Here is a 121,896-nt window from a genome sequence, read left to right on the forward strand (position 1 = left end):
ATAATAGACTTTGACCAGATCAAATAGACTTTGACCAGAAGTCCTCGGCTTCTGTTTTCCAATTTATTTCTTTACTCCTTATCTCCCCCTACTTTCCTCCTTTTTCTTGGTTTCTGTTATAATTCGCTTTCCTTAGCTTCAACATCATTATAGGGAGTAATTCTACTTATTTATAGCATGCCATTTTAGTTGGCTGTCTAAATTTTCTTAACCTATCTAGTCATCTAATAAAACATTGGTAAAATAATTAATTGCTGGGAGGCATCAGAACCAATGGCGTGACCATTCTGGGAGCTTGACATTCTCTTTCATAGATACAGAAACTGAGATTCAGTTTTTTAAGATTAGAACATGTGACAGCTTCATCTCAGGGCACCTGTCTTTTGTAGGCAGGCCAGTGTCATTTCAGTCAACAGATTTAGAGCCTACTTTGGGCCATCCATCGTGTTAGCCACCAGGGATACAGAGAGGAATGAGACATGGTCCTGTGTTCTGGAAGCATACAGTCTACTCCTGAGCGTTGACACACAAATAAGTAAATGCAGTTAAGCGCCCTAGGTATTAAGAAAGGCTGTTTTTGTGCTCAGTAGGGGGACAGAGGTGGAAATAATTAGTTTTGCTGAGGCCATTGGTAGTGGAGCTTTTAGAAAAGGTGGTGCCTGAGCTGAGTTGACTCTACAAGATGAGGAAGTTTACCAAGTGAACAAACGCCCAGTATAGCAGAGCATTCTAGTTATAGGGAATAGAAACAAGCAGAGCCTTGTGTGAAGGGAAAATGCCCTGGCACAGCAGTTTGATATGACCGGGAGGTGGATGGGCTTGGCTAGCGATGAGTCTGGGATCTGACGATGGAAGTCCTTACCATGCAAAAAAGCTTAAACTCGATCCTTTTGCTTTAAGCCCTGAGGTAATACCCCGGGAGGGTTTTAGAAAGACCATTCTGGTGACAATGTTGAAGGGAGAGTGAAGGGGGCTGAGACGAGGCAGGGCGAGCCGGTAAGAAATTATTTATTTATTTATTTATTTATTTTTTTTAAAAATATATATTTTATTGATTTTTCACAGAGAGGAAGAGAGAGGGATAGAGAGTTAGAAACATCGATGAGAGAGAATCATCGATCAGCTGCCTCTTGCACACCCCCTACCGGGGATGTGCCCGCAACCAAGGTACATGCCCTTGACCGGAATCGAACCCGGGACCCTTCAGTCCGCAGGCCGATGCTCTATCCACTGAGCCAAACCGGTCCCGGAAAGAAATTATTTTTAATCCAAAAAGATGAGGGCTTTAACCAAGGCCGAGGCCAAGAACGGAGAGGGAAGGACTAATGCCAGACGGGTTAATCACAGAGAGATTGGAAGAATTGGAAATGTGACTGCTTGTGGAGGCCAAGGAAGCAGATGGAGTCTGATTGGAGTCTGCGGTACATCCAAGGAGATGTATCAAGGGAGTCATTGGCTTTATGGGTGTGAAGCCTGGGCGTTTGGAGATTTGCGTCATGGCATGTAAAGTAACAGCCACAAGCTCGTTATCTGGGAACATCAGGCAAACTTCCCCTCCAGTATACTAGTTGGCTTGGGTTTGGCCAGGGAAATGAGCTCTGATTTTATTCTAGGGTCTTTCATCGAAGCTCACTGTAAGGTGGCCATTTGTGTCTGTATTTCTCTTGTTGGAGTGCTGGTGTTTGCTTAGTTTGAAAGTGCATCATGGTCTACAAAGAGTGCTGAGGGGAAGCTTACAGACGTAATGTGTGGAAATTGATGTGTGATTAGCTGTTCTTCTCTGCCTTCTACCTTAATAGCTGGACTTCCGTGCCATTGTGGATGGCTTTTTATTTGTTTGTAATACAATTATTCTTGGAGTGCAGAGCAGATAATTTCCCATCTGCTCTCGTGGGTATATTGCTGTGGGTTGCTGAATGGCGCCATGGTTCCACTCCAGAATCTCGGGATTTCCTGAGTGGACGAAAGAGCTCTGCGTGGATTGGCCGCTGGGTCACTGTTGCTTTTACATTACAGGTTGTGCCATGAGTGGGCTAATTGCTGATGCTAAGACTTTAATTGATAAAGCCAGAGTGGAGACACAGGTAAAATTAGCATCATCTCTTCTTTTTACCATGGTGCTTGAGTTCCTGTTTAGAGTTGCTATAGCTGTGTGGGCTGCATTGCAGGTATCTGTGTTAACAGCAGATATAGCTCCTGGGCATTGATTTGGGTAGAATCCCTTGTTACAACTTTCAGTGGCTTGGAGACTAGTCACCCAGCCCTCGCAGCTGTAAGGAAGCCCTGGTACAGAGTGCTGACAGTCTCTTGCTGCTTTTTGGTGTGCCTTCTCTAACGCAAGCACCACACTGCCTTCTGTTCCCTAATTGCCTTTCTGTGGGAGCACCACAGCAGGCGTAAGCACAGCTAAAGGACATTCTCCCAGCTGCCTTTGCTGCTGGGCTTGCCCATGGCAGCTCTCCTGTGGTGAGCAATGAGAGGTACCAGGTGACAAATGCTGGTGAGGAACATTGATTTATTTTTTAACTGAGCACCTGCTGCCTGGAGAGCAGACTAGGAAGAAAAAAATATGTGATGGGGAAATTTTTTGCACTTATTTGCAAATTTGCTGTCAGTACTTATGTGAGAATAATCTAAACACCGACAGAACGATAAGATAGGCAAAGTGGCCCTCAGCTGTTAGCGTTCACTTTGTGAAAAGACTAACTTGGTGCTGTGAGGGGTTAACTGTTTTTCAGGGAACAGTCCTCCAGTCCAGCATTACTTGGAATCCTTTTGGCTAAAGCTTCTCCAGAGCTATTTCTCCTCCTCTCATCTTGTCCCAAGCATTCGAGTTTAGTGCTAAGGAAAAAGCCCTGGAGCTTGAAGCTTCCGTTTCCAAGTGCAGTTCGGGGGAGGGGCGGAGGGCATGTGTAGTGGGCTGGTGGGGCTGCGCTACTGCCCTGCTTGTTTGGAAGGTAGACCATGCTTTGCTCTTCTTCCAGAACCATTGGTTCACCTACAATGAGACCATGACGGTGGAGAGTGTGACCCAGGCTGTGTCCAATCTGGCTCTGCAGTTTGGAGAGGAAGATGCAGATCCGGGTGCCATGGTGGGTGTGAAGCTGGGGCAAGTTTTCTTGCTGTTCTTGGGGATTAATTATCTTAATACCTTTTTTTTTTTTTTTTTTTTTTTTGTTCTAGTCTCGTCCCTTTGGAGTAGCACTGTTATTTGGAGGAGTGGATGAGAAAGGACCTCAACTGTAAGAACCATTTTGCCATATTTTTCCTGCTGCTTTTCTGGGAGAATTATTTTACTTTGGGGTGGAGACTGGTAGTTTAAATCAACTGAGAAAATTATTGTAGAGTTATAAAAAGTGAAGAGCTTTTAACTGTATAAAGTTCAGTGTTTCTGTGCTGTTTATACAAAGACAGATTTGGGGACCCTCTGAAGAACTCCCCTATTGGATCCACTGCTAATTCTTTGTTACTGTAGTCGGAGGGCGGGCTTTGGAGCTTTGCTTTGGAATTTTGACCCAATCCCTGTCCTCAGATATTAAGATAGGCATATCCAAGTGCCAACTTTACATACACCGTACTTCCTTCTAAACCCCCCTTTTTAAGAGTCTCTTAGTATTCTTAAACACTTTTTAAAAGATTTGGTTTCTCCAGGCATAGAACATCTTTTTGATCTGTGCCTCCATATTCCGGTGGAATTTTCTGACTGCAGGCCAAGCATTTATATTTTTTAGGACATGTTTGTTACATAAAATGCCACCACTCTTAAGCAGTTTAATCCTTTTCCTTTGGGGCATTTTGCAGGTTTCATATGGACCCATCTGGGACCTTTGTACAGTGTGATGCTCGAGCAATCGGCTCTGCTTCAGAGGGTGCCCAGAGCTCCTTGCAAGAAGTTTACCATAAGGTAACTAAGCAGTCCCACTTGTGGACGTACCACGTCTATTCTGGTAACAATTCTCACCTTTATTATTTTTTAAATCAAGGCTGGTTCATACTGGGATCCCTGCTCATATCAACCCCGAATAGTATTGGTTTCACATTTTTAGGAAATAAGGTACAAAAGGTAATGAAAAAGAGCAGATTTTCTAAACCATCAGGCTTTAGAACATTTAGGAATGATTATTTATAGGATATCACCAATATTATCTTGCTTCTAAATTAAAAGAAGAAAACTAGAGAAGCATAGTCCTTTCCCCTTCTTCAAAGATGAAAGTTGGTGACTTTGTTCTGATTTAAAATAAGACTTTTTCCCTGAGTAAATGTATTCTGATTTACCACTAACTTGAATTCTGGAGAAGCTTGTAATGCGCTGTACTTGTTGATGTTTGATTTGTTATATTTGCTAAATCGTCTCTTCAGGGAGGCATGGGTGGGCTCTGAAGGAAGGAGGGATTATGTACAATTAATGGCTACTCTTCCTGCTCTTTGTTTCAAGTCTATGACTCTGAAAGAAGCCATCAAGTCCTCACTCATCATCCTCAAACAAGTAATGGAGGAGAAGCTGAATGCAACTAACATAGAGGTATTTTCGGTTTTATTGTCTTTTGTTTAGTATCTTAGCTCCTGTTGCTGAAGGTTGAATAGGTCAAGAAAAGTACAGTTTTGCCCTAACTGGTTTGGCTCAGTGGATAGAGCGTCGGCCTGTGGACTGAAAGGTCCTGGGTCCGATTCCGGTCAAGGGCATGTACCTTGGTTGCGGACACATTCCCATTAGGGGGTGTGCAAGAGGCAGCTGACCGATGTTTCTCTCTCATCGATGTTTCTAACTCTCTATCCCTCTCTCTTCCTCTCTGCAAAAAATCAATGAAATACTAAAAGAAAAGAAAAGAAAAGTACAGTTTTGTATGCTCAGGTCTTAAAAAGTTACTGATATCTTTTGAATAAGTAACTTTAGTAAAGCAGTAACGATAAAAGCCAGAAGTTAATGAGTTACAGAGTGAAAGGGAGCTGATGAAATGGAGCAAACAAGATCTGCTGATTCCTCAAGACATATTGACAGCAGAGGGTAGCATTAAAGAAAAGGACTTCTGTCTCTTTAAGGATGGGGAAGAACTTGAAAATACTTTCTGGACTGAGAAGAAACTAGTGGGTAGAAATATGTTAAATAAAAAAACAGGTTAGATAGTGATGGAAAAGTTCTGGAAGAGGGACGGCATGGTACACATGAAGGAGTTGGTTCTGAAAAGTAGAATTCATTCAGCTTTGTATGTATGCCATGTACAACGATAGATACCAGGGATACAGACACAGAAAATCCAATGGCCATGCAAGTTGTGTACTGTGTAGTGTAGAGGATATACAGATAATAACAGCTTGGGGTGAAAGCAGTAAGAATGTATTGTCACAAGAACATATAACTTAACACTGGGGCATTGGGCAAGCTCCTGAAAGAGGTGATGCCTGGAGAAAGGATGAGAAGGGTATTCCAGGAAGAGGGATCAGCCATGTGCAAAGGCCTTAAGATCCTATATAATAAAAGCCTAACATGCTAAGTGTCCGGTTGTCTGGTCAACCAATCAAAACGTAATATGCTAATGACATTTTAAGGCCATTCAACCACTCGCTATGACATGCACTGACCCCCTGGGGCATACAGTTAACTGGTTGACCAGTCGCTATTATGTGCACTGACCACCAGAGGGCAGATGCTCTGACCAGTAGGTTAGCTTGCTGCTGTCCAACCGATCCGGGACTGAGCTATAAGGGCTGGACACGCCCTAGAGCCCTCCCGTAGTCCCTCCCCGACTGGCCAACCTCCCACATCCCTTCCTGGCCTTGTTTGTGCACTGGTGGGGTCCCTCAGCCTGGCCTGTGCCTTCTTGCAATCTAGAAATGCCCTCGGGGATTCCAGAGAGCTGGTTTTAGCCTTATCCCGCTCAACACAGGAGCTGCCCCCTGGTGGTCAGTGCTGATTATTACTAATAACTTAAGTCACATCTGAATTCCTGTCATATTCATATATATGATGCACATTAACCTCCAGGGGGCAGATGCTCAATGCAGGAGCTGCTGAGCTGTGGTGACTTGCAGCTGTGTTCTTGGATGACGCACCTGGAACCAGAGAGGAGGGAGCCCAATTCTGGGGTGCTTAAACGGAGAACCTCTTTTCACAATCCGGGACTCCTTGGGATGTTGGAGAGCTGGTTTTGCCCTGATCCCTTCAGGCCAGGCCGAGGAACCCCCCCTGGGGCACGAATCTGCACCGGGCCTCTAGTTGTTAATAAAATCTTTTCATGGCCAGTCCTCTTTAAAAAACATAACATTTTTATTAAGTTGCCATATGGACAATTTTAAAGAGCATACCTAACAATGATAATTAACCATTAGTTATTTGGTGCTTATTATAATGTTCTAGGCACTTAAGCACTTTGCATATATTAACACTTTTTTAACCATGGATTTAAAAAAAATGTTTTTACTGATTTTATTTTTATTTATTTATTTTTTAAATATATTTTTTATTGATTTTGTACAGAGAGGAAGGAGAGAGATAGAGAGTTAGAAACATCGATGAGAGAGAGTCATCGATCAGCTGCCTCTTGCACACCCCCTACTGGGGATATGCCCGCAACCAAGGTACATCCCCTTGACCGGAATCGAACCCGGGACCCTTCAGTCCCCAAGCCGACTCTCTATCCATTGAGCCAAACCGGTCTTGGCTGTTTTTACTGATTTTAGAGAGAGGGAGGGAAGGGGCAGGGAGAGTGAAAAAAACATTGATCAGTTGCCCCCCATATGTGCCCTGACTGGGGTCCAAACCCCTAGCCTGGATATGTGCCCTGCCTGGGAATTGAAATGACAACCTTACGGTGCATGGCAACACTCAACCAACTGAACTACACTGGCAGACTATTAACACTTAATCATCATAATTATTCCATGAAGTAGGTGCTATTATTACCCCCATTTTACCGATGAAAATTGAGGCACAAAGTGGCCAAGTCATCTGAAGTCACATACACAAACTCAGCTTGCATGTGTGTAAATATGCTTTTCTAAAGGAACCTTTAACAGAAAAATATACTGATTCCATGTAAGTGGCTGCTACTTTTGTGGTCCTTGTTGAAGTAATTTCAAGTAGTGACCATGACACCAGGCATTTGGTTAACTAAGATGTGTGGGTTAACCTCAAAATAGAAAATTTGGTCAATGAGAATTTATTTTGGAGCCAGAAAACTATTTTCGGAAGCTGCCGCCGGATAGGATATCCCTGGGACAGCAGATCCCTGAGGTCGTAGTGACCAGCTGCATCCCCAGCACAGCGTCTCTTGGCCATCAGCAGGCTGGCCGAGCCCCGCTTATTAACCCTTCACTGTTTTCTTTCCAGCTAGCCACCGTGCAGCCTGGCCAGAATTTCCACATGTTCACAAAGGAAGAACTTGAAGAGGTGATCAAGGACATTTAAGGAATGTGATCCTCAGAGCTTCTCTGAGACAATTTCAGTTCTCCTGGTTGCCCTTAATTTTTATTTCCAACTTCTAGTCCTTGGAAAATCTGCAGCATATGTGCTTTTTTTTTTTTTTTTTATGATGTCTGTACATAAAGGCAGTTCCAAAATAAAGAAAAATTTAAAATATTTGTTAATAGAGTATTCTCTTCTAATGCAGTCTTTTGTTCACAATGCTTATGTTAGGGATCAAAAATGATAGTGGTATTCATATCCCTATCCTCTCAGAACATCTATTCACAACAGAGTAACTGGATCATGAGTCCTTGGGTGCTAGCAATGAACTCAAAACTAATCCAGATCTTCCCAGTGGCTTCAGGTATTAATACCACTGTAAACCCATTTCGGTCCTGTAGTTAATCTTAAATAAATAGGTATTTTTTGTTGTTTTCCTCATATGAGGGAGAGGCTACTAATTGACCATCAAAAGAACATGTTTTGAGGTCCTCCCCAAACACTGATGGGTTGGAGTAAGCCAGCAACAGTGTTGTTACAGTGTTGTAACTGTTGTTCTGGGATCTTAACAGACAATTGGGAATTTTATATATATATATATATATATATATATATATATATATATATATATATATATATATATATATATATATATATGTATGTATATATGTGTATATATATATATGTATGTATATATATCCTATATAATAAAAGCCTAATATGCTAAGTGTTGACCAGTTGGCCATTCAACCAATCTAAGCACAATATGCTAAGGCTGGTCAACTGCTTGCTATGACATGCACTGACCACCAGGGGGCAGAGGTTCTGACCAGTAGGTTAGCTTGCTGCTGGTGTCTGGCCAATCAGGACTGAGAGGCCAGACACAACCTGAAGCCCTCCCACATCCCCTCCCTGGCTGGCCAACCTCTGGTGTCTCACCCTAGCCGGGATCATGCACTGGTGGACCCACAGCCTGGCCTGCAGCCTCACAACCTAGGACCTCTTGGGATGTCAGAGAGTTGGTTTCTGTCCCATCCTACAGTCCAGGCCAAGGGACCCCCCCCCACACACACATGCACAAATTTGTGCACCGGGTCTCTGGTATGTATATATAAGACTAAAAGAATTGAATTAAAAAGTAAAATGGAAAAGAAAGAAACAAGACTTGAATTCATGATCTTGGACTCACTGGCAATCAATTAGAAATCAGGAAGAGAGAATGACATAATTCAGAATTAGTTTACATTACACTTTGGAATGTACTATGAACTTCCTCCCTAGTAGAGCTGCCGTTATATGAGACTGGTTGAGATTATTTAAAGAACTGGTCTATGGGAGCCTCAAAAATGGCCATCTGAAGTAGGTGTTACTGTACTTAACATGAAGAATCTAAGGCTGTGGGATTGGAAACAAATGCAAGCTGTTGGGTATTGATTTGAACTCAGATTTTCTGGTTTTAAATAATCAATTTGATTTTACAACACCATGTCTCTTGCAACCTAGACATCTGCTCAGTTGTAGGGAAATCTCATTGAGACTTGAAATGGACTTGCACTGCCCAGCACATGTGGAAATGGACAAAACATGCTTTAGGGAGAAGTGGAAGTTGTGTCTCTGGGTCACATGGATTATGTAGGGGAAAAATACTAAGGAGTAACTCTTAGCGTGTCTCTTAGCTTCAGCCTGCAGTGCCTGAGCAGAGTATTTGTACCTTACACAACTGCTGAAACAATAAATTTCACACCTTTTACAATTCTAATAGAATTCTTGAAATAATAGAATTGTAGCATTCTCAAAAGAGATACAACTTAGCGTTTTTGTAGAGTTTTAAAATGTTCTACAAAGTTTCTTATGTCCAGTTTACAAAGAAATTACCTTAGTAGTACTGGGAAAAGTAATGGTTTTGATACTTAACTGCTTTCTGTTCATCTTTCTGTAATAAAGTTTGGGAGAAACTTTGCATATTTTAATCCTGCAAGTCGGGTAAGATTTCATGTGCATTATTTCATGTGCCTGAGAGGGCAACTTTTGTATTTAGTGCCTGTATCGGACTGAAATACTAAAACAACATTCACTCATTTTCTCAGTGCTGCATACAAGATACCATGTCCGACCCCCCTCTCGGGGGGGATGCGTACATTTATCAGATCAAAACCAACCCGCTCAGCCTCCCCTTGGCCCTCCCGGGTCGGGGGCGGGTGCCGGTGGCTTTAGTGACTCTAGATAACCTCTACTTGGACAAGATACCATGTCCTTAGCAGCTCATAAGTTTTGAGGAGGGAACTATATGTTCTGGAAGTATATAATGATAAGTAAAAGCTACATATTAAAAAGTGAAGGTATAGATAATTGTAACAACTTAATATTTGTTACAAAGTGTAAATGTATTTAGCAATTTCTCCAGAAGATGGCATCGTTGAGTTGGCTTTTTTTCTTCTCAGACTGTAAGACAATAGACCATTCATCTTTGTGTCACTAAACAAAGAAATATTCTTGTGTAGCCCCTCTTCTCCCCACAGCTAATCACATGCTGCTGGAACCGACTGTCTTGTGATCTACTCCATCAGTTGTCATAGATTAAAAAGTAATCAGTGTTATGAAAAGTAACGTGACTCAGGGTCGTGGATGGAAAGGAACATGTTCACGTTTTTGGTGAGCTTTGTCTTGTCATTTCAGTAACTGAGAACCTGGAAGATATTCTAGTGACTTCCCATCCTGCTCAGATGTCATCCAAAAATATTTTTTACTTCTCGCGTCTTACTATGGTTCTGGGGAGGAAATGTAAATTTGTAAATCTCTGTCCTCAAATTAATGTGACTAGAAGGATTTTACTGTAAACATTGGGTTGGTGCAGTGCACCGTTTTGTCCTACAATGATTAGATTCTCATTTGTGTTTGCCTACAGTTTATAGTTAAAAGTAATTTTTAGCAGCTTTCTCTATCTGGGGTAACGTTTTGCATATTTGGTATCTTTCTATTTGCTGCCTTTTTAAAACAACTTCTAGCAAACATTCTGAAGAGATGGAATCAGTAAAGGTTAAGGTTCAGAACTGGTTTCACCCGGACTGCATGTTATAGAAGTTATGTGTGCCGTTCCTGCAATAAAGGGGCCAGCATAAGGGTTTTGTTTTACTTATTGTGGGCGGGGTGCTAGTTTAGGGCACATTATCTACTGAAAAACCGAAGTTGCGCAAATGAACTCTGCAGGGTTAGGCGCTTTGGCGGAGATAAACATGCATCCATGAAACGATCCTGCCTGAAGCTGGCATTGGACAGGCGTCTCGGCCGCTTTGACCTGCCCCTACAGTCTGGGCTACTTTCCACCTCCAGGGAGACCAATAAGCAGCCCCACCTCTGGCCGAACTCCGTGCAGAAGAGGAAGGTAAGCGGGAGGCCATGCGTGGTGGAGGTACTCTGAGTTCGCATGAGTCAGGAACGCCCTGATTCTATCTTCTCCCTAGGCCCTAGCCCACACAGTTCGCCTTCACCTTCTTGGCAACGAGGCGGCTGCTTCGGTAGACAATGCTTAAAACCTGAAGCACCGGTTCGTGGTCAAACCCCGTTTTCCAGCTGAGCCAGCTCAGGGGTTCCCTGGGGAGATTTTCCCGGCGCTGCCACAACCCAAAGAATCTGGGGGTGTCTCTGGGGGAGAGGCGACGAACCCGGCCCAAGTGGAGGGGGCCGCGAGGGGTCGGGCGTCCCGGGCGTAGAGCCTCGGGGGTGGGGGAGAGGCTGCTGCCAACTCTGGAAGTGGGGCCCGGAGCCGCGGGCGAGGCGGGCGGGGGATGACCTCAGCCGTCTCTGCCACGTTCCAGCCAATCAGTCCCGCATCTTGGCATCCGAATGCAGGACCCCGAAGCGGAGGCGACGCGAGCCAATGGGGAGCGCGCGGGGAAGAAGGACAGGCGCGCGGCCTATGGGCGGAGGGGCCCGCCGTATCCAGGCAGCGCCCGCGCCGGGGGTGTGGCGGCGCCGGCGGGGGTGGGCGGGCGCCGGGCGGCAGGTGTCGGCGGCGGCGTCGGCATTCGGCGGCGATGGAGCGGCCCCGAGCAGCTGCGGACGGCCTCTCGCGCGGGCCCTACGGCCTCGGCCTCCTCCTCCTCCTCGGCCTCCCGCTGCTGCCGCGGGCCGCGCTGGGCCAGGACCGGCTGGACGCCCCGCCGCCGCCCGCCGCGCCGCTGTCGCGCTGGGGGGGCCCCGTCGGGGTGAGCTGGGGGCTGCGCGCGGCCGCGCCCGGGGGCCCGTTCCCCCGCGGCCGTTGGCGCCGCAGCGCGCAGGACCCGGACCGGGACTGCGGCCGGATCCCGGACTTCGTCTCCAGGCTGGTCAACAACACGCACCAGGTGAGGGGCGCCGGGCCGGGGCGCCGCCCGGACTGGGAGGTGCCGCCCCCGCCCCCATTCCCCCCCGCCCCGGGCATCTCCGCCGGGGGACCCCGATCGCGGCCCCGAAGCAGCGGCGGGCGGGGGCGGCCCCGGAGCGGCCCGGGGACGCGGCTGTGTTTCGTCACAGGGGAGGCCGCCGAGCCTTCACGGCATTCTTTCCCCCAAGTTGTCAAACCTCCGGACGGGGCGCGCTTCCGTCCTGTAAACAGCCGGCGCCCGGTCGCGCTGTGCGGGGAGGGCGGGGGACGGGGGCCCCTGAAGAGCTTGCAGGAAAGTTGGGCTGCGCAGAACCCAAGCTGTGTCCTCTGGGCCAGCACTCTGAGGTGGGCACGGTGTTCGGAAATCCCAGAGCGGAGGTTAGGCAACCGAGCTTGTTTGCAGAGGGCAAGGAATGGGGTGATCGCATGTATGTCACCTCTCTTCCAAACGCCGTCAGTTTGACCTTCCATGGTGGCACTGGGCTCTGACCAGGAAGTCTGTGTACTGTAACACGGTTTTCAGCAGCTGAGAAACACGTCGTAGATCTGCCTTGAGCTCGGTCCTAGTGGAAAACTTTAAAAAATTGTGGCAGTCCTGTCCCTGGAGACAAGCAGCTCAACCCTTGTGCCCCACTGGATTGACAAAGCCAGTTGTTAGGAATGTCCTGGCTCCTTGTTCCCGTGCAACTTGGGCATCTTCCTCGTGTTTTTCCCAGAAGTAATAATTGAATTGTTGCTACCCACATTTGCATAACATATTTTCAATTTAATGTATTTTCTCAGTTATATCCCTTCCTCTTACAAAGAGGTGCATGGGGCAGAGTTTTTTTAAAATTATATTTTACTGATTTTTTACAGAGAGGAAGAGAGAGGAATAGAGAGTTAGAAACATCGATGAGAATCATCGATCAGCTGCCTCTTGCACACCCCCTACTGGGCATGTGCCCACAACCAAGGTACATGCCCTTGACTGGAATCAAACCTGGGACCTTTCAGTCCGCAGGCTGATGCTCTATCCACTGAGCCAAACCGGTTTTGGCCATGGGGCAGAGTTGAGTGGCTAGCTACCTATCCTTGGATAGCCACATGCATATTAGTGGAATCTCTGCTTCCCCTTGAACCGTCTCCTCCTGCCAGGCTCTGCTCGCTACCTGCGCAGCATTCTCAGACCTGAGACCCAGGGCAGGTGCAGTCAAGGCCCAGGCAGGCAGGGGTCAGCCCGCTTACTGCGGGCCATGCAGCAGCTGCGGGAAGGTGGCCAGCTAGTGCTGACGGGTGGGACAGGTTGGGTGTGGATAGGATGGAATGAGTACTAGAAAGTCTTCCTGTTTGATGAGGGGCCAAGAGGAGAATGTGCAGACTTCCACCTCAATGCAGTGGCTTTGCAACACAGATGCTTCATATACAACGGGACCACTTCCTTCCTGAGCCACCTGGATGCGGTCTTCTTACCCCATGTTTCAGATTCTTTTCCTGGCTGACAGGATCTGCTGCTGCTTCTGGGTTCATTCCTTTAGTGGAAGTCTTCCCTCATTAGTCGGAATTGATATGTCATTTGTAGTGCATTGATTTCTGTAGCAAGAGGTTGATAAAACTGGCTTGGGGTGTTCTTAAGCCAAATCAAGAGCAGATGTAAAACCCTATTCTTTGAAGTCTAGTAAGTAAAGAAACTTTAGTTTTCATTTTATTTGGCTACTATTGCCAGTGATTTTTTTTAGCTTTTTTTTTTTTTTTTTTTTCCAGTCTTCTTCCAGTGACCTAATTTTAAATTTTATTTTTGCAATTGTTAATCAGTCATGGTCTCACAAAAAAAAAGAAGGAGGAGGAGGAGGAGAAGGAGAAAAAGGAAAGAAAGAAAGAAAGAAAAAAGTAAATAAAAGCAAAACAAAACAAAAATATTGTCTCCTCAGAGATCCTATCCTCTTTGGAACATGCATAAAGAAGAGGATGAGCGAAGCAGTTCTTAGCGAGCTTCTTCCTTTACCAGGAGTTGTCATGCAGTGCTCTGTTCTGCTTTTTAGTTCTGTATTTTTAACTCACGATAAATCATCCCAAACTGTATTGAAGAGATTTAGTATTTTAGGACCTTTATAAACAGAGTGAGATAAAAATACCAGCATGCCAGAACTGCTTTTTTATTAGCGACGTCGTGGAGTCACTTTTTTATGAGATGAGAGGATTCACTTCCCAAGAAAAATCAAAAGTTCTTGGTTCTCTTCTTTCTTTTTGTAACTGTTGTTCGTGTCAAGCCCTTCAATGCATAATGTATGGGAAGTCCCTCCAGATGTTCGAGACACACTGGATGCTGGGGTCCCGAGACCCAAAGGAGAGGTGCTCAGCCTGGAGAACGAAAAAAGGTTTAGCGAATCCCCAGGACCTGTTTCTGTGGCTTACCTGGCTCGTGAGATAGATCGGCATTTAATCTTAAGGAAGCAAAAGCAGAACTGAAGCATGGTAGTGGTTTTCATTCTTGTGCCCTAGTGATCTAACCTCAGGTTTCTTCACTCGTGGAATCCAACAAGTGTGCACGTTTCTTACACTCGCTAAATAACCTTCCTCCTGCTTTTAACCCCAAACTCTTCAAGCCGCACTTTTAACTGATTCTTTCCTTTGCGTGCTTGGAGCGCTCACGCCATGTAAGTTGTACATGAGACAAATTGAGCGTGCCTAGATGATTTTATTAACGTTGGTTGCTGAGTTGGATGTCTTTAAAACATCCTCTCTATAAGCACCCCTTTGTGGTTAGGCATGAAACTCTGCCTTAAAGAAACAGATGAGTACTTCGGCCAGAGTTTCAGTGATGGCTGACAATCTCCTTGTTTCTCATTCCTGTGTGCAGACCACTTGACAATGTCTTTAAAACTGATGATTAATAGTCAGAAATTGTTCCTTCTCTGTCCTCCCTCTGCTCCTGTCATTAACTGCTTCTTTACATATTACTTCCAACTTGTACCCAACATCAAAGCATCCGATGCTTAAATAAACAGGCCGTGGAGAGGCCGTGTGCACTGGGTGCCTAGAAGGCTGTGGTGCTGGCAGGGCTGCGTCCAGGCTGACAGCACTGATGTGCCTCAGGGAGGCTCCGGAGGCTGCCACTCTGAGCCCTTGTGGATCTTGATCCCTGGGAACCTGAAGGTCATCTTGAGCTCCCAAAACGTTCTAACTGTTTCATTCATTCCAATACTCAGCCTCTCTTTATCCTACCTTTCCCAGCACCACCCTCACCCTTCAGTTCTCCTGAGTCCTATTTCGTCCATTGGATATGGGGCCAAGGAACAGGAATTCTGCAGGCTCTCCTTGGTCCTGGTGGATTCTACCCCCGTGCAGTACAGTGATCAGACCTTTGACCCAGAGGGATGTTAAAATGACTTAGGCTCTAGGGATTTCAGTTAGAAGTACCAGCACGTTTGATGAAGCATATTTATCCGGGCAAAGGTTCGTCTTCAGCTGAGGTTTGGTTGGGATGAAGGTAGAGAGCTAGCCAGATGGGACAAACGGCTCAGAGGAAAGCAGTGTAACCACTGGGTGACTTCTCTGCTGACGCAAATATTTGACTCTGTGCCTAGTGATATTTAATTAGAAATCTGAGTCGCTTGTCTGTTTGTGGAGATAATTGGAAGACGTCTTATTCTTCTGGCCAATCACTAATGCCAATTTTCTTTTTGTAATGATCCAATAATAACAGGCTCTCCATCCTGCTGTTTGATCTGGTCTTTCACATCAGATTCACAGAGGGTATTACCAGCTCCTTCTCAGCTCTGCCTATTTCCAGTCAGCTCTTGCCAGAAAGCTTTGGATTCTCGGGCGGCGGCTGCAGATACTGGTCCTAAGTGGCCTGTTACCCTGGTGTGATCGTCACGTGACAGGCTCTGCTTAACCCCAAGGTGGAGTGGTCAGAGCAGGAGGGTAATGCTGCCTCCTCTCCCTCCCTTCCCAGCCACCCTATCCCTCAAGCTCTGTCTTTACAGAGAGTGAACTGAGTTTTGAGGCTGAGAAATGACACTCAGATGGTTTATATGATTAGAAGCTAATATTACGGTAGACAAAACCATCAGCTTTGGCACGTGATTAAAAATACAGCTTTTCTCACAAAGGACTGTGTGGCAATGGCTCCAAAGATATTACAAAACAGATATTGCATTTGTGTATTTCCAGGCGTTTGTAGTTCCCTTTCTGTAACCATTGTTTCTATTGCATATTTTACTCTTTTTTTGTGTTCCCCCTACCCCCCCCAAAAAAAACTTGGTGAAAACTTATTCTTCCCGTTAGCTGTGGCCTCACTGATCTGCCTGTAGATGGCTTTGGGGACTAATGGGGCTTAAGGAACAAGCTGCTCCGTTTGAGTCAGTTCTAGCGAGGTTTTCACTGCCGTGATGCTGACCCCAGTCAGAGTGGGGGCAGTGATGTGTGGCTTTGAGCCAGCTGGGTTGAATGACTTCATGACAGACCCTTCAAACCTATGGAGGTTGTTAGTGAATGCTGGACACGTGGGGGTGTTTTGTTTTGTTTTGTTCTGTTTTGTTTAAGGATTGAGGCCTATTTTCCTGCTCTCTACCTTCAACCCTAACCTCAGGAAACGACAGTAAAAAAATCTTCGTTTCAGAGCCTGTGGAGTTTTGCTGATAAGTTTTTCTGTGAATGAAATTTTCTGTTTTGCATTTCAGTATCTGGCCTTCAATTCTTTGTCTACAACGTGAGAAATTTTGGGCTAGATTTTTTAATGCTTAAAATAATTCTATGATTCATAAGGAAGAAAGAGGAGGCCAGAGGTTGTGATCACAAATGTTTATTGGTTGAATCCAAATTTAGAAGCAGATTGGGGCTGTTCTGCTTCCCAGTTGAACTTGACCATAGCCTGGATCTCACATCTGGTGGTAATTTGTTACCACCTCCAGAGCTTGCTTCAGTGAAATACGAGTGTTCTTAAAGATAGCAGGAGCATTTTTTTCCTCATATAATTATGAAAGACATTTGACTTTTTTTTGGGGGGGGGAGGGGAGGGCGAGTAATACTTTATCGTTTCTTGTCAGCTGAAAAATCTAATCTAATCAACGCCACTAGCTTGGATAGTCCAAAAACAAACCCAGTAGATATATAGCAGTAAAATTGTTCTTTTCTTTCCTGCAAGTACTTTGCTCAAACTGGGACTGTTGTTTTTTGTTTTGTTTTCTTTACTGGGGGGATGAGGGGGAGGAGTCCTGGCTGCTTGTGTGTTTGAAAGTAGATGATCATCTTACCATTAGTAGAATCAGCCCTGTGTGGTTAGAACTTACATGAGTCACTGGCTTGGTTTACTTTCATCAGGAGAAAATGAATGTTCTTTTCCTTCTAGGGTTTTGTGAGTACTATCTCTCTTATATTTGCTTTTGTTGAGAGCTTTGTTCTTTTCTTCCTGTATGTTCTAAAAAAACGAAGTGCTAATACTGTACTTGAGCCAGCTGGCAAGTCTGGTTCAACAGTAAGATCACCCTGAAGGGCCAACAGAAATTGAACGGGGAGGACATTTTTAATTAACTTCAGTACTTCCCAGACAAGATAGTGCAAATCAAATGTTTATCTGGTACCTGTTGTTTGTCCAAGGGACTCAAATCACAGACACGCTGTTTACAAAACGGCTCAAAGGAGATGCTCAGTAAACACATTGAGTCCTGGCTCTGCTGCTTCACAGCTCTGTGATCATGGACAGTCACTTAACTCCTCTCACCTTCATAGTGATTATTTTTAATATGTTCAACTGTATCTACAAGAAGCAGCTTTAGGATTATTTGGAGGAACAAAAGAGTTTTGTCAAAATGTTTTGTTAATTGTAAAGTCTTTTCATTCATTTAAAGCAGATGTTGTTCATTGAAACACCTACGGAACGACGTTGGGTGGAGTCCAGGCTGTGCACAAGCAAAGTTAAATAAACAGAAAGATATCCGCACCGATGCCCTGGAAGGATTTCGGTGTTCCCTGGATGCTGGCTGAGCGTTGGGAAGAATTTGCGGAGAAGGCATGACCCAGTCAGTGTGCTGTCTAGGAAGGCTCGGGGGTGAAGTGAGGATGGAGGTGTGGAGAGTTCCCAGGGAGAGCTGTCACGGCATGGGGATAGGGAGCCCAGGCATGCTCAGGCCAGGTCAAGGGAAGTTTTCTGTGGGAGAGAAGGGTGATGCGTATGATTAAGGTTTCTAAGAAAACATAGGGAGAGGTTAAAAAAAAAAAAAAAAAAAAGACAGCTCTTTTGGGGGTGGGTGGAAAGAGGGGGTACAGGTGGGGAGCTTGGCATTCAGACTCACTGGGGAAAGTGTTATAACAGATAGTGCTAGACGTGAGGCTGGAGCTAAAGCAGCCAGAGGTGGAGATGGGGAGCCAAAAGGAGTGATCTTCCCAGAGGTGGCCATTGCTGAGGTCCTGGGAGAGGAGAGCGGGATGGAGGGCAGGGCGGCGCCTTCTCCACTTCCAGTGCGAAGAGTGTGAGCCACGGCGAGAGAAACCAGAGCTACAGGATGGGAAGCCCCTGAACAGACTTCTGCTCTCTGCATATTTGTGAACAAGGATACGCTTGAACTCTTGCTGAGAATGTGCTTAAAGTTGGAATCATGGATTACTAGGCTGGTTAGCTGGTCAGGTCTCTTTAACTGATGAGGTTAAAAAACTTGCTTATGGGCCAAGAGCTGGGGGTAGAGCACATGTCCCAACATGGTGTGCCTCCATGTGGAAGTGGTTCATAGAGGGGTTTTTGTTTTTATATAAGAAGTTGATTTTTTAATGGAATTTACTGTGGTGACATTGGTTAACAAAATGATAGGTTTCAGGGGTACAATTCTAAAATAGATGATCTGTGTATTGTACTGTATGCTCACCACCCCAAGTCAGGTTTCCTTCCAGCTCCATTCATACTCCCCTTACCCTCTCCTACCTAAGAGCGGTGTTTTAAATCAGTGTGTTTGCCTTAGAGATAAGGCAAAGTTACAGGCCTGTGTAAGGCATACACTTGTGAATTCTCCTCTGCTCGTCCAAGGTCATAGTACCCTCAACAGAGCTCAATTAGCTTTTCCATGCCTCACGTTCCCATCATATAAAATGATGCACGATCATGAGACTTGGAAGAGGAAATGTTTTGAAAACCATATACATGTGATTTATGTCATTTCTTTTTTTAAAAAATATATTTTATTGATTTTGTACAGAGAGGAAGGGAGAGAGAGAGAGAGCTAGAAACATCGATGAGAGTCATCAATCAGCTGCCTCTTGCACACCCCCTACTGGGGATGTGCCCGCAACCAAGGTACATGCCCTTGACCGGAATCGAACCCGGGTCCCCTCAGTCCCCAAGCCGATGCTCTATCCATTGAGCCAAACCGGTTTCGGCGATTTATGTCATTTCTTAATAAGCCTGTTGATCGTTACTGTGTCCATGGGGCCCAATTGTCAGCCAAATGATCCTGCGAAATACCAACTCCGGAGGAACGTGTGCATGAAAGGGCACAGATGAGGCAAAAATGTATTTGGCTTTATCACTTGGCAGGATTGGATGACAGGCTTGGGCGGGGGTGGCAAGAATGAGAGTGAGCCAAGATTGGCAGAAATGTCAGAAGCGTATGTGTTCTTTTTTTAAAATCTTTACATCAACATTTTAACTTGTTCACATGATGGTAGTTCTGGGAGGCCGTGGTTAGGAGGGAACGTGGTCTCAGATTGGACCTGCATTCACATGTCTGCGGTGGCTATGGACAGATTAATGTCAGGGAACCTTACATTGTTCATCTACCAAATGAGTCATTGTGAAGATTAAATGAGATAGCGTGGGACTCAGTGTGCACTTAGTTGTCGAGGATATCTTACAGTGGTTATCACCATTAAGCTGATGCATTATCAGTTAGACACTCAAATATCTGCATGATGTGCTTACATTTTTTCCCTTAGCTATATTTCTGGAGAATTGTTATGGGTGTTATAGGAACCAAATCTGGATTAAGGAACATATACTACTTATGTCTTTGGACTCAGGGGTTAAGAAAAAGGGGGCCCGGAGAAGGGGAGAGATCATCTACACAAAGTGAGTTTCCTGAAGCTGAGGAGATGGAGGAGGAAATACTGAGTCCCTTGTCAGCAGTGCCTGGGCATCTGGTTCTGGTAGTTCTAATATATGAAGTTACTTACTTATAGTTGTAAGTAAATATACCATTATAAAAATATTAAATATACCATATTAAAAAATATATTACACGGACTGCTCTGAAACGGCGCCTTGCTGATTTCACCCTCGTTCCTGACCTGAGCAGCCACAAGCTGGCTTTGCGTTCTACTGGCCTCTGTGAGGTTTTAAGAAATAGTAATGAGATGTGGTAGCTACTTCTGAAGATCTTTGGAAGCATAGAAGACCAGAATGTTAACCTAATCATTTTTCCGTGCTTATCTCCTAAACATTTCACCCCTTCCTGGCCTGTGGTAATCCTGTCCCAGGAAAAGTGACCTTCTCACCAGCCCCTTTGCTCTCTAGGTGCTTGTGTTGCTTCTCCATCTTTGTTCAGAGGGCGTTCCTCCTCTGGCTGGCTTGTTTTTCTCTTCTCTCCTACGGCATTTAACTATACCACGTAATCCAGCACTTACCTATGTAGTATTCTGTCTTGTATTCACTGTCATCTATTCAGTGTCTCTCCCCCCCCCCATCCCCCCAAGATTATAAACTCCTTTAAGTTAGGGGCTCTGCATGGTCTAGGAGTCCTTCATCACCTTTATCACACACAGTGCTTGGAAAAGAGTAGTTATCAAGTGTGCAGCCTGGAGTCAGACAGACCTGAGTCTGAATCGTTGCTCTGTCACTGACCAGCTGTGTGACTTTGGGCAAATTACTTACCCTCTCTGAGCCTGCTTCTTCATCTGCAAAGTAGCAGTGGTGTCTTACATATCATAAGTGCCCAGTAAAAGTTCAAGACTACTATTGTTAGTCTTCAATTCAACAATGAATTATTGAGTACCTACCACGTGTTAGGCATCGTACTGGCTGCTGGTCCCAGGAACTAATGTTGAACTCAGCAGACAAGATCCCTGTAGGGAGAACAGACATTATGCAGATATGTAATTATCAACTTAAGTACCAAGAAGAAATAATGTAGCTACAGGAGAATAATTGAGGGAGGTCTTTTCAATCTGGGATGTTAGGAAGAACTTGCTGAGGAATTATTTTAAATGATACTTGAATATAAGTAGACTTTTTGCCAGTAGGAGTATCCCAAGCAGAGAGAACAGCATGTCCGGAGGCCTGAGGCTAGCGAGTGCTTGGTGTGTGCCCAGAGGTTTGGCAGCCAGCCAGCCTGGTGGTGGAGAGAGTGAGGGGTTAGTCCTCAACCCAGTGGGTAAGTGGTGAACCTTCATGGTTCAGGCAGCTGGCGGCTGGGGCACATCCCTTCCCTCATCACCTCCTTTCTCTGAAATGGGAGTAAGAGGTAATAATTAAATGTTAACAGTTTTGCAGTTCAGCTCGTTTATTGGCCATGATTTGAAATGAATTATCCTATGAAAGTGAATTTTTCAGAAACTAAGCCTACCCTTTTAAGTGCCAAAGGTTTTGTTGTTGTTCCAGTGGAAATTTTTCTAAAACACTTCACTGTCTTCTTAGTCAACTGAATGAGCCTGGATCATGGAGATGACATTATGCTACACTGCGACTCACATTAATATGGCACTAATGCCCTCAGGATGAGATATGCGGGATCATATCCTCCCATTCCGGGCAGCCCAGACTTATAAGTCTAGTGCCATTGTCTTCTTGTTGAAAAAAAAAAAAAAATTCCCCTGCAGAAATGATAGTCCCATTGCAATATCTGGTTCCTGTAGCTGCTGCCCCGTCCCCAGATTTGATTTGCTGCTTCTAATGTAAGCTAGGAAAACAGATGACTAATTTTAGGCAATTCTAACAAGCTTAGCAAATTGATTTAGAGTGCTGGCCTGCAAGTTTCTCTTAGAGGTCAAATGCATGGATTTTTATTGCACGGATGGCGGCACCAGAGGTCTCCTCCGCTTCCTCTCAGTGAGCAGCCAGGTTGTGGAGTTTGTCGATGATGGAGGTAGCTGTCACCTCTGCTTTTAACACTAGAGTGTTGTCCAGCAGGGAGCCGATTTTTATTTTTATTTTTATTTTTATGAAGACAGAGCAGTGGAAAACTAAACAGAGAGGTTAAATTAATGATGAGTCATAGACTTTCAAAGCTTATAGGGACCAGAAATGTTGTCATTCCAGCCTCCCCTCGCCTTGGTGGTGGAGTACGGTGGAGCTGCTCAAGTTCACCAGGCTTTAGGCATGGCTGGAAATAAAATTCAAGTTCCCTGCTAGCCCAGTGCCCACCTCTGTATCATCCTACCTTGCAGGCAAGTCTGAAAGCTTGAATAAGAGTTTCTGTTTAGCCTTTTCTTTTCTAAGAATAGTCTCCCTGAGAACTAAACATTTGTGGTCTGGTTTTTGGCTCATTTTTATGATCCTAGCAGTGCCAGTGGCACACTTAGCAGAGCGGTACTCTAATCAGAGCATCACCCAGGTCCTGCCCAGGCCTCCCTCGTACATCACTGTGCCTGTCCACCCTGTGCTCCCCGGTAGGGCTGGGAAGCCTACATCTTAAATTCCCATTCTTGGGGAGGAGGAAGGAAGGGGAATCACCAACGCCTTATCTTTGTTTTTCATTTGATTTTTATTATTCCAGTGAGTGAAGGAGCATCACTCAGTTTTTATCAGAGGAAATGGATTCCCAGGAGAGAAAACGATGTGTGCCTGGTTCTTCAGCCAGTTAGGCACTGCACTAGGCTTTAACACACCTTTGTAGTTCTGTTTTCATGGGACAGGCTGTCTTCTGTAGATTAAATGTCTAGCATGTCAGGGCTTCGTTTTTAGACTTCTTTAGAAGCATGTTGAAAGCTCCACGAGCACAGAAAGTGGATGATCGCTGTGTTCTCAGCATCCCAAGTAGGGTCTGGCACATGGTAGGCACCGCCTTGTGCCATGGATTTGTTGAAAGTAGGAGTGTGTGTGAGGGATACCATCATTGAATTCACTCCCTCATTTACTTGCCAGAGAGGTTGTTCCCGATGACAAGATGGTTGGTCGTCTGCACGTGTCTTTTTTTGTTGTTTTGTTTTGTGTTTTTTTTTTGTTTATTGGGGTGACGTTAGTTAACAAAATTATGCAGGTTTCAAGTGTGTCACTCAATGAAACATAATCTGCATCTGTGTTGTGTACCCACTGCCCAAGGTAAAGTTCGTTTCCATCTCCATCCCTTTTCCTTTTCCACCTTTCTCCATCCCCTCCCCCTGGCTGTCACAATACTGTTGTCTGAATTAGTGTTTCGGGTTTCTTCAGATATATTCCCAAAAGTGGGATCACTGGGTCAAAAGGTAGATACATTTTTAAATTTTTGGAGGTAACGCCATACTATTTTCTACAGTTACTGCATCAGTCTGCATTCCCACCAGCAGTGCACAAGGGTTCCCCTTTCTTGTCTGTTGATTTATTACTGGTGGCCATCCTGGCAGGTGTGAGGTGATATCTCAGTGTCGTTTTAATTTGCATCTCTCTGATGATTAGTGATGTTGAGCATCTTTTCATATGTCTATTGACCATCTGTATATCATTTTTGGAGAGGTGTCTATTCAGTTCCTTTGCCCATTTTTTAAATTGGGTCGCTTGTCTCCTTGGTGTTGAATTGTGTAAGTTCTTCATCTATTTTGGACATTAGCCCCTCATCAGATGTGTCACTGGTGAATATGTTCTCCCATTCAGGGGTTGTCTTTTCATTTTGCTGAAGGCTTCTTTTGCTTGCTCCATGTGTCTTTAACGGGGCCTGCCATGTGACACTGACCCGGCTCGGGTGTGTGGGAGGCAGTTCTTTCAGTGTTTTACTTTTGATCAGGTGTGTAACTAAAGCTAGGCAGAAGTTTCTCATTACCTAGTTTTTTTCCAAGCCGCAGTGACTCTCAGGACCAACTTTAAGTTCTCCAAGCTATAGTAACAGTAATTTAATGAGGCTTCAGGTTTAATTAGATAATGAAGACAGAGTTATTTCCATGAAAGATGTTGTGTTTTAGGCTTTGAAATGATAGACGGTAAACTTGTGGATGAGTCTTGCAGTAGCTGTCAAGGTGGCCTTATTTCAGAGATGGCAGTACAAGCTGTCCCCCTACTTTCTATCACAATGACTCCCTGAAAACCAGTTTGGTTATAAATGTCCGTCAGTGAATCCCTGCTGCCCAGCGCTTCCCTAATGGGGGTAGTAAATGGCTGTCCATGTCATCGGGGACACTAGAAATCCCTGTTCAACAGGTGATGAAAAAAAGACTGAACAGTGTGTCAGCGAATAATGATGTTCAAGACCACTGGTGTTAGTGTGGCTCGGGGGAGTAGGGGCTCTCTGATCCAGTCTGTAACTGTCTGTTACATCTGTTAGCCAATGTAACAGAAGAATAAGTCAATGAGTACCCCCCCCCCCTCTCTCTCTCTCTCTCTCTCTCTCTCTCTCTCTATATATATATATATATATATATATATATATATATTTCTTTATTGATTTCAGAAAGGAAGGAAGAGGGAGAGAGAGATAGAAACATCAATATGAAAATCACTGATTGGCTCCCTCCTGCATGCCCCCTACTGGGGATTGAGCCCACAACCCAGGATGTGTCCCGGTAGAAATGGAACCTGGGACCCTTCAATCCACAGGCCGACACCCTATCCACTGAGCAAAACCGGCTAGAACATCAATGAGTACTTCTTATACCAGCCTTTCATATATCCTTTTAAAAAAATAAAAAGAAATTATATAATTTTATTTTTATTATTTTTTAAATCCTCACCCAAGGATATTTTTTCCATTGATTTCTAGAGAATGTAGACAGGAGGGAGGAGGATTTTTATTACTTAACTTTTTACATTTAAATCTCTGTTCTGTGTAGAATCTCTTTGGGAGTGGGGATAAGAAGGGAATTAGAAATCTATCTTTATATATTTTTTCTAAATAGCTAGTTTTTCCCAGCTGTTTGACCACTAACTCGCACTGTTAACTTTATCATACACTAGCGATTTTCAACTGGTGTGCTGAGGTGCAGAAAGAATTTTTAAAATATTCAATACCTGACTATTTAGTCAGGGGCACTGTTCTCTTTTTCAAATTAAAAAAAAAAGTAAATAGCCAACACAGCAATAGCCACTTGGTGTGAATGAATCAAAATTATACCCTTTTTTGTCAGATTGGCAAAAATATACATTTTTCTTAGTGTGCTGCAGAATTTTAGTAATTTAGTTTATGTGTGCCATGAGATGAAAAGGGTTGAAAGTCGTTGTCATACACTAAAAGAAACCTCAACCAGTCTTGGACTTTGCCTGTCACTTCCTGTGCCAGTAACTGCTAGCGGATTAATCAATCTCTCTAGATGTGCGTAAGCTTCCTGATAGATCAGGTGACCTGTTACTTAGCTAGTCTTCAACTTCCTGGTTTCTGAGCTTCCTTCCCTAGGATGTGATTAAGTAATCTAAATTATGTGTTTACCATGTGTCCCCTCTGAGCTTTAGCCTTGTTAGTCACACAAATAGCATATTTACATGTGTGTGTGGTTTTTTAATTTTGACCTTCTAAATATACATTTGGCTGACTCTTAGCAATATGTAGTGGTCAGATCATGTTCTCTTTATGCTAAATAATCTGTCCCTTTTGCAATTCAGCTATTGTTCCCAGAAATAAAACATGCTGCAAACTTCCCCACCTTCTCCATTCCAGTGGTCATGTATACCGACAGCTAACGCATTACATCATTCTGCAACAGTGCTTGAGGCAGACATCACTCTGCCTTCTGTGGGCTGGCCTTGACTCCTGAATGTTTTTATATGTTCAGTATTTTAGCATGTTTTATATGTTCTGGGTTGTAATAGTATAGGATATTCATTGGTTGTATTGTGTTAGAGATTTGGGGTTTTCTCTTCCTGGAGAGATTAATCTGCCTTTCAGTTCTCTGGAGCAATAAGCTTTGTCCTTTGTTCATATTCCTTTTATTCCTCTTACTTTGCCTTGATTAGAGCAATAGAGCCATAACTTATTGGGTGATTATCTTCAACTGTATCTACCACTGGAAACCATGCCTGTTTGGGTCAGTGATCCTGTGGCCTCATCTCAGCTTTCTTGGGTATTTCAAACAGAAGTACTTTTTTCCTCACACACATTTTTCTCTATTTTTATTTCTATTTTTATTCCCCTTTGGTTCCCACCTTAACTTTGTTTATCCTGATTTGAAATTCTTACTTAACAAGTACTTAATAGCATCTACTGTATACTCAACACATTACTAGTTGGCGATATTAATATAGTTTATTTGTAACTCTTTGAAAATTTTCAAAATCCTTACATATGTCTGTGCTTCCTGCACAACTGCCTTCCACCCGCCATCTTGCTCTTGCTTCTGTATGCTCCGACCTCTGCAATCCCTGCTTACACCTTGGTGTGCAGACAGACCTTTATTCTTCTTTCTCATCTATGTAGTCCACTCCCAACCAGTGCCTCTAAATGCTTTGATGGGCCCGGGGCATCTTCACCAATTTCTGACTGTGTGTATGGAGTTGGTGGTAACTACAGGTGATGGTGGCGATAGCCTCCATGTCCTCCCCAGACCACCAGCTCATTTCTTCAACATCTGGGCTCTCCGCTTCCCAGCACTGTGTCCTCGACACTCTCCAGACAGTCCCCTAGGGCAGAGGGAGCCCTTGTTTTTTTTTTTGTCTGTCAGAGATTATTGTATTTTGTTGCCTCGAAGTCCAGTGTCTTGAAAACGATGATTTCATATAGTTTGTGTTTTCAGTTGTTTCCAGTGGGAAGGTTAATCGGATCCCTGCTGGTCTCTCTTGGCCAGAAGCAGAAGTCTTCTTAGAACTTTTCATATTTAGACTCGTTTCTGTCTTGGAGAAATTAAGTGGTCTGGCTTTATCTTTTCATCCTCCTCCTTTTCAGAGCTTCACATTTTCTTAAAGAAAATGAATTTAATATTTATTGAATGCCTTTTATGTGCTACCTTATATATTCCTGCTAAAATGAATAGGCTTAGCCCCTGTACTGGATGTTCTTTTTCAGGTCTAGTGAGGGAGGCGGACAACGTTCTTATGCTATAATTAAAAGTAATACATGTTTTGAAATATCTATGATGCCACCACAATGTAGTATGTATAGTATGTTAAATATGATAAATGATGTCCATTAGAATTGATGGCCTTGTGCTGACACTTGTGAATTCTGTGCCCTAACCATGACCAGGACTGTTCACCCTTTCCTGGACACCTGTGACCCTCCCATGGACGGGGTAGAATTGTATCTGTGCTCTTGGTCCCCCGATTCTGCTGGATTTGTCTCCTGTCCACATGACCTTTTCTCTCTACTTGAGTTTTGGTCTGTTGTTGAATCTGATTTCTTTTTTTTTTCTTTTACTTTCACCATAAGAATGTTAAAGACTGAAATATAAAAAATTAGCTGCATTTGCTGTAGATGGATGAGCTTTTTCAATGAGTTTGTTTATTTTCAAAAGTGAAATGTAACTGGCTATTGGGAAGGGAAGGGAGAAAGGATTAAGAATAGAAGACCACAATTATAGCTAACTAGAGGCCCGGTGCACGAAATGCATGCACTGAAGTGGGGAGGGTGGGTGAGAGGGTACCTCAGCCCAGCTTGTGCCTTCTCACAGTCTGGGAGCCCCGCCATCAATCATCCCCCATCCCCCCACCCTGCAAAGGGAGGCTCTGCCCACCTGCCTTAGTGCCACCACCAGATAGCCTGGGCCTCCCTCTGCAGGGCGATCATGGGGCGATGGCCCGGCCTCTGACCAATTGCATTGCACCTGCCTTGGCTGGCCTGGTGCCAGTGGGTGTCATAGTGTGGTCATCTGGTAGGTCATCTGGATGGTCACTCTGCTGTTTGGACTTTTGGTTGCTTTGCATTTTATGCTTTTATTATTATAGATAAGTCTGGCATACTTTTCCAAAGGTACCCTTTGGATGATGAATTAGGTCAACTGTCCTTTGAGTTGTTTAGGAGTAGTTGCAGGTTGCTAGTGGCAACTAAGAATCTTCCCCCTCTGTGATTGGGCAGCAGGAGAGGGAAGTATAAAGGTGAGAAGTACAGGCTCTGATTGGCTCCAGACAAGCCATGTTGTTGCCTGAGCAAGACGGCAGGACTCCAGTGGTGGATTTGTCTTTTCTCCTGGTCAGCTGCTGTGACCAGAGCCTTCCTTGGAGAGAGAGCCTCTGCTTAGGTGACAACCCGTGGGGTCTGTCTCATGCTTGTGGTAGCTCTGGATCTTTCTACTTCTCCTCAAGGAGCTCATTGATGTGATTTCAGACGCTATCTTCACTCCAAAGAATATGCCATCTTGCTCTGTGCGGACTATCTTGCAAGACACAATGCTGTGTCCGTTTTTACGCTGCTGGTTCCAGATGTCTCTAGCAGTTCTGCTTTTCCGCAGATGCTTGGCTAGTGTGGGAGCATGAATAGCCTTTCTGTCCTGCAGAGACTGTGAGAAGCTCTGCCTGAGCGTTTGAGAGTTAACCAGCGTTCACTGAGCAAGCCCTCTGTGCGGCACTGATTGTGCCACTTGCAGAGACTGTACAAGAGATTCTGCTGACCTCAGATGTACTTAAAGTCCGGAGGGGAAATAGCAGAGGTGAATTCAGAGGCCCGTTCAGGAAGACCACCAAAGAAAATTAGAAGATAAGCAAAATAGTGTTTTGAGTTCTGTTTCTTCAGACGTCTCTGTTGAGATTGGCAGCTTGAGTGACCCGGAGACTGCCATCCACCATTTACAGACATGTGCTATTTTGAGACTGAGCTTGTGGTTTGGGAAGGCTGTAGAACCATTTTCAACAAATGCTCATTGAGTGTGCAAAGTGCCGTGGCAGGCACAGGGAACACCAGAGAGTACACAGTGATACCCTCTGCTTCTAAGGAACCGCTCCTTAATGTTCAGAAAGGCAGAGCATGCTTAAGGTTTTAAAAATCTTAAGATATATGTCTTCCTAAGAGGAAAGTGGAATTGTCCACGCAGTAGAAATGCATACTAAACTGTTAGCCCCTCTGGGCAGTGGGGATTTGGTGGTGGTGGTGGGGTACTTGGCAGACAAAGAGGAAGGATCTTCACCTTTTCTGTATATAGTTCTGTGTGGTTGGACATATTTACCAAGTGCCAGTGTGGTCTTTTTGGAATTATTTATTAGCCAACAACAACAACAACAATAGAAACTAAGAAATTATAAATATAGTGTTTGCCTTGAATATCTCTGTGTGATAGGATTATAAAAGACTTATATTCATTATACCTCCCCATTGTCTACATTTTCTGTAATGGATATATATTATTTTATAGATAGAGAAAGAAAGAATTTGAAACCTAAAATGCAAAAGCACCTACAATGATTACTAATACTGTGTGTTAGCCCTGGTTGGTGTGGCTCAGTGGTTGGAGTGTTGGCTGAGCACCAAAGGGTCTTGGGTTCAATTCTCAGTCAAGGGCATGAATCTGGGTTGTAGGTTCAGTCCCTGGCCCTGGTATATGCAGAAGGCAACCAATTAATATGTCTCTCTTACATAGATGTTTCTCCCTTTCTTTCTCTTCCTCTTTCTCCCCACCCCCCCTTCTACTCTCTCTAAAAACCAATAGAAAAATATCCTCGGTGAGGATTAACAAAAAATATCTAACTGCATTTTAATATGTTTACCATATTTTGGATACACTTACACCAGCTTTCCTTTTTTTTTGTCTCCTCACTCTCACAACTCTATTAAGGTTGTATTATTATTATTGTTGTTGTTGTTTTATTTACTACTATCATTATCTACTATTATTACATTATCTACTACTATCTACTATTATCATTATCTACTAATATCTACTATTATTACTACTATTATCATTATCAAGTACTATTTTAAATGTGAAAAAAGGGCATTTGCTCACGCTTCTGACCCTTGTCATTTTGCGAGAGCCCAGGAGCAAAAGGAATCTAGTTATTAACCATGCACCTGTACTGCGAAGGCTGCTAAGAAAAATATGTTATGCTGATTGGTTACAGTTATAGCTGTCAGTGTGGGCTGTGATCCCTTGTTTTAAAGCATCCTAAGAATACTTTTGACATATTTATATTTAGTTCTGTTGGAGAAAGCAATGAGATTACCCCATCTCCCCATCTGGCGCAGTGAAGAAAACTCATCTGCTTGGCTTACTTTGTGTGAGAAAGAATTAAAATCTCCAAGTTATTTGTAATTTAAGTAGTTAAATCCTGTCCTGCAAATTTTGCTCTGGGAATCCAAGTCCCCTTATAATTATGAATTTAATTACTTTGAAAGTAATAGTGTTCTGAATTATTTAAGGGAGTCAATGACTGAAGGAAAGATGTCATTTGTAAATGAATTTCTCTTTTCCCCCCTTACAGCATGTATTTGATGATCTCAGTGGCACAGTATCCCTGTCTTGGGTTGGAGATAGCACCGGGGTAAGTAATATTTTGAGACTGTGAATTCAGCTCAGCAAGAAGAAGATGTAGATGTGGGGAGTTAAGCACTAAATGTTGTTACTTTCTGAAACTGTCTCCAACCTCAGACACAGAAATACATGTTTCCAGGACAAACTCTCAGGAAACTGTGGTTGGTTTGGTGTTGCTGTAGAACGGGAAACATCCTGTTAACACCCTCTTCCATAATGGGAAGATGGACACCTTTTCAGTCCTTAGTGGCTGCGTGGCATCAAGATGACAAGAAGCAGGAAGAGGGAAGCGTGTGCTGGATGCTGAGAAACGAGCTTCATACACATGGGGAGACCGGTGTGGAAACTGAAGCCTGTGTATCGCACGTCTTGGCATCTTTCCTCCAAAATATTTTTCCACAGTTAGTGGTGAAGGACTATGGCCCCGTGGGCTCATGGCTGTTTAGTTCCATCTGTGTCCCTTTCCCTACAACAAAGGAGGTGCTGCCAGGATGGGAGAGTGGAAGGAGCGTCAGTCAGCTCCTTATTCTCCAATGTGTAGCCCGTCTCCCAGTAGGAGGGTGCGCTCTGGATGCTTCGGCCCAGCTCTTGAATCTGGGCGTGGTGTTAGCTGCTCTGTTATTATCCTGCCTGAATAAGGGCAGGGCCTCAGAGCATACCCTCTGGTATTCCATGAATGTATGCATCACAGCACTGAGGCACACGATGGCCATGTCAGGAATCCAAAGAAATATAATATTGGAGCTGAAGAGCAAGTTATAAATTTATTTTTTTAATTAATTTTTAAATTTCAGGTAGAATGCCTTTAAGCATGTCTCAGTTTCTTCTAAAATTTGAGTTGTGCTCTAATTTCCATGATTTATACATTTATTTAAGATAGTTGGTATCACAAGATTCTTGTTACATTGCTATTTTAGACTCCCTCTTGAACTAATCTATCAGAATTTGTCCTCATGCATATTTTTATCTAGAAAAATATTTAAGAAATTAATTTCATGGAGAACTGAGAACAGGAAGGAGAAAAGGAAGGAAATATGTGACACAGTGACCTTTGAGCACCCATAGTGCTCTTGCTTCCTGTACACAGAAAGAGTACTGATTCTTGCCTGAGAATATGTTATAATAATACTAGAGGCCTGGTGCACAAAATTTGTGCATGGGGGGGTGGGGGAGGTGGTCCTTAGTCCAGACTGTGAAAGGGCGCAGGCTGGGAGCCCTTGGGGATGTCCAACTGATGGCTTGGGCCTAAGCTGTCAGTCATACATCCTTACACTACCATGGAGGCGGGAGAGGCTCCTGCCATCACCACTGCGCTTGCCAACCATGAGCCCAGCTTCTGGCTGAGCCACAGGCCCCCTGTGGGGGCACACTGATCCCCCTGTGGGAGCACACATTGAGCGTCTGCCCCCTGGTGGTCAGTGCATGTCATAGCGACCATTTGTTCTGGTTGTTCCACTGTAAAGTTCGCTGGGCTTTTATTATATAGATGGATACAAAGTAGTTAAATCCTTCTTTTATTGTAATGGGTAGTTGATTAGCTCTGTCTCACTGTAGGTGATGAGACCATCTCAACCAAGAGTTGAGACCTTGAATCACTGCAAGCCTTAGTAACTTCTTGGTTTTATGACTACAGTATAGGCTACTGCAAAGCAGGGCTTTCAGATGTTGGTTTAATCACATCACAGGTAAGCATGTGATTGGGCTATCTTCCTTTTTAACTGTGTGCTTTTTTTTTCTCTCCAGATCATTCTAGTCTTGACTACCTTCCATGTACCACTGGTAATTATGACTTTTGGACAGTCCAAGCTATATCGAAGGTGAGATGCATATGGTTGGGGCACTGACTGAATACATGGTGAACGTAAGTTCCCCACTTTTCTAGGCATGATGGAGTCTAACAGTTGATTTAAAAGCTCTTTCAGCCATTTTAAATTTTCAACAAACTGTCACATTCAGCACATGTAATATTTACTTAACCTGAAGAAGTATGAAAAGCGATCTAGTTCCAAGAAGATTAGGTTGACCTGACTGAATGGGAAAGCAGTAAAGGCAGATGGAGAGTGTATAGGGGTGTGTGTTTTATTAATTTAAATGGATATTTATTTTTGGGAAGGTAGCATGGAGTTCAGCAATCTTTCTACTTATAAGCACAAAATGGTATTTATATCCCTGGAGTAACAATCCTCACTATACTTTCCAAGTAAATATATTTATGTAACACTTTGTACCTTCCAAGTAAATATATTTATCTAACCCTCTGAGCCCTGATTTATCTAGATTGTTTCTAGATCTGCTGTGATAATTATGACACATATATGTGCCAGAGGATGCTAATTTCCATTTCATTTTTTAGTAGCAAATGAAAACCCCTTTTCTTATTGATGTTTTTTAATCATTACCCGAGGATTTCCATTGGTCTTTAGAGAGAGAGAGTAGAAGAGAGCAAGGAAAGAGGGAAAGAGAGAGAAAAACATCAATGTGAGAGAGGCACGTGAGAGCTATTAATAAAACTCTAAACACTGAGCTAAACCGGCCAGGGCAACCCCTAGATGTTTTGAAGGCTATTTATTAAGCTCCTACACTTCCCCAGGTTGAACTATCTCCTGAGTCGTTTCTTTAGCCACTTCAATGCTTGTCTTCTGAATTCTCTACGTTGCTGTTTAAGTGGGTGACCAGCACTGGGCCTTGACAGGTTCCCAGTCAGACCCATAGGGAGCACAATGCATTTTCATGACTTTTTCCCATCCTTTTGCTTTTCAATATTGTGCTTACTTTAGGACTGCCCCAAACAAAACCCAAATGGTTTAAATACCATCTGACTCAGCCCTTTTCATCCTAAATCTGTCTGGCCTGTGAGAACTCCTAGCACACACTGGACCGGAGAGCAGTTCTCTGTGTGTCTGGCAGAGTATGTATTCACGGGGAGGTGCTTTTTCTGCAGGGCACGCAGCAGTTTGGTTGTTTGTTTCTACCGAGGTCATTTTGAATATGAATTCTTTCCTCCCTGGTGTGAAGGGAAAAGTCTTCCAGAGGTTAGGTGGAAACTGTAAACATGCCAGTCTCCATCTGGCCTGGCCTGGCCTGATGTGACTCATTTCATTGAACACACCAGCCAAGAGGCACATGTTCCTTCAGACACAGGAAAGGCAGGGAGCAGTTTGATCACAATGTCTATGCTGAGGTTGCCCAAGTGAGAAATAAAGGAAAAGCCTGCTGAATCCACTCTGAAAACTCTGGCTTCTCGCAGCTTTAATGATTAGACTATTTATTGGATTGTCTCCCTCCACTAAATTGCATGTGGTCAAAGGTTTATTTGAGATTCAAATAAAGGCAGCTGGTCACATGCCACCTGCTCTGAGCTGTGCTGTATGGAAGCTCCAGAGAATAGCAGGAAGCTGTCTTCTGTTACTCATGCCAAGTTCATAGACCTTGACCTTTAGGGTGTGAAAAAGAATTATTCAAAGGTTTGGGAAATAATAACTGAAGTTCCTAGGCATTTATGATTAGATTAAAATGAATAGTATGTTAATGTCTTCAATTTAAAGGACTTATGTTTGAATGGTATAAATTTGATTCTCTGTTAAAGAATATTAATAGATTGTAAAGTGCATTTGCCTCTCACTTTGCAGATACTAATCTAAAAAGGAAATAGGCCACCTAGTTAGGGTGATAATTTGGTTTACGGCAATAGATGTTTTGTACCTTTTTGTTCTATGGCCCCTTGAGTGTAACTTCACTGTGAGATCAAGTTGGTGAAGCACATGTACACACTATTCGACACCAGAATCCTGTACCTAATTACTACAACTACTGGGCCATTTTATTTGTCATTTTTCTTTCCTATTGAGAGTTGTTCAAATTTGGAAATTATTAAGAGGATCTCTAAAAGATTTCACATTGAAGTTTATTCCATAGTGTATGTAAGTTTTTCAGGTGACTGAGAACTTTTTAAAAAAAAGGATACCTTAAAGGTATACAACCGATATTGAAGGAAAGTATAGTAACCAGCTCCTTCCGGGCATCTTGTAGGACAGCTTTTTCAGTGATGTGCTGGTTCAGTTTTCACTGCTTTAGACAGCTGGGGTGAAAAGAGAGACTGAAGTATAATTGGGAATTCAGTTTACCTATGGATTGAAAATCTGCCAGTTTTGTCTGTCACTAGTTTTAGTTCTATGTCCTTTGGCACATTTTAATAAGCTAATTCTCCCTACCTGATCTTTCAGCTGGAAATCTCAATGCAGTCAGTTCTCACTCTTCACAATAGTTATGCTCTCCATAGTCCCCATAGTGAATCCTGAACCATTGCTCCTAGAGGAAAATTCTGGGGTAGGTTCTTATAAACCTCTGATCACAACATTAACTTTCATCAATTCAACAGCACATCACTTTGTTTTTTTTGTTGCTGTTTTGTTTTGAAATATATTTCTTTATTGATTTCATAGAGGAAGGGAGAAGGAGATAGAAACATCAATGATGAGAGAGAATCATTGATTGGTTGCCTCCTGCACACCCCCTACTGGGGATCGAGCCCACAACCCGGGCATGTGCCTAGACAGGGAATTCCACCGGTGACCTCTTGGTTCTGGGTCAGTGCTCAGTTGCTGAGCCATACCAGCCAGCCTAGTATACATTGCTGATTCATTAACATTGAGCTCACAACCAACTCATGTCTGAAAGAAGCTTATCTAATAGCATATTTTCTCCGAAAGGACATCAAAGCCTTCTTGTGTTCAGGGAATCTGGACAGCACTTCAACACTATGCTTGGGGGCCATTTTAAACAGCAAAATCACCCATTAAAAACACAAAAATACAAAATGTGAGGTACTAAATAGACCATGGTGAAGACCTCATTTACAGTGTAAGAGCTGGAATAAGACAGCAGCTCATCCCCTTGTTGGACCTCAGCTGGGAACATGTGCACTGGTGACCCTGCGTATGTCTGCAAATCACTGTGGGAGGGCCACAAATATTGATGTGGGTTACAAAGAAATTTTAGTGAAGAGGCATATTCACAAATACAGAATCTGAGAATAAGAGAAGCAACTATATACACTTTCCCAATTAGTGAAAACTACAAAATTATAATTTCTTTAGAGTTTTTTTTGTCATACCTGTTGTTTTTATATTGTAATTTATAGCAACTTAATCATGGCAAAAATGAACTAAAAAAATGGAGAAATGGTTAGGCTTGGAAGCTGACCAAATAGGGTTATCTGGGTTGGTTTGATTGTTGAGAAAAGTAACATGTAAGATTCTCTGAGATATTGTAGGACTCTCTTACTGTTACTTCTCATTAAATGTCTGCAGTTCAAATGCTTGATGTCATAACTTCTTATATATAAAAAGTGCAGAAACAAGGGTGTAATTCTAGGCTCTGGGTGTTTGAGTTGAGTGTCAACATGTGAGTCTTCTGGTAAAACCCCATTTCCAGTGCTTCATCTCATTAAGAATGTTGACTGCAACTTACCAAAAGTCCATGTGATGATTATTTTTTCATTTATTTTAATGGTTTCTAGGTTTTTCTTGTCCTTTGGGGGTATTAGGTTCTATTCCAAAAATATTTATATTCTGCCACGATTTTCTTGAGTTATAGACAGGTGCATACTCTTATTCATGTTTATACCACAGATATATGCAAAAGTGATCCTTTATTTTGGTAACCAGAAAGAGCAGAGATTAGGGTTAAAATATAGAACTATTATTAAAAAGACTGGTTTCTAAAGCAGATGGTTTCCTAGGGTTTTGTTAACTTTTCATCTGACTGCTGCTCACTGCTCTGTTAATTATCATCTGGAATTTGAAAAGTAGAATTATTTTTTAAGGTTTTTTATTGATTTCCTCTTCATGATATATGTTGTATGCTGATAGAAAAACACCTATAAATGTTAAAATATAGGAGTGGGCAAAATTAGATTTACAGTTGTTCAAATGAAAAATAATACAGTAATTAATAAATAACAATACAAGAATAAACTAGGTGTTTCCCACACTCAACTGTAGACCTACTTTTGCCCAGCCCTGTTTATCCCTGAGCCCAGCCAGGCGGCCTCACCAGAACCTTACTCCATGCCAGCAGATTGATCCCTTGTGCTCCATTTGCTTAACTGGCTACAGTACCCAAGTGTTGTAGCGGATGACTCTTTGCTTTTGTTCACGTTGCTTTCTTTCTCTGAAGGGAGGGATGTGCTTGTTGTGCCAAGTTCTTAAAAAGCCAACAGACTTGCCAACAGGTTTGTGGAGGTTCCTTGGGGGATATGGGGCAGGAGGGGAGAATTGTAAGCTGGCGATAATCAAGCTGTTGCCAGCCCCTTTGAAGGTTGTCTGAGCTGCTGCTGACATTTGCACTGCAGAGCAGAAATTGTTTATACATCTCTTGGCCCTCTGTCAGGAAGATAGGAACTCCTCTTGTACTTCAAAGCCAAAAGAAGGTGGGGAGGAGATGGAGGGATCAATGGATAAGTGGTGCCTTGTCCCTCTTTTATTTATCTAGGAATTTTCTGTGTGCTTGCTAAGAGATAGGAAGTTACTCAGACAATGTCACGTCACACGTAGTTTGCTTTAGCATACGGTCAGGGACCTGAACAAACGCTCCGAGAGAATTCCCTCTGTGTCTCCAGTTTCCTCTGAGTGATTGGTGCTGCCAGGCCACCAGCCCTGGCAAAACAGAGGAAGACTGCAGTCTGTAAGGGAACACTCCTCACACATGATTGCAAGTTGTCTCTAGTTTGGAGCCGAGAGTTAAGAGAATTAGATTATAGCTTCAATTTTGCCCTTAATTAACTGGTTGGCTGTTGATAAATTGTCTCCCCTGAACCTCCTCGTCTGTGAAATGAGGGAGTTGGACAAGATGTTCCTTTCAGTCCCTCGCATTTCTCATGTTCTCTGCTTCTGTGATTATTTGTGGCGGCTGCTACCAGATTGTAGCATCTTTTAAGTCATCCTCTACAGTGAAGACCACTGCACATCAAATTTATCTTTGGCAGCTAACTTGCAATACACAGTGGTCTTCACTGAGGGACATTCAAATATGATGAATATTAAGATTTTGCATTCTACCACTTTTTTCTCTATTGCTTTTTAAGAGAATGGCACATAGTATTAATCCTGCCACAGTTAGACACTAGTGATTTTTATGCTTGTATTTTTCAAAATCTCAACATGGACTTGAATACCTCTCAGAGATATTGTTGAAATGAACTTCTGGGAAAATCTCTAACAACCCGAGAACTGGCGTTAAGTCGGTTTGCTCCCCTACCTGGTTTTGTGTGCTATATGCAGTAGACACTTGTGCCCAGGGATGGTGTCCTCTGGGGGAAACTTGAAGGCTCCTGATACTCAATTTAGCTTTAGCATGAGGACTCTGCATTAATAGATCTCCTAGCTTACTCAGGGAATTAATGACTCATAACTAAATGCAGAGGAAGGACAGGCTTCAGGGTCAGAACAGTCCTGTAGGTGCTGCTGCTCCACTTATGTTGGCTTTATGTTCAAGTTGTGCCCATGGTGTCAGGACCCTATAGCAACCTTTTGCTTTGCATTAACACATGACAACTTTGGGGACTCAATCTGAGCACTATGGACATTTGGGGCCAGATCATTCTGTGTCGTTGTGGAACTGTCCTGTGCATTGCAGGGTGTTTAGCAGCATCCCTGACCTCATCCCATGAGATGCCACTAACATTTGTGATAATAAAAAATGCCTCCAGACACTACCAAATGGTTGCTTGGAGGGTTTTTGTGCAAAAACATCTTTGTTGAGAGCCACTGGCTAAGGAAATTTGTTTCCTAAAAGAGCCCAAGTCCCCTCTCCCCCTTTGTCTCACTGCCTCAGTCTGGGCCATTCCCCAATTCACAGTGGAGTGAGGGATGGCAGTCTACACTGGAGTGAGGGATGGCATCAGCTTCCCTGAGGCATGAAGCTCGTCAGGGGACGGGGAGTGCCTCAGTGAAGTCAGGGGAGGGGGATGGGAGCGGGGTAGGAACCCAATTGTCCATGACCACTGCACCCAAAATGCATCTTTTTTCTCTTCCTCTCAGTGAGGACTATGGAAAGAACTTTAAGGACATTACAAATCTCATCAATAACACCTTCATTCGGACTGAATTTGGCATGGCTATTGGTCCTGAGAACTCTGGAAAGGTGAGACTCATTCGTGCATGTGTAGAGCTGTGCTTGATGCCACACTTGGGCACTTGGGTTTTAATATTGGAATGATCCAGAGAGACACAGCAGTATATTTAGCTTGCTATTCCTGTGCTTTAAAATTAAAACCCAATTTAATACTGATCACAAAAGAACTGGATTGGTTCCTTTTTGGCCTCTGTCCACGATGCACCCAAACTCCTAGGTGGCAGCTGGTTAGCATTACAGTGTGCACTCATAAGACACACTCGTATTTTAGTCTTTGGCAAACTGGCTGATCTCAAACTGACCGGCTCGCATCCATAGACATGATGCACTAGCTCAATTCAGGATAATATTATTTGATAAGACGAACACTTGAGGAGTGGGGTGCACCAACTAATCTGTCTTTATAATTCTTACTTTTGGAACTGAAATTTCCTTAGCTGATGTCTTGTGGAAATGGTATAGGTCTGTCTCCTGAGCTTTCACAGTGTCACACCCTGAATCTGAATTGCCTTCTTCCTAACCAGGTGATTTTAACAGCAGAGGTGTCTGGAGGAAGTCCTGGAGGAAGAATCTTCAGATCATCAGATTTTGCAAAGAACTTTGTTCAGACCAATCTCCCATTTCATCCTCTGACTCAGATGATGTATAGCCCTCAGAATTCCAATTATCTTTTAGCCCTCAGCACTGAAGTAAGTCTCCTTGAAGAACTTGTCTTGCCCTTTGCATTTTTATCCTCTAACATCTAGTCTTGAAAAGCCCCTGTAGCTAATACTTTTATGAAGTATCGGCCTGCTTTCTGGTGACTTTGTTTGTATGTCATGAAATGTATATATATTGTTGTGTTTTTTCCTATTTGGTAAAAGGCACAATTACCTTGTACTATCTATTCCAGATAAGTATGATATTTAGTTGTCATTACAGTTTTTAAAATATTTACTACATTGATTGGGGTGATAGTGATCAACATAATCATATAGGGTTCAGGTGTGCGTTTGTTACAAGGGCTTATATTGCACTGTGTGCCCACCACCCGCAGCCAGATCTTCTCCTGTAACCTTTAGTACAGTTTATAAAAGTGAATAGATGTGTACTGTTGGAAAACTGAACTAGAACACAGTTTAATGTAACCATTCTTGTTCTGCAAGGGACACGCATAGATTGTCACAGTCCTGATATTATTGTTCCTTTCCTATGGCCAAACCACATATTTCTAATTTTTCTTTTTTGTTCGCTGCATAGTATATCCAGCATGATGATTTCTGTCTTCAGCACTCATGTATTAGTATCCAGACTCTTAAATCCCTGCACCCCACCACAGTCCTGTGCTCTTCCCAGAAGCCAGTGACACGCCCTCTCTCCTGAAACCCCGAGGCGCTCCTGCAGCTTTCCTTCCCAGGGACCAGTCTCCTTTATTGTGGATATTAAGGGCCCAAAGTGGCTGAATTGCTAGACTATGATAATCACAATTACATTGCATATTTATATGGCTCTCTCTCTCCTTATTTCTTAGAGTGTGGTCCACTGACCAAAAACATCAGAAACCCCGGAAAGCTGGTTTAAATGCAGATCCTAGGCCCCATCCCCATACAGTACATCATTGACTTTTGGTGGCGAGGCTTTTACAAGCTCCCCAGCTGAGCCTGCCCACTAAAATTTGAGAACCATTGCTATGATGACAATTCTGGGGACAGAAACAGGATTGTCAGATGTGGTTGAGCAAAGGGGTGGCAAAGGGAAAGTGAAGGGCACTGGAAGTCAGCTCTGGCTCTGGGCAGATTTGAGCAGAGGTAAGGCTGGAGGGCTCAAGGAAGGCCAGAGTTAAGCTTAGCCCAAGGAGGCCAGAGGAAGGAAACTAGCCTGCTGGGTACGCTTCAGATCTTCAAGAAACAATTCCTGAAAAGTCCTCCCACCAGCTTAAGCTGAAAGCCCTTCAGCGAGCAAAGAGACCTATTAGGAATGGACAGAACCATTGATCTCCCCTTTGACCATCCCATTGCCATTACCAAGTTATCTTTTTTTTTAAGAAAATATATTTTATTGATTTTTACAGAGAGGAAGGGAGAAGGATAAAGAGCCAGAAACATCGATGAGAGAGAAACATCGACCAGCTGCCTCCTGCACACCCCCCACCGGGAATGTGCCTGCAACCAATGTACATGCCCTTGACTGGAATCGAACCTGGGACCCTTCAGTCCACAGACCGATGCTCTATCCACTGAGCCAAACCAGTTTTGGCCCAAGTTATCTTAAGGTTGTTAAAACAGGCTGTCCTCAGCAAGAGTTTGGCACAACTTGCTTTTATATCTGAAATTTCTTCCACTTGAGGAAGTACAGATAGTTGGGGTAGAGAAGATGTGCCAGTTTGTACTCAAGTACAAAGAGGTGATACCAGACCCCTTCCTGTTTCTAAGTACAATTAGGTAAATTAGAAATGCTGAGCAATATCAGAGGAAGAGAATGAAAAGAAACAAGAATGGTGGGTGGGGAGCACTGAAAGGAAATTCTGCCTCGACCATTTAATCCCAGCTGTACAGGACATGTCTATCCCCCTCCACTGAATCCACATGGTCAGTCTTCATCCTACTGTCTCTGCACATCTTACAGTCCCTCCTTTTGGGAACTCTGCTTGCTTGGCTTCAATGAAATCACTCCCTTTAGTTCTTTCTTATGTTCTAACCATTCCTTCTTGGTCTTTCTCTTCAACTCCTTTCAACCAACCTTAAATCACTACTGCCCATTCCACTCAGTAATCTCCCACCATTTAACCGCCACTGTGATGTGTCCGAGTCTCAGATCCCGTGTCTGGTCCTGGCGTCCTCGTGGGGTCTCTGATTCCTGCTTGCTGCCCCCTGGGAACCTCTAGCTGGATGTCCCATAGGCACCTCAGACTCAGTTAAATAGACTTCTCTCTGCTCTTTTCTCAGACACACTCTTCTCTTAATCCTTGTACTAGCTAAAGATTCCACAGTGCCTCTTATCCCTGAACCAGAATCCCAGAGTGATCAACTGCCCCCAAATCCGCCCATCCACATACACAACCCATCCTGTCCTATAGGAAAAGTCCAGTTCTTCTGAAACCAGCTTCTAAATTCTCCCTGAGCCTGTTCCTCACAGCCATGGGTTAGGACCTCACTAACTCTTCAGGAGTGAAATGTGGCAGTTACTCACTGCTGTTCCTGCTTCTGGTTTAGACTCTCTACAGCCCACCTTTCCCATTGTCATCCCAGGGTTCCCCCTCCCTTTCTCCGTTAAATGCTCCTTCCCTCACAGAGAACTGTGTGCTCCCCGCACACACCACATGCCCATCACCTCCCTGCCTCTGCTAGTTCTAACATCTCCTCTCCCCACTTGCCTTTTTTTGGTTACAGTGCTCATCATTCAGCTGTCTTCTTCACAAACCGTTCTTGAGGCAATGTTTTTCTTTTCCCTGCTCTTACCGGAGAGACCATGTTTCCGTAACACTTAATCCATTGTATCACATTTTCTTATCTGGGCCCCTAGTTAACTGTTTGCTCCTTGAGAGCAAGGAGTGTGTCTTACTCGTCTTTGTATCCCCAAATGCAATCTCTGGAACAGTGCCTGGCACATAGTAGGCACTTCTTAAGCATTTGTTATTCAGAACTTCCTAGCCTCCCAAGAGGCCCCTGTGAACCATGTGTCTCTGGAGCTCAGGCAGCTCAGATGGAACGTCAGTGTGTGTTTACTGTCCCAGATGATTAGATATGAATTATTAAAGGTCATACAAGCAGCTGCACAGGATAAAGCTGGAATTTTGATAAGTCATTTATAATCTTTCAGAATGGCCTGTGGGTGTCCAAGAATTTTGGGGAAAAATGGGAAGAAATCCACAAAGCAGTGTGTTTGGCCAAATGGTGAGTAACAGAAGACTCCATCTGTGCAGAGCCCTAACCCGTTCCTGTCAGCGCTGCCGAAAGTCACATGAGTAAACGTTGGGCACTTACTGTGTGCCAGATACTCTCAGGGTGTCACAAGGGATACGAGAGGGGGTATGATACAGGCCTCAGCCTGGAGGAGCCTCTCAGTCCGCCAGGAGAGAAGACATGGCCTCACTAAACGTTACAAAATAAAGTAGGAAACAAGGCTCTCGACTGGGTAGCTGCTACTGATAAAAGGTTTATTCTCCATCAGTGGTGACTGCAGTTGGAATAGCATAAAACACAGCTTTGATTTGGGGATTTATGTACTTCTTGCGCCGCTCCCCCAGTCTGACACCCCTCATCTAGAGACGCATTTCAGTGATGAGGAGTCAGGAAGAAAGCCCAGAGAGCTTCCTGAAGCCAGTCACACCGCCTGTGCACCAAAACTCATTCGCTTTTCGGGGACCCCCTCAGGCACCTGCTTAAAGGGTTATAGAGGAGTCTAGTCACCTTTGTCCTAACCTGTCTCTGCTGCTGTAACTGGCTTAACCCCTCTGGGCTTTAGTTTTCCCCCTCTATCTATAAGCAGAGATTTGTTTGAGGAATTTGGGAGATGTTTGGACAAGAATTAAGAGCCTTTCTACCTCTGAAATTCTTGATTAGGCTCAGACCCTTGCTTAGAGCCTCTTTGTTCTTTCTCTTTGGCTAATTTCAGCAAATTTGTTCATCTGGTTTCCCAGTTAATAGCAAATTGTTACCGGAGGTGGGTACATGAGTACTGACAGCGAGCGCACGCCAGGAGAATTGCAGCGCAAAGACTGAGAACATAACAGGCTGAAATTATTCAGTGCCAGATCCTGAGCGCATACACCTCAGTAACTTCTAACGAGCACACCATGTTCTAATTTCATAGGGTTGATGCTCAGTGACCCACAATCCCAAGGGAGAGTTTCATATTTAATGTCCTCTACTTAGGGAGTCAGGAAAATTTGTGATATAGACATTGGCAAATATATCTACCAAAATTCACCAAAATACTAAAAAATATTGCTGGAAAATGCTGGTTAGGTGAGGTTTTTGTAGCACCACTCTAGTACCCATGCCGTAGCTGTTTTCATTTTATGGGTTTGTTACTTATAAGGCCTTTTATGGAAGGAAGTAGTCTTTAACGTAACTAAGTTAAATTGTTTCACTGTAGGATATAATCAAGACTGTAGGAATTTTGATCACTAAAACTGGCCTTTATGTACACATCGCCACAAGGTACACTTAAAATATCTTACAATTTTGTTTGTCAATTATACTTTAATAAAGCTAAAATAAACAAACAGGTCATCTTTAAAACTAAAGGCTTATTTTAAAATGGTATTTTTAAAAAATAGTCTTTATTGCTTTCAGAGAGGGAGAGGGAGGGAGAGAAACATCAATGATGAGAGAAATCATTGATCGGCTGCACACCCCCTACTAGGGATTGAGCCCACAACCCAGGCATATGTCCTTGATCTGAATGGAACCCAGAACCTTTCAGTCCACAGGCCAATGCTCTATCCACTGAGCCAAACCGGTTAGGGCTTAAAATGGAATTTTATATTCTATATAAGATGTTTTACTTTTGTAACTCATTTGATCAGTGTCTAAGTATAAGCTAAATGGGTTGCTGATAACTGTTTACTCACCTTTTAGATCTTTGATCTCTAGGAGCTGACAACTAATTCTGAAAGAACATGCACAGAGCTAGCTCCTTTTGCTGGGGCTAATCTATAAGTACTATCAGGGTCTGAATCGAGTTCCCTACTCACTCCCTTTCCAAGTTAGAGTTTAAATAATTCAACCTATGACCTAGTTGTCTATTTGAGATGAAAGAACTAAATTATTTAGCTCATGCAAAGCATTAAGCTAGGTTCTCAGGGGGAACAACAAAGCATAAAACTTAGTACCTGACCAACAGTGTGGTGGAAGAGACACGCACACACTAGTGATTAGCATAGCTAAGTGGGAGGCTGAGGAATGCACGCGCTTTCCAGCAGTGCCCCATCTCAGCACTATGGACATTCTGGACCGGACAGTTCTTTGCTGTGGGGGTGTCCTGGGCCTTGTAGGATGCTTAGAAGCATCTCTGGCCTCTACCCACTATATACTAGTAACAACTTCCCTTTCCCCGCAAGTGACAACCAGAAATGTCCCTTGGGGGGCAAAATCATCCCTGGTTGAGAACCCCTGTTCTAGAAGTTTACAGCAAAGAAGCTGAAGTGACATGGAAAGCTTCCGTAAGAGCTAGATGATAAGCTGCAGGCTGGTGATTGCGAGGGTAAGATGTGGTTACACAAGAGAAAAGCATTTCGGAAGGAAGCAGTATGAACAAATGCTAGAGGCAGATCTGGAGAGTGTAGGTAGACCAGTTAGACAAGCTGGAAGAGAAGTTCAGTGGACTGTGGCAAATGCCTGGGGCCAGGCTCTGGGAACCCTGACAATGAGCTGTCAAAAAGAGTCCAGAGTTGCTGCTTTCACTAGTACCTATGGAGGAGGCTTACTAGACTTGCTTGGAGCTTTGTGACTAATGTTGACGTTGCATTAACACCTGGAACCATGTCTTTTCTGTGTCTTTGCCTCATTGCAGGGGATCGGAAAACATCATCTTCTTTACTACCCATGTGAATGGCTCCTGCAGTAAGTATATTTTAGTCCCAGAAGCGTATCCTATCCATTCATGGTAGAATATTTGGGGTTATAAGAGGTAGAAATATCAAAGTTCCTTCCATTCTTCTATAATTTTAATAGCTAAAATAGCTGTTAATTATTTTTTAAAACCTTAAAAGTACAACCTAATTGCTATACTGTGCCTAGATCAGATAAAACTGCAGGCTGTACATAGAGACGCTATACTTAATTTCAGCAGTGTATTTACATAAAGTAAACATTAAGCTACAAACAGTAACAGATCGAAATGCCTCGTGATTTCTGCAAAAGAACATGGATTGTGTTTATTAGTGGAAGCCAGTGGCTTTCCAATCAGTGGCAGTTTCAAAGCAGACAGCATAATTTTTTATTTATTTATTAGACAAATGCATTCATTTATTCATTTGAGCACTTGCAGTAGTATGCTAACCACTATCTAAGGATGAAGAGAACAAGAGACCAAGGCTACTCTCATGGAGTTAAATTCAAATAGATGATCAACAAGAAAACCAAAACTCAAACAACTTAAAATAGAATAAGATAATTTTAAATTATGTCATGAAGAAAGTAAACAGGATGCTGTGGCTATGATGTTTTTATGTAACATTGTATGGAATTAACTCAATCTATCCAAGGAATAACCTCACATGTACAAAAATAAAACCCACATGTGAATTCCCTGTGCCTAATGCCACATCAATTTATATCCTCATTTGACTAACATGCAGAGGATTAGAAATCCTGTAGTTGCAAAATACAGAACAATTCTAAAACAGCTCTCTGAACTAGAGGCTCACTAGCAAGTGACATTCTAATTACTACATCTTGTTTAAGAAGCTGACCTTGGGGCACTGGAATTATGGAGGACTTCAGACTTGGGAAAAAGCTTCAAAACCATTGGTGTGAAAATCTACTCATTTGGTCTTGGGGGACGTTTCCTTTTTGCCTCTGTGATGGCTGACAAGGTGGGTATTTGCCTCTTCTCTTTGGGTTCTAATGTTCATGTAAAGATGCTTCCTATAGATCCCTTTTATTCCTTGTACTGACAGAGTTGTTTGCCTTTTTGCAATCTACACTAATAAAAGAGAAAGATGCAAATTGACCATACCTTTGCAACATCCACCAGCCAATTTGGAGTGCGTATGCGAATTAACCCAACAAAGATGGCTGGTTAATTTGCATACACAGGCCGAGCGGCCGGGGGCGTTCCACACCATCCCAGCCTTTTCAGGCCTCTGGGCAGCATGGGAAGGCAGAAAGGGGGCTCCGGCCTGAGCGAAGGCGTTGCCGGCAGACGGGGAAGAAAGGCCCATTCTTGCACAAATCTTTGTGCATTGGGCCTCTAATATATATGCAATGCTAAGTGACAGACCATACTGACTGGCTGGTACATATGAGCACACTGGCAATTTAAAAATAAATGTTGACTCACACATGTGCAATACATGTAAAGTTCTCACTGGCACCAATCACTCACATGTGTTTCAATCTGTCATTATTGATTGTGAATTTGGTTGTTTTTGTTGACATTATGAAGCTGAAAGAAAGTGGTGGCATTGACAGAGTATGTCTGAATACTAACTATTGGCACAACTGTCCCCTTCTGACACTGGCCTCCCATTTAAATTAATTTGAAGACAGTTTCCCGTGATGCCAGCATTTGTGATGACTATTAATAAATCACAAGGACAAACTCTAGAGAGAATAGGAATATTCCTACCTGAACCCGTTTTTGGACATGGTCAGTTATACGTTGCTTTCTCTTGAGTTTGAAGAGCATGTGATGTTAAAGTTGTATTGTAAATACTAATCACAGGAAGTTAGTCAAGCACTCTGAAAGTGTTTTACTCTTAATGTGGTATACAGGGAGATAATAGAATAAGTTTAATCAATTTATCAGTCATTGTTTTTATCAATGTCTTTATATTATGTCTTTGTTGTTATATCATGTTGTTTATTAATCAATTTATATATTATTTTCATATACATTTCACTAATTTTCTTTCCTCTCTGACACTTCTATTATAGAGAAAGGGCAGATAGCGATATTAAAATATTTCTTCTAATTAATTTCCTTTCAGTGTGCACAAATCTGTGTACTGGGCCACTGGTATTTAATATCACTCTAAGATTTGCAGGCGATTCTTTTAGAGACTGATTGACTCTTCTGGGCTATTCTGGCACTTCAACCTGTCACCCTACACGAATTCTGGTATCTCTTTTGGGATATCTAGGTGCAGTTTTGGGGCTTTACTTGGATATATGAAAAGAGCAATCCATTTGTTTCAGTAATAATAATAGAAATAGGTAACATTCATTGAGTATGTAACAGTGAACAAAACAAATAAATGTCCTGTTCACTGACTTTATAGTTAAGTAGGGGAGATAGATACTAAGCTAATAAATATGATGTAATGTCAGGTCAGGATTAAAGCTACAATGAAATGTAAAGCAGCATAAGGAAATAGAAGGTGACAGGATTGGAGCAGGGCTGTTTTAGGTGGGGCGGTTTGTACGTGCTCTCTGAGACCTGACTGGGGTGAGAGCACAGCTATGTGGACATCTAGGCTCAGGGAGCAGTATGTGCACAGACTCAGGCTGGAGCATGCCTGACATATCGAAAAGTGACAAGGGCGGTCCAAAGAGGGGGAACCAGCAGCTAGATCATGCAGGGCCTTTGTAGGTGGTGATTAAGACCTTGGCTTTTATTCTTGTTAGGAAGCTGGGAAAGAGCAGGGTGAGCAGGGTGTGGTTAATCTGACTTCTTTGACAGAATAAGTATGGGCAGAGTAGTCTGCCGGGGCAGGAACGGCAGAGCCAGAGCAGCTGGAAGGCTGTTAGAGCAGTGTGAGGGGGGAGAAGCGGCAAGTGGTGAAATGGTGGGTGTGTTTTTCAATGTATTGCCAATAGGATTTGCTGATGGATTAATGTGGATTGTAAGAGAATGAGAGAAACTGAAGATAACTTCAGAGTCTTTGGCCTGAGCAACTGGCTGAATGGTGGTACCATTTACTAAAATGGCAAAGACTGTAGGAGAAGCAAGTTTAGGGGAGGAAGATCAAGAATTCAGTTTTGGATGTGAGTAACTTGCCTGGAGTCACCCTGAGGTGGAATCCTGGTGGAAAACAGACTGATTCCAGACATAGCATCTTACACTGTACTACAATTATACAAAACTAAAATTCCACGGTGTGCTTTTGAACTTTAACTTCTAACTATAACAATGAGAGTAAGATTCAAAGTGAACATCTAAGTATAAGTTTTAGAAAAATACATAACTGTACTTGTCACTGAACTTTAAAGAGTATTTAAAATAAAGAGGCCCTAGAAGTCAGTCTCATGCCCTGTCTAGTTGTATCTAGTTGCATTTTAAAGTAGCTATTTATCAGGAAGTAGGTGTTAATTACATCCTTAACAGACTCCTTTTAACAGCTAAAGCCCTAATGAGATTCCTTTTATTAATTTCTTATACTCCTTGGCCTCTTCCCAGCTGGTGCACATTCCCCTCATATGGCTGTTCTGAGAGAATTCCATAAAGAGATGTCACATGTTGACTTCCTTGTGATCGCCCAAGCATGGCTTTCATCTCCATTTTCTAGACCCTTTGTTATCTACTTCTTTGGATTATGCCGAGATTGTGTCAAAGAGACCAAATCTTTATGCAGCAATCCTCACTTAAGAATTATCTGAACTCGTATATGTGAATGGCTATAAAGCCAAATCAGGAAATTGCTAGGTAGTTGATACTGGGACCTTCATTTATATAAATTATACCCAATGAGGAAATGGATAATGATACTTATAATCTACACTAATAAAAGAGAAACATGCAAATTGACTGTACCTCTGCTACACCCACAAGCCATGCCCACCAGCCAATCAGGAGTGAGCATGCAAATTAACCCAGCCAAGATGGCGGCAGCAATGGAGCTGGAGCAAGCAGGAGGCTTGGATTGCCCTGGTGATAGAGAAAGCCAAGCTTTCCACCCACCCTGGCTGGTCCTGGCCTCCGCCCAAGGCAACAAAGTTTTAATTATAGAAGATAAATAAATCCCAGATACTTGCTTCCAGCCAGCCCTGGACTCTGCTCAAGGAGGTGCTGGAAAAAAAATTATAAAAGGAGGAGCTGAGAACTTGGGTCACCGGGGGATGATCAGGCCAGGTTGGGATGGCAGTTGTGGGTGATCAGGCTTGGGGGGGGGGGGGAGAGCAGGCCATTAGTGGAGGTCAGTTGGAGGTGATCAGGACAGTGCGGGGTGAACAGGTCAGCAGGGGGGCAGTTGGGGGTGAGCAGGCTGGTGGGGGTGGGCATTTGGCGGCAAGCAGGCCAGTAGTTAGGGGCAACCAGGCAGGCAGGCAGGCAGGCAGGTGAGTGGCTAGAGCCAGCAGTCCCAGATTGTGAAAGGGATGTCCGAATGCCAGTTTAGGCTCGATCCCTGTAAACTGGCAGAAGGACATCCTTTGAGGGGTCCCAGATTGGAAAGGATGCAGGCCAGGCTGAGGAACACCTGCCCCCCATGATGAATTTCGTGCACCAAGCCATAGTTATTAATAATGTACCTAGGATGTCCCTGTACATGGTACCTTGGGAGAAAATTAAAAAGATATATGTTGGCATTTGTTCCAGGATACAACAAGAAGGATTCATGTGTCAACTGATCAAGGAGACACGTGGAGCATGGCCCAGCTGCCCTCTGTGGGGCAGGAGCAATTCTACTCTATTCTGGCAGCCAATGATGACATGGTGTTCATGCACGTAGACGAGCCTGGAGGTAAGAGCGTTTCAGTTTCATAGAGATCGAAGCTGTGAGCCCTATTTTTAGTAGCTTTTTTTCCTACCCCTAGGAATTTATTAGTGCCCTACTGAGTATTTTGTCTTAGAAAGTGTAACCTCTGTTAAAAGGGCCACTTGTTTTGACATGATCTTGTTTGTGTGCATATCCAATGGTCTACAACAATGCTACTCAAAGAATGCTCAGAGGATGGGTACTAATTTGCAAACTCTGTTACCAAATAAGATTTACAGAAGTGTAAGCTATGAATCTAAATACAGCCTCTGCAACCAAAATATATCTAGGAAGAGCTTTTCTGTAGCATCTGATTAACTCATTCAACAAACTCAGCATCTGCACTAAGTAACAGGGATACTAGAATTAAAGATGGGCACGAATATCAAAAATCTTGAGTATCAAAATAAAATAAAATAAAAAGATCTTGAGTATCAAACCTTGATTGAATCTCTGGTCTGTGTCTACATCATGAAGAGAAATGGTTGGCTAAGGTGCAATGATTCAGTCATGTGTATGGTTAGACTTTTATTGCATCTCTGTTCCCTCCCAAGACATAGTGTTTTTGTTTGTTTGCCTATTTCAGATACTGGGTTTGGCACAATCTTTACCTCGGACGATAGAGGCATTGTCTATTCCAAATCCTTGGACCGACATCTCTACACCACCACTGGTGGCGAGACTGACTTCACCAACGTGACATCCCTCCGTGGGGTCTACATAACAAGTGTGCTCTCTGAAGGTGAGTCTTGCTTAGCACAGCTGTCCTTCGGCTGAACATGTGAGAGTTGAGGCCTTTGAGGAGACTGATGGCCCTGTTCCCCAGTAAGATTGCTCATCTTAGGCAGCAGCCTACCTGTGTAATTTCTGGCTGTACTTTAAGTAAGATATGGTAAACAGAACTAAGAAAGAGAGGGCACAGCAGTAGCCAGCCAATTTCTTGCATGGTGCTCAGTGCTTTGCAGTGCTCACCTTTATTAAAGCTTACTTATGCAAACTCACACATTTCTCTAGCCTAGAGCACAGAGATTGACCACCCCAGGGAGTCTCTGAAGGTTTTATTTATTTACGTTTTTTTTGTTTGTTTGTTTGTTTTTTATAGGAGGTGGGCTGTTTGTTTTTGTAAAGATCTTGCAATGGTCCACAAAGCCAAGTGATGTTGGCCCCTTTTCCTCCCTGACCTCCTAGCTCTCCCTCCCCTCTCCCTTCTCCCTCTACTTTAGTCACTCCAGCTCCGAGTTCTCTGCCAGTCTCCTTAAATCCACCAGGTTCACACGCTGGTAGTTTGGAAATGTGCATGGACTGTTCTCTGTTTTCAAGATGCCTGCTGGGCTGACACCTTCTTCCTTCCCATCTCTGCTCATATTTACTTCTGAATGAGACCTGCCATTGACTATCCGATTTGAAATTTCAGACTGCCCTCCCCCACTCAGACACACTGTCAGTCCCCCTCTAGGTTTTTCCATTTTCTAACATACTATGTAATTTACCTGTTTACCACCTCTAGTATTTGTCTCAGTCTACTAAAATGTAGTGTCACAAGATGTGTTGTTTTGTTGTGTGTGGTTTTGTTTTGTTTCTTTTTCAGTTTTGACATGGTGGGTACACAAAAATATTTATTGAGCCCTGGCTGGTGTGGCTCAGTTGGTTGGAGTGTCCTCCATGCACCAAAAGGTTACAGATTCCATTGCCAGTCAGGGCACATACTTAGATTGTGGGTTCAATTCCTGTTGGGGGCACATACCTGGGTTGCAAGTTTGACCCCCTGGTCAGGGCACATACAGGAGGCCACCAATCAATGTTTCCCTCTCACATTGATGCTTCTCTATCTTCCTCCCTCCCTCTCCTTTCTCCTCTCTCTAAAAAAATCAATAAAAACATATCCTCAGATGAGGATTAAAAAACATACATATAGTAAATAAATGAGTTTGCCTTGATTTGCTTGTTTATTTGATTTTACTTGGAATGTCAAAGCATACTATCTCTGAATTAAAGCCTAAAACAGTTTATATCATTGAAAATAGAGAATGGGGAAGAGACATGGAGAGAGAAAAAAAGAAAAGATGTATGAGGGATAGGATAGGGGTATTGGAGAAGCAAACATTAAGAACTATTAATTCACACTTATGCACATAACATTCAAATCTTGAGATTCCCTAAAACTAGCCGAGTACATTGGCCTTTTCTGTAAAGTTAAGACCAGGATGCCTTCTGATTGTAGAGTTTACTTCCAAGACAAGCAAAGAAGGAAAGAGAATGGAAATTAGCCTGCTTGTGTTGGTAAGGAGATAAAAAATCCTTTTTCAAGTGTCAGTCTAGATGATTTCTGATATCTGCCGGGTCCTGTTCAGGTGAGAAGCTTTCTTCAGATACCATGTGGAGAGTGCTGCTCAGATATTCACCAACACTGTGTCGCTTTGCTGAGTGTTATAAGCTTATGGGACTCCTGGGTTATAATGGAGCTATATGATCTTAGTTAGGGGTGAGTTGTGCAATGAGATACAGAACTTACTAGGGTTCTTCCAGTGTATAGGGCTTAATATTATTCTCTTCTCATTCAGATAATTCTATCCAGACTATGATCACTTTTGACCAAGGAGGAAGGTGGAAGCACCTGAGGAAGCCTGAGAACAGTGAATGTGATGCTACAGCAAAAAATAAGAATGAGGTTTGTTTTACTCCAATTGTCTTATGTATTTAAAGCAGAGCAGCTGCTCTGTTCTGCTCTTACTGTATCAGGCCTTTGAATAGTGAAGTTTAGTATTTGATTAGGGTTATAGGTAAGGTGGAAAGCTTGAAAATGAGAGTAATGAAATTAACTTAGAACGTAGGAACTAGGAACTGCAAAGAAAGGCCAAGATACTATGGATTATCTTCTAAAGAAAAACAAAACAGGGCTAACCATTTGTGTTTTGCAAAACTGCTGAATGGAAACAGAATGGACATATGGGTTGGAGATTAGTTAGGAGTCAGCACGGCAGCTATGAGACATCAGGAATTCTGCAAAAGCCATAGGCCAGCCATTCATGAGCAGGGCAAAGCCAAGCTGGCCAGAAACAAGAGAAGAGAACTTGCCTTGTCTTCCCCTTTGCCTTGGGTGCCTTCCCCTAGCTGGTGGGTGCATGTGGTCCCTAGGAGAGACCAAAAACTAGAAACATGAAGGCGTTGCTTGGGATATCCCAGATTCCGAGTGACAGGTCTTGACAGGCAAGAGATAGAAAAAAGAAAAACAAGCTCTTTCAGAATTTGAGAGGTGCTTAGGGAAGCACTAGGAGAGTTTTCTTTAAAAAATGACAGTTTGAGTAGTTCTAAGCTCTCCTCAATACCTGTGGCTAACAGGCACTCTACTCTTCTAGGCTGGGTTTTCAGTTCTGTTTTCAGAGCCTCACAGCGTGAGATTAAGTGTACCTTCCCCACCCACAATGCTCACTCTCCCTTCTACTCAGAGTACTATGGAGTCTTCCCCTTCTGCTCCCTTTTCCCCATCCCCCTGTACGCCCCAGGAGGGCGGGCCTCCAGTGGCCTCTGCTTGCCTGGCTCTCCTCCCGCTCCCATGTCCCTCCCTCCTCAATACTTCCTGGCTCCCTTTGCCTGTGAGTGAAGGCTTCCACCTGGTGACTGAAGGGCATCTCCTCTCCGGCAGACTGTCTTCCGCCTTTTCAATGTCGCTTCCCATTGCATCACTGTCACACACACCCCTTGTTATCATTCTCTGCTGCTCTGGCAACCCCCACTTCCCATTTCATCACTGCCCCTGCCCCTGTGGCCTTGCCCTCTTGTTCCTGGGAAAGCTGGCCTGTCTCCCCACTCAGATTATTAGAACTTGTGACATCCTCACCACCCTCACTGCCCATCTTCAGTTAGAATCAACCATTCCTCTTGGTTTATTAATAGTTTGCCTGAACCTCTTTTTTTTTTTTTTTTTTTTGTAGTAAAATATAAACAACATAAAATTAACATTTTACCAATTTTGAACCTCTTTAAAGCAATAACTTATGCTCTACTTTATACCTCATCTAGTTTTAGAGAAATATTTCTTTTTTAAAAATATATATTTTTACTGATTTTAAAGAGAAAGGGGGAGGGAGAGAAAGATAGAACACATCAATATGAGAGAGAATCATTGATTGGCTACCTCCTACACGCCTCCTACTGGGGATCGAGCCCACAACCCAGGGCAATTCCATGTGCCCTTGACTGGAATCGAACCTGGGACCCTTCAGTCCACAGGTCAGTGCTCTATCCACTGAGCCAAACCATCTAGGGCGGGAAGTATTTCTTAAAGACAAGGCTGGATCCTGGCAAGGTGGCTCAGTTGGTTGGAGCATCATCCTGTACACCAAAAGGTTGTGGGTTTGATTCCTGGTCAAGTCAGGTCACATACCTAGGTTGTGGGTTATATCCCTGGTTGGGGTATGTATGGGAGGCAACTGATTGATGTTTCTCTCTCCTCTCTTTCTCCCTCTCTGCCGCTCCTCCTCTTTCTCTAAACATATCCTTGGATGAGGATTAAAACACACACACACACACACACACAGAACTGGGTCTTATTTCTAATCACCACCACGTCTTGTACAGTATCTGAAATACGTCAGGCATTCATCAGGCTTATCTGTGTGAAATGGAGAGTTATTGTTTCAGTTTTGCACGATGAAACAGTTCCAGAGAAGGGTGGTAGTGCACAATAGTGTAAATGTACTTAACGCTTATCGAACTGCATACTTAAAGATGGTTAAAATGGTAATTGTCATGGTATTTGTATTTTACCATAATTAAAAAAAAAAAAAAGAGTATCCCACTGAAGTCTGGGTTAGAAGTTATTAGAAGGCTAATAGATGAGCAAAAAATTCTGCCTTTGGTTTTAATCTGAGCTTTTGGTTTCTTTTCACAGTGCAGCCTTCATATTCATGCTTCCTACAGCATCTCCCAAAAACTAAACGTTCCAATGGCCCCCCTCTCAGAGCCAAATGCCGTGGGCATAGTCATCGCACATGGTAAGGAGCCTCCCTTCCCCTTCTTAGGAAGTAGCTGAGCACACCGACACTCAGACTTCATTCCCCTTTAAGAAAACCACCGAACACGGCTCTTACCATCCTCTGAGGATTTCTTGCATGATAATGGTACTAAGGGTTATTTCAGACTCCCATCAGAGAGAGTAACATGACGTTCCCCTTTCCCACATTTCAGTGGCCTTTTTTCTATCACAAGAGGCACGATGGGAAGAAATCAGAATAAATTTACTCAAAATTAGCCTCTTGGCAGTAAGTCCTGTCTGTTTTGTTGCCACTCTGTGCTGAGGAGACGATGGATTGTGTTGCAGGTAGCGTGGGAGATGCCATCTCAGTCATGATCCCGGACGTGTACATCTCAGATGATGGGGGTTACTCTTGGACGAAGATGCTGGAAGGACCCCACTATTACACCATCCTGGATTCCGGAGGCATCATCGTGGCCATTGAGCAAACCAACCATCCTATCAATGTGATTAAGTATGCATGAGCTCAGCTCCACCCACACTTTCTGCATAAAGGGCAATGTGGGAAGTGTTCCAGGTCACTGAGGGGGCGGGGGGGGGGGGAGGGGGACACTGCAGGCCCTCATTTAAATCTGTGCCATCTGCAGAACTGTAGGAAAGGTTCTGAAAGGGATTGCATTTAGAGCAACTCAGATTAAATGGCTTGCTTTTTCCTCTGACTTCCTCAAGTTAGCACTTTTTTGTCACTTAAAAAATATTATTCTTTCCACAAGATTATTATGGAAGTGTCTGAGCATTCTGGATGGGAATGACTCCTTAAGTTAAAAGCTCATAATAGATCATTTATGTCTGTTGATTTGGAAGCCCATACTTACATGGATCATTACTTTCTCTTTCCTTGGAAAGAAATTTTGTAAATGCATTTTCTTCCATACACTCTGAATGAATCCCTTTTCTTACCTTGTTAACTAAGCCATCAGCTAACAGCAAATGATTTGGACCTAACAGCAAAGTGGTTTCCTGATAGTCCCATAAATGTTGATCCTCTGTTGTGATCTTTCTCTGATTGGGGTTTCAGGTTCTCCACAGACGAAGGTCAGTGCTGGCAAACGTATACATTCACCAGGAAGCCCATGTACTTTACCGGCCTGGCTTCGGAACCTGGAGCAAGGTCCATGAATATCAGCATCTGGGGCTTCACTGAATCCTTCCTGACACGCCAGTGGGTCTCCTACACCATTGATTTTAAAGATATCCTTGAAAGGAACTGTGAGTGTCTTCTTTGACCTTTTCTACCAAAAACTTGTAAGCCCATTTTTCTAAATAGCCAATTCAGTTTAATTTCTTTTCACTGGAAGAAGAAAATGCATAAAATTTAACGTTATGAAAAGATTTGTTAAGTACCTGCTCTTTAACGGGCTCTGTGCTGGTCTTCATATCCCGAAGGATAAAAATCTGATCCATAGGCCCTGGCTGGTTTGGCTCTGTGGATAAAGCATTGGCCTGTGGACTGAAGAGTCCCGGGTTCAATTCCAGTCAAGGGCACATGCCTGGGTTGTAGGCTCAATCCCCAGTAGGAGGTGTGCAGGAGGTGGCCAATAGATGATTCTCTCTCATCATAGATGTTTCTGTCTCAGTCTCACTCACTGAAATCAATAAAAAAATATATATTTTAAAAAATCACCTGATTCATAGGTTTTTAGACCTTAGCCTCTGAGTCCTTTTTCCAGGAGTGGATGATATTACAGGTTAACTGTCATCCACAGTCTTCATTTGCCATCCAGTTGACTAGAGTTAAAAGTCTAGAGACAGAATGTTTCTCCTCCTGTTTGAAGCAAACGAACCCATAGTGAAATCAAACCCATGCTTTTGGCTCATTGGCATCTTGTCCTAAAGGAAAGTATCTGGTTGCTGAGCTCTGACAGCTCCTGCTGACCAAGGGCACCAGTGACAAGACATCTAGCCAGCAGCCTCTCGGTTTGGAAGGAACCCTAGAGATCCTCATCCAGCTTCCCATTTTGAAGCAAATAAGAGTTTTCCTGATACTCAAATGAGTGGTGAGATGCAAATAATCCTCCTTTGGTTTGAGGAAATGCCCATTGCTAGTAGGCTTCAACTAATGTAACGTTGGTTCACAATTCCAAAATGAAGCAATGGGTTCAGTGAGACATCCCCACTCTTCCTCTCCTTGTTCTTCCTGTCGCCCCGCTCATTAGGTGAGCTCTGGGCCAGGCAGTTTCCTGAACAACCTGTCTTTCCTTTAGGTGAAGAGAGGGACTATATGGTATGGCTGGCTCACTCCACAGACCCTGGAGATTATGGAGATGGCTGCATTTTAGGCTATAAAGAACAGTTCCTGCGGCTACGCAAGTCATCCGTCTGTCAGAACGGCCGGGACTATGCAGTGACCAAGCAGCCATCCGTCTGTCTCTGCTCCCTGGAGGACTTCCTCTGGTACCGGCTTCCCTCAGCCCCTTTCCCGTGCTAGAGGAGGGGGAACACCATTGTCTTATAGGACTGAACAATATTTCAATCCTTTCCTTTCCCTCCTTCCCCAAGAGCAGAGAACTGCTGCTTCTTATTAAGGAAATTTAGGCACAGAGGAAGGGAATCAAAGTCATTAATAACTGGACAGATGGTATTATCATATCGGACAGTTAATTATTGGGTAGAGCCAGCCGCAACCCCCAGAAATCCTGACTTGGCAATAGCAGTAAGGAGGGAGGTATATAAGGAGGACGAGATTAAAAATAGAGAAGGCGATGAGATAAAAACACCAAGGGAAGTGGCACAGGAGCTAAGAGGACATTGGACTTGAGCAGAGAGCCGGAAAGCCTGAGTTCAGCAGGAGGCACTTCGGTTTTGGGTCATCCTCAGGTCTGAAGGCAGAAAGAGTACTCTGTCCTGAGACACCAGGTGACGGCAGTATAGTTAGGTCCCTGTGTCCCATCAAGGTTTAGAAGCCATCAAGGTGAACTCCCAGTCTCAGGACCATCCAGGCTTAAGGATCAGTGATGTGGTTGGCAGGGGGTTAGTTGATGATATAAAGGTGAGGGAGTCGCTAGGTAGTCTAAGGAAGGTAACTTAGGGCAAATAAGAGGGACTGATTCACATCATAGTAGTAATCTTATGGAACTTGTCACATTCTCTCAAACCACAGGTGACAGAATATGGGACCAAGCAAAAGTCTGACCCTGTGGGGGTCCTCCTGTGTGGCTCCTATCTGTCTGTGGAATGGCCAGAGGTTCTCCTCCCTGTTTCCACAGGGGAAGTGCCTCTCCGATCAGTTGTTTTGTTACAGCAGGGCTAGAGATACTGGGAAACTTGAAGGGCTGTCCCCAGCCCTGACTGCACCTGGGCTGGCTCTTCATTGCTGAGCTGTTTTCCGACATGCTGTGCTTCTCCAGAGCCCCTAGCCATTGGACACGCTGCTCCACAGCCTGCAAAGTGTCCCATGTCCCTGCCTGACCCCATGCCTGGTGGATTCCTTTAGTGCTTAGTTCAGATAGCACCTCTTTAACGCCTTCCAGTTTTCCCTCCTCTAGGCTCCCCCAGAACCCCTGACACAGCTCTTACCGTGTTTTAATCACTGTGTACGGGTTTGCCTCCACCATAAAGCCTAGGCTCCGGGAGGGCATGTTATATTTGATCACCGTGTAGCTGTAATGACAGCAGCTGCATTTTTTGAGCACTGACTGTATCGGCACTGTCCTGAGCAATTTACACTTAATCTCAGCAGCCTGTGCGAGGGCATTGTTGTCCCTTCCCTTTCACAGAGGGAAGAAGTAACAAAAGTACAGAGAGATCATGACTAACTTGCCCACAGCCATTCATCCAGGCAGTGGCAGAGCTGGGACATGAACCTGCAGTGGAGTCCCGGAGCCCACGCTGTGCCACACGTGCTTGGGAAATGTGCATGTGTGAGTGGGAAGGGTACTCTCCCTGAAATCTTGACTACCTAAAAGTTTCCTCAGAAGTTTCTCCTGCTCTTGGAAGAGTGGTGCCCTCTACATCTTTTGTCCTCCCTACCCTCTCCCCGAAATATTTGTCAGAAAAATCTTGAAGTACAAGCAGCAATTTTATATTCCTCAAAATATCCACTAAATACTTGCTGAGCAAGGGCAGTGCAAAGTGGAAACAGGTTTCTTGCGGACTCTCTGGACGAGATACACATAATCATGTTGTGAAACAGAAGGTGGCAAATGCCCCAGGGATTTAGGGCGAGAAGACACTATTCCAGCTCGCGCTGAAGGAGTGGGTCAGAGGCTTTGCTGAGGAGGTGGCATTTGAGCTGAGCCCTGACAAGTGGTAGGGTTTGACCCTGTGCATCTGGGAAGAAGCAGGTCATTAAAGCCAGTGCACGGGTGAGTGAGCAGGAAGGGTGTGCTGGAAGATAGGTCGTGAGGGGAAGCCACAGTAGCAATGGTAAGAAATACTAGGGCCCAAATGGGGGGCAGAAGGCAGTGTCACGGACAAACCTAAGGAAATGATAGGCGAAGACAGAGAAAGGGGGTATTTGGAACATTTTATTTATTTGAGGTTCTTCTGGCAGATGATTTAATTGGTGAATGTCCAGCAGGTATTTGGAACTGGAGGATTAGAGCTCCAGAGAGGTAAAACCTGGAAGCTTTTGTTGTAACAAATAGTTAAGCTCACAAAGGGAAAGCAGATAAAAAATAAGAGAATGAGTTGCAGAACCCTGTAAGACACCTGCATTTACGGGTTAGGAAGAGAGAAGCCACTAGATGAGTGGGACTGAAGGTCCCTCCCACGCTGTCAGTGAAGCTAGGCCCCAGGGCAGTGGGAAGGATGGGCCAAGGATGCCCAGGCAGGGGTCAGCTCGGAGAGGAGGCAGTGTTATTTATTTGTGGAAATCAGAAAGGAAAGCCGATGGGGGTGCTATGGAGAGTTGGCATAGATTGGAGGACCGTACAGGGCATCCATGCTGGTGGTAAGGACTATCTAAGAAGCTAAGTGGGTCAGAAGTGGAGAAGGCAGAAAAGGTTTGCAAATATCCCATAGTATACCTCCAAATAACATAATAAGGAGTTATTTGGAGGTGAATAAAAGAATTGCTACGTTTAGATCTGTGGCTGTTGTCACCATTTCTCTGTCTTAGTTGCATGAGTCCCCACCCCATGCAGGCGGCAGGCGTTCCCTTCCCAGAGCCTGAGCGATCTGTGCAGGACTCCCCGCCTCAGTGCTCCCAGCTCCTAGTCCTAAGTCCACCAGGCCCGATCCATAGCTGTTTTCCCCAATTAAGCCCTTTCCATGTCTGTTTTCCTAAATGGACCTTCTGTATAGATGCCACAGGCCTTCCTGAGCTACTTTCTGGAAACCCAGGACTGGAATATTAACCATCCACTGCCCCACAAAAACCTTCATTGCTAGTCAGTTACTGTCTTTCAGCAAATTTAAAGGATACTTTATTTGTGGACTCTTGCAGTGATTTTGGCTACTTCCGTCCAGAAAATGACTCCAAGTGTGTGGAACAGCCAGAGCTGAAGGGCCACGACCTGGAGTTTTGTCTGTATGGCAGAGAGGAGCAGCTGACCACAAATGGGTGAGCTGTGACAAATGAGTACACCTGTTCAGACCAAAAGGCTGCTTTTCTCCTCACAGAGATGTGCGGGGCTTTAGGATGCTCTAGAAACACTGTCTAATAGAACTTCCTGTGATGATGGAAATGTTCTGTATTCTCCTGTGTCTGGTAGAGTAGCCACCAGCTCTGTGTGGCTATTGGCACTAGTGTGACTAAGAAATTGAATTAATGTCTTTTCACTTAAATTTAAATCTAAATAGCCATCATATTAGACAGAGCCCCCCCCCCCCCGCCCCCCGCCATTTCCGAACTGGGTGTTAACGTGCTCTCCTGGATGACAGTGCTTTGGCACAGTCTGGTAAAGCAAAAAGGCAGACATGTCCCTGTAGCCAGGTCTGAAAATACACAAAATACCCCCAAAACATCCCTGTGGATCTCCCCCTAGGCCTGAAAGACAGTGTAAGGACGAGGAGCTTTTCAGATCTTGTTTTCAGGAAATAGACAAGAATTCAGTAATGCATCCTTGTATTCTGTTAACAAATTTTCTCTGCCTTTCAGATACCGGAAAATTCCAGGAGACAAATGCCAGGGCGGAGTGAATCCAGTTCGAGAAGTGAAAGATTTGAAAAAGAAATGCACAAGCAACTTATTGAGCCCAGAAAAGCAGGTATGTCCAAGCAGACGTGGATGAGGTTCAAGCGAGGTTTCATGATCCGGCAGGCTTCCCTTTGCACAGGGAACTGTCAGGAAGAAGGACGGGCATATAACCCAGGGAGCTCATCTACTGAGAACTTCTTTGTTGGGGAAAAATAGTATTTCATAAAGTGGTTCCAAGTCTTAGAAGCATAGCGTTGAGGACATTCTGAGGCTCAAGGTCATTTGAAAAAAAGACTCAAGAAGTTTGGCTGTAAAGGGCTGGACGTGTGTGAAAGTTTGGCTGTAAAGGGCTGGACCATAGGTAGGGTGGATCTCTGAGCCAAGTCATGCCAAGTGTGTTCACAATGAAAATCTGAACGATGGTAACAATGGGCTGGTTTTCATATAGAAGCAAATTCCAGGGCTGACTACAGATCTATAGTACTGGACTATCTGCTGGAATTGAGGGGGGTGGTAAAGAAGAAACCCTGATGAAGAAGCACTACACCAGCAGCATGACTTGGGGCAGGCCCCTCCTCTAACTTCTGAGGGATGCGGGCCTGACAAGGGTCAAGGTGAAGAAGGCAGTGGAAGAAGACTGCTGGGTATGTGTATTTGTTAGGGAGCAGGGTCCTCCTCTGCACCCCATCTGCACTCCCGGTGGCTGTCCTCAGTGTGTTTGTGTGTGTGATTGCACAGGACTCCCGCCCATAAGAATCCAGCTCAGCCTCCTCTTAGATACAATGAAAACACACACTCCCAATTTCCCCACCCAGAAGCAAGCAGATGACACTCAAATAATGATATGAGAAGGCTTATTTATAAAAAACATACCAAAATTAAATTTAAAAAATAAATCTTGGTGTTGTGTGATATAGTATTTGCACAACTTCTTTCCAGCTGATGGCACTGTTCTAGACCCGTTTAGCCCACTGTTACCGTCATCTCCCTTTCTGGATCCATCCTTAAAAGCTCTAAGACTTATTAACAGTGATAATAGGAAACAGTCATATTACCATTTGATCTAGGAAATTGCCAAGGCTTCCAGTGTAATTCTGACATTGACACCACTAAGATTGCGCCATTCTGATAGCTTCAAGATAGCTGAAGTTCTGGTGACCCTCTGCCAGGTGTGATTCTCCTGGTTCATCCTCCTGAGATGGTTCACATGGGGCTAAAAGAGTAGCATCCTGAAATGCCTAAAGACTGAGGATCACTCAGAGAAATGAGGGGGATCAGCAGCATCTTTGAATTCTGTCCTAGAATATGCATGCCTGAAATTTTTTTGTTTTGTGTTTTCATTTATCAAGAATACCAAGTCAAATTCTATTCCAATTATCCTGGCCACTGTGGGATTGATGCTAATCACAATTGTAGCAGGAGTGCTCATTGTGAAGAAATACGTCTGCGGGGGAAGGTAAGGAACATGGAAGTCAATCAAAGGTACTGCAGTCAAACCAGAAAGTCAGCCAAGGGCACATGGTTGAGTCTGCCCTTAGCAAAAGAAGTGACATTTCTGACACGTCAGGCCCAAGTCTTCTCAGATCTTTTACTTTCTATAAGCCAACTATGGCTCTGCTTCCTGTATGCGTGACTTACTCTCTGAGTGTGTAAAACTCAGAAAAGCTGGTGCTATAATAAACACACCCTCCTCGGCACATTGGGATTCACGAAGGGTTCTGTTCGCAGGTTCCTGGTGCATCGGTACTCGGTGCTGCGGCAGCATGCAGAGGCTAATGGTGTGGATGGTGTGGATGCTTTGGACACAGCCTCCCACACCAATAAAAGTGGTTATCATGATGACTCAGATGAGGTGAGACTATTTCTTCTTGAGGGTGATCCAGAAGTACAAAAAAAAAAGAGTGATTCTTTTTCTGTGCATGATCGAGATGTGATTGAGGCAAATGAGGGTATAGGCTAGAAGCAGAAACTTAATGACTAAGACTCGATCAGCCAGAAACGAGATAATTGCTTTCAAAATAGGAATTTTTCAGTCTGTTAAATAATACAATCTATGTCTTTTCAGGACCTCCTGGAATAGCTCCTCAAAGGAAATGCAGTACCTCTTACACTCCCTGTGGCTCCGACTTGGGGAAATAAATTTCCCATTGCGAGGGATCCAGCTCTGTTTCTGCTGCTTCCGTCAAAGCCAGAAGGACCTCTACTAAAGACATGCAGGGAGTGGGAGGGGGCAAAACCCTAAACACTTACAATTGGCTCTAAGAAGAGGAGGAGACATTTTTAAATCTTTAACCTCTTATTTTAAGTTCTGTCTTTTTGCAAAGTATGGGTTCTTTTGGGTTTGTTTTTGTTTTTTAAGGGAAATGAAATGGAATTTGAAGGGAACATTTCACTAACTGTACTCCTGCATGTTTTGCATGGCACCTGCCCCAGGGCACCTGCCAACTCCAGCACCAACCCTCACAAGTAGTTGGTGCAGTCCCTAGACTCTGCTGGTGACACAAAGCAGCTGCAGAGATGAACACGGAGGCTCTGGTGACTGGCATGACCTGGGCAGCCTTTCTGCCTCTGGGGACAGCCCTTCTCCGAGAACGTTGCACACCCGATCCTTGTTTATTTTTTCCAGGGACCGTAGATCAGTGATTTTCCTTTTCCTGCTTAATTAGGCAACACCCTTGTTAATTGCCCTTTGGTGACTAACTTAACCATGTGCTTCCAAGACACTCTATCAGGAGAACTTAAAGGGCAATATTAACTAGGGGCAGGAAGAAGGGAGCAGCAGAGAACTGACTAGATAGAGCACTATGGAAGGAGAAATTCTTCCTTCCTCCAAGATCTTTCAAAGCCATGCTGTATGTGTGCCAGCAGACTTGCTCAAGGACAGGGCGCAGGGCTTGCCCGGTGTGTCTGCCCAGGCAGTGCAGCCCCTGAGGATGGACCATGGACTTCCACGGGCCCTGCTACCTGTTGTGTGGGCTCAGTGGTGAATCATTCAATTGGCTGCTTATGTGCTTCCTCTTGTACGTGGAGCCAGGACTAGACATGTTTTCAGATTTATAGGCTTTATTTTTAAAATCAGAATTTTATTACCAGCTCTCTTCCTTACCCCTTTCCCCCAGCTTTGCCAAGTAATTTATTGGCATGAACCTTTTGGCTGAACCAACTGAAAACGCTTCCAGTATAAGATGATATTTTGTGTGATGCATTAAGTTCATATTTTAAATTTAAGAGAGTTTTCCATTTGACATATTTTCAAATTAAATCAATTATAGAATGTAGTGAGGTGGATTTTTGGGTGACCATCTAGTCATGGAAAGCTGCAATGATTAATTTTAATACAGCTTGAATATTTGCTATACAAGAATATAGTATAGTATGCTTTTGGTCTTGGGTACCTGCTGTGCTGGTCACGGTTTCTCCCAATAAATATGATTGGGACATTCTCTGGTAACTGCCATTTTGCTGCTAGGTCATTTTATGGCCAGGAAGTCCATAAAAAGTAAATGTGCCAAATTAACTTTTGTCAGAATGTGTGAGCAGATGGCTAAAGTTCTCTCCTCACCAGAATGGAATAACAGCAGCAGGGAAAGTGGGGGAGGGAGTGGACAGAGAATTGTAGAGACTTGGAAACTGCATAAAATAAAATGAGTCAGTGAGCTTCAGTTAGAAAATAACGTTAGGTAAAGCAGTTTCTGTGAAGAGATTTAATATTTGTTAGAGCCAGAGAGCACTCATCTTTTAGGAAAAGCTCGTTCATTTTGCAGGTTTTTAAATTTAAAATAATTCCAAAGATAAACCAGTTCACAAAGGATACAGTGTCAGCCTTTGTCCCAGACATCCTCCTCTCCTGCCCAAAGTGAATTTTTTAACTTTTTTTTCCCAGAGAGAAAGGGAGATAGAGGGATAGAAACATGAAAGAGAGGTTCTATGTGATAACTAAGTGCCTCCTGCATGCCCCCTAATGGGGATCGAGCCCACAACCCCAGTGTGTGTTCTGAACAGGAATCAAACTCGGACCTCCTGGTTCATGGGGCGATGCTCAGCCACTGAGCTGGGCCTGCCAAAGTGAATTTGATGTCCAGGAAAGATCTACTTCACCTACACCTTTCCTCCTAGCATATACTCACTGGGGTAGATGTGCTGAGATGTGGTGATTCGCTAATCAGCTTTAAGATATAGGAAAGTTAATATTCTTCTCTAAGAATATGAGTAGGGCTCTTTGCTTATAATGATACCTGGGATGCCTATAGAAATTAGCAGTTTTCAGAGCAGCTTCACTTGCAATATGTCATTTGAACCTCAGCATTCTTATGAAATAAAGAAAAGATAGGGTTGTAATTACCACCTTTAGGAGATTGAGCTGAGGTACAAAGACTGAGTTAACTGTCCGGGGCCCCCATATATCACAAGCAATGTGGGCTGGAACATGAACTCTGGAACTTGTGTGTGTGCAGGTCTGCCTCCCTGCACAGGCTCTTCCTTCCTTGCAGACTGGCTGTTCTGTGGGGCAGGAATCAGTGTCATTTCTTTCAGAGCAGTGTTTAATGCCCTTTTGCCACCTTGATAAAAATTTTATTCTGTTTTTCCTGGCTAAAAACAATGGTAGCTTTTATAGTAGTATGTTTAGAAACTGCTTCTCACCTCATCAAGAGTGCAGGAATGAACTCTCTGCTGTGAGTCACTTTCTCCATTCTCCTCATTTCCCATCCCTAGCTGGCTAGCTGGCTCAGTTGGTTTGAGGACTGCTAACAAGCCTAGTGTATTCCCTTTATCAGCTAGTTAGTGTTCTACATCAGCCTGCTCACTCACAAGTATATGTCCTCAGCCAGTGATCAAAACAGCCTAAATCCATGATTGCATCTAAGAAAAACAGATCTCTAATTTGTCCTACTGATGTTGGGTTAGGAGCATTATCTTTGAAAGTCAAGTATAGCATATCATTGTAGTACGTCCTGGGCTTGATAGTAGCAGAAGAGATGATTTCTAGTGGCTTCAGCAATAAAATTTAGCATCATAAGAGAGATTGGACATATCAGACCATCCAAAGTGGGTCTGGGCTCTTAAATCCAGGTGGAGAACTTGCCATCTCTCCTGCTCTGTGGTCAGGTATCTTAGACCTGAGGGGGCTTCTGGTTTCCAGTGAGACCAGAGACCAGGGATGCATACACCTGGGCTGTCATTTGGACGGAAACACACTTAGAAAAATAAAGTGTGTAGAGGGTGTGGCTGTTCTAGGTTGGGCTTAGGAGATTCAATAGGTTAGTTATCACACAGAACCTGCCAGACCTGCCTCTGGGCCTCTACATGCCCAAGCTGGCTTTTCACTCCTGACATTTTAGTAATTCACTGGCCACCTCCAGCTCCTGCTGGTTCTCTCGAGGCCTTTGTCACGATACCAGGGATACAAAGAGGAGTGTTAGCTTGTCCAGACCCAACCCAGGTGCAGGGCTGGCCTGCCTTTAGTCAGTTCTTTATTTTCCAGGAAAATCATCCAGGTAGATTCTCTCCCCTTTTAGGAGAGCTCTGAAGAGCCTGCCCCTATGTACACTGGCTCAGAACTCATCCTGCTAATTGTCTATACAGCCCCCTCATCCCACTTGAAGCCAGGAGACTTGGAACTACTCAAATAGGAAGAGATTCAGCTTTTCAACTTTGCTACTACCTTCTCTCAAGCAGGAAAATAAGCATAGACTAATGTCCCTTGAACAAAACCAAAGTTTCAGATTTGCCACATGATGGAGTGATGGGAAGGGCCAGACTTTCAGCCCTGGCAGTCAGCAGGGGCCAGGCTTTCTGTCCCATCTGCCACCATTTGCCCAGCTCAGGCGGCTCTGGGAGCACCATCCTGCCCAGCAGAGCCCAGGCCTCACCCTCATGAAGGGTGATTGAAATCGCAGCAGCATGTTGATTTTCTGGTTACATCACATTATAACAAGAATCGGAACATGAATTTGAAATTGTCTTCAACTTGCTGTATGCATTTTTCCACACCAGTGCATTCTTAAGTGTTCTTGTTTATAGAAAATAACACACTAATCTGTACCTTTATATATATGTACATATATACATGTATAAACTGTATAGTGTACATGCTAATGATTTATTGATGTGTCCCAGGTTCTACTGCAGTTCTCTTCTGCATGCCCTCCGTTCGTGGTCAGGTGACGGAATGTTCCCTGATAGTCTGCCCACCTCCCCCACCTCCTGTGTTTGGACATCTAGGGAAGAGGGTTTAGTCGTACCCTCCTCCTAATCCTCGTGCACAGAAATGCTCAGGGTTCCCATGTGCCTGTTGTTCAACCCCCTCTTGTCTCTTGCTCCCTTTCTGTGCATGTAGTCCCTCTTGTTCTTTATCTCTGCCTCTTCCCCAGACTAGGGGACAGCTGCCTTCCTACTAAAGTGTAAAGCAGTTATTAAGATCATTACTGCATGTGCGCTAAAAAACAAACCAGTCTTCTGTTCCTTGGAACAGAAAATTGCATGTGAGGTGGGATAATCAAGTCTCAACAACCCATGTCCATTTACACAACAAAGCCAGACCCCATGATAAAATTCCACAAAATGGAAACAAAACTCAAATTTCTTTAGCATTGTGTAAATAAATCTGGATGTGTTTAACTTTGTACTGGTAATTTTCTGTATATTTGCAATATTTGGGTTAGAAATAAAACAGACTGGGACTTTGTTACCTGATCTACTGAAATGACTAAACTACAATTTGTTACTATGATAGCTTTTCCAGATTCTAGGTTCAGCAATCAAACCAAACCAGCACATAAGCCAATTAAAGTGCCAGAACTGTGCATTTATAGCATAAAAGGTATTAAGATAATTTATGAGGGAAACTACCTCCTTTTTTACTTCCTCTTTTCCCCCAGAAAGTCTTAACTGGCCCACCCCGCACACCTTCTCAGGTTTCAATTGTTATATTCTTCCTCTGGATACAGAAACATACAATTACTCTCCTGAATTATATGTTCCTTATAGCAGGTTTGACAAATGACAACAAAGAAGTTTAACTTTGGTATCTTTCCATGTGCCCCTCATACATTTCTCCTGCTGCTCTTATTCAAAGTTCTTCCTGATCCATTTCATTTAAGGCCTTTCAAAGAGTTGCCCCTTCTCATCCAAAATATTTCTTTTGGGAGAGGTTCCTGCTGACCCCGCCCTCACCCCCCCCCCCAACATGATAAACAGGTTCCTGCACCCCAAAGTGTGTGTACAGTGTGTCCTGGTCCTGAGCCCCTATATAAGTCGCAAAAAGGGATTCTGTCTCACACCCAAAGACTAACACAGACTATTGGGATCCTAGTGACTGCCCCCAAATTGAGAGCTAAAAGGTAATCATGAGTAAGGAGCCTAGTCATTCAACCACACTCATTTTTCCTTAAAAAAATAGGGACCTAGTGGAGAGAGGTATATGGGAACTCCATATTTCCACTTTGCGGTGAACCTAAACCTGCTCTAAAAATAAAGTCTGTATAGAAATAGAGATGTATATACCAAGGGGATACACTGTCTGGCTTCTGGGAATAAAGAGCACAACGGGAAACCAGATCATTTGGATGGAATATACAGATATAGGATGATGGTTTGGTAAAACTGGAAATCATAGGACCTTTAGTATGTAACTTGATACCTACTGTGGGTTGGCCACTTCCCTACATTTTTTATCACTTTATCCTCAACCCAACCCTAGCCTCATTATTTTTGTTTCATAGACCTAAGACCCGTAGTTCAGAAGCAGTGATTGGCTCAGAGTCACCTAGCTGATGAGTGAGTGGCATAGCCAAAAGTCACACTCAAGTCTTCTGACCTTATGCCCCTGGCTCTCCTCCCACCCCTGTTGCCCCTCACTTTGTACTTTATCTCCCAGACGAGGGAGCTTTCAAAGGGGCAAGTGCCCTGACCTAAAAATAGCTCATTTATCGAGCACTTAGTCAGCTGTACTCTGCTAAGCACTTTACACAGATTGCCTCTTAATCCTCACAGCAACCCTTGGTTACTATCATATCTACTTTTCAGATGAGGAAACAACTAAGACAGACTGTGATGTGTCGCAAGTCACACAACTAGTTGGTGATGGCGCCAACATGAGCCCTAGTAGTCTGGCTCTAGAGTGCAGACTAACTTCCACTGTCAGTAGGGGGATGGGGAGAGAATGCGGACATACCCTTAAAGGTCAAGTTGACAAGCCCTTGCCCATGCACCTGAAGGCACACTGAAGGGTGGTGGGTTCAATTCCTGGTCAAGGACACACACCTGGGTTGGGGGTTCAAGCTCCCACTCCTGTTGGGGCATGTGTGGGAGGCAACCAATCGATGTGTGTCTCCACATCAATGTTTTTGTTTCTCTCCCTCCCTCCCCCCTTCCACTCTCTCTAAAAACCAATGGAAAAATATCTTCAGGAGAGTATCAACCACAAAAAAAGTCAAGTTAGCCGAAGCCAGTTTGGCTCAGTGGAGAGCATCGGTCTGCGGACTGAAAGGTCCCAGGTTGGATTCCGGTCAAGGGCATGTACCTTGGTTGCGGGCACATCCCCGGTGGGGGGGGTGCAAGAGGCAGCTGGTCGATGTTTCTCTCTCATCGACGTTTCTAGCTCTCTATCTCTCTCCCTTTCTCTCTGTTAAAAATCAATAAAATATATATTTTTTAAAAAGTCAAGTTAAAAATTTACAACTCATTGAATATGGGAGTAGAGAGAGAAAGAGCAGTTCAAGTTATGCCTATCACTAAGCTAATTCTGGGGCCCCTTTCTTTGGACCTGAACGCCATGTCGGATGAGCTGGAGGTCAGGAGTCAAGATGTCACCCAATCCCACAGGAGCCAGAGGCCCTGTCTGGATGGTCTTTGCATGGGGGAGAAGGGGGAGCTATTTGAAGCTCAAGCTCTCTCCTCCCTCCCCGGTGCTGCGTGAGGGGTGTCATCTCACTCCCAAGATAACAGGGCCACCTCAGCCCTCCTCCTGTGGCTATTCTGGGCTGTTGTCTGATCCCCCTTTCTTCCCCCAGCCCTGCTTCAGCCCTTCTTCTGGGAGTAGCGGGGTGGGGAGAAGCCCTGGAGAGGCTGAAAAGCAGGTGCTCAGCCCCTCCCTCAGCACCAACAGTGAAAATCTGCCGCTGGAGCCCAGCCTTGGGTGGCCTAGCATGGAGGCAGTCACGGCACCGGAGGTGGCCCCAGGACCCACTCTGAAGGTGAAAGAAGCCAGCCCAGCAGATGCGGAAGAACCCCAGACTTCACCTCGACAGGGGGCCGGCAGCCCTATTCCTCAGCTTCTGGCCCCTCTAGAAGGTGACCATGGGGTTAGGGAGGGTGGTGGGAGATGGGAGGATATTCCAACTCCCTGATGGCACCTCCTTAGGTTTATGCAGAGCTGATGACCTCAAGGGATGGGGACTTAGGACAGAGGAGCATTGGTTGGAGCTCTGCACCCCCTTCCTTGGTGGACTCTGACTTGCTATTCATGTGTCTCTACTGGGTGTTTGATTTTTTTAGCTGAGAATTTGATAAATGGTGTGTGAGGCACTTAACAATGACTAATAATCTGCTAATGCTTTTACCTTTAAGAAATATATCACGGGGACTAAGAGGACCTGCTATACTAATGCCAGTCAGAAAGGGAATGAGGGTGAGATCGTGACTGTCTAGATTAAAAGAGGGAAATGAAAAAGCTATAGTGACTGGAAGACTAAGTAGTGAATAATCCACGACACTCTGCCTTTCCCTGGGCAGTGCCATGAGTCCAGAGCCTCACCCCCTCTGGCTCCCATAGGAAACCCCACTTCTCAGAATCTGAGCCCCATGGAAGCAGAGCCCTCCTGGGAGAAGCATGTGACTTCTTCTCCATGGTGGTCTCCCTGAGCCTCTTGGCAAAGAGGCATTTTTGAGCTAGGAGGTGGTGGGTGCCCCTTCCAGTCCCTGATTCTCACCCCCTCTGCCGACAGCTCCGTGCTGCTCACCTGAGCCTAGCTGAGCTGACCGGAGGTGGAAGGAGAAATAGGGAAATAATTTCTTAAAAGCCATGGTTGAGGAGTGATTCTCATCAGTTTTACTCACATATCACTGGCAAGGGGCAGCCCCTTCTCAGAGATCATGATACTGTGGAAGAGATCGTATAAATCTGGGTGGGCAATTAGCTATCTCTGTCACAGAGGTAGGGATGAGAGAATGGGATGTTTGAAATTCAGATTGTAGAGGGGCTGTAGTTACTGATCTAGACAATGACCAAGGAACAAAGGTAAAGCAGGGGAGGACAAAATTCCTAGAGGAGTAGCAGGCGTGGTGTAAGGCCCGGTTGGAAGGATGGCTGTGGAAATCACCAGGAATCAGGATTGGAGCAGCGCTGGGGAGAATAACAGTGAGCCAGGGCGAAAGCCACCAGCAGAGGGGAAGACTACTGCAGGGAAGGGTGTAGTGCCTGAGATCTCTAAACAAGTCTTCTCAGAAAAGTGTTGCCTATGTCTATGTCCTTTTATTTTTTTTTCTGACCTTAATTTCATGGTCTTGTCCTTTACAAGATGTCCCTGAGATCACATATGCCTTTCCCATCACACTCCTCCAGACAGGTTTCTGATAAGTCCAAGGCCACATTCTAAGCATCTGTTAATGTTTCTCTAAGAAATGCTGGTACTTTTGGGATCCCTGAAAATCTCTGCTTATGTTTCAAAGCCACGGTTCATCTTGTGCATTCGCCATCTTCTGGTAACCATTCACTGACACACACACACTCAACACACACACACACACACACACAGGCACACACCCCCTTCACTCTGCAAATGTGTCCATCTTGTTTTTTCACTCTCCAGGCCATAATTCACAACATCAATCTGGACTACACAGCCCTTAGGGAACTGCTGGGGGAAAATTTTTAACCATGTGAAAGGAAATTATGAGAGGATATGAACAAAATTTCCCATGAGCAAAGAATAAGGAAATGGGCATCAACTTCAGTGGGATGAAATTAGGGTGAACTAGGAGGAATTTTCTAATCAAGAAGAGACAAGATTTTTAGACTTTAGATGGTCTTCACTACTAATTTCTAAGAAAAGAATTAGATAACGTCTTGTCTGAGAGAAACACAGCACTGAGAAAGACACAGCTCAGAGCCAATGGCTCTCAAAGGACTTTCAAAATGTCTTTCCCCCAAAATTCTATAAAGGGAGGAAACCAAACTGTGGCTGTCTCACGCCTCGTCTTAGAAAACCTCAGAAAACCTCGCTTCTGTTTTCGGGCTCTAGTCTTTGGTTCACATCCCTCCTGGCATCTGAGGAGGAGAAAGCCATGTTTCCTCAAGGTCAGTACAATTCACACCTCACTGGGCTATGGAGGTGTGAAGAGAGATGCCCTGAATAAGCCCTCCTATTAACATTCTCAGCAAAGGGTCAGATTGCTCTTGTTTGCAGGGCAGACAAGAAGGCCGGGTTGAGCTGGGGAAGTGCCTGTTGCTTGCTGCCCAGGCACCTGGAGCTGTCAAACACTCTTCTGCCACCTCCCACACTCTGTCAGCTGCTTTAGCCTCAAACCATCCTTTGCCCTGCAATGGGGACCTGGGAGCCTGCTGAAAGCCACCTCCTCTCCTACTGAACCTCAGCTGGAGCATTCTAGTAACTTCAGTTTGTCCCCTATCTACTTATCATTGTGTCAGGGAGTCTCACTTATAGGCAAAGAACTTCACAGGAGACCTCTAGGGAGGAAAAGACCACCATCCTGCTGACAGCCTTTCTTCTCTCTCTGCCCCTGTTAGGATCCCCTCTGGATCTCAGGGCCATTCTGCTCATCCTCCTCCTAATTCCCCTGTCTTAGCTTATGTGCCACATAAACCCATTGCTTTAATGTTTCTTTGTAGTTCAAGTGAAACTAAGCTAACACTTATCAAGGTATTTTTTTAAGAAACACCACGTGGGAACAGATACATGAGCACGCACCCATCTACAGAAGCCTGTTTCCTCCCTGAAGTCTGAGCAGAGCAGAGCTCAGCAAGCACATCTTCTAGGCCTGACAGCTTGGGGTTTTTTTTCTTGTCTCAACCTTTTCAATTACTGAGGGTGTCCCTTATTTGCCACCTCCCTCCAAGGGCAAGATCACAGTCAGAGCCTTGACTTTGGTGCTCAGTCTCAGGTGGACGCTGGAGGACAGAAGTGTGGAGAGGTTTGCCATGTCAGATGGAGAAGCAGGAGTCCCAGTCCAGCATAACTTCCTGACTAGACATGATACTCTCAGCAAATCTGTTTCCGTCTCCAAGCCCTTTCCTTCCAGTCTGCTCCTTGTGCTCAGCTAGGCTCTTCATAACACAGACATTCTGGAGGCTCCTCTCCAGCCCTCTCCCCAGCAAGTGTGAAGGGTGATTTCCCTACTCAACAGTGGGGAACCAAGCCCAACAAGATGAGGTTTTGAACCTTCTTTTTCAATTGCTGCCCTCTTTTTTCAGAAAACCCTTAAGTCATATCCGCCTGTTCTCAGCTCCTTGGTGGCTTGCCAAGATGGCCCCAGGAGAGCAACACATCGCACAAACACTTCTTCTGTTCTTCATGCTCCACCCCCTCCCAAACCGTCAAAGTCAAACAGAGGGCAAGCAGAGCAGGGTCATTCAGCTGCTTGGGCTCTGAGGCTGTCCTATTCCTACTGAGGCTAGCAGACCCTGAGCAGCTCAGGGAACGGGTGCTCAGAGCACTGGAGGCCCTGACCCCCTTTGTTCCTGCAGGAGTGAAGTGCAGTCTGAGACAGCACAACCCAAGTGAAAACATAAGGCACACAGCAGAAAAGGAAACTAGGTAAATAAAATGGACAGCGTGTGCTGAATGTCTGTGGTTATGTTCGTTTACAAAGGCCAGATGATCTTGAGATCGTAATGGGGGGAACTGTGGGAGTGAAATTGTTGGTCTCTAGACAACGATCTAAAGATTGAGGGGTAGAAAGAACAGAGCAGAACCACTATTTTTAAATTTTGCAGTATATAATGTATATATTTAAACAGTTCAATTTATAGGTGAATGTACATTGGGGTGAATGCTTAGGAATGTATTAATAGAGAAATGAGTATCATAAAAAATTTGGAATCCCAATTGTGCTATGTGTGTGGAAGGGTAGGCTGGGGTGCCGGAGTGAATGTCCAACTGCTAGGAATGAATCGTTAGGAGAGGCTGGGAAGTTGGTGGAAACTGAGGCACTGCCACATTCCATTTAAGAGAATAGCAGCAGGGGACTATATGTGCCTGGAAAAGGAGGAGACAGGAGCCTCCAAAAGGCTGGAAAATGGTGTCTGTCTTAGCTGGGCCCCCAAGGGAACACAGGTGGGATGTTTGCATTTTCTCAGTCAAGGCAGCCTGAGACCAAGGAGAGAAATTACACCTGGTCATTTTCCAAACCTTACACTCAGCACTTTCCTGAGCATCTCCTGTCTTCATTCTGGAAGCCAATAAACATGATCTAATCTCTCTTCTCACTGGGAGACCAAGGGTAAGTAAGCAGTGGATCTAGTATGTCCCAGATTCTGTTTGTACAAAGTGATCCTCCACAAACTGGAAGAACACTGTGCAGGCACTGAGCTGGGCAGCCATGCAGAGGACGGCACCCAGACGCCAGCAACCTGTGCAATGACACCAGTGCTGTCTGAGTGGGTCTAGGGAGCTGACTCTGCCTCTGGAAGGGAAAGCTTTTTTTTCTCCTCGGGTCTGGCACCAACCTGGAGGGCAGGGCTGACACTTGGAGGTCAGGATTAACATTGAAAGTGGCCTTGACAAAAGGAGTGCTGTTAAGGATAAATGTAGCAAAACGGTGAAAAGACAAACCACACAGACTGGACTTGTCTGTGCACAGACAGAAAAAAGAAATCTTAGTTGATGGAAAGTCAGGAGTTGCTAGTTATAGATTAACAGAAGCATCAGGTTTCCACTCAGGGGCTCTTGCTGCCAAGACTGGCGCTCTCTAGAGCAGTGGTCGGCAAACTCATTAGTCAACAGAGCCAAATATCAACAGTACAACGTTGACATTTCTTTTGAGAGCCAATTTTTTTTAACTTAAACTTCTTCTAACGCCACTTCTTCAAAATAGACTCATCCAGGCTCTGGTATTTTGTGGAAGAGCCACACTCAAGGGGCCAAAGAGCTGAATGTGGCTTGCAAGCTGCAATTTGCCGACCACGGCTCTAGAGCAGTGTTTCCCAAAGTGTGGTACGCATACCCCCAGGGGTATGGGAAGAGTTTGGTGGCAGTAAACGTTGCACCGGAGTTTGGTGGAGGTATGCACTCCACCGTACTATCAAAAGTTTGGGAAACACTGCTCTAGAGAGGATCCTTTAGCCAGTTGTTTGTCCCTACACCCCAGCAAGATGATAGGAGCAATCTTCCCATTCCCTACGAGAGAACTTAATTTGCTAAGCCTGGGTCACCTACCCATAGAGCACCGCTGAAGGCAGTACCCACTCCCTCTGAGCACCACTCTTCCCACCAGAAGAGGCTCACCACCCTATTCTCTCTTTCCATCACTCAGAGCAACCTAAGATCTGGTTACCTCGGGCGCTGAGGCAGACCTACATCCGCAAGGTTGGAGACACTGTGAACCTACGAATTCCATTCCAGGTGATCATACCCCAGTCCCACGCTGGGTCCATGGCTGATTTGGAAACAGATACCAAGAGTCCTACTATCAGTAGGGCAGTTGCCCTGGTCTTGAATGAAGGGAGCCATATCACCAGAAGTCTGAGGCCAAATGGGCCTTCCATCTGCACTCCTGGGGGTGGGATGAGTTGGGCCCCATGTGATGAGGTGAGTCTAATCCAAGTCCTTCGGTCTGCAGAGGTCTAGGAGCTCTCAGCTGGGAGGGCTCGCGGGAGTTTGGGCAGCTATTGTTAGTACCAGCTGCCCTGCATGTCCATGACCTAAACTCACAGAGGGTGGGAGACTCAAAGCTCCTCTTTTTCCCATGATCCTTAGGCTGTTGCTGAAAGACGGAAGTCTCCTGGGAGAGCCCACCAATCTCTAACTCAAGGATTTATAGCTGCAAATCAAGTCACCATGTGGAACTGGGGGGAGGGCCAAGAGGCCTCCTGGGGCTGCTCACAGCCTTATCCCTATTTCTCAGGGCAAACCCAAACCTCGAGCCACCTGGACACATAACAACTGTGCCTTGGATGCCAGTCGTGTGAGTGTGCGGAATGGGGAGCAGGACTCCATCCTCTTCATCCGAGAAGCCCAACGTGCTGACTCAGGTCGTTACCAGCTCCATGTGCAGCTGGGCGGGCTAGAGGCCACTGCCACCATTGACCTCTTGGTGATCGGTACGGTGGGGAGAGCACCAGATGGGGTGGTCCTCAGGGGCTCCCTCTCCAGGCATCATAGAGAGCTGGGGACACGCTGAGTGTGGGACACAAGTGGATGGAGGGAGGAGTAGCTGAGCAGAGGAGAAGGGGCACTCCTGAAGCCATTTCCACGCATGCGAGTTGTACCATGCCCTGTGCCATGCTTGGCCCTTTCAGAGAGGCCAGGCCCTCCTCAGAGTATCAAGTTGGTGGAAGTTTGGGACTCCAATGCTACCCTGGAGTGGACACCTCCCGGAGACACAGGCAATGCGGAACTCCTGGGATACACGGTGCAGAAGGCTGACACAAAATCTGGGGTGAGGCCCAGCGGGGAGGGAGGAAGGGAAGGAGGCATAGCATATTCTGGAATGGGGCTCTGATAGCTCCACATGGTGGGCTAAAGTGGATTGAGTTCACAAAACAGGTGTCTCACTCATGGCATCTTCTTGGGACCCCAAAGCTGTGGTTCACAGTGCTGGAGCGTTATCACCGCACCAGCTTCACAGTCTCCAACCTTATCATCGGCAACTCCTATGTATTTCGAGTCTTTGCTGAGAACCAGTGTGGGCTCAGTGAGACAGCCCCCATCACTGCCGACCTTGCCCACATCCAGAAAGCAGGTAAGGTGCAAAGATCCTGAGCTGGGAAGTGAAGGATAAAGACTTGCAGGAGGATGGAGATCTCAGGCACTACATCAGGGCCTTTCTTGGTCACCCCAGTTACTGTTTACAAGACTAAGGGGTTTGCCCAGCGAGATTTCTCTGAAGCTCCAAAGTTCACCCAGCCTCTCGTGAACTGCACTACAGTCACCGGCTACGACACCCAGCTCTTCTGCAGTGTCCGTGCCTCTCCCAAGGTGAGTGGGGAGTTTTATGGGTGGCTGTGCTGTGCTGCTTCCTGTGCCTGCTCTAACCATAGCTATATCAAAGAGCATTCCAACCAGAACGTTTGTTCCAATCTGCCTCTTCCATAACAGGTCCCATAGGAACAGTCAGGGCACTTGGAGTCCAAAATAGGCCAATGTGGAAAATATTCCCAGTTTTCCTTTTAGTGTTTGTTCCTCATGTTTGGAGATGTCACTTTCTGACTGGCTGGCAATTGGGAATTAGCTCCAAAGCTGTGTGTCTCTCTGGCAGGGGTCATGGAGTCCCGTTGGTTTCTCCTTACTCCCCCACTGCATTTCTTCTGATCAGGGCCATGCACATTCGAGCTGCCTAAAATTGAGCCTTTGGCCACAACTCTGAGCAAGGTTCTCTATTTGCAACCTACTCACTCCATATGTGGCATAAAAGCCTTTACCAAGTACCCTTTGTGTACTAGTCCTGGGTCAGATTATGTGGCCATAAGATCTCAGAAAGAAAAAAACCAGTAAGTCAACTTTAGAAACTACTTTCTAACCAGAGGGACAAGAGTAATCCCCAAGTCAACAGTGGAAAAGAATATGAATGACTCAATAATGTATATACAAAGAAGAGGCAAATCTGACACCCAGTTCTTCTGATCCATAAAGGGGCTGCTTGAGCAGGATAGAAGAGAAGTTATCACTTTTCTTTTAGTCAGGAATACTTGATGAGCAAGGCAACGTTTCAGGTGCTCTTTTCAACCAAGAGAAGGAGTGTGGAGGCTGTTGATACTGGAGGGGGAACCCATTCCTAAATATAAGGGATAGAGACTACCCAGAGGCCATTATCTCTTCTAGATCCCTGTACCATCTGTTCCAAAACGCTCCTCTGGCCGGTGTGTCCCCAAATATTGTAGGCAGTGTCTCAGAGACTGAGCACAGAAAGAACAATTGGTTCTTACCACCCCTTGATGCACCCTCATCCTTATCTTCTAGCCGAAGATTATCTGGCTGAGGAACAACATGGATATCCAAGGCAACCCCAAGTACAGAGCCCTCACTTATTTGGGAATCTGCTCACTGGAAATCCGCAAGCCTGGTCCTTTTGATGGGGGCATCTACACCTGCAAGGCGGTTAACCCCCTAGGGGAGGCATCCGTGGACTGTCGGGTGGATGTGATGAGTAAGGGCAGTACTCATGCCTTCGGGTGCAGTCATTTCCTTTCTCCACAGATGAAAAAGTTGAGACAGAGACACAAGCCTAGATGGAAAAGGGCTTAATTTGCTTCCCCATTCAGGCCCTTTCATCAAAGTCAACATCAGGATGTGTATAATTCTACAATTAGAAAGAGTTACTATTTCAATTTTGCAAAAGAGAAACTTAATGTACAAGGAGGTGATTGATTACTCAAGATTTCCAATGTTGGTTAATTGAGGAGTTGGCACTATGGTGGAAAGAGCCCAAGTTTCCTGGTCCTCACCCAGATCACTTTAAACACACACACACACACACACACACACACACATCAATCTTCTGACCCCATCCAAGAAACCTGCAACTGTTTATTGGGCTTTTAAACAAACCAGAGAACTTTGCTCGCTGGTTTGCTAAAAGAAAATATTGTACATCTCTCTACCTCTCTTCTACTGCCACCTTGTTCAGATCTCCATCATTGCATTTAGCACTTTTTTATAATTATCAATTTACTGATCTGTTTCCCCATTAAACTATGAGCACTATGAGGGTGGACAATTTTATCTGCCTTTGTCTCCTCCACTGCCACCCCAGCATGGAGCCCCGTTTCTGACACACAACAGACACTCTTTAACTGTGTGTAGGATGAATTACATATCCTATTCTTCTCTATGCATAAACTACTCATTAGCATCGTGGACTCCCCCAAAAAACAGAGAAGCATTCCCCTTCCCAGGACTCTGAGAGAAGGTTTCCCAGAGATTTCTGAGATATTGACATTGGGAAATGTCTGAATTCTTGCAGCTCCCCTTTGAGACTCCCTAAGAGGACATGGACAACCCTTGAGGAAGGTAAGGAGAGAGAAACAGGTGTCTGAATGTTTCTTGTTTCTGGCTAGTGTTGTTGAGACATGGGCAGATGTGAATTCCTGAGCTTTCAATTCTATCATTCTCATGGAGGAAATTTATCATAGATGAAATCTATTTTTGCCACATGCTCTATCTATACTACTCAAGTTCATGATGGGAATTTATGCTCCTCTGAAGAAGAGTGATAGCATCTGCCTAATTGTCAGGGGGATCTGTGGGAGGGAGGTGGGCAGATGCTGTAAGAAAAGATGTCAAAGGAATAATCAGGAATAGAGGATGGGCAAGGGTCACCACCACCACATGGTGGCAGCAAGGGAAAGGAGAAGGAAGCTGCTCTTCGGTATCATAAGCATGGTGAAAAACAGATCCAGTGCCTGTTTTTGTTTTTTTGTTTTGTTTTGTTTTTTGTTTTTTTACTTTGAAGTTTATGGATTCCTTCTCCTGCAAGAGGATAATTAAAAATATGGGTATGTGATTCTAAGCAGCACATTACAAGCAAATGGCAACTCAGATCATTGTTAGAATTTGATAGCGCCTTCAGATTCTAAACCATTCACAGTAGAAATGTTGTGTACAAACTGATGAGTGAGGTGAAAGAGAAGCTCATGAGAGAATTAAAGAGAATGGGTTCCCAATGTCTCTGCTGACTTGCAGCTCCTGGCTGATAAAAATTGAGAATGAATTCAATCCCAAGAGCTTATCATTGATAAATAGCAAATGAAAACCCTTAGGGATGCATTAAAGTACAAACTTCTCAGAAGAACTCTCTCTGCCAGTTGGCTTGCGAACACAGTTCTCTTGCTATCCCTCGGGTCCCTCTCGGTGTCAGTATTGTGTTGGGTTAGTGTTAGTCTTCTTAGTGTTTTTGTCCTTTTACCTCTCTCCCAGCCAGTGCCCAGCAATGAGGCAGGGTAAGTAGAGAATTCATACCACCCTGTATGTGCTCTGGCTGCTGGCTGTTATGGCATAACAAACTCTCTCTTTTCTGTGCCTCCAGGAAGCCTGACTGTGCCAAGATTGTGTTCTTAAGGAGCTTCAGTACAGCATCTGGTTTGCACCGATCTAAATAAATGGGAGGCTCCTCAGTGCATAAGTGTCCATCTGTTTGTGCCTTCCCATGTAGAAAAACCATTTAGAAAGTTGGAGTTCTTTAGCAAGACTATTTGCAATTTCAAAAAAACCTCAGATTCCTCTTTCTCTTCTGATATCCACTTTTGCTTCTGATATCCACTTTCTCTTCCACAGAGGTTTCTAATATTGTCCTTGTCCCTAGACAGTGTATCACAGAACTCAGTTCAACTCTATACAGTACCAGGTACTGAAGAGATGCTGAAGATCACTTGCCTCTTCCTCTCTGGGCTTTCCAGTACAAGTTGGATAACTACAGAAGGCACAGCCAGACAGCAGGACACATAAATACATAGCTTGCTAATTAGGACAGAACATTAAAACTTGAGGGCTTGGAGATACTGAAGAAATTGTAGTGTATTCTTATTAAGCCCCAGGGAAAGAATTAAGGTGAGGTGTTCTTGCTTACATTTGTTTTTATTCTTATAACAAATAACATATTAAATGCATTCTGTGATGGAATCTGCAAAAGATAGCAACAATTCCTCCCATCCTAGGTTGGGCATGGTGATCTTATCAAGAGTTAGCATTGCCCTGTTTGGGTAGCTCAGTTGGTTAGAGCATCATCCTGATGCCAAGGTTATGGGTTCGATCCCCAGACAAGATACATACAAGAATCAACCAATGAATGCCTAAGTGGAACAGATTCCTCTTTAAACAACAAATCGTTGTTTCTCTGTTTCTTTCTTTCTCTCTCTCTCTCTGCTCTCCCTCCTGCTCCTTCACTCTCACCTTCTTATCTCCTCCCTACTTCCATTCCTCTCTCTTTTTCTAAAATCATTTTTTTTTAAAGAGTTGGCATCTATTTCTCTTCCTCATGAATCTGGGCTGACTATGCAACCTACTTTGACTAAAAGGATGTAGCAGAAATGATGTTGGAACAGTTCTAGACCTTAAGGAGTCTAGTAGTTTCTGCTTGTTTTTGCAAGTTGGCTCTCATGTGAAGAATTTCAGGATAGATTACTGAATTATTAGAGGCCACATACAGGACATCCAAACCCTGGCTGACAGACAGTACGAAGGCTCTAGACACCAGGACTCTTGGACATTTCAGCTATAGTCAAGCCCAGTCTACTCCTTGTGGAGTAGAGACTAATTGTCCCTGCAGAGCCCTGCCCAAATTATAAACCATGAGCAGATCAATGGGTGCTTTTTTCAAGCCACTGAATATTGGGGCGGTTTGTTACACACAGTAATAGGGTGGGGCAAAAGTGGCTTTGTCATTGTGAGTAGGCAAAAACAGTTTATTCTTGTATTTTTTCCATATGAATAACTGTAAATCTACATTTGTCCCACTCTGTATATAACGCAAACAGCCTTCTATGTAGCAGTCATTGAACTAAGAGCTTTGTCTCTTTCATATTCATTTTATAAATGAGTAAACTGAAGCTCATAAGTTATTCCAAGTATGCAGGTGGTAGTAACAGAGCTAGCATTTGAACCAGGTGGTAGTAACAGAGCTAGGATTTGAATACCTCACACAACCTGCAGCCTTCTTTATTTTTTTTCCTCTCTTTCACTCAGTGATCCTCACTGTAATACATATAGGCTTAAGAAAGAAAAGATTTCCAGGATCTAGTAAATATTAGGCAAGGTTTTGAGTAGGAAGGAGTTGTATTGCTGAGAAGAGTCTGTTCAGAACAAAGGCCTATTTTAAATTGAGGCAAAGTATCTATTCCAGCCTCTCTCAACTGAAGTTCTATGAGAATTAAGTGCTAGTGCCCCAAGGCATCCATCGTATATCATAAACTTCTTTCTATGCATCTAGAACATGACTAGTTATGTACCATCCTTGAGAAAACTAAGAAAACAGTCACATAAATCATTTGTAGGGTGTAATGCACGTAACCCCTGCTGAGACTGAGGGGCAGAGACCAGAGCCAACCAGTCATGTACACAATGGCCAAGAGGGAGCTCCAACCAAGCAGGGCCTAGGTCAGGAGGGAGTGAATGCCCATCAATGATGCCCTCAGGATCCCAGCCAGACCTCTGGCCTTAGCCCACAGCCCCATGCCGCTGCTGTTTGTTAAAATGCTCAAGGGCCATCCCTTAAAGTTCATACATTCTTAACCTTCATGGGGAAGGAATAAAATATGCACACTGAACAAGAATCACAGTCATAGTTACTCTTTCTGCATTCAAGGAGAACTGCAATGGAATCCTTAGTTTCTTCATTTACGCATTCAACACTGTGTAGTGTCTTCTGATTTAAGACCTACCATGTGCCTGGAAGGGGGTGTAATTTCTTCATTAATTCACTTATTTATCATTTATCCACCTGTTCATATGTATACACCATTTGGGGTTGAGTTGAGGGGGACCAATAGTTCCCAGATTAGCAGCTATAATATGCCGAGTGAAGAATTATTGTACGTACCTAAAAATCTGTTTTTCTGACCTTGTTGTCATTTGAAAGAGAAAGTAGTTCCATTGTTTTTGTTTTGTTTTAAATAAGAGAACACTTATTTGTAAAATCACAGAGCTAGAAGAAGTAATTCCTAGAAGAAATGGGCTTAGGAAACAAGTTATAGAGATAAAGGAAGAGCTCTTGGAGCTGGGGAGCGAAGAAGGTAATGGTAACGCATGGGGGGAGGGAAAGGCAGGCATGCTCCAGGGAGAGCTTTCAAAATCATCATTTGGCGATAAAAATTTGAAGATGAGTTTCCTTAGGATAAACTAACTTCCAATTTTCTAAAACTGCTTCCCCCGCTTACCTGAAGGTGGGTGAAGAAGTAAGTAAGTGCGGCATTCCTCCTCTCAGCTGTTCCTAGGGGAAGAAAAAAGTGCAGTTAATTACCAGCTTCTTTCCCCCAAATCTCCACTTTGCCACGGAGGGAGGGAGGCATCTGGCTCTAGCTTCCCCACCTCCACAGAACCTGAATCCTACAGGCAACTAAAATTCCACATTCACCCAAACCTGGGGGAAAGCAGCCATCCTCCTCGCTCAGGTCTTCCTCACCTAAGCTGGCGGGTTCTGAGCCTCCCCACCCTTTGCCTGATCACTCCATTAAATTCCAAGGCTCCTTTGCTTCCTGGGGCATTTTTTTACAGCAACAGCTCATTCTTGCAAACTTCACCATCTCAACTGTACCATTGAAAAAGAGGAAGCAGACAAAAAAAAAAAAAAGCCCACAAATGGCCCAAATAATGGTCACAAGTGCTGGAGTCTCAAGTTCAGCAGGGGTGGGGAACGCGGCCCGCATAAGACCCCTGAAATCATTTGGTCTGGCCCTGCCAAGGCATTAAGGGCGAGTTAATTAAATATTTGACCAAATACACCAGGCTAGTTTTTAAGTGGGTAATTTTGCATGGCCCGGGAATGATGTTCTAAATATCAACTGGTCCTTGGTTGAAAAAAAGGTTCCCCACCCCTGGTTTACAGGAAAACTTTTTGGCTACTTTTAGGACAAAAATCTTTAGAACATTTCTGAGAAGCTCTGTTGACTTGTGGCCCCGTTTATTCCCAGGCAACATCTGGGAACAACAAAGAGAAAATCCCAAATAAGGAGGCTTCAGGGGTTTCTGAACACAGCTTTGAGTTTAGAGGGAGTAAGTTACAAACCCCCTCAAAAACTCCTAGGCACACGGAATAAAACGTGATATTCATAAGTATGCTCTGAATCATATCACTGCCAGGATCTTCCCTTCTTAGAAAACCCAGGGGCCAAATATAAAAATAGGTTCAAGCCTGCCTCCCAGGTACACCCAGGAGTCAGGGCTGGATTTGAACCCAATTCTCCCTGTCCTTAAAGCCCCACCCCACCCCCACCCCACCCCTTTTTTTTTCCTTTCCATCACATTTACTTTATTTTTTGAGTTATTTTATTTTTCAATTACAATGGAAATTCAATATTATTAGTTTCAGGTATATAGCATGGTGGTTAGATATTTATATAACTTATTAGAGGCCTGGGCACGGATTTGTGCAGGGTCCCTCAGCCTGGCCTGTGCCCTCTCACAACCTGGGAGATGTCCAGCTGCTGATTTATTTATACACACACACACACACACACACACACACACACGCGCGCGCACACACACAGGATCAGGCCTAAACGGGCAGTGGACATCCTCCAAAAGGATGTAGCAGTGCAGCAGGCAGCCAGGGAGGAGCCTGAGCCAGCTGTGCCTGCCCACTGGTTAACTGCCCCCTTAGCTACACTTGCCAGCAGTGAGCCTGGCTTCTGGCTGAACGGTGCTCCCCCTGTGGGAGCACACTGACCACCAGGGGGCAGGTCCTGTGTTGAGCTTCTGCCCCCTAGTGGTCAGTGCGCATCACAGCGACTGGACGTGGGGTCGGAATTGTCTCTTAAGCTTTTCTCTATCTATAGATGAGGTGAGCGCCCCCTAAGTCTAGTCCCACCTGGCCCCCTGCAGTTATACCACGGACTCGCTCCCTGTGCTGCAATTCACACGCGGTGACTATCCTGTAACTGCCACAGGGCCGTTGCTGTCTTCACACCTTGGCTGCCTCGGGTTCTGAACATTCCTGCTTCAAAAGCCGTGGGAGCTGTCTTGTCCTCCTCAGACAACCTCAACATACCTAACTTGCGCATGTTTAGGTGTTTCTGTAACCAGGAAAGTCACCCCTGAGGCAATCTGGCAAAAGCAGCGCGGGCACGAGGCGGGAGCCCACGGAAACGGATTTCCTCAGGCGGAGGGGCGTTCGTTTCAGGGCCCGCAGCCGCGAGGGGCGTCAGGTGACCGCGGGGGTCCCGGAGCCACAACCCGGGCTCCTCCAAGCAAAACGAGGAGGAGGCGGAAAAGAGGGGGCGACCGGGACCAAACCCTACAGTCCTCGTCGCGCGAAAGACCTCCGGCGCACGCTCGCGCCCCCGGCGCCCCCGCGGCAGACCCCCGGATGGAGTCTTCCTCGGAACCGCTCTCCAGCCCGCCCCCACGGGCAGACTTCCGGCCAGCTGCCCGCCGCCGCCCCGCCCCCCGAGGGCTGAGGACGCCGGGATCCGCCAATCACCGCGCGCGTGTGGCCGGAGTGGGTGGGGCCTCAGAGATTCGAAAGGAGCCCCGCCCCCTCGGAGCAGATTCCCGGGACGAAGTTGTGGGAGGAAAGCTCTGTCCGCGAGAGGGAGATGCGGCGGGGCGGGAAGTGAAAACTCGCGGTAGGCTGGGGGTGTGCTCCCGGGAGGAGTGGGAAGGTGACTTGGGGAGAGGATGGGAGGAATGCGGAGAGGCGGGCTCGCAGGGGGGCGGGAGGGCAGTCTGCGGCGGGCGATAAGGGTGTAGGGGGAGCTCTCCGCACCGTCCCCGGAGGTAACGGCAGTGAACCGGAGCCGGCGCTACTCCTGGGGCGCTTGCTTGACTGCAGCGTGACCCCTGGCTTGAGCTCCGAGTCTAGCTGGGAGCCTTGGACAGCATGGAGACCCGAGGAAAGGTATGCTTTGTCTCCAGTTCAGGTCCAAGCTGAGTCCTGCTCCTGCTGGCTGGAACATGGGCGATTTGCAGGAAGGTAAGGAAATCCTCAAGGGAAGGTTGAGTCCCTGCAATTGAGAGCACCTTAGGGACCCACAACGGGCATTCCTTCCTCCCTCCCCTACAGATGTGAAGTTTATAGTGGATGAGACCTTGGACTTTGGAGGGCTGTCACCATCGGACAGGTAGGAGCCTCTTTCTGCTTCTTTCCTCCAGTGATGCCTCTGTCTCTAACCCCTTACTGCTGAAGTTTTGGCCTCTGAGGCCTGGGCTGGTAATTTAGCAAATTGGGATGCACTGGGGTGACTGGTGGCTGATTTGCTTGCTTACTGGGCAAGGAGAGAAGGGAGAAGCTGGAATGAGATTGCAGGGTGTTACAAATGGTACATGGGGGGAGAAATCCACCAAAGAACTTGTATGCACACATATAAGCCTAACCAATGGATACAGACAACAGGGGGGTGAGGCGTGAACGGGGGTTGTGGAGGTTGAGGGAACACATGTAATACCTTAATCAGTAAAATAAAAATAAAAAAAAGAATGGTAAGTGGATTAGCTGCATCTTCATCCCCACCTAATCTCCAGTGCCAGTAAATGCTAACGGCCTATCGGGCTTCATGGAAGCAGGTTTCTCGTCACCTGGAGGCCAGCCTGGGCATTGGGGTTTAGGGGTTGTGTCTCCTGCTCTCTTCTGTGTGGACACTGGTGTGTTTTCTGTCTCAGTCGTGAGGAGGAAGACATACCGGTGTTGGCAACTCCAGAGAAACCCGTTCGCCGGGGCCTCTCCCACCGGGGCGACCTGAATGCAGTGGCCCCCACCCCCCAGGGTGTGAGGTTCAGCTTAGGCCGCCTCAGCCCCGCGAAGATGGAGGAGGTCCTGGACGAGGCCAACAGGCTGGCGGCGCAGCTGGAGCAGTGCGCCCTGCGGGAGCGCGAGAGGGCGGGCGAGAGCCCGGGGCCGCGCAGGGTGAAGCCCAGCCCTCGGAGGGAGACCTTCGTGCTGAAGGACAGTCCTGTCCGAGACCTGCTGCCCACTGTGGGCTCTTCCGCTCGGAGCACCCCCTCTCCAAGCAGCCTGACACCCCGACTCCGGAGCAGCGACAGGAAGGGGTCTGTCAGGCCTCTTCGGGCAACATCTGGGAAGAAGCCCCCCAGCGGGAAGAGGGTGAGTAGCGGCTCTGGGTAGGATGTGTGGCCCCGGACACAGGACAGGCCCCGGACACAGGACAGACCCCGGACAGAGGACAGTGGTTCCTTGTTGGTAAAATGGGGAGAGTGAGATTCTACCTCACAGGATTGTGGGGGTTAAATGAAATTCCGTAAGCCATGCCCCTTCTGCTGTGTGTGCAGAGCTCCATAACGTCTATACCACCAGTAAGCTCTCAATAAACGGTGTTGGTGATGACGACGAAGTGGGCAGCTAGCTGCTGCCCTTCCTCACTGGGATCTAGGCAACTCTCCGCCTCTATCCCTCAGCCAGTAGAACAGATTCTTTTTCCATTTTAGATCTTTATTTTTTTCTCTGTGTGTGTGTTTCAGGAGTCGCCCACTTGCAATCTGTTCCCTACATCCAAAAGCCCAGCATCCTCTCCTCTTGCCCGATCTACTCCTCCAACCCGATCTACTCCTCCAACCCGATCTACTCCTCCAACCCGATCTACTCCTCCAACCCGATCTACTCCTCCAACCCGATCGACACCTCCAACCCGATCGATACCTCCAACCCGATCAACTCCAACCCGATCGACACCTCCAACCCGATCGACGCCTCCAACCCGGGGGAAAGCTGGGCCCAGTGGGAGAGCAACTGCAAGTGAGAGGACCCAGGCGGCAAAGCTGGGGGTGAACGGGAAGAGGGAGGATGTGGAGCTTACCCCAAAATTACTCTGCCCCAGGCCCGCCTGTTCCCGCCAGACCTGTCTTGGCCCCACAACCTCCTACCAGCAACTGTCAGCGCCTGTCTCGGCCGCAGGGAGCAGCTGCTAAACCTTCCAGCCGACTGCCTGTCCCCTCAGCCATCCCCAAGCCTGTCAGCAGAGTGCCGCTCAGCAGCCGGAGTGTCCCCCCCGGCAGAGGCGCCCTAGCTTCAGATTCAACGTCAACTCGGAAAGGACTTCCAAGACCCGGGGCTGCCGGGCACAGAGGTAAGGAAGAAAGGGAGTTAGGAGTTAGATTGCCTACCCATGCCCAGCTTGACTGCACTCTCCCGGAGCTAGTGACAAGGACCGCTTTCTCCATCTTCGTTACAACTGTTTGAAGATGGTGAGTTATGGAGAGGATGTGGGGCTGGACCAAGCGTTTGAGCCTGGCTCTCCAATACCTTCCCAATACGTGTACCTTGGGTGAGCGGGAAAGCACTGCCGCCAAACGCACCCTGCCTTCATCCAGTATTTATCTTGGTGAGGCGGTCGCTTGACCTTTCATAACCCATTTCTTCTGTGGGCCCCCATCCAGGTCCTGTTGCCCAGCGACCGCATCCTCCTGGTGCCACGCGCAGCCATCTGCAGCCCCCCAGGAAAGCGGCAGCCCCAGGACCTACCAGGTAAGCCTGGGTACAGTGCTCTCTTCCCTCTCCCCTGTCCTCTGGGCTGCTGGGCATATCAGCCCTGAATCCTGTGGGGCAAGATGGGGGAGAGGAGGGGAGCCTGGAAGTTGGGGTGCCCCGTTTCTTCCTGAGAAACTTGAACTCAGCTGGGTGACATGGCAATCAAGCACTTCCTCCTTCGGGCTTTTTGTTTTTGTTTTGTTTGTTTTTTACAGAGAGGAAGGGAGAGGGATAGAGAGTTAGAAACATTGATCAGCTGCCTCCTACACACTCCCCACTGGGTCTGTGCCCCCAACCAAGGTACATGCCCTTGACCAGAATCAAACCTTCCTTCTGTCTCTTTAGGTAAAGAGATCAGGACAGCAAGCAAGAATTTAGTAACCAACCATTACAGTCGCTGCCTGGACTCACTCCTCTCCGGCCTCCTAAGCCCTTCCGGACTCCTGCAGATCCTGGCTCAGGGGCAAGAGGAAGAGATGGCACCGGGACTGGTGCCCCAGGGAGATGGGGTGGCTTAGGGTTGAGCTGGAGGGATTCAGACTCTCCGGATTGGAATGTGAGGGAAAAGAGGTCCCCTCCCAGCAGTGAAATGAACGCACAGATGAGAAATGCAGGGGAGTGGGTTGTCCTCATCCACCTCCCGACTCTGTGTCCATCCCCAGGCCGCTGGTCATGGGCATTTACAGGGGAGTGGCCTCTGTAGCTGACCTCCCTGCTCTCCCGGGAGCAGCCCTCCTGAAGCACATCACCATCCGGCCTGTGGCGAAGCAGAGGCAGGCACTGGCCTCCGGAACGTGCTTCCTGTGAATCCTAACAGGCCAGTTTATAAGCCGATTCCTTTGGTCTATACTTTTCTAAAATAAAGTGAGTGTATTTTTATATTCTCTGCGTGTGTGAAAGCAAATCCTGCTGCGGTTCCTCACACATTTGGAGTGAACGCCTGTGTGATTCCAAAGAGGGAGCCAGGATGGACTTCCCAGGCGGAGGAGCCTGAATAGGCCCCAGGGCCTCGAGCTCCCAGCCAATGGGGCTGGAACTACCCCCTTGTGGTATTAGACGGGAACAGGCTGCCTTTTCCCAGGGTTTGAATGTTATTAAAAGGTCCAGGTCAAGTTAAGTATAGCTTAACTCACAGTGTGTGAGGCTGGCAAGCCAGGGTCTTGGTAAAGTACTTATATTTTAAATCTATTTGTATTGATTTCAAGAAGAAAGAAGAGGGGGAGAGAGAAACATCAATGATGAGAATTGATGTCTCCTGCACACTTTCCACTGGGGATTGAGCCCACAACTCAGGCACGTGCCCTTGTCCGGAATCGAACCAGGGACCCTTCAGTCCACAGGCCGACACTCTGTCCACTGAGCCAAACCAGCTAGGGCAAGTATTTATATGTTAGACTTGGGTGTCCCTTCACGGCAAGAGAATGGAGCAGAATCTTGTCTGCTGTACTTAGGGGTTGAGGGGCACTTAGGAGTCTTCAGCCTCCCTGCCTGCTCAGGCAGCAGATACCAGGGACACTTCACGATCTCCTTTACCTCATTAGGATCGTTGGTCTCCTCTTATCTCTACTAGACTCCAGGGCTGGCACAAGAATGTATAAGCCCCTGCAGCCCCCAGTGTTGTGAGTTGTCTGTGGCGGAGAATTTCATTCCTTTACTGAAAAAGATATCTGAGAGCAAGAGGGGCAGTAGTTCAATGAAGGACAAAGACTCATTTGTAGCAGATTTAATAGTCTCCCTCTTCTCACAGCCTTTGATTTTGCAACCAGAAGCAACTCCATTCCTTGTGAGTTTTGAGAGAATGCCCCTTCTTGAAGGCCAGGCCATGACTTGAAGCAACAGGCAATTGGGTGAAGGAAGTGGATGCCAGCTGGTGCCCACCCTACCCAAGCTTATATGCACATAAGTGCCCAACTGAGGGGTTGAAATGCCCTTTTTCTGTTCCCAGGCCAGAAAACAGATCAGTGTTTTCTGCTTGCTTCTCCTTTTTTATGGCTGATCTTCAGGCTCTTTTCACACATTGACCTCTGTCACAGTGACAGCTGTCCAGACATTCACCTTTCCCTCAGCCTCTTGCAACAACTCTTGCAACTCTAGGATTCCCAGAATTGAGTTGGGGGAGGAGGTGTGGAGACACACTGAGCCTTTGACTCTGGAGAAATTTGGTCAAGGCCGGAACACCACGTGTGTTTCCCAGCTGGGTCCCGCACTGGTGTCTAGTGAGCAGGGTGTGTTCTCACTACCTGCTTTGATGAAAGCACTGGAAGATTGCAAGCCTAGGCGCACACATAGGTGTGCTTGTGGCCAGCAAAGGGCAGGTGTGACCTGGGTGTGGGCCAGCCATGGTGGGTTCTCAGAAGCAAAAGCAGCCGGGACTGGTTTGGCTCAATGGATAGAGTGTCGGCTTGGGGACTGAAGGGTCCCGGGTTCGATTCCGGTCAAGGGCATGTACCTTGGTTGCGGGCATGTCCCCAGTAGGGGGTGTGCAAGAGGCAACTGATCGATGACTCTCTCTCATCGATGTTTCTGGCTCTCTATCTCTCTCCCTTCCTCTCTGTACAAAATCAATAAAATATATTTTTAAAAAAAAGCAAAAGCAGCAGCAAACCCATGTGCTGTTGCCACCTGGTGGTCAGAGAGGACACAGCATGTTCCTCTGGCCCTCTTGGTCAGTTCTGAGTTTTATACCCACCCTCACCCCCACCCCCTCCAAACTTGAACAACATGCAGTTGGCATAGGGAGGAGGGCTGCCCGCCACAGCAGTCCTTGGTCAGCTACCTGCTTCCTCCCCTTTGGTCTCGCTTTCTATTTTTCTCTGTGCATCCACTCCTGCCCCCACCCAGTGGTAACAAGGGAAACCGTTTATGGGCCTCTTGCTATGCACTGGGAACTGTTCTAAGCACTTTATGTGTGTTAACTCATTTAATTCTCATAAAAGCTCAACTAGGCAAGTGATTATCCTCCTCATTTTGCAGGCAGAGAAACTAAGGCTGAGAGATGAAGTCACTCAATTCAGTTCTTGGGTTTGTGTTCTTTTAAAAAAATTTTATTTATTTATTTATTGACTTGAGAGAGAGAAAGGAGAGAAACACTGATCTGTTACATCCATGCATTCATTAGTTGCTTCTTGTATGTGCTCTGACTGGGGATCGAACCTACAATCTTGGCATATCAGGACAATGCTCTAACCAAGGGAGCTACCCCATCAGGGCCTAGGATTGTGTTCTTAATCACTACCCTTAATTGCCCCCTACCTAGTTTGTTAAACCTCTGAAAAACACAAACTTGGGGATAGAAGACATGTTGGCAGAGGACATAGTTGGCTTGAAGTGTGAGTAGCTGCTTCATTCCCATTGGGAAATATACACACAAAATGGCCCAGAGAAGCAGCGTTAGGAGGTACTCAGTCACTAAGCACCTCGAAATTCCCACCGCCCTCCTGTCTCCTGAATTCTGCCCACAGGATGCGAGCCCTGGGGGTGGGGGTTGGGCTGGAAACCTGTCCGCTGGGTGCAGCCTCCTCTCCAGCTACAAAAGTCCCTTCTCGAGAAAATGGTACTTTCCTGCCACATCTTCCTTGGGAATGCCGGGACATGAGTTTTGTGATGATGAGGCTATTTGGGGAGCATGATGGGATATTGGTAGCTAATCTAGCTCACCCCAGCCACTTGTTATCTGATTCCTGACCTCCTGGTCCTGCCTGCTCTTATTCTTAAAGGCCAGAAGGATGAGCATCACACCAAAGCAATAATGACAGTGCTCAACCCGCACAGAACTAGTTTATTCAGTAGTATGGGAAAATGGAAAAAAAAACAAAAAAAACAATCACAAAACCCTACAATATTTACAGTAACAAACTGTACAATCTGATGGTTAATGTCAAGTTAGCATCCAGCATCTTTGTATTTTTTTAAGTCAAGTCATCAGTAGTGAAAACCAGTGACATGTTGAACCCTTTGCGGGAATTTCTGAGGGGAGAGGGGAGGAACCGGGGCGGGAAAGCCAGAGACCAGCCTTACACATGGGAAACGGGAGCTTTTTCACCTGCTCCAGAGGCAAGTCCATGACGAGTCTGGATTACATGCTTAGCATAAACGGTGACTCACATGAGTAGCAGTTGGCAAAACTGAGGAGGGGGAGAAGGGGCAGGGAGGTGACAGCCTGGAGCGAGGGGAAGGGCCTCGGGCCCCGTGCCAGGACTGCTGGGTACACACCCAACCTGTAACAGCCACATCAGACCCCCTGGGACCGGACACAAACCCATCCCAGCACACACCCAAAAAAAATGCAAATAAATAAAAATAGATATATATATTAACTCTCTCTTCGCAGGGAGCTGGGGCGGGGGGAGGAGGAGGAGAAAGAGGAACAGGACCTGGTCCTTTGAAGAAGAGAGCCAATTCCCAGAAGGGGTTAAAACTAGAGCATGTCTCAGAGGCCACAGCAGCTGAGGGGGGTCCTCTGTCTGATCTTGGGAGGACCCCAGTTCCCTCTTCCTCCCCGTCTCACCCACACAAACAGCAAAGAAGCGCAACTGAACGTGACTGGCCTTCCCCGCGGGCGGGCCGCGGGGCTGGCAGGGAAATGAAGCACTTTTGGGTCAGCGAACTGAGCAAACGCCCGGGCTGCAGCGCGTGGCCAGAGTCCAGGACAAGGAGAGGAGCAGGGTGGCCCGGCCGCCGCCGCCCGGGGCACGGGTTTCCCTCAGAATGTGTTCATGCAGCATTTGGGGGTCTGGGGGCACGGAGCCCTCCGGCTCCCTCTCCGGACGGGCTTCTTCAGTTCCTGGGAGGGGCGGCGCTGGGGGGTGAGACGCCCTCGCCAGCCTGAGGCCCGCCCGGGGCAGCCGGCTGGCCGCGCTTGGCGCCCTGGGTGTGGCTTCGTCCTTTCCTTTTGGTGATGGCGAGTGAGGGGCAGGCCCCCCGAGTCCCTCTCCTCCCAGAGGCACAGCAGATGGGAAACCGAGGAGAGGCTGGGGCGCCTCCTGGAGGTCCTATCCTCTTTGGGAAGGGAACGGGGAGTCAGTTTCCAGCGTATAAAAAAAATGAATCCCTGAAGTCATGAGAGTGGAGATCCTTTTTAAATTTTTTTTTTTTCCTCTTTTCTGAAAAACTTTTTTCTTGGAGATGTTGGCCCCAGGGGTCCAAAGTGCAGTGAGGGAGCGGGTGGGAGAGGGAGTTGGCACTAGGTGGCCTTGGGTGGGGTGGGCGCCCTCCCGGCAAGGCCCAGGCTCCTCAGATGGACGTTTCGTCGCTGCTGCGGGCGGGCGGGCGGGCGGGCGGGTGGCGGGGAGCGGGCAGGATAAAGCACAAGACAGGAGTGGGCATGAGTGCCGCTGGGGGAGGCAAGGGAGCCTCGGGCGTAGGAACCGCCGGCCCAGGGTTAATGCAGGAAGTTAAAGAAGAGAAATCTGGAGAGGCAGGAGAGGGAGCGACAGAGAAGGCAGACGGAGGGTTAGTCGGAGCAGAGGAGACAGCGAGAAGCTTCCACCAGAAGAAGGAAACGGAAAAGCAACCCAGCTCCCCACCTCCCGCTCTGCCCGCTGCCCACGGGGCGCTGTGGTGCGTGGGCCTGTCGCCGTGCGGGAGCCGCCCCGTCGTCCTCTGCCAGCCAGCCAGACCGGCCGGGGAGCTCCGAGCCCAGCCGGGGCCTCTGTACCCCGACCCGCTCACCCGGCCACACTCACTCGGAGCCTGACGAGTCCTCGTCCACGGTGCCCGCCTTGATGCTCATGGCGATGGGCATGACCCCGTTCAGCTGCTCCTGGAGGCTCTGGCGGGGCGGGGGGCGGGGAGGGTGCCCGGCCCGGCTGCCCTCGCTGGCGGTGGAGCCCCGAGAAGACGCGGTGCCCTGCTCCAGGGGGAGCCGCAGGAGGCTGCTCTTCTCGCTGATGGTGGGCAGACACTTCTTCTTGAGGATGCCTGTGGGCCAGGAGGGCAGGGGCCATGAGGAGCAGGTGGTGAGAGCACAGGGCTGCCCTAGAGCGCCCGGCTGGCCACAGGGCCAGGGTGGGGGTGAGCTGCCCACTCACCTTTGTGAGGTTGGGCAGAAAGGCCTGGAAGGGGGCCCAGGGACCCCTCCCACGGCAGGGCATCTCCGTTCTCCCGCGGGCGCTCCTCACAGGCCCCGTTGCCACCGCTCTCCTTCGCGGTGGTCCCAAAGTCCGGCCAGGGGACCTTCCCGGGCCCCGAGACCCCGTCTGCTGGAGGGAGGGAGTAGATGAGTCCCGGAGAAGGCAGACAGCTGCGTGGCCACCCTCGTGCTGCCTCCCAGGCATGCCGGGCCCTTCGCCCATCCCCTCTCCCCCAACGCCACAGCCCTGGCGCCACCCACCCTTGGGGGTGCTGTGCAGGGGCAGTCTCTCGGCCCCGGGCCCCAGCAGGCTGTCCCAGCCCGGCTCTCCGGGGAAGGCAGCCGCCGCCTCCTCCTCTTCCTCCTCCTCCTCGCTGTCCGATGAGTGGGTCGAGGCATAGGAGCCACTCTGGTCATCTTCCAGGGACAGGTCACTGTCGGAGTCTGTGTCGGGGTCTGGGAGGGGGAGAGAGCTGAGAGCTGGCCCGCCGGCCTCTGCCGGCTCTCAGCGAAACCCAGGCAGCTGCCCCCTCACCCGCCAGCCGTCGGGGCACCCATCCTCACCATGCTGCTGGTCTTGACCTTCCAGGAACAGGCCGCCGGGGTCCCCCAGGCCAGGGGGCGCTTGCCCAGGATTCAGTGCGGACTCCTCCCTAAGAAGACAAGGCCGTGCCGGCAGGGTCAGCCTGTCCCTTGCCCAGTGTCCCATTCTGGTTCCCAGTTCCTGCCCTGTGACCCTTACCGCGAACTCAAGCTGCCACTGGGGTCGGCCTCGGTGCGCATTCCCAGCATGCACAGGGCTCTTCTCCCCTCCCTGGCCGCTCCCCCCCCACCTCCTGCACCAGTCACTGGGGCTCACCTCAGCAAGAAGGGGATGTAGCTGGGCTGACTCTTGCCCGAGCGGCTGGCGCTGTGCAGAGAGCCAACCGAGTCTCCGTAGGGCTGGTACAGCCGCCCATCTGCATACGGGCTGGGGCAGTTGTAGGACTGGATGGGGGACACAGAGGTCAGTAAGTGCAGGAGCAAGAAAAAGGGGGGTCTAGGTTAGGAGCAGAAGGGCTGGGGGAGCCTGCCCCAAGCCCCACCTCCCACACCCCCGGCCTGGAAGAGAGGCCCACATCTCTGCTGTCGCCCATGGCAGGGCCCATAGTGCTGCGGCTCTGCCCCCGCTGTGCCAGTCCTGTGACCCCGAGCGCCCGGACTCGGCGTGTACGGGCGTGTTGGTAAGAGACGGCACTGGGAACTGTCTCCTCGGAGCCTCCTGGGGGCCTGGGAGAATTCGCCTCCAGTCCAGGGGGTTCTCAGGTGCTGGGGCATTCATGACCTGATTACCTGTCTTGGCCACTTCCTCACCTGATTCTCCCAAACTCCAGGCCCTCTCTCCCAAGTCAAAGCCCCTCCCCCACCCCTCAGGGCCCCCTCTTCCCAGGCCACACATACCACTCTACCACCCCCTCCTCCTTCCAGGAAAGAATGCAGGGATGGAGAGAAAGTGGGACCGAAGCACAGAGAGCAGGCTGCTTGGGCCTCGCACCTCTCCCCGGACTCCCCGAGAGCCCTCCTCCTCCCTGCGTCCCGGGCCCCTCACCGAGGTCAGGGTAGACTTGGTGGTCAGAGCAGGGTCAGGGCTGGGCTTACGGCTGCAGGCAAACTTGAGTGCTTTCCGGACCTCCTTGCTAAGCACCACGTAGGAGAGGAAGATGAGGGGGCCCTGGCAGGCAGGAGGCGGCAGCGGGTCAGCGCCCATCGGAGCACCCACAGCCGCGCGCCCCCTCCCGTCTCCGGGAGGGCCCCCCCCCCCCTCCCCGGCATGGGCCGGCCGGCTACCTGGACGCAGTTGCAGGCAGCGAAGAGGTAGTGGAAGAGCAGAGTGTCGCTGTTGACGGACAGCAGGGCCAGCAGCCACGCGGCACTCAGCAGCAGCAGGACAGCGAAGGAGGGCCTCAGGCCCGAGCTGGGGGGCGGGAGGACTGTGAACGGGGCCCTGCGGCCGCCCACACGCTGCCCATCCATCCCCGCCCGGCGCCCACCCCCGTACTCACACGGGGCCCTTCTTCTCAAAGCCCTGCCGACGGGCAGCACAGGAGGCCCGGGCCGCCAGGATGTACAGGAAGACACTCATCTGGCGGGGGAGGGGATCGTCAGGGAACAGCCAGCTTCCACCCCACGGGCCCTGCAGCCTCAGCTGTTCCCAACGAGGCCTCAACTCACCCCCCCACACACACACACCCCAGCCCACGTTCCAGCGCTCACCGAGACGGCGAAGGCCACAGGGCCAGCGAAACTCCAGATGAGGGTGTCGTAGATGGAGAGCCAGCAGAAGTCGGGGTTCCCGTAGCCCTCGGGGTCCAGGCCCACGGCTAGACCTGGCACACGGGGACAGCAGCAGGGGAAGGGGTGGTCAGCGCCGGGAGCCGGCAGGCCGTCAAGTGGGCTCACAAGGCCGAGCACAGGAAATGACGGTGCGGCCCCATCTGTCCACGCCGTCCTCTCCCCACGGGGACCCAGCCCCTGCAATGGGGGCTTCAGGGACCGGGCTCAACCAGAGGGACAGGAGTGGAGGCCCTGGTCTGGGGCATCGGGATTGGCGCCTCTGGGCCTGGGATACGGTGGGAGGACGCAGTGACGGGGGCCATGCGGGATGTCGGACCTCGGGCCCGGGCGGGCGGGTACCTGTGATGAAGGCGGGCACGCCCCAGCCCAGCATGTAGTAGAAGCGCATGGGGCCGGCGTTGACGTCGCGCACCTCGGTGAGCGCCCGGTACAGGTGCAGGGCCTCCAGCAGCGCCCAGGAGAAGGTGCAGAGGAACAGGAAGTGCAGCAGGATGGCGATGACTGTGCAAGCAAACTGAGGGCCGGGCCGGGTCAGGCCGGGCACCCCAGGCACCCCCAGAGCGCGGCTTCCACAGGGGGTGACAGCCTGGGTGTCGGGGGTGCTTCAGGGGGGGTCTGGGCCAGGGGAAGGTGTTTCTAGGGTGCTGGGAAAGTAAGGGAGCTAGAGAAGAGGAGACCTGGGCTAGGCCCCGGGCTGGGCTCTTGGACAGTGACTGCTCCAGGAGCAGGTTGAGGGGGGCGGAGAGCTGAGAGCTCGGGGGGGGTGGGGGGGGGGAGGGGTGGAGGAGGGGCTGGGTGAGAAGAGACAGCTTACTGGGAGGTCAGCCTGGTTGATTCCCAGGAGGAAGACCAGCTGGGCCAGGCCCAGGGCGGCCGTCAGGTTCCGGCGAATGCCGTGCTGGTTGGAGCGCAGGGCACGCAGGAGGGTGAGGAAGAGGAAGGTGAGCAGCAGGGCGGCCAAGGTGACCCCTAGGGCCACGTACGTCAGGGTCTTCAGCGGCAGGATCTCCCCGTTCTGCGGGGCAGGTGGCAAGGGGCAAAGGGCAGGGGGGGGGCGTTAGGAAGAGCAGGGCCTGAGCCGCCAGCCCCGTGCCCGGCTCACAGCCCGGCTCTGCGGGCGTCCCTGCGGGCCCACCTCCCGCCGGGACACGTCCATGAGCACAGCGAAACTCGTCATGTGGTTGCACTGGCAGCTGACGTGGCTCTCGTTGCGGAAGACGACCTCGCAGCCTCGGGCCGACCAGCCGCCTGTGCCGCTGACCCTGCGGGGGGGAGGCAGGGTCAGGAGCCAGGAGAGGGGGCGCCCGGGGGCCCCAAGCCTCAGGGAGGGGGGCGGGGCAGGGCAGGCTCACAGGATCGAGTGGTTCCAGAAGACGCAGATGGGCTTGGTCCGCTCCTCCGTCTCCAGCAGCCGGAACTGCACGGTGACGGGCTTGTCCAGGGCGCGGGGCAGCCGCTCTTCGTCGTCATGGACGCTGATGCTCACCACGGGCGTGTTAATGACGGGGCGCTTGGGAACCCTGACGCGGGGCGAGCGGGTCCCCCATCACCGCGGGGGTCGGTAGTGGTGTGACTGGGGCACACCCTCCACCGCTGAGATGCCCCCCAACCAACCCCCGGTCCCGCTCTGAGTCTCAGCACTCCCCCACCAGCCTGCACCCCAACCCCCTCCCTCCGGCCCCCGGCCTCCCCGGCTGCTCACCGCAGGCTGCGCTTGTCCGGGTCGTAGTTGTGGGGCAGCAGCCCGGCCAGGGTGCGGTAGATGATGACGCTGGCCACGGCCTCGCCCTGGCTCAGCTCCGGGTGCCGCCGCTGCCGCCGGGCCAGCTCCTCGGGCTCCTGGGCCTCTCCGGGGCCCCCGGGCCTGACCACGGCGGGCGCTTCTGGGAGAGGAACACTGTTCACTCCACGGGACCCTGCACAGACACCCCAGCCTGGCCCCGGACCCGCCCCGAAGCCCCCACTGACCTCGGAAGACAGACTCGGGCAGGATGACCGTGGTCTCCAGGTCCGGGGGCCGCTCCCCCCTCAGCGCCTCGTAGCGGGGCAGCTTGGCCCCGGCGAAGTTCCCCTTGTCCAGGCGGACCACAGAGATGACTGGGGAGGGGGCGCAGGTCAGACGGCGGCGAGGCCGGCAGAGCCCCGGCAGGGCCCCCCTCCCCAGGAACTCTCTCGGCAGCCCCTCCTCCCCGCCCCGGGCAGCCGTCTGTCTCACCGATGTTGGGCGTGACGATGGTGAAGGGGCTGAGGTAGGTGTGCCGCATGTTCTGGGCCAGCGCGCTGGCGTAGGCCTCGTAGTGCTGCAGCAGCCAGGCCGTGCCGCCCTCCGTCTGCTGGATCAGCTCCCAGTGCCGCTTGTTGGCCGCGTCCAGGAGGGCACTGCCCACCCGCAGCAGATTCTGGGGGTGGGCCTGGTCACGGTGTGCTGTGCCCACAGCCCCCCACCTCTCATCCCGAAACCGGGCACCAGCCTGTGCCTAGACCAGCCCTGGCTCCCCACCCTCCCTCTAACCCTTCCTCCTCATCTCTCAGCTGGCCAGGCCCTGTGCCTGGACCCGCTCCCTACCCTGGCACTGTGGGCAGAGAAGCCTAGTCAGACCAACCTCCAATACAAACGTTATTTTTTTATGGGCAAACTTGCTATAGAAAGCATTGGGGCCCGGCCGGCGCGGCTCAGTGGTTGCGCATCGACCTATGAACCAGGAGCTCACGGTCCAATTTCCGATCACGGCACATGCCCAGGTTGCAGGCTCCAACGCCAGTAGGGGCGTGCAGGAGGCAGCCGATAGGTGATTCTCTCTCATCACTGATGTTTCTCTCTCTCCCCCTCTCCTTTCCTCTCTGAAATCAACAAAAATGTATTTTAAAAAATAAAGAAAAGGGCCGGGACCAGTTTGGCTCAATGGATAGAGTGTCGGCTTGGAGACTGAAGGTCCCGGGTTCGATTCCAGTCAAGGGCATGTACCTTGGTTGCGGGCATATCCCCAGTGGGGTGTGTGCAAGAGGCAGCTGATCAATGACTCTCTCTCATCGATGTTTCAAACTATCTCTCTCCCTTCCTCTCTGTATAAAATCAATAAAATATATTTTTTAAAAATTTAAAAAATAAAGAAAAGGAAAGCATTGGGAAGAGGAGTTCTCGGTTACCCGGGTGCCGGGCCATGGCTCAGGGGATCTCACCGAAGTCTCATGCCAGCTGGGAGCTGCCCAAAGGCAGGGGCGGGGAGTGCTCCGGACTCTGCCCTCAGGAGCAGACTCGCTCAGAGACCCCTCCTCACCATGAGGCCCCCCCAGCCCCCTCTGAGCCCCACCTCAGTGAAGTGCACGTCCTGTGTGGCCGACAGCCCGAAGCCGCGCTGGGCGCTCTCGTGGGCCAGCAGCCGTGTGGCCAGCTGGTAGGCCACCTTGACGTCACTGCCGAAGTAGCCAGCCGTGTGCTGGGTGGCATTGCGCAGCAGCAGCGCCAGCCGCTGGGAGCGCCCGGAGTCCAGGCCCGACTCGTTTCGCTGCAGCCGCTCAGCCTAGGATGGAACCAGAAGGGAGGGGAGGGCAGGGGGTCAGCGCAGGGCGGTGGCAGAGAGGTCCCCAGAGGACAGAACTGGCGTGCAGGGGCCTCAGCCACGGGGAGAAACGGCCTCTCCAAGCCGGGCCTCAGGAGGCAGGAGGTGGAATCCCAGAATCCCTTTCTCCAAGTTGGGCGGGCCTGGTGAGACTGGGCAGGGGACGGGGAGGGAGGAGGTGCCATGAGGAGGCTCACTTACAAAGCCCTTCAGCTCGGAGAAGGTGAGTGACGTGCAGTTGAAGAGGTTTGGGGGTAGCCACCCCCTGTGCTCGTCACAGTGGCGCACAGCGGTCCCTGGGGAAGGAAGCCAAGAGGGCTGCCTCAGGAGGAGAGCCCCGGGGGCAACTGGACCTCGTGGGCTGGAGACGGGAGGCGGGCAGACGAGGGCCCTGCCCTCCTGTAGCCCAGGTGAAAATGGGAGGACAGGTGTGCACAACACTCAAGCCAGAGGCTGGGCCAGAAGAGCCTAAAGAAGGGCTAAGGAGCACGGGCACATGGTCTCCTTGAGCCCCCCCCCCCCCCGCCCTCCCGCCTCGTCCCTGCCCCCCTCCAGCCACCACCTTCTGCTCTCAGCCATTCTCAGGAACTCCGCTCTTCGTCAATCTGAGGACCAGCACCAAACCCCATCCCGGGCTGGGTCCCCTGGGACAGCGCCCAACATCCCCTGCTCCGCAGACTATGTCTAGTGGCATAACTCCAAAACCAGGTGGTGAGCTCAGGCTGAGACCCCTGTGGGGTTCCTCTTTGAATCCCCAGCACCCAGCCCCGTGCTGGGCGCCCTGTAGGTCTCTCAGCACTTTAGTTAAGAGTCCAAGATGGAGGTGCTATTCCTCTGGGCACCCTTGGGAACAGAGGAACCATGACCCAGGGAAGGATGGGACATAGAGCCTCTAGGACCTGCAAGCCAGAAAGGGGGACCCGGAGTCTGCAGCCAGGGGCTTTCCGCCCTCACCCCACCGATGAGAGGCTAAGTCCTCCACATCCCATTCTAGGCCTCTCGGCCTTCAGCACGTACCAAAGGAGCCTTTGGGGCAGGGGGCGGCAGCAGGCAGCCCGAAGCGGGTGCGGGGCCACCAGATCCCAGCCTCGATGGCCCGTGGGCAGCTGTCGTAATTCACTGCGGGGAAGCACACACGGTCACCCGGGAGCAGGTCTGCCCAGGTGGCTCTGCCCAGGCTCCCAGCCCTCCCTCAGCATCCTCGGGTCTATCACCAGCGTCTGCTCCTGGGACAGCAGGGGACCTGGCACACCGCGAGGGGGGCCACCCACCTTCACAGCCGTTGGTGGTGACCTCGGCAAAAGGGTTGTCACAGCGGTCGCACTGGCGCCCGATGACCCCCGGCTTGCATGGACACTGGCCGTCCTCGGGGTCACAGACTCGGGACAGGGAGCCCGTGGGGTAGCAGTCGCACAGGAGGCAGGTGGGGCTGCCAGGGGGCCGGTAGTGGTTCTCCTGGGAGGAGGAGGGGGAGAGGAAGAGGGTTTCTGGCTCAGGCTCTCTTTGCTGGACGAGGGAGGGGGCGCATCCTTTCAGCTGAGGCCCCTCAGAGAGACGCCCCTGACCTCATGTCCCCCCGCCCCATGAATAGTATTCAAAATATTTCACAAGTGACAATGATCGGGAGTTTGGCCCGTCAGCAGCACACGGCCAGCCCAGCGGGCCCAGAGCTCCCTCGTGAAGCACTGGTCCTGGGTCCCCCGACCTCCCAGACACATGAGGACTAAGAGCCACTTGCCCACCGCATTAGAGCAAACCGCAGGCCTCAGCCTCTGCAGGAAGTCCTCCCCCATGGTCCCCTCCAGGGCCCAGGAGGTGGAGAGCAGAGGTCAAGGTCTAGGTTGGGGCTGTCACCTTGCAGTGGCACTCGCCGCTTGTCTTGTTGCAGTCTGGGTCGAAGCCCTTGCTGGCATCACAGTTGCATGGGCCGCATGTGGGGTGCCCCCACCAGCCTCGGGGGCAAGGCTGGTCAATCCTGCAGAGAGGGGCGCGGGCAGGCATGAGCTCCCTCTGCCATTCTTGCCCGGGGTGGCCCTGGGTGGCCCTTCTGACCCTGGCTGCCACTTCACCAGGCGCTCGGTGCCCTGAGGGACGCCCCAGAGGGAGGTACTGGGTGCCCTGCCCACTCACCTGGTCTCACAGTACGGTCCAAGGTAATTTGGGGGGCACTCGCAGGTGTAGCCGTGGGGGGCGCTGGGCTTTCGGGTGCACGTGGACTGGTGCTCACAGGGGTTCAGGTTACACACGTTCGTACAGTTGTCACCATAGTAACCTGGGACCAGAAGGACGGGCGAGGCTCAGTACCCGCCCTCCCCCAGCACTTTCTTCATCGTCTCCTTCCACTGAGAGCACCATACCAGCTGGCTACGGCGGTGCAGGGCAGGCGGCTGAGGCTCAGAGACGGGATGCGATTGGCCCCAGGTCACACAGCAGAGCCAGTCTGAGGCCTCGGGTGCCTGCTCACCTGCCCCGTTTCCCCGGATCCCTGGCTCACCTGGGTCGCAGCTGCAGGAGTAGCTGTCCCAGTCATCGCTGCAATAGCTGTTGGCAGGACACGGGTTCGAGTCACAGGGATCGGGCAGGCTACAGCCTGGCTCCACGTTGATGCTTTCCCCGCGGCTGGGATCCAGGCTGCTAACACCCTTGGGCGTCTCGCTCACCCGCACGCCCTGGGAAGGACAGGGGCAGTGTTGGGCCTCCGTGGAGCAGGCCTCCCGGTGGTGGTGGTGGGAGTCATGGCTGGGAAGGTCCGGGGAAGATGCTCACCTGCAAACAGCCCCGGAAGCCTCGGGCCACACCGCCGGCGGGCCCCGGCACTCCTCCCACCGTAATGTTGCTCAGGTGCAGCCCGTGCAGCCGGGGGCCCAGGTTGCCCTCTGCCCGCTGCTGCCCATAGTCGAAGGACAGGATGGCATGGCCTGGGCCCCCGCTGGCTCCGAGGGCCAGCTGCGCATGGTGCCAGTCGCCGTCATTGGCCCGGCCTGGCTCCAGGCGGAGCGAGGAGGCCTGGAGCCCCGTACCCTCCACACTCAGCACAACGTGGCCCTCCCGCAGCTGGCACAGGGAGGAAAGAGAGGAGGGTCATCAGACCACCTGGACTGGCTCTTCTTCCAGCCCGCTGTCCCCTTCCTGACTGGCAACCCCATCTTGCTGCCCCTCTGAGGCCAGAGGACAAGGTGTTATTTCCTTCAGGCCCAACAGGTGGCAGCAGTGACCACCAAACTGATTATCTGCCTCTTCATTCCCAGGAAAGACCCATCTCAGACCAGCCCCCTGGAGGCTGCTGCAGCCCTGGCCAGGGATCACCAACCCTCATCCCCCGCCCCCCAGTGCATCACCTGCAGGGTGATGGTGCTTCGCCCCCTGGTGACAGCCTGCAGTAGGACACCGTCAGCCTTGCGTGTGCGGAACATGAGGCTGAGGTGCCAGGGCTGGGAGATGGGCAGTGAGAGGCCGTGCCAGGCCACCAGGCTGGTGCCCAGGAAGTGCTGAGGGTTGGCCATTTCTGGGGAGCAGATAAAGGCAGGCTGAGGGGCGGAGCAGACGGTCGCCTCAGGAGACACGGTGCTCAGCGGGGGTGGCCCCGTGGGAGGCAGGTCAGGCACTGCCTCTCCTAGCGCCCCCTCCCTCACCGGTCCCGCCCCCAGAGCACTTCCCTGCCCTGGGCCCGCCCCACGCTGTGCCCACGCCTGTCTATCACTGGGCCCTTTGTCTCCCGTGCTACCCTCTCCGGCTCTGCCCAGACACGCTTTTCCACCCGCAGCCCCGGCTCGACAGGCCCTGCCCAGCGCCTGTCCCTGCCAGGGTTCCCGGCACTGCTGACAGCGCGGGGCCCGGCCTCTCTGCCTACCCTGGGCACAGCTTTTGCCCCCGAAGCCCAGGGGGCACTCGCAGCTGAACGCGTCCCACTGGTTCACACAGGTGCCCCCGTTGTGGCAAGTGTTGCTGTCACACACGTTCTTCTTGGGAGGGCAGCCTGGGCGGAGAGAAGGGGGCTCAGGCAGGGTCTGGGCCAGGGGCTGGAGGGGTTTGAGACCCCCCCTCACCCCACTCCCGCCTGCAGGTGTCCCCAGACCGGGGATCTCCCCTCTGTGCACTGGCCCCAGCCCCGCCCCGCCCCGGGCTCTGTACCAGGCACGGTGCTGTTGTGGGCTGGAGGGGTTTGAGACACACACACACACACACACACACACACCCGCCTGCGGGTGTCCCCGGACCGGGATCTCCCCTCTGGGCACTGGGCCCGCCCTGCCCTGCCCCGCCCCGGGCTCTGTACCAGGCACGGTGCCGTTGTTGGCGATGAAGTCGGCCATGTCCACGGGCCGGCTGTCCACCTGCAGGTCCCTCATGCAGCCCACGAAGTGCCGATTGCGGACGGGGAAGCTCTCGGGCAGGTCGGGCACCCCCCCCAGCAGCAGGGGCCCCGTCAGATCCAGAGACCTGGGGGCGCGACAACGGGGATGCCTCCTCCTTCTCCCCACTCCCTGCCACCAGGCCCGAGAGGGAGGGCCTCGGGGCCCAAGGCGCCCTACAGAGCAGCGCCAGGAGGAGGGAGAAAGGCACCCCAGACCCACCCCCTCTCCTCACCGATCCACAAGGCCCTGCTCTCACCTCCCGATCTCGCCTGCTCCTACCCCCGAGGCTGAGCAGGCTGGGGGACATAAGGTGAGGGTGGCCCCCGTCTGGATCAGTTCCCTTTTCAGGGCCCCGAAGGCCTCCTCTCGACAGTCCTCCCTGCCCAGCCTCTCCCCCCAGCCCGGCATCGGGCCCTCTCCCCGCTTACTTCTTGCTGCCCCCCTGGGTGCCCTGGGCAGCACAGGAGTAGTTGCCCAGCACGGCTCCGAAGCGCAGGGCCACCCCCGTGTCACAGCCATCCACGCTCACCACGGCCACCTTCTGCTCCGACGGGCCCTGGGGGAGCCCCGTCTGGCCCAACAGAGGCTGCGGACGGGGAAGGGCAGAGAAGAGTTCGTGGGCCAGGCCCAAAGACACGGGTGCACACGGACACCCCGTGGTGTCCACACGTGTGCATGTACATGCAGTCCCGTGACCTGTGAGCTTAAAGCTGTGGTCGGCAGACTCATTAATCCACAGAGCCAAATATCAACAGTACAACGATGGACATTTCTTTGGAGAGCCACACTTTTTATAAACTTAAACTTCTTTCTAACGCCAATTCTTCAACGTAGACTCGCCCGGGCCGTGGTATTTTGTGGAACAGCCACCACACTCAAGGGGCCAAAGAGCCAAGTGTGGATCGCAAGCCGCAGTTTGCCGACCGCTGGCTTAAAGCAACGTCCACTTGCGTTTGGCGAGCGGAACAGAACAGGGAGCATCTGGCACTGCCCACCGGAACGGAAATAAATGCCCCAGCAAGGTGACCAACGCCCACCTCTCCCTCCCTTTCAGGCAGACGTGCCATGGCCCGCCCCCTGGAGGCAGTGCCACCCAGGTCTGGGGGAGCACCTGAGCCAAGGGCAGTACCCGCCCACTCCCTCAGCCCCGCCCGCCCACACCCACCTTATTGTAGTACTTTAGCTGAACCGTGTGCCACTGGCCATCGCTGACTCCCCCGGGCACAAAGGGGGACACGGTGGTGGTGGACTCCCCTAGAGAAAGGAGACAGGCGGGCTGGGACGCCAGGCGAGGGCTGGGAATGGGGCGGGGGGCAGGGGGGTGCCCATGCTTGGTCCCGGGCCCAGGCCTGTCTGGCTGGGAGAGAGTCTGACTTGGGGTCGGGGGTGGAGCGGCATGGCGCCCTGGGGTTCAGGCGAGGACACGGGGCGCCGGGTCACCTGCGGAGAAGGTGAGCTGGACCTGCTCCTGGATCACCTCGAGGGCCACAAAGTCGTGCTTCTCGTTGAAGCGGCCGTTGTACAGCAGCAGCCCGTCGCGCTCCTTGGTGGCGAACCTGTGCGGGAGCCGGGCACGGGGGGCAGGGAATGGGGCAGCCATGGGCACAGCCAGCTCCCCAGCCACCCAGCTAGCCCTGGATCCTATTCGGTACCATCCAGACGGCTGGCACCTCGGTCAAGGCCATGGGCCAGGGGTCTAGAATGTGGAAGATGAGCCCAAACCAGAACCGAAACCCTGGCCTGCTGGCTCCCACCACCGCGGGCTGGGGGGGGAGGGGGGAGGGACAGGTGGGCCCTGGTGGGTGAGGAGGGGCGGCTGGCCAAGTGCACAGGCCTGGTTCTGCCAACATCCTGCACCCAGAACCCCCGCTGCTGCCCCTCCCCTTGTCTGCAGAACGAACAGAAGGCACCAGACTCCCCCCCCCCCCCCGCCCCCGCCCGGGCCCGGCACTCACGAGAGGGCCAGCGTGAAGTGGAAGCGCTGGCGCAGGCCTCGGAAGGTGACGAAGGAGCGCGCGGGGAAGCTGCGGGTGGTCACCTGGCAGAAGGGCTTCTGGAAGTCCCCGGAGGGGCAGTCGCACTTGAAGCCGCCGACCAGCAGGTTGACGCAGGTGCCCCCGTTCCTGCAGACGCCGGGGCTGCAGCGGCCTGAGCGGGCACTCACCTCGCAGTGCTCGCCTGGGCAGGAGGGACGGACGGCAGGGTGAGGGCCAGGTCCCTGAGAGGAGGTGGGGGACCGGGGCTCCTCCCCGCCAGGCGAGACCGCCCGCGGTCTCCGCTGACCCCACAGCACTCCCCAACTCTCCCAGCACCCCTCTTCTTCCTCCATCTCCTCTGAGAAACCTCAGCCCTTCCCACTGCTATATCTGGCCCAATGGACTGTCCTCACCACAATCCCCTATGGTTATCCCCCTCTCCTGCATGGTCCTGAAGCTCCCAGGCCTGCCACACACCCTCTGGGCCTGTGAGCTCCCCCGATCACAAGGCCCAGGTCCCTAGCAGCCTTTGGTACCAAGCAAGCTGGGGTGCTCTGGCCCCTGCAGGGGTGAATGTGCACGGAAGGAAGAGCTGCAGGTCAGCGCCAAACGCCTGCCTCCCTCTCTCCCTCCCTCCCTCCCTCCATTTCTCCCACTGGTGCTTTTGTCCCATCAGGTGCCAAGATCAGTTTCCCTCCCTGGGGATGAGACCAGGCTTCCACTTGGATTCGTAGGAGTTTTTTTTTTTTTTTGGGGGGGGGCGTAGGGGGAGGGGGAGGTGTGGACTCCCCAGGAATGGGGCGGGGACCTCCCACCCTGGGCCCTGGGGTCCAGCCTGGGACCTCTGTGCACGTGGGAGATGCTAAGTTGGGCACTGAGCGCCAGGCGCAGACCAGGATTCAAAGGAGGAGCTGAAAATTCCAAGGGGAAAACCCACCCCTTTCTCTCCCTCCCCATTCCCAGATTCTAGAGATAGGTTCTCAGCCCTGTGCCTAGTGACTGGCTCTTGTTTCCATGGAAACTGTTGTTCGCCTACTCTAAGCCCCCCCCCCCCTCCCCCGTCATCCTCCTGGACAAAGACTCCCCTCCCCTCCCCGAAACCCACCCCTCCCTCCCCCCACCCACCCCCACCCACAGCAGCAGCTGAGAGGAGTCAGTCTGGGAAGTTCTGGGCAGGAGGGTGCGGCGGGAGAGGCGGTGGCGCCACTGCGGGCCGGGCCGCGGGCAGGGCTCTGGGGGAGAGGGAGCCAGGCCTGAGGCATGGGGCAGGAGGGCCACGGGAGCGGGGAAGGGGTGTCCAGATGAGAAGCGAGGGCCTGCAGGGAGGGGTCAGGAGCACAGAGCAGAGGCAGCCAGCAAGAGAGTGATGGGGTCACAGGCCAACAGGGAGGCCTCCTGGGCGGGACCCTCTTTTTTATGCACCCGCTCAGGCTCGCACGGGTGCAGCGATCTGAAACACCCTTGTCCCCCCAACCCGAGCCCCTCCGGTGTTCCCAGCTCTCCCAGCCTTCCCCTCAAGGCCTGGGAGAAAAGCACTTTCGGCAGCACAGACAGTAACTTACACTGTGTCTAGGGCAGGGAGGGGGAGAAGGAGGGGGGTAGATCAGGGTGGAGGCCCAGCCTCACCTCTAATCAAGCTTAGAGGGGAGACCTGGAGCCACCATTGCCCACAGGCCAGGTCTTTCCACGTATTAAGTGAATTAAATGAATCCTCACGACTGCCCGTGAGATTAATACTCACAGCTGCCACAGGATGTGATCCTTTCCATTTAAAATACGGAGGCACAGAGAGGTTAAGGAACTTGCTTAAGGACACACAGCTACTGGTGGTGGCAAAGCTGGGATGCAAACCCAAGCGGGTTGGCTCTAGAGCCAGCGCTGACCTCAGGGACCCCGGCTTGGGGTGCAGGGGGCTGGGAGTGGAGAGGGAGGACTTCTTTTTCTGCCTTCCTCTGTTGGTGGGTGTCACAGAGCGAGGGGCGTGTGAACGGCCGGGGCAGCCTGTACCTCGCTCTGGAAACGAAGGTGGTAACAGCCGAAACCGGTTTGGCTCAGTGGACAGAGTGTCGGCTTGCGGACTGAAGGGTCCCAGGTTCTATTTTGGTCAAGGGCATGTACCTTGGTTGTGGGCACATCCCCAGTGTGGGGTGTGCAGGAGGCAACTGATCGATGTTTCTCTCTCACCGATGTTTCTAGCTTTCTATCCCTCTCTCTTCCTCTCTGTAAAAACTCAATAAATTAAAAAAAAAAAAAAGCCGAAACCGGTTTGGCTTAGTGGATAGAGCATCAGCCTGCCGATTGAAGGGTCCCAGGTTCGATTCCGGTCAAGAGCATGTACATTGGTTGTGGGCACATCCTCGGTGGGGCGCGTGCAGGAGGCAACTGATCGATGATGTTTCTCTCTCATCGATGTTTTCAGCTCTCTCTCTCTCTCCCTTCCTCTCTGTATAAAATCAATAATATATATATATATATAAATTTTTTTTAAAGAAAAAGATAAAGAAGCTGGTAACCAATCCCTCCCTCGGCTCATCCGTGTAGCCATCCAGGAGGAGGAGGAGGAGGAGGAGGAGGAAGAGGAGGGGAGGAGGAGGAGGAGGAGGAAGAGGAGGAGGAGGGGGAGGAGGAGGGGGAGGAGGAGGAAGAGGAGGGGAGGAGGAGGAGGAGGAGGAAGAGGAGGAGGAAGAGGAGGAGGAGCAGGAAGAAGAGAGGGGGGAGAGGGGGGGAGGGGGAGGAGGGGGGAGGGGGAGGAGGAGGAGGAAGAGGGGGAGGAAGAGGAGGAGGAGGAGGAAGAAGAGAGGAGGAGAAGGGGGAGGAGGAGGGGGAGGAGCAGGAGGAGGAGGAAGAGGAGGAGGAAGGGGAGGAGGAGGAGGAAGAAGAGAGGAGGAGGGGGGGAGGAGAAGGGGGAGGAGGAGGAAGAGGCGGAGGGGGAGGAGGTAACCAGACCTCCCTCGGCTCACCCGTGTAGCCGTCGCGGCAGAGGCAGGTGTAGCCGCCCTCGCGGCTGCGGCAGCGGCCGTGGGGCCCGCAGGGCCGCGAGTAGCACAGGTCCACCTCGGTCTCGCAGTAGTCGCCCGTGAAGCCGGGCGGGCAGCGGCAGCGCAGGCCCCCGACGGGGTGGATGGGCCGAAAGAGCACGGAGGAGGAGGCGATGAAGGGCGCGGAGGAGTCGAAGCGCAGCACGGACACGCAGCGCATGTAGTTCTCGCAGGGCTCGCGCAGGCAGATGTTGTCGTCGAAGGGCAGCACGCGCTGCGCCGAGATGGCGGCCAGCAGGCTGCGGTTGAGGTACAGGCGCTCCTGCAGGTCCTCGGAGGGCAGGAAGGGCGGCCCGCCCCCGGGCCCGGGCGGCTGGCCCACCGACAGGCTGACGTTGAGGATGCGGCCGCCGGGCGCGTCCGTGTCCCGCTGCACGTTGAAGACCACCACGTGGTCGGGCGGCGTGGCCAGCGTGGCGGCCACCGCCTGGATGAAGAGGCCCAGCAGCGGGGACAGGAAGCGCTCCGGGGACATGTCCTCCAGGCGCAGGGTGATGCTGTGCGTCAACATCTCGTCCGTGATGATGGTGACGCGCAGGGCGCACTGGGCCGTCACGCTGTGCACGCCGTCTGCGGAGGGAGGGAGGGCCGGCCGTGGGGTCAGGACCGAGAGCGAGAGGGCCTGCACAGGGCTGAGACCCCCGAGCTCGCTCTTGCACCGCTCAGCTGCCAGGAAGGGTCTCACTTTATTTATTTTTTTAATATATATTTTTACAGAGAGGAAGAGAGAGGGATACAGAGCTACCATGTTTCCCCGAAAATAAGACATCCTCCGAAAATAAGACCTAGCCCATGGAAAGATAAGATATCCCCTGAAAATAAGACCTAGCGCAACTTTGGGAGAAAAAAATTAATATAAGACACTGTCTTATTTTCGGGGAAACAGGGTAGAAACATCGATGAGAGAGAATCATCAACCAGCTGCCTCCTGCACACCCCCTACTGGGGATGTGCCCACAACCAAGGTACATGCCCTTGACCAGAATCGGACCCGGGACCCCTCAGTCTGCAGGCCGACGCTCTATCCACTGAGTCAAACTGGTTTCGGCAAGGGTCTCACTTTAGAGAAACATCCATGTGAGAGGCACATCCATCGGTCGCCTCCCTCATGGGCCCTGATCAGGGCCAGAGATTGTACCTGCAGCCAAGGGTAGGTGCCCTTGACCTGAATTCAACGGGCACCCTTCAGTCCACAGGCCTACGCGGAGCCAAACTGCCTAGGGAGAGGCTCTCTTTTCGAACGGGCATAAAGGTGCCAAGGAGATGTGCCACCTGTGGGCAAGTCACTCCTTGAGGACCAGCCCCCATGCCTAGGGGATTCAATATGAAGTGCTCTCTCACCCGCGCTGGATAGAGAGCGTCGGCCTGCGAACTGAAGGGTCCCAAGTTCGATTCCAGCCAAGGGCACATGCCAGGGTGGCGGGCTCGATCCCCAGTGTAGGGCAGTGCAGGAGGCAACCAATCAATGATTCTCTCTCATCATTGATTTTTCTATCTCTCTCTTCCTCTCCCTTTCTCTTTGAAATCAATAAAAAATATTCTTCTTTTAAAAAAGTGCTCTCTTCCCCAAACCCTTTGGTGTGTGAAGCCTGGTGCATCTTTTAATACCTGTACACCTTCCTCTGCCCAAGCCATGGGTCCTTGCAGGAGAATTGTATTCTGCCTTTTTCTTACCTCCCCACCGGACCAGAGCACCATGAGAGACCCACAAATCCAATCCTCCTGCCCCCTCCGCCTCTCTGTCTCAACACTCCCACAGCCCTGACCCTGGCTGTGCTCCCCCCTCCGCCACCACAGCAGAGAGTGGGGGATGAACTGGGTCAGTGTGCCACCCGGTCCTCCTCTCGCCGAGCCCCATGGCTGCTTGGGCGCAGGCCACTATCCCCATAGCAACGCCCCACACAAAGCATTCTTCCCATCCGATTCTCCGGGCTGCTAAGGACAGCCTGGGGGGCTCCACCCCAGGACACCCAGCTGAGCCACCTAGCCAGTGGCGACAGCACCCACTGCTCTGGTGCTCAGGGGTCTTGGGGGTGGGGGAGGGGGGGAGCTGGGCAGCTGGGACCCTAGACAGAGCCCCCCTGGGCTGAAGTCTTCTCTGGCCCCAGGGCCTCTAACCACTCATCGCCCACTTGGCTCCTCCCGGCATCACACCAGAACGCCTGCCACACACTCACCAGCGGCCGCCTACTCACACACTCTGCGGTCTCACTCCGCCCACGCGCCCGAGCCCAGCAACGCCATCCACGCCGGATACACGGAAACGGAGCTCAAAACGCACGCCGCGGGTCCGGGGAGGGGGACATGGCTCGGCAGGGCGCTAAGGAGCGTTCACATTTTCAATTACGACAGCGGCCTGCACTTAGCGGGTGTTCCGTAAACATGAGAGGTGGATTGGAACCTAGTCAGTCTCCGTTGTGAAGAAATCGTTTTTCAAACACGGCAGGAGGGGCTCTGAGATATAAAAAAGAACCCCCCGCCCCCCCAGCAGGACTGGGGCAGGAGATGGCGCTTCTGGGGCCGGGGGGGAGTCACAGAGGGGTCTGCAAATGGACTCTGCTTTTCTGCCGTGCCTGCGGGAGGCGGCTGACTGCACGGGAGAGCTGGGAAGGCCATCTCAGCCATGTCTCAGCTCACCGGCCACCTGTCCTCCAGCCTCGCGGCCTGAGGTTGCAAGGCCTGCCCCTCTCTCAGCACCTCTGCGCGTCATCACCCGTGTCAGCTCCTCCCACTCTTGTCTCACAGCCTGTGCTTCCTACCTGGCTTACTACCCAGCCGCCTAAACGCACCTACTCCGGGAAGCCTGCCCAGATCTACTGGCCTCTGGCTCTGCTTTGCTGCCTGTTTCAGACGCGCCTGCACTCGGGTAGGGTGCTGGCACAGGACTCGTGTACCGGGGGCCTCTGCCTGATGACTCCTTGAGAGGAGAGGCCCTTCGGGCAGAAAGCAGAGTCTACGCAGAGTGCTCCTGACTGATCATGGCAGGGAGGGGACAGCCAAGGCCAAGGAGCGAGAGAGACCTCACCAGCACGCGGCCCTGGACACAAGCACTCCTTCCCCGGTTCCCCACCGCCACCATCCAGGCCCCGCCCAGGCCCCTCGCCCACTGCGGCTCTGTTGCTTCCCATCTGGTCCGCCATCTGTGGCCAACTGCCCCCTCTGCCGTTGTCCCCCTCCCCAGCAGTTAGCCTACTGCTCTCGTCTTCCTTTCTGTTCCTCTCCCCTGCCTTGACCTGGGCCGCCCCTCCGGTGCGCAGGCCGTGGTGGGAACAGGGGCGGGAGGTGCACTGCCTGAGGCATGCTCCTGGGCACGGCCTCTGACCCCGGGACACACGACCTGCGCCCAGAGCCCAGCCAGCCACACCTGGAAGAGTGCCAGGCCCCGGACCCTGGCAGAATCAGACTCCCAGCCTCCCTGCCCCTGGCAGATGTGACAGGAGCTCCTGTGTGCCCGGCAGAGGGAGAAAGGCGAGGAGAGTGCAGGCCCAGGGCAGCCAGCGGCCCGGGCTGGGGCAGCTGCAGCCAGTGGGCACAGGAGAAAGGAAACCAGAGAGGCAGCAGCACCGAGACCAAACAGGGGAAGACAAAGGCCCAGGAAAAGAGCCAGCGACAGAGAAAGTGGGAAAGGAGGAGAGACCAACACAGGAGAAGGCCAGAGGGCACTGCCGAGGGCCAGTGCAGAAGGGCCCCCACGGGCAGGGCCGGGGAGAGAGGAGAGACAAAGAACAAGGGCAGGAAAACAAAGGGGCAGTGGGAGTCAATCCCCCCTTACCCCAACCTCCATGAACTTTGGGGTTGCCGTGGTGACCGCCTCCAAGGGTCAGAGCGGAGGGGAGAGGGTGGGGCGAGGGCTGGAGGGCCAGGGAGGCCCTCCCCTCTCTATCAGAGGGGAGCCCAGGTCTGGGGCTCGGCCCTCAGTGGGGCCTGCTCTGCCGCCATCCCTCCGTGTCCTGCCACACTCGCTGAGGGCAGGCTGGGGCGAGGACAAGAGGGAGCGGCCGTCCTTCCCACTGCCGGCCTCCCAGCAGAGAGAAGGACACGGGAGAGAGGAACTCCAGCCTCCCACCCCCTCCTCCTGGAGGGGAAACGGGAGCTTCGAAGGCACCGAGTCTTATTCGTGACCCCGAAAAGCCCCCACACCCTGGCCGCCAGAGGAGCGGGCAGGGAAGGCCTGTCCAGGAAGGACCACGATTGGGGAGGAGCTAAAGCCATGCCTGCATCTCTCTCCGGCCTCTTCCTCCCTCCCTCAGGCCCAAACGCCCCTCCCTGATAGGTGTGGAGCGGAGGTCCGGGACCAAACGGTCCCCAGGGTACAGACTGGTAACACGGGGTCCTCACAGGGTCCCAGGGGTTCCCAGGCTCGGGGAAGGGCTCTGCAGCCTGGGGCCAGCCCCTCCTCCCGGCCGGGCGGCGCTCACTGCCCGTAGCTGATAGAAAAGGTACAAGGCCACCCCCACCCCAGCCGGCCTCCCCCTCCCCTTCAGGCCGGGGAGTCTGCAGGCTGAGCGCTTGGCCAAGCAGCAGGAATGCCCCGTCTGGGTCCTGGCCAGGCTCCCACACTCAGAGGACTCCGTTCTCTCCCCCACCGGCAGGCTCAGGGGGCTCTGCCCTCCGAGGCCATCAGTCCCCTGGCTCATCCTGGTCCCCACACCCCATTCCCGGAGCCCAGGCTGGTCCCAGGCAGCTGGGAAGGCCCGGGGTCCTCAGAACAGCCTCTCGGGTGGCAAGGGGGCCCAGGAGGTCTCGGCCTGCCCCGGGGAATCCCTGCAGCCCCTCCCCCAAGCCGGACCGAACCAGGGCCTGGGACAGTGGGGTCTGTTTGGACAGAGACAATGAGCTCTGGCCTGACTTCCTGTGGGAGCTCTGAAGGGGGAGCCAGGCCGGGCCTTTCTGCCCGGAGGGGAAAGAACGCTGGAGACAAAGTGCCCCTCAGCTGGTGTGCGGCTCAGCTGGGAGCCAGAAGGGGCCCCAGAGGCCCGACGGCAGGGTCCTGACCCCGTGGCGGCAGCCCTGTGCCCACAGCCTCAGCTCCGCGTGAGATCACAGGAGAGCCCTGCTGGGTGAGGGGTGCTGAAGGGGCCCACTGGCCTCCCGCCCCCTCCCCCAGCTCTTTGGGCCCCCACCCCGTCTTGCACCCGCCCTTTTCCACAATTCCTGGCAGCCACAGCCCGGGCAGCAGCCTCACAAGACTTCCTCCAGCACGTCACAGGCTGGTGGGCAGGGGCAGCCAAGCGAAGCAGCCCAGCTCGGCCTGCCGCACCGGCAGCCAGGGCTCCTGGGGCTCCTTCCCAACTGGCGTCTGCCCCTCCACCTCCGTGCCAGGCACCAGGCAAAACGGGCAGAGGGGAGAGGGGGGCGGGTTCCGTCAGGAGTTCCACCCAGGCCAGCCGCCCAGGCCCAGCCCCTCCCCAGCCGCCCAGGCCCGGGCCCCTCCTTACCGGACACCAGCACGCTCATGATGGCCTCCAGAGGCCGGTTGTTGTCCAGGGCCCGGCTCAGCCGCAGCTCCCCGGTGGAGGCGTTGAGCAGGACCAGGCTGAGCTCGTTTCCGCGCTCGAAGCTATAGGTCAGGCTGTCGGAGACGTCGGGGTCGTGGGCGGGCACGCGGCCGATGGCGCCCCCGGGGAAGCTGCTGGAGCGGTTGGTGACGTAGTTGTTGAAGAGGATCTCGAAGTTGCCCAGCACCGGAGGGTTGTCGTTGCGGTCGAGCAGGCGGACGTGGACGGTGGCCCGGCTCACCAGGGGCGCCGAGGTGGCCTGGATGACCAGGACGTACTCGGGCCGGTCCTCGTAGTCCAGGTCCACCAGGGCGGTGAGCTCCCCCGAGAAGATGTCCAGCTGGAACACCTCGGGGATGTTGCCCTCCACGATCTGGTACATGATCTGGGCGTTGGTGCCCTCGTCGGGGTCGGTGGCCGTGACCCGGGCCACGGCCAGCCCGATGGGGCTGTTCTCCTCCACGAACACGTCGAACTCGTCGTGCGCGAAGACGGGCGGGTTGTCGTTGACGTCCAGCACGGCGACGGTGACGTCCATGGGCGTGCGGGCGGGGGGCATGCCCTTGTCCACCGCGTAGGCCCGCAGGACGTACTGCGCCACGTTCTCGCGGTCCAGCCGCCGGAGCGTCCGCACGATGCCCGACGTGGACTCGACGATGAAGTCGCCGTCGCCGTCGTCGCCGCCCTGGAAGGTGTAGAAGACCCTGCCGTTGAGGCCGGAGTCGCGGTCGGTGGCCGAGATCTGCAGGACGCTGGTGAAGGGGGGCGCGTCCTCGTAGATGCTGCCCTGGTAGGAGTCCCGCAGGAACTGGGGGGCGTTGTCGTTCACGTCGTTCACCAGGATCTCCAGGTAGGTGGTGTCGGACTTCTGCGGGATGCCGTTGTCCCGGGCGGTGATGGCCAGGGTGTAGGACACCTGGTCCTCGTAGTCCAGCTCGGCCTGCGTGGTGACGGCCCCGGTGTCCGCGTCGATGCGGAACTGGGGGATGCTGTCCTCCATGAAGTAGGTGATGCGGGCGTTCTCGCCCGTGTCCTCGTCCGTGGCGCTGATCAGCACCACCGTGGTGCCCGCCGGCCGGTCCTCGTTCACGTTCACCGTGTAGTGGGAGCTCTGGAAGACGGGCCGGTGGGTGTTGGCGTCCGTGACGTTCACCACCACCTGCGCCGTGTCCTGCCGCGTGCCGTCGGAGGCGGTGACGGCCAGCACGTACTGCCGCTCCAGCTTGTAGTCCAGCGGCAGGGCCAGGGACACCAGCCCGCCGCCGCTCTGGCTGGTGATGGAGAAGCGGTTGCGGGTGTTGCCGCTGGCGATCTGGTAGGTGATGACGCTGTGGGCGTCGCGGTCCACGGCCGACACGGTCACCACGCTGGTGCCCACGGCGGCGTCCTCGTTGAGCCGCACCGCGTACTCCGGCTGGGTGAAGGCCGGGTTGTTGTCGTTCACGTCCAGGACGGTCACGCTCACGCTGGCCGAGGCGGTGAGCGCCGGCGAGCCGTGGTCCCGGGCCTCCACCCCGAAGCTGTAGAAGTCCACCTCCTCCCGGTCCAGCTCGGCCGCCACGGAGATCCAGCCCGTGCCGTTGTTGATGGCGAAGGGGAAGTCGTGGCCCACGCCGGCGAGGCGGTACTCCAGGCGGGCGTTGTCGCCGGCGTCGGCGTCGATGGCCTGCACGTGCAGGACCAGGTAGCCCAAGGGCACGCTCTCCAGGACGGTGGCCTGGAAGGGCGTGCTGACGAAGATGGGGGCGTTGTCGTTGATGTCCAGCACCTGCACGGTCACCAGGCCGGAGACGTTGGACAGCGGGGGGCGGCCGCCGTCCTGGGCCCGGACCCGCAGGGTGTACTCCTTGGTGGTCTCGTAGTCCAGGGGGCTCACCACGTCCAGAGCGCCCGTCTGGGCGTCCAGGTAGAACTGGCCCCGCGCGTTGCCGCTCATGATGCTGTAGTGCACCAGGGCGTTGCTGCCCTTGTCCCGGTCGGAGGCGGTGACCCTGAGCACCGGGCCCCCCGGGGTCATGTCCTCCCGCACCTGCACCACGTAGCGCTTCTCGCTGAACTGGGGGGCGTTGTCGTTGTCGTCCTCCACGGACAGGAACACGGAGGCCGTGGCGCTGCGAGGGCCGGGGTCCCGGCCCTGGTCGCTGGCCTCCACCGTCAGCTGGTAGGATTCCACCTCCTCCCTGTCCACGGGGCCGCGGGTTCGGATCACCCCGGAGCGGGGGTCGATCTCAAAGACGTCCGAGGGGCTGCTGCTGCCGCCGCCGCCGCCCCCGGGCCCCTCGAGCAGGCGGTACAGAATGTTGGCGTTGGGAGGGGCGTCGCCGTCCGTGGCTCGGACGGTGAGCACCTCGTAGCCCACCTCCAGGTTCTCCCGGAGGCTCTCCTTGTACTCCTGCTGCTCGAAGACGGGGTCGTGGTCGTTGGTGTCCGTCACCAAGATGGTGAGCGTGGCCAGGGCGCTGCGCCGGGGCATGCCGTGGTCCTGCGCCGTGACCCGGAACACGTGGGTGCTCTTGGTCTCCCGGTCCAGCTCCTCGGCCGTGGTGACGGCGCCCGTGACGGGGTCCAGGGAGAAGAAGTGGTTGGAGCGGCTGTCGAAGAGGGCGTCCATGGTGTACTCCAGCCGCCCCGCCTCGCCCTCGTCCGGGTCGATGGCCCGCAGGGAGGCCACCGCGGTACCTGCCGGCTGGTTCTCGGGCACCGTGGCCTGGTAGCTTGGCGGCTGGAACTGGGGAGCCGTGTTCACGTTCCTTTTCCGACGCCCACCCGTGGGCTCTTCGGCCGACTGCTCCCCTGCCCCCCCGAGCCCCGGGGTCTGCACCAGCTGGCAGGACTGGCATCTCAGCCGCGGGGCCTTCAGGCACGGGTGCTCGTCGGGCAGGGTGAGCTTGCCTTGCAGGGAGAGGTGGCCTCTGATGCCCAGGAGGCGACAGCTCCAGGGGCAGCCTTCCGGGGCGGGCGGCAGGGGGATGTGGGCCCCGGGTTCCGGACACCAGACCCTCAGCCCATCGTGGTGTGGCACCAGATGGCCGGTCAGCTCCGTCCCTGCATCCCTGCAGCGGCTGGTGTAGAGCCAGAGGTTCGAGGCTGAGGCCGGGCAGAGCCAGCCAGCGGGGGCGCAGGCCCCCAGGGAGCCGCGTCCTCCGGTCCCCAGGGAACGACAGGGCCCCACTTGGTCCCCCAGGAGTGGCGGAAGCAGCAACAGCAGCAGCAGCAACAGCAGCGGCGGTGGCGGCGTGGAAAGGGGGGCGCGGGCCGCCCGGCTCCGCATCTCTCCCTGCTCCCGGCCCCGGCCGGCCGGGTCAACGGCGGCGGCGGATCCTCCTCCGGCTCCTGCCGGCCCCGCCGCGCCTCATGCCCGGGCCGGGGCGCGGGTCCCCGGGGGCCACTCGTGCGCCCCGCGGGGCCTGCGCCTGGTGCCTCGGCGGGGCCGGCGCTGCGCCCTCCGATGCGCTCGGGCTCCCACCTCTCCCCGAGCCGGGCCCGCGCCCGGTCACCGCGCCCACCCCGGGCTGGCGCTGCGTCCCCACTCGCGCGCCCCGCTCTCCCCACCTGCGCTCGCGGCCCCCGCGCGCCCCAGGCCCCGCCGGCCCCTCCGATCCCCGGGGCGGCCCCTCCGCCTCGGCGGGATCGCCCACCTGCGCCCACGGGAACTGGTCACCCGGACGCGGCCGCCCCCGACGGCCCCGCGCCGCCCGCTCGCGCCCCGCGTCCCCGCCGCGGCTGCTGCTGTGGCCGCGGCGCCCGGCCTAGCCCCGCGCTCCCTCGCCTCCGCGGCGGGCCGGCGAGGTCTGCAGCGCGGCGGCGGCGGCGGCTCATTACCATAGACCTGCTCGCGCCGCCGCCGCCTTAAAGTGGCGACGCCAGCCGCACCGAAGGAGGTGGGCCCCACCCAGTGCCCTCCTCCGCATGGATGCTCTGAGCTCCCTCTGGTCCAGAACCCACCCAACCACCCGCCCCCAGCCCCGTATCCCTCCCACCGCCTGGAGAGGAATCCACGATCAGAAGCCAGAGAGGGAGTAATGGTAACAGTGGCCCTACCCTAAGTGTGCTTAGAGGTTTTCCAAACATTTTGAAGGAATCTCGGAAGCCAAGTGCCCACCGCACACCACCTATAACTGCTGGCTGCTCGGAGCCCTCCGTACTGTCCCCTCCCACAGGTCTAAGCTATAATGGCCTTATCAAGCCTCCCCCATTTCCCAGAGACCCCAGGGCCCTGGGAATGCACCATAGGGCCCTGAGTCCCTCCCCTCATCGAGCTGTGATCCAACCAGGCTGTCCCTGGGGATCCCACTGCTGGGCAGAATGTCCTTGTGGCTGGGACACCACCTGGGCTTTTCGCAGGGAGGGGAGCCGGGAGTGTCCGGGCAGAAGCCAGCTGGTGTAAACACGTTAAGATTGGCCAGTTCTGCAGCCCAGGGAGGGAGAAACTTGTCCAGGGTCCCGAGGCTGGCTGAGGGCGGAGCCGAGCTGAAACCCAGGCTTCCTGGGGTCTGGACCAATGGGCCTCTGTCTGGAGAGAGGGCCTCTTCTCCTTCCTTCACCATCGATGTCCAGCTGTCACTCCCCTCCTCCTTCCCACAGCTTCGTGACCCACACCCGGCCCTGCCCCGTGCTCAGGGCTCCGGGGCCTCTTCTCCTGCTGGCTGTGGCCCGGACCTCCCACTGGAAAGGGGTGAGCGGGTTCCAGGAGCTCCGGTGTGGATGCTGACCGTGAAGAAGAGGGGCACCCCCTCTCTGCTCCAGAAGGGGATCCCCTCTCTGCTACCCCAACCAGGGCCACCATCCGGGGACTGCAGGGCCAACTGGGTGAGCAGCAGGGGCCTGGTTGTGGGGAGAGCTGGCTCGGGGAGGAGGCCTGGCTTTAGTCCGCCCCACCGCCCTCTAGCTGTGCAACCGTGGTCCAGTTCCTGTGCCTGAACCTCCCTTTTCTAGATAGAGGGGTTTGGATAAGGTCAATGGTTTTCAAAAGTTTATTTAGCAGTAGAATCATGGATTTTTTGTTTGTTTGTTTTGTTTTGTTTTGTTTTTTACTCAAATAAAATATAAAGTAGAAGCTCCAAATATGAAATGAGTAAAGGTAGGGTGGCAGGGTGGAAGAGGGGGTCAGGGACTTGCTCCAACATCACTGCTCCCCCGACCAAGAGATCCCTCGGCCACCAAGTGGAACCGGAGGGTCTGGAAGAACCCAGTTTGAATAAGCATGGGCCCAGCTGCCACTACTGTGCTCTGATCACAGAAGAGGAGCCAAGAATCCCCTCCAGGGGCCCCCAGGCTCAAGGACCTTCCGTGTGGCCCACACAGGGATGCCAGGAATGAAGAATCAGCTTTCCTCTCTCTCCCCAGGGGGAGGGAAAGGAGCCGGGCCTGGAGGCCGGGAGAGGGCTAGACCACGTCCCCGGCAATGGTGTGGGACGGGAGAAGGAGGCCGCGGAGGACCCAGGGCTCGGGGGAGTCTCCTCCCCTTTACCCAAGATGACTTTTTTCTTCTAGTCAAGGCCAAGGGCAGCTCCCCAGACAGAGAGGTGGCTCTGCCTCCTGGGACTGCCTTTGACTCTGTGGTTTGGGTGGATCCAGGGGCTGCGTGGGCATTTTGCTCTCGCCCTAATAGCCATGTGGTGCGGAGAATGCTCGGAAATTATACCATCTGTTAATTATCCTTTGAACCGGGGTTGGGTAATGAGACTCTCGTTTCTGCCGAAGGCTCAAGCCAGCACAGGGAGAAACTCAGCTCTCGTTTAACTCTCTGCTTTCGTACTAAAACGCGCTCCTGAGTGCGAGGGAGCAGCGGCCTCGGCTCTGATCACGGAATATTGTTCTGGAGCGGAGCACCAAGGCAGGGGGTGCCTGGGAAGGCATGACGGGGCAGGAGGGGGCCCTCCAGATGAGTGGCCTTCCCGCCTGAGGGCAGACAGGTTGAGGGATGCAAGGAACCCCTCCCTTCAGCTCCAAGCACGCTGGGCAAATAGTCCTTAATCCTTTCCCCGCCCTGTCCCCAGGGCCACAGGACAGAGCTACGCTCACCTGCTCAGCTATTTCCACTTCTCAGAAGCAGGAAGGAAACTCCCAAGGCTTCTTTCTATGCTTCGCAGAGTCTCAAACTAGGGCATGCCCTCGTGGTGTCCTCCTTGACCCCTATGAGAAGGGCTGTCCACTTCATGGAACTTTCAGCTATAAGGACCATATCTATATTAATAAAAGGGACACATGCTAATTAGATCGGACATCTAATTAAATATTTTGGACATCCGACTTCCTTCCAGACAAGGCCATGGTGGTGGGGGCTGAGGCAGAGGCAGTTAGGGGCGATCAGGAGGTCAGGGCAGGGCAGTTGGAGGCCATCAGGCGGGCAGGGAATGACAGTTGGGGGCTATTGGGCTGGCAGGGGAGGGCAATTGGGGGCAAATGGACCAGCAAGGGAGCAGTTAGGCATCAATCAGGCTGGCAGGGGAGTGGTTAGGGGGTGATCAGGCTGGCAGGGAAAGGCAGTTGGGGGCCATCAGGTATGCAAGCAGTTAGGAACCAGCAGTCCCAGATTTCAAGAGGGATGTCCAACTGCTGCTGCCCTCGGGATGGGGCCTAAAACAGCAGTCAGGAATCCCCTGAAGGGTCCCGGATTGGAGAGGGTGTAGGCCGGGCTGACAGACCCCCCCTCATCCCATGCATGAATTTCGTGCACCGGGCCCCTAATATATATATATAATCTCAAAGAGGAAGGGAGAGGAGGAGAGATAGAAACATCAGTGATGACAGAGAATCATTGATAGGCTACCTCCTGAATCCATCCCACTGGGGATCAAGCCCGCAACCCAGGCATGTGCCCTGACCTGGAATCAAACTGAACTGTGACCTCCTGGTTCCTAGGTCAAGGCTCAACCACTGAGCCACATGGTCGGGCGATAGCTGTTACTTTTAAACCAAATGTTTAT

General features: G+C 49.9%; 5 protein-coding genes and 1 long non-coding RNA gene across 19 annotated transcripts in view; 4 read left to right on the plus strand and 2 right to left on the minus strand.

The window, feature by feature from the left end:
* Window positions 1–7,576, plus strand: part of PSMA5 (proteasome 20S subunit alpha 5) — a 15,461-nt gene extending 7,885 nt beyond the window's left edge. Inside the window, exons 4-9 of the mRNA XM_084866289.1 lie at window positions 2,017–2,084; window positions 2,985–3,092; window positions 3,184–3,242; window positions 3,802–3,904; window positions 4,436–4,522; window positions 7,328–7,576. Of these exons, the coding sequence (XP_084722415.1) occupies window positions 2,017–2,084; window positions 2,985–3,092; window positions 3,184–3,242; window positions 3,802–3,904; window positions 4,436–4,522; window positions 7,328–7,405 (503 nt within the window). The 3' untranslated portion in view covers window positions 7,406–7,576. The remainder of the gene's footprint in view (window positions 1–2,016; window positions 2,085–2,984; window positions 3,093–3,183; window positions 3,243–3,801; window positions 3,905–4,435; window positions 4,523–7,327) is intronic.
* A 3,757-nt stretch (window positions 7,577–11,333) lies between these two features.
* Window positions 11,334–67,527, plus strand: SORT1 (sortilin 1). 2 transcript variants are annotated; one of them, XM_084866178.1, is made up of 20 exons: window positions 11,334–11,745; window positions 30,193–30,252; window positions 31,986–32,059; window positions 38,282–38,384; window positions 38,900–39,064; window positions 42,174–42,247; window positions 44,871–44,920; window positions 45,767–45,894; window positions 49,557–49,701; window positions 50,303–50,458; window positions 52,278–52,384; window positions 54,608–54,710; window positions 55,037–55,205; window positions 55,770–55,960; window positions 56,956–57,145; window positions 60,138–60,254; window positions 60,792–60,900; window positions 62,180–62,286; window positions 62,559–62,682; window positions 62,896–67,527. In XM_084866178.1, the coding sequence occupies exons 1-20, from the start codon at window positions 11,437–11,439 to the stop codon at window positions 62,908–62,910; spliced, it is 2,496 nt and encodes an 831-aa protein (XP_084722304.1). In that variant the 5' UTR covers window positions 11,334–11,436; the 3' UTR covers window positions 62,911–67,527. The 2 variants fall into 2 exon arrangements, with proteins under 2 accessions (XP_084722304.1, XP_084722303.1); XM_084866177.1 differs by having other exon boundaries at window positions 11,335–11,745; window positions 45,764–45,894.
* Window positions 16,542–85,066, minus strand: LOC311612938. The gene is made up of 4 exons (XR_014793377.1): window positions 84,705–85,066; window positions 82,876–82,928; window positions 20,730–20,795; window positions 16,542–17,895 (listed from the first exon to the last, which is right to left on the minus strand). It is a non-coding gene; the product is annotated as an uncharacterized lncRNA (long non-coding RNA).
* MYBPHL (myosin binding protein H like) lies at window positions 69,742–80,188 on the plus strand. Of its 6 annotated transcripts, none has more exons than XM_084866266.1 (9): window positions 69,742–70,121; window positions 75,321–75,409; window positions 75,912–76,107; window positions 76,306–76,445; window positions 76,589–76,748; window positions 76,848–76,984; window positions 77,966–78,152; window positions 78,969–79,015; window positions 80,031–80,188. In XM_084866266.1, the coding sequence occupies exons 1-8, from the start codon at window positions 69,977–69,979 to the stop codon at window positions 78,977–78,979; spliced, it is 1,065 nt and encodes a 354-aa protein (XP_084722392.1). In that variant the 5' UTR covers window positions 69,742–69,976; the 3' UTR covers window positions 78,980–79,015; window positions 80,031–80,188. The 6 variants fall into 6 exon arrangements, with proteins under 6 accessions (XP_084722392.1, XP_084722391.1, XP_084722395.1 ...); XM_084866265.1 differs by having other exon boundaries at window positions 69,864–70,121; window positions 76,553–76,748; XM_084866268.1 differs by having other exon boundaries at window positions 69,870–70,121; window positions 75,912–76,038.
* A 100-nt stretch (window positions 85,067–85,166) lies between the features above and the next one.
* On the plus strand, window positions 85,167–89,022 carry PSRC1 (proline and serine rich coiled-coil 1). 6 transcript variants are annotated; one of them, XM_084866254.1, is made up of 8 exons: window positions 85,167–85,281; window positions 85,571–85,628; window positions 85,719–85,776; window positions 86,315–86,756; window positions 87,131–87,404; window positions 87,487–87,735; window positions 88,046–88,133; window positions 88,482–89,022. In XM_084866254.1, exons 2-8 carry the CDS (start codon window positions 85,610–85,612, stop codon window positions 88,483–88,485), a joined length of 1,134 nt encoding a protein of 377 aa, XP_084722380.1. In that variant the 5' UTR covers window positions 85,167–85,281; window positions 85,571–85,609; the 3' UTR covers window positions 88,486–89,022. The 6 variants fall into 6 exon arrangements, with proteins under 6 accessions (XP_084722380.1, XP_084722381.1, XP_084722377.1 ...); XM_084866255.1 differs by having other exon boundaries at window positions 85,182–85,292; XM_084866251.1 differs by having other exon boundaries at window positions 85,183–85,281; window positions 85,518–85,628.
* Window positions 89,023–91,894: 2,872 nt separating this feature from the next.
* CELSR2 (cadherin EGF LAG seven-pass G-type receptor 2) lies at window positions 91,895–118,748 on the minus strand. Of its 3 annotated transcripts, none has more exons than XM_084866146.1 (34): window positions 114,908–118,748; window positions 109,392–110,039; window positions 106,411–106,633; window positions 105,896–106,011; window positions 105,621–105,709; window positions 104,884–105,041; window positions 104,377–104,540; window positions 103,951–104,076; window positions 103,439–103,605; window positions 102,867–103,154; window positions 102,595–102,769; window positions 102,231–102,372; window positions 101,955–102,075; window positions 101,372–101,555; window positions 101,118–101,219; window positions 100,302–100,396; window positions 99,852–100,061; window positions 98,756–98,939; window positions 98,509–98,637; window positions 98,243–98,420; window positions 97,893–98,060; window positions 97,676–97,802; window positions 97,355–97,555; window positions 96,880–97,054; window positions 96,460–96,572; window positions 96,249–96,328; window positions 96,034–96,160; window positions 95,795–95,917; window positions 95,066–95,193; window positions 94,771–94,859; window positions 94,468–94,662; window positions 94,166–94,336; window positions 93,821–94,055; window positions 91,895–93,544 (listed from the first exon to the last, which is right to left on the minus strand). In XM_084866146.1, exons 1-34 carry the CDS (start codon window positions 118,236–118,238, stop codon window positions 93,517–93,519), a joined length of 8,790 nt encoding a protein of 2,929 aa, XP_084722272.1. In that variant the 5' UTR covers window positions 118,239–118,748; the 3' UTR covers window positions 91,895–93,516. The 3 variants fall into 3 exon arrangements, with proteins under 3 accessions (XP_084722272.1, XP_084722271.1, XP_084722270.1); XM_084866145.1 differs by having other exon boundaries at window positions 94,166–94,333; window positions 98,243–98,423; XM_084866144.1 differs by having other exon boundaries at window positions 98,243–98,423.
* Window positions 118,749–121,896: the final 3,148 nt, after the last annotated feature.

Source organism: Pipistrellus hanaki (genome assembly GCF_964339955.1).
Source record: "Pipistrellus hanaki genome assembly, chromosome: 18".
NCBI lineage: Eukaryota > Metazoa > Chordata > Mammalia > Chiroptera > Vespertilionidae > Pipistrellus > Pipistrellus hanaki.

Bases quoted from the DNA above. Each gene is read 5' to 3' on its own strand.
- SORT1 (XM_084866177.1), top strand. From the start codon at position 11,437: ATGGAGCGGCCCCGAGCAGCTGCGGACGGCCTCTCGCGCGGGCCCTAC. The intron at 52,385-54,607 runs GTTTGTTTTACT...TTCTTTTCACAG, and splicing joins CAGCAAAAAATAAGAATGAG to TGCAGCCTTCATATTCATGC. The intron at 55,206-55,769 runs GTATGCATGAGC...TTGGGGTTTCAG, and splicing joins CATCCTATCAATGTGATTAA to GTTCTCCACAGACGAAGGTC.
- MYBPHL (XM_084866265.1), top strand. From the start codon at position 69,977: ATGGAGGCAGTCACGGCACCGGAGGTGGCCCCAGGACCCACTCTGAAG. The intron at 75,410-75,911 runs GTGATCATACCC...CCTATTTCTCAG, and splicing joins ACCTACGAATTCCATTCCAG to GGCAAACCCAAACCTCGAGC. The intron at 76,446-76,552 runs GTGAGGCCCAGC...TTCACAAAACAG, and splicing joins AGGCTGACACAAAATCTGGG to GTGTCTCACTCATGGCATCT.
- PSRC1 (XM_084866251.1), top strand. From the start codon at position 85,556: ATGCTTTGTCTCCAGTTCAGGTCCAAGCTGAGTCCTGCTCCTGCTGGC. The intron at 86,757-87,130 runs GTGAGTAGCGGC...TGTGTGTTTCAG, and splicing joins AGCCCCCCAGCGGGAAGAGG to GAGTCGCCCACTTGCAATCT. The intron at 87,405-87,486 runs GTGAGAGGACCC...ACTCTGCCCCAG, and splicing joins CAGTGGGAGAGCAACTGCAA to GCCCGCCTGTTCCCGCCAGA.
- CELSR2 (XM_084866144.1), bottom strand. From the start codon at position 118,238: ATGCGGAGCCGGGCGGCCCGCGCCCCCCTTTCCACGCCGCCACCGCCG. The intron at 105,042-105,620 runs GTGGGTGTGGGC...CCCCGTCCGCAG, and splicing joins AGCTAAAGTACTACAATAAG to CCTCTGTTGGGCCAGACGGG. The intron at 104,541-104,883 runs GTAAGCGGGGAG...TCGCGCCCCCAG, and splicing joins ACCCAGGGGGGCAGCAAGAA to GTCTCTGGATCTGACGGGGC.